A 144,179-nucleotide genomic window follows, 5' to 3' on the forward strand; every position below is an offset into this window, starting at 1 on the left:
CCTATAAATAAGATCAGGTGAGGTCTGAATAAGCAATGATATGTGTCTCATTTTCTGATCCAGAATGAAATGAAAACATAGTTAACACGGAATGTGCTTTTAAAATGCAGATATGTAATCCTTATCTTACTTTTGTATGTCTCTCATTTTTACCTTTGTTTACTGCAAATGATATGTGAGGTAGCATCCTGCCCTATTAAGTATGCAGATATGGAGAACATTCAATAAGATAGCTTTTCATTATTTATTTAGGCAGAACATACAGTACTTGAAATCTGTGGGTTGCCATGAGGTTCCCATGGCAACTCTTCTATGGATAAGAATGCTTGACTAGGCTGGTAGACTTGCTGTTACCATCACCAGCCATACCATCATTTGAGGATACAGTACTCTCCCCTCATCTGTGCTTTCACTTTTCGTGGTTTCAGTTACCTTCAGTCAACCATGGTCTGAAAATAGGTGAGGTAAAATCAGATATTTTGAGAGAGAGAGAAAGAATACATTCACATAACTGTTACTACAAAATATTGTTATAATTGTCCTTTTTTATTATTAGTTGTTGTTAATCTCTTACTGTGCCTATTTCCTAAATTAAACTTTATCATAGGTATGTAAGTATAGGAAAAATCATGGTATATATAGGGTTCGCTACTATTTGTGATTTCAGGCATCCGCTGGTCTTGGAACATATCCCCCAAGGCTCAGGGGGAACTACTGTATCATCATCTTAACTTTGAAAGTTAACTTGTAAATGAATTTTGCATATTCTCTTACTGATCTGGAAATCTAAGGTCAAGCAAAAGTGATGTTTATTTGCTTCAATACATTTCCACTGAAAGAGGACAGGAACTAGAGACAGATTTTAAGCTTTCAGTTTTGTTTTCGGTTTTCCTATTTTTGTTTCCATCAAGTTAAATTCTACTATGGATTTTTGTAACTCAAAATTGATGAGCTCTAGCACTTTGTAGCGTAGTTATTTACATATTTAGTCTTAGGAACCTGGAACTGTAATCTCTAGGGATTTATTTATATTTTTTAAAAATGGATTAAGGCCTACATAAAAACTGAGATAGAGCTGCTTGAGTTTTGTTTCTCCCTCTATAATAACTAGAAATTGTATTCCTTTTCACATATTAAACACCGGAAACATTTTAAAAAAGGTAAACCCCAAAAATTGCTTCTTGAAGGTTCCTCAGAAAACTCATTAATTTATATCTCGCAAAAAAATCTTTTTTGTAGATTTCTAGACATAACTTCAGCTATTGCATAACTACCTTTTGTTTTTTCAGAAGTGTCAAGTGTTGAATATATACTTCTAGATATAAAGCTGAAGGACTGATTTGGTGTTAAAAAAAAAATAGGTGAATATGAGTCAGGAAGTAATTGAATACCAGAGGAGAGGGAGGAAGTAGTGGGAAAATGTCTTTGGTGGTTGTCAACCCATTTGAAACATTTAAATTCAGAGTGCTATCCCTAGAAAATTGGAAAGCAGGTTAATTCTTTAACCACCATTATTCCCTCCCCATCTCTGAGCATAAAGTAAAAGTAATATACAATCCTTATTGTTCTTCTATTTTGTTTTGAAACACAAAATAAAATGAAATAGAATGAGCTTGATCAACTGGAAGGATGGAGTTGTCATAAACTGAGGGAGCAGAAATGTCCAGTGGCGCAAGTTTGGGGTGAATTTAGAATTCATTTTGGACGTTAACATACCTATTAGTCATTTAAATAAAGATGTCAGGGAGTTTGTGCATTTCTGAGTCCAAGTGTCTGGAAGAGAAATGTGTACATAAAAAACATAAATGGACCAAGCATGAACTCTGTGACCCTCCTACCTTAAGAGACAGGGAAAAGAGAATCAATTAGAAAAGGGGACTGAGAAGTAGAGCCACCGCTAGTGTTTTGTTCCAGGTAAATGGCATTTCTTCGAATTGTGCACTAGGTGGCCCATCTGAGAGTGAGCCGTGAACTAGGAGGAGAAAAAAGTAAAAGAGTTTGATGTCCTTGGAAGCCAAGTGGGAAACATTTTAAGGAGTAGAAAATTTTACCAATCACGCAAAAAACGTTAAGTATGATGAAGACTGAGGTCAGACCATCATAGTTTGCACTGTAAAAGCCATTGATGACTTTGAAAAGGGCAGTTTCCACTAATGGAGGGGGAAGCCTGATTAGAATAAGCTACAGAGGAAATGAGAGAAGAGGAATTGGGAGTCTGAGATTAATAATTTTGCAAAAGAAAGCAGAACAGCTCAGTAGCTGGTGAAATGGGCCAAAGCAAGGATAAAAAAAAATAAGATGAGAGAGATAATAGCAATTTTACAAAATGGAAAAAATGATTGCGGGGGGAGAAAAATTGCTAGAGTTCTCTCTCTCAGTAAGCAAAGACAGTACACAAATGAAGTGATTAGCTTTAAGTAAAAGTACTCTGTAAAGAAGGCAGTCATAGAATATTGAGGAAAAAAGTAGGTTGGTAGGTGAACATGGTGATGGAAATCTGAATGTATTTGAGCTATCACAGGTTGGATTCACTGGAAGCAAATACTGAGATGGAAATTGGAATACTGAATATGTGTTAGGGATCAACACTTAGGGAAGGAAGAGAGAGGAAACAAATGGATGGAGGAGAAATTCAAACTACAGTACATGCTTGGCAAAGCTTAACCAACCCAAAGAGAGCTCTGGATTTGTTCCTCCAGCCTTTATGCTGCCCTCAACCACTCCTTCTGGAAATGGACATTGGATTTGGGCTCCCCCTAGAAAGGTGCACTTAGGGCTCTCCATAAGTGAGATGGACTTTATAGTTGCTGAATGCTGGAAGATATCTGCTAACCCCAGCAGCTGGGGTATAAGGCTCTTTTTGTGAAGAGGGATGTGGATGATACAGCTCTATGTCCACCCAATAAAACTGTTTCCATTTTCTCAGTACAAAGAGGAAAACAAAACTGCTGCTGAGGAGGGATAGTGAAATCAGGGAACAGGAGGCTTGAAGGTTGTAGAGGAGAGTTATGAAATTGTCACCTTGGTGAGTGACAAGTGAATGGACTAGGAAAAAAATATTGCAGCTTTAAGGCTCCCTTTTAGGTTTGGTAGTTATGAATCTCAAGTGATACGAGACAGCATGAGTGTTGGGTTTTCTCCGATCACGTTCAACTCTATATGTGTAGATGCAGGAGCAGAGGGAGACAAGAAGAAAAATTGAGACATCAAACCATTAGTAGGAGGCCAGATTATTTAGAGACTTGTCAGCCATTTAAGAATCTTGTCTTTTGTTTCCCAGTTAGATGGCAAGCACTTCAGGGTTTTGAGAAATAATACATATATAGATAGTTCCAGAATATAAGTGTACAGCTCAAAAAACTATCACAAAGCGATCCCCCTTGTTACCTTAGTCAATCCAAGGAAGAGAGTATGGCCAGCATGGAAACGGTCCCCTCTGGTCCTCTCCCAATTATTATTCACTTCTCCACTTTCATAATTCCTCTCCTAACATTTATGGTAATCCCTTTTTTTTTTTTTAATAGTTATGCCATCAAAACTTGTAAGGTTAGTTTTAATTTTTTCATCTTTTCAAAAATGCAATTAGACCGTATATCCTTTTTGTATCTGGAAGTTTTGCTCTCCATCATGTTTTTGAGATGCATCCACATTGCTGCATTTGTAAGTTCAGCCGCCCACAGGATCAGACTTCAAGCTTGGTTTTCAGAAATTTTAACCCTGCAGCTACAGGAGATATTTCTCTGTGTGTCTGTGTTTTCCAGGACAATTATAGAAGTTTCCTGGATCCCTACCCAGGTTGTGGATTAGGATTCAAAGCCATGAACTCATCTTTTCCTTCTTCCGTATCCTCCAGTACACTTAGTAGAAATCAAATCAATGCAAAAGCCTTTATTCTTTATTCCCACAATAATGTTTATTGCAGCAACTACTTGATCACTTAAAGTTATCTTCTCCAGACCCTAGCTACCTGTTTAGTTATTGCATGCCATGGACTACTTGTGTTTTATTTACCATGGCAATGAGGTCACTAATGCCTTTAAGTCTAGTAGGATTCTCATCCTTAAAATTCTATTGCTTCTACTCTAATTCACTTCTATTACCAAAAACTGTATTAGCCAAGATTCGGTCAGAAAAACAAAGCCACTACAAATATCATGTGAAAAGGAGGTTTACCACAGGAATTAGAGCATACACCAATGTGTGGGAAACTGGAAAAGGAAAGACTGGAAGAGAATGGAGAAATAACAGCATCACTAATATGACAGTTGTGGGTATGTAGGAGCATGAGGTAAAATTCAGGAAACTGCATGTATCTAGCCACTAAAGTAGAACCACAGAGGGGATTTGTGGAGAGGTCTGTGGAATCTACCACCTCTGAGGAAATGGCAATAAAGCACTTAGTAGTCAGCAGGTCCAGGAGCTGGGCAGAGCTAGAAGCTAGAGCTACCTGTGTCTGTCACTAAGTCTGGGACCAGGAGCTTCCTCCTGGTATTTACCCCTCCTTTGCTTCTACCTGTCCAATCTTGTGAGTGCCTTCCTTGATCAACTCGAATCCAGAATTATGCTGAACACAGGATTCCAGAAAATTTATTTTCAAGGCTTACACAGGAGTGGGAGTGCCAAGTTGATAAATTCAGAACATTCTGTTCATGTGATGAATAATGATGGATAATCACGTGTTAAACCAATGTCGTATTCCTGGAATAAGTCCTACTTGGTAGTGTATCTTCTTTTTATATTTGTGTTTCCATGTTGTTAATTCACTCTGTGAGTAGTATTTTTATATCTATATTTGTGAGATCTGCTTGCAATTTTTCTTCTTTATAATGTCCTTGTCAGATTTTGGCATCAAGTTTATGTTGTCCTCACAAATGGGTGACATTGTCTCTTATTTTTCTACTTTCTGGTAAAGTTTACGTAAAATTACATATTTTGTCCTAAAATATTTAGTAAAATTCACTGGTAAAGATATCTGGACCTGGGGTATTTGCTGTGGGAAGATTCTTTTATTTTTCCATATGGTTTCTACTTAATAGAGGACTACTCTGATAATTTATTACTTTTTGTATCCATTTTCATAAGTTTGTTTTTCTAGAAATTTGACTATTTCACTTACATTTTTACATCTTATTGGCATAAAGTTATTCATAATATCATCCTATTTCCTATGACGGTTATCTTAACTATAAAAATGTGACAGTCAACTAGACTTTCTTCATAATGTCATCATAAATAAATTTCAAAACGTAGGATCATTAGGACCACAGGCATGAAAGACTCTACATTTTTTCTGTTATTCTCAATAAAGTTTGATACTATTGGCGATATAGGACAATAATTTTTTTTTTTTTTTTGAGACGGAGTCTCGCTCTGTCACCCAGGCTGGAGTGCAGTGGTGCAATCTCAGCTCACTGCAAGCTCCGCCTCCCGGGTTCACGCCATTCTCCTGCCTCAGCCTCCCGAGTAGCTGGGACTACAGGCGCCCACCACCGTGCCAGGCTAATTTTTTCTATTTTTAGTAGAGACAGGGTTTCACCGTGGTCTCGATCTCCTGACCTCGTGATCCACCCGCCTCGGCCTCCCAAAGTGCTGGGATTACAGGCGTGAGCCACCGCACCCAGCCAGGACAATAATTTTTTTGAAGCCGTTGCCATACTCAGTATGATAATCATGTTTCTATTTATTTTTTGCCAATCTGATACACTCAAAATAGTATTCTTAATTTTATTTTTATTTCTTTAATTAAGTTTATTTGGAAGGTTGGGCAGTATTTTTGCAAATTTTTATTGGTAGTTTTTTTGTGACTGGGCTGACACATCCTGTGGGTTACATTTTGATTTAAATGATTAAACAGGAAAAATCTACAAACAGAAAAAAAGTCAAGTTCTTTCAATATGACCACTGACCAGTGTTACTAATAGGAAATTACTACTGAAAATACAAGTTGTACCCTTTATAATGTGTACAAATGCAACAAAATCTTGCAGCTGTTTTGCATAATTCTTCCCTATCAGTTTTATTTGTAGAGATTTCTATGCACAATTTTAAAAGTAAAAAAAACTACGTTTGCCAAATTATCATGTATACTAATATCATCATTATGACACTAAATTGCCTCTTGAAGTAAAATTGATTTATTTAATAAACCAATAAAGATGCAACAGATGCATTCAATTCAATAGATTTTAGAAGTCTAAATTATTGCTACTTATTCTAAATAAATTCCTAAAACTGACACAATATGGCAATCTGATGACACATCATCAGTTTTTTATTGATATTGAGTTAATGCTAATAAACAACAATCCAGTTTCCAACTAATTAATAGGTCCAAAAATGTTATGAAGTTTTAACCCAGTGGTGTATACATAAGTGAAACCCTTGAAAATGTGTAGTTTAATTATGTAACTGCTACCACAAGTGTCATTATGGAATTTTGAGAAAATTATAATTGGATGAATAGAAAAGTGTATCACTGAGTTAACCTTGAATTATTTTTGTTCGTGTGTGTGTGTATGTCTGTGTGTGTGAGAGAGAGATCTGTATTAAGGCATATATGGGTATTAAATATATGCAGTTAGTTTCTAGCAGAATTTCTTAGCACTAATGTCTCCTTAAATATAAATTTAACAGTTTTTTTCCTTAGTCTTTGTTATAATATTTCTTCTTCTCTTCCTCAATTCCAACTCTGAAAATCTTGTGGTTTACTAGTGCCTTTGAGGAATCCTACAATAGTGGCTACAAGCTCAGATCCTGGGATCAGACAACTCTTGTGTTCCATATGATTTCATCAAGTACTAGCTGCAAGAAATCAAAGAAAATCTTTAAACTATACAAGTCTTCACTTTTCTTCCTTATAAAATGTTAATGTTTACCACCTCACAAAATTGTTGTGAAGATGTAAACACATAAAAGATGCAAAATATATCCCTTTTTTCAGGGACTACCACCCTACCTAGCCATTCAAACCATAAATAAAGCCAAGAGTCATTCCAGACATCTTCCTTCTGCAGCACAATCCCTAACATTGCCGAGTCCTGTCAATTCGTGTCCCATTACTTCCAGGATAAAATCCAAACTCCTTAGTAAGGCCCCAAAGGTCTCCTGTCACCTGACTTACAGTTACTTTCTAGCTCTAGGAATTGTTTTCTTCTATTCCATCCTTGTACACTCTTCATACCCGTCATACCTATCTGCTGGTTTCAAAACATGCTGAGCTGTTTTACAGTTCTACGGCTTTTCTCAGGTTTATCTTTTATTTTTTAAGATTCAGCCCTAAGATCATGTTCTCTGTGAATTATTCCCTACCTTCCTCCTCTTCCCATCTGCACCCAAGGTGGAATAGACTTTTCTCACCTCTATGTTCCCACCATACCTTGTACAAACATATACTTGTATTATAGCACCTAGTGTCTTTTTTATCCATTTTCTACTATTGCACTTAGGATTGCATTCCCAGCATCAAATGACTGACCAATAATAAGCACAAATGTTCATTGAATAAATGAATATATTAAATTTCAATGGCTAATTTCACTAGGTTGGTTCATTAACGGAAATATTAACAGCAACTTATATGTACTTCCCCACTTGTTGCTCCAAGAGATTTACAGGTTTGTGCTTCTATTTTTTTTTTTCATACTTTCAAGTAAATCTAAGTACATGGCCTCAGATGGCTTTCTCATCCTGAACTATTTTACAAAGTAGAGAAAACCAGAAAGGGAAAGCAAATGTCTCCTAGGATACTAAGTCTTCTCTTATTCTTTATTTTTAAACTCCCTGGAAGCAATACACACACACACACACACACACACACACACACACGCATGAATACATCATCCACTATTCGTTGCTATCTGTAAAGGTCAGCACTCTGGTATGTTTACGGATAGAACAGCATGGATACACTCTTACTGAATGATCATATAGAGATCAACCCAAAAACCTTGCAGCAGATTGATTAGCCTTAATCATTTGGTAGCCAAATTTTGGTGTCATCTGAGGTTGAATTTTTTAAGCAAATTTTATTATCCTAGGGGAAAAATAATAATTTTTCTAAAATGCTATGATTTCCAAATTAGAGGTGATAGGGTCCTCTCAAAACCAGTTCCAAGAAAAAGAGAATTCATGTTCCATTTATCTTTCGGAGCCATTTTTGATGAACAACTGACCTGGAAATCTGTGCTAAAATAGGTTATGATACCTTGTGAAATACTTTCAAGTCATTAAAAAAAAAGAATCCTCACTAATGCTTGTCACAATAATCTTGAATCCACACATATAAACCACTATACTCTAGAAACACAAAGGAGAATCCCAGGGGTGATGAATCAGAAAGCGGTATCTAGAAACAAGGTTTCAGTTACTGTCTCTCAAGTAGCTTCTCTGTACTAGAGTAGGGACAGGTGTAATAAAACAGTGCTGGCCCTCAGACAATACTTAAACAGAAAAGATGATTTAAGCAATCAATTACAATAAAATGTCATGAGTATTATGACAAGTAGAGCACTGTATGAGAACTGAAGTCTATTCTCATATCTCATGTTACATTCACAGACAGAAATAAAACCTATTTTTGGCCAGGCACGGTGGCTCACGCCTGTAATCCCAGCACTTTGGGATGCCAAGGCAGGTGGATGACCCAAGGTCAGGAGTTTGAGACCAGCCTGGCCAACATGGCGAAACCCCGTCTCTACTAAAAACACAAAAATTAGCCGGGCGTACATTAGCACATGCCTGTAGTCCCAGCTACTTGGGAGGATGAGGCACAAGAATCACTTAAACCCGGGAGGTAGAGGCTGCAGTGAGCCAATATCGCACCATTGCACTCCAGGCTGGGCGACAGAGAGAGATGCTGTCTCAAAAAAAGAAAAAAAAAAGAAATAAAACTTATTTTATATGAGCATTTGTAACGGTCATTGCTACTTGCCCACATTAGGAACTGTCATGACATATCTATCCAGTCCAGCCAGCTATGTGAAAAAGTACCTCGATGGGTCCTTTGACTAGAACTCTACGAGAACTAACAAAATATTAACTAGCATGATTGAATCTACTTTTTTATAAGGGCAATTTATATATTTTGCTTTTCTATAACAAAAACAAATTATGCAACTATAAGACTTATATATAAACTTTCAGGTCCTCTAAGTAAATGGAGAGACACCTTAGCCTATTAGGCCTATGAGAATGGTCTCATTCTGGTCTTCATTTCTCTCCTTCCAGAAACCTCTCTGAATGATTTTCTACATTCCATTTGTATCTTATCCTTTTCTGTCATTGTTGCGTATGGGCATTTTTTAACTATTTGTAGAATGTCCTTAGAATTTGTGTGGACTTGCTCAGATTTCACTGTTTATCACAATATGCCTGGAATCAGCTTCATAAAATAGGGACAGACCATTAAATTTGTTAAGCTGAATATAGTGCCCCTTCTTTTAATGTAAGAATGATTTCCTATTTATATCCTAAATGACGGACTCTTTGTCTCCAGCCTCTTTTTCTGTCTTCAGATACTACTTTGAAAACAAGATGAAAGCCACGGAATCTCCCCCTGAGAAAAATGTACATCTTACAGACTTTCAGTGAGTTCTGGAATACCAGGAACCAGAGCCCACACTAATGAACAGCAGTTTCCTAACCTAATGAGAGAGATTTGAGATTTCTTCTGGCTCCCATGATCTTCTAATTGTCTTCTTAGCAAGACTAAACACATCTCCAAGAAATGTGCACTGCCATGAATGTCTTCCAGCTATCTTCTATGACAGCACTTCCCAGTGTGTTCTGTGGAATAATGGTACAGGGTGATGTTCTATGAAGAAAAATACGGAAAGTAATATATTCCACAGTCCGTATATTAGATCGGACTAATAAAAATAAATATGGAAAGTAATATATTCCACAGTCATATATTAGATTGCCTAAACAACAGCAATTTGATATAGTTTAATAGGATTTGAATGAATAAAATTAATGCCCACAGCTACTTTCTTCTGCCGGTAAATATTTTCCTGCCCATAATCTTGCTAAACAAAATTCATCTGAACTTACGTTGTTGCCAACAAATATACGAACAATTATACCTAATCAAAAACAAAAACCAAACTGATGTTAAAGAAAATTAATCATTTGCTTTGAATAAATCAACTATTAAGAAAGCTTATATAATTGAGTCTGACAGTGCCAAATCATGTCTGAGATGAAACGCTGCATGATACATAATCAAACAGACATTCGCAAGAGCTGTGGGTTGGGGGAGAGTGCAAATGTTTCCCAGCACTCCTGTATGTCATGGGAGCACACAATAAAACACTTGAAAAGCTGCAATAATAAAAGGTTTAAAGAGCTGCAATAATAGGTTTTGCACACTGTAGTGGCTACTGACACTGAGAACATTTTAGAAGTTCATCTCTATCATCCAAACACTACACACCACCATAATCTATCTATTACGTTTTAATAGGAATTCTATGCTAATATTTTATCCCTTTGCATCTGCTCTATTTTACTATTTGGGTCATATCTCTTGTTAGAAACAATGTTTGGCCCATCTATCCTCAATATAAATAAAAAGCTTTTACCACATAAACAAGGTCAGTTTGTTCTGTTTGAAAGATGGAGTAATGGAACTAACTGTAAGATATGCAATGTAAAATTTATTCCCATTTCACCTTTATATGAGTAGAAATGAAAGGGTACTCAACTAAAATATGCATAACAATTAGGCTTTCTGTACTAGCCTTCAAATAAATACGTGTGTACTTATACAGATAATAGTGTAAATGTATGCTTTCTATAGAATGCACAGAAGAAAATATTTGATGTTTTTCTTCATGGCTTATTTTCATTATTAAGTATTTTACCATTTGATACATGAATCTGTACTTTGTTTTCAGGTAATTGCATATATCTAGTCTGCCAATGACAGCAATTTATCATTGCACAGAGTCAAAAATGAGATGTAATTTTATTGCTGCTAGTAGCTCAAAACAAGTCCTTTGGTCTGATTTATTTATTTTTTTTGAGACAGAGTCTCGCTTTGTCAACCAGGCTAGAGTATAGTGGAGCGATCTAGGCTCACTGCAACCTCCGCCTCTCGGGTTCAAGCAATTCTCCTGCCTCAGACTCCCGAGTAGCTGGAATTACAGGGATGCACCACCACACCCAGCTAATTTTTGTGTTTTAGTAGAGATGGGATTTCACCATGTTGGCCAGGCTGGTCTCGAACTCCTGACCTCAAGTGATCTGCCTACCTCAGCCTCCCAAAGTGTTGGGATTACAGGTGTGAGCCACCCCGCCCAGCCTGATAGGTAATATTAAGGGAATATTTCTCAACTTTAATTTCAGCCACACTATAGAAAATAGTCCCTTGGTTTCTGGAACATAATTGCATGTAGTCCATTTCCATACAGGATATTATCCATATCCTAATTTATATCCATATAAATTTAGGATTGGACTGGGTTACAAAATGAGAAGTAAAAAAAAACTTTTGAAATACTGGCAATTTATCTGCAGAAAAGGACACAAATACATGCATTTTTTTTCTTTTGTATCCCGAATGCACTAAATCATAAACAGTGTAGCTGCAACATTACCTGAAAATGAATTCTTGTGAATAATACTGTTCTTTATTTTTTGTATTTTCCAGCTTGCATTACTAAAATTACCTACTTTTTAAACATTTAGACCTCAGAGATTATTATTGGTGTTAAACATGAAACGTCAGACTGAATATTTTATGAATGCATATTGTGTGAACATGAATTCATTCTACAAATTAGTTTTTAATTCTTTTTTTAAGATCTAATATTTAATAATACACTAATTTACTTTCCTTAGCACTTAATTATAGAAGTACATGACTGCTTATTTCAAAAAATTCTAAATACCCTGAGCAGGTTAAGATAGTGTCCTAAGTAAAGAATTTCCTCAAGTCTGCTTTATGTGCCTCAGCCAGATTGGGAAAGACTGAGAAGTAAAGACACAGAAAGAATTGTTTATCTTCTTTTGCTTATATTTCCTGATTTGAGTCATCCAGAGGTGAAAGAGATTGCCTTTTCTGCAACAGAAAATAACTCAATAATGGCAAGTTGTGTAAAAGAACTAGTATGAAGCATTGAGCCAGTTTAACATACTGCCTAAAAACTTTTAAGTTAATAAAATCAAATCCAAATGCCAAACATTCTTGTTGAAAGAAAATACATACAAATGACACATTATATTTGAGACTCTATGTCTCCCTAATTCAATGATTAGGACTTTAAGAAACTGTTCCTTAAAACATACAGTAAGATTTTCAATATCTGAGAATTTTAAATACCACTTCTTTATATTTAATAAATAGCTTAAAATTATAGCAAACTGGAATTCAGATTCTCATTTCTTCTTTATCAAATTGGCCTCAATTTTTTTTAAATATAGTTGCTGTTCACCAGCTCTAAACAATCAACAAAAAATGCAGAACAAAAAGAAGTGGAGAAGAGTGACAAATCACAATTTGGTGGGAAAAGAGGAAAAGAATGAGAAAGCATTCGATATTCATTGCCCCAAAACAATGGAGACCTGTACACAGGCACCATGGTAATAACTTACATCTTCCCTATGTCCCACTAGTACATATTAATAATTTAGTTTCTATTACTAGTCACTTACCTACACAGAAGAAACTGATACATTTTGGAATTTATATGACTTAACTACATGGCTTTTAAGAAGTGTCCTACTATAGCTTGACTGTCTGTCCCCTCCAAAACTCATGTTGCAATTTAGTTGCCACTGTAACAGTATTAAGAGATGGGACCTTTAACAGGTGAGTAGACCATGAGGGCTCCACCCTCACTGGGGGACTTCTACCGTTATAAGGGTGAGTTCAGCCACTCCTGTCCTCTCTTACCCTCCTGCCTTCACCATGTGATGACATAGCAAGAAGGCCCTCACAAGATGCCATGCCTTGATATTGGACTTCCCAGACTCCAGAAGTGTGAGCCAATAAATTTCTATTCATTATACATTACCCAGTCTGTGATATTCTGTTAAAAAAGCACAAAACAGAACATGTCCTTTGGTAAGTTATGCAACTGCACTCTATTCCAGGTTTCCCCTAGACAGTCTGTAATAGTCTGTTTTATATTGCTATAAAGAAATGCCTGAAGCTGAGTAATTTATTAAGAAAAGAGGTTTATTTAGCTCACAGTTCTACAGGTTGTAAAAGGAACATGACACCAACATCTGCCTCTGGTTAGAGCCTCAGGAAGCTTTCAATCACAGGGAAGGTGAAGTGGGAGCAGTTATGTCACATGGTGAGTGTGAGCAAGAGAGGTGCCATGCTCTTTTAAACAGCAGCTCTTGTGTGAACTAACAGAGTGAGAACTCACACATTACCATGGGGACAGCACCAAACCATTCATAAGGGTTCCATCCCATGACCGAAACACCTCCACAAGGATCACATTTCAACACAAGATTTGGAGGGGACAAAGGTCCAAACTATAGCACAGTCTCAACCCAGTTATTTCAGTTATCTATTTCTAATAAGTAAACAAGTCACCCAATTACCATGGTGTGATCATAGCTCATTGGAGCCTCAACCTCCTGGGTTCAAGTGATCTTCCTGCCTCAGCCACTTGAGTAGCTGAGACTACAGGCATGCGTAACCATGCTCGGCTAATTTTTGTATTTTTTGTAGACAAGGTTTCACCATGTTGCCCAGGTTGGTGGTCTTGAACTCCTGGGCTCTAGCAATCCTCCTGCCTCAGCCTCCCAAAGTGTTGGGATTACAGGCATGAACCACCCTACCTGGCCTACAGCTACTCATCTTAATAAAACAAATATATTAGCTTAGGCAATGATTTTAATTTCATTCTATATTTGCAACTGTAGACATGCAAAGGGGTTATCCATACACAATCATGTGAATGTCAGCCTACCTTATTATATAGTAAAAGACTAATATAAAGAATTCTCCATAGAAAGTGAGAAACTGTGTGAGTGGAACATTTTAAGTATTTGCCCTTACATCAGTTTAAAGATCTAGGGACACAATTTTAAAGAAGCACTGTAAGATTAAGGTGAGGATAATGACAACTGCATTGTTTCTCTCTCCCCAATAAGAGACACTTGGTGACTTAGTCCTTTTGTGCTGCTGTAACAAAATATCACAGGCTGAGTAATTTATAAAAACAATAGAAATTTATGCTGGGCATGGTGGCTTGCGCCTGTAATCTCAGCTACTCAAAAGGCTGAGACAAAGGGATTGCTTGAGGCCAGGTGTCCGAGAGCAGCTAAGACAACATAGCAAGACCCTGTCTCTAAAATAAATAAGTACGCCTTACAGTTCTGGATGCTGGGAAGTCAAGATGAAGGCATTAGCAGGTTTAGTGTCCGGTGATGGTTGCTCTCTGCTTACAAGATGGCACCCTGTTGCCACATCCTCCGGAGGGAGGAATACTGAGTCTTCTTCACATGGTGGATGAGACTGAAGAGCAAAATGGATCTAAGCCAGTTCCTTCCAGCCCCTTTTATAAGGCACTAATCCATACATAAGTGCAGAGCCCTCATGACTTAATCACTTCCCAATACTTTAAACAATTTCTCTAGATTATTTATAATGCCTAATACAATGTAAACATTATATAAATAGTTATACTCTATTGTTTAGGGAATAATTACAAGAAAAAAAAGTCTACCATGTTCAGTACAGGTGCAACCACACATTTTATTTTTTCTATATGTTTTCGATCCACAATTGGTTGAACCCACAGATGCAGAACCTACAGACATAGAGGGCTGATTTGTATAGAGAGGAAGGCAACCAGACCTAAGTGGTTAAGACACCAACTTAATTTAAAGCAAAGATCAAATGGTATAATTCAGATGTTTCTGTAGATAGTAAATATCCACTGTCAGATAATACTACAGGCGTACAGTTTTATTGTACTTCATTGTACTATACTTCATATATATTGCATTTTTTACAAATCAAAGGTTTGTAGCAATCCCACACCTAGCAAGTATATCAACTCCATTTTCCCAACAGCATATGCTCACTTCATGTATTCTGTCGCATTCTGGTAATTCTCCCAATATTCTGAACTTTTTCTTAATTGTTATTTGTGTTATAGCGATCTCAATCAGTGATCTTTGATGTTACTATTGTTTTGGAGGCACCATGAACTATGCCCATATAATACAGTGAACTTAATGGATACATGTGTATGTTCTGACTGCTCCACACATCTGCTGTTTCCTTTTCTGTCTCCTCAGGCCTTCCTATTTCGTGAAACAACAACACTGAAATTAAACCGATCACTAGCCGTATAATGGCCTCTAAGTATTCAAGTGAAAGGAAGAGTTGTACATCTCTCACTTTACATCAAAAGTTAGAAATGATTAAGCTTATTGAGGACAGCATGTTGAAAGCTGAGGCAAACTAAAAGCTAGGCCTCTTGTGCCAAACAGCCAAGTTGCGAATGCAAAGAAAAAGTTCTTAAAAGAAACTAAAAGTACTACTCCAGTGAACACAGGAATAAGAAAGCAAAACAGCTTTACAGCAGATATGGAATAAGTTTAAATGGTCTGGATAAAAGGTCAAACCAGTTACAACATTCCCTTAAGCCAAAGCCTAATCCAGAGCGGGCTCTAACTCTCTTCGATTCTACGAAGGCTGAGAGAAACTGCAGAGGGAAACTGCAGTGGGAAGGTAGCAGAGGCTGGCTCATGAGGTTTAAGGAAAGAAGCCATCTCCATAACATAAAAGTGCAAGATGAAGCTGCAAGTTATCCAGAAGATCTAGATAAGATGGATGCACTAAACACTAAACAACAGATTTTCAGTGTACATAAAATAGCCTTATATTCAAAGAAGATGCCATCTAGGATTTTCATAGCTGTAGAACGGGAATCAATGCCTGGCTTCCAAACTTCAAAGGACAGGCTATCTTGTTAGGGGTACTGCAGCTGGTGACTTTAAGTTGAAGCCAATGCTCATTTACAATTCCAAAAATCCTAGGGTCCTTAAGAATTTTGCTAAATCTACTCTGCCTGTGCTCTATAGACTCTATAGATAGAAAAACTATGCCTGGATGACAGCACATCTTTTAAAATCATGGTTTACTAAAGATGTTAAGTCCACCATTCAGTAAAAGATTTCTTTCGAAATGCTACTGATCATTAACAATGTACCTGGTCACCCAAGAACTCCAATGGAGATGTACAAGGAGTTGAATTTTTTTAATGCCTGCTAACACATCCATTCCATAGCCCATGGATCAAGGAATAGTTTTGACTTTCAAGTCTTATTATATAGAATATTTTTTGCAAGGCTATAGCTGTCATAGTGATTCCTCTGATGGATTTGGGCAAAGTAAATTGGAAACCTTCTGGAAAGGATTCACCATTTAAGATGTCATTAAGAACATTGATGATTCATGAGGGGGGTCAAAATACCAATATTAACAGGAGTTTGGGAGAAGTTGATTCCAACCCTCATTAATAATTTTGAGGTGTTTAAGACTTCACTGGAGGAAATAACTGAATATGTGGTAGAAATAGGAAGAGAACTAGAATTAGAAGTGGAACCTAAAGACATGACTGAATTGCTGCAATCCCATGAAAAAACTTGAACAGATGAGGAGTTACTTCTTATGCATAAGCAAAAATGAGGTTTCTCAGGTAAAAGCTACTCATGGTGAAGACGCTATGAACACTGTTGAAATGATAACAAAGGACTTAGAATGCTACCTTCTTCGTTGATAAGGCAGTGGCAGGGTTTGAGAGGACTTGATCCCAAATTTCAAAGTTTTACAGAGAATAAAATGCTATCAAGTAGCATCACATGCTACACAGAAATCTTTGGTGAAAGGAAGAGCCAATTAATGTAGCACACTTCACTGCTATCTATTAGGAGAAACTACCACTTTTAGCAACCACTACCCTGATTAGTCAGCGGCCAACAACACTTGAGTCCAGACCTTCCAACAGCTAAAAGACTGTAACTCAGCGCAGGCTCAAAGGGTCATTATTATTTTTTGAACAGTAAAGTATTCTCCAATTGAGACATGCACATTGGTTTTTTTAGACACAATGCTATTGCATACTTAATAAACTAAAGTAGCATGTAAACGTAACTTTTATATGCATTTGGAAACCAAAAACTTTGTGTGACTCACTTGACTGCAATGGTCTGGATCCGAGGCCACAATATCTGTGAGATATACCTGTACCTGGGGTAAAGAAATGGACAGATTTTTACTTTGAGATGGAGTCTTGCTCTGCCACCCAGGCTGGAGTGCAATGGTGCGATCTCGGCTCATTGCAACCTCTGCCTCCCAGGTTCAAATAATTCTCCTGCCTCAGCCTCCCGAGTAGCTGGGATTACAGGCACGTGCCACCACGCTCGGCTAATTTTTGTATTTTTACTAGAGGCAGGGTTTTGTTATGTTGGCCAGGCTGGTCTCGAACTCCTGACCTCAGGTGATCCACCCACCTCAGCCTCCCAAAGCGCTGGGATTACAGGCATGAGCCAGTGCACCCGGCCGAAATGGACAGGTTTTTAAATGCCATGATGATCAGAACAGCTTGATGACTAATAATAACATGTTACTGTTCCCACTCTTGTGGAAAAGGATTTGGGTTTTTCTTTTAGTGCTTTTAGATATAATCTCATAAACTCTTACAATATTCTAACAATCATAAAAAGACTGTGCTATAACCTGTGAAGGTAACTTCTAAAGAGAAGTTGTAAAAATATTTTTAAAAATAATGAAGAAAGTACTCATATGATGAAGTTAAGGTATACCAAGGCAGAGCCTCTCAACTTGTGTACTAGGAATGCTGCAAAGAGTCCCCTCAGCTCATGGGGAAGAAAAGTGGGGCCTTAGTGCAACCAGAGTGCATGGGCTTGTGCTAAGTGGTCTCCAGATTACTCCAATGTGCCATACAAATACTGTTTCCTAAGTGTGTAAAGGAATGTAAGATTGGGAAACATCTACTTAGTGGAAACTGCTAATAAGAAAACCAGAAGAACTAGGTTCAACTCCTTGTCAACTCACTAGCTGAGTGATCTTAGTTAAATTATTTTAACCTCTTTGGAACACTTAGGCTCCTCATTTACTAAATGAAAACTGGAGTATTTCAATGGTCTCTTCTAGCTCTAAAACTCATAATTTCCCTTACATTGACACTTCATAATATAAAGCAGTAGTCATTACTCATTTAATTAAAAACTCTAAATTCAGATATTCAATAAATATTTGTTATTTATTGAACCTAGTCTGCATGTGAGGATCTGGAAAACAAATATGGAAGACAAAATCCCTAAATAGATCTTATTGTGAATAATCTTTGCATCCCTTTTAGGAGGTTAAATAGTAAAGCCTTCTGAACAGCGCCCAAATAAAGGAAATATTTTGCACAGATAATGGAAGCTTGCCTATGCATAATAAATATTTTTTACTTTAGCTATAATCAGAGCTTCTACCAATATATAAGAATTTTCTCCTCTATATCCCTCAACTGCTTTAAAAAGAAAAATTATGGTCATTTAAACTTACTCACAAATTACATTTATAATTAAAATTGATTTCCAAAGTATAAATTTATAAAAATAGTTTAAAGACTCTCAAAAGGACTTCATCTTATATTCAGATTATAGCAAGAAAATCAATGTGCTCCATATATTTTACCCATGATGAAACTTGTCCCATATCCATTACTATATATATATATATATATATATATATATATATATATATATATATATATATAGTTTAACTGGGTGGGGTTGGGAGGGAGAAGGCATGAATTCAAAATTTTAATTAAATATTACATAATTTAATGTTCTCCCAAGAATTTGAGCTGACATTTTCATATGAATACAATTTCACAAAGGTTACAAATATATATCAACTTACAACAGAAGGAATCATTTAGTATTTTACAGTGTTTTTAAAAATCTAGCTCCATAATCACTCTTGAAAAAAAAAATCCTTACCACATAATATGAAAAGTCCACATTTCTCTGGAAATGCATAGTCACCTAATAGTAAGGTCCAAAATGAGAATTACTATCTCCAGAAGAGGGTGGAGGAGGCAGCGGTGGAGGGGGAGGGGGTGGGGGTAGGGAGTATGGTAAGTTAAGTAATGGATGAGCAGCCATGTTTGGTGTAGCCCAACCCATGTTTACAGGTGGGGGTGGTGGTGGGGGTGGAGGGCGGAGTGGAAAATTATGCATGTCAAACATTGGAAGAGGAAAGGGGTATTGTGGCATAATGGGATTATCTTGTCTCTGAGAAGGAAATCCTGAAGTCTCCTGAGATACCATATGTTCTGAGTTATAGAAATGCTGAGGTGGAGGCCTGGCATGGCAAGATCGAGGGTATCTGGCCCTGGAAAATCCTCGTGTGAATTCTCTGTTACGATATCCTTTTGCATGCTCTGAAGCAGAGCTATGAGCATTCCAATTCTGATGTACTTCAGTAAAATCTTCACCTTTGAGTGAGGGGAGGGAAAACATAAAAAGGAAAATAAGTTTAATATATCAAAAAGCATTGTTTGAAATTTCAATTATGATTTTTATTATCCAGTATATCTTATGGCAGTTAAAAAAGTGTAAGACATAAAATGGTAAATTTTAAATGAATTGAAAAGACAAAACTTAATGCCAAAGAAAGAGAACCCAGCAAGTCAGAAAACACTTAGATGATAACCATTCTACTCTAGCCAAACACCACAGAAGAAAATGTGGCACCATCCCTACACACTCTCAAAGGCTGAGTACGGATCCTAGACTTCTATCCTTGACAGGCAGTAATGAGGTACTCCAACCCTTCCACCACAGTAGCATCAGGAACAGGCTGAACAGGGTGCCAGTAACAAGCCTCCCTGCAAACAATGAACATCACATGGGGAACCTGAACTTCCACCTCCACTGGCAGCAACACAGTGTTCTTCCCTCTTTTACACTGGGGCAATGTCAGAGAAGACGGAGTAGAGTTAGGATTTTTGTCCCCAACCAGTGATAACAAGGCCATCCTCCACTGGTGTCAGTGCATACCATATGGGGAGGAGTGACAAAGTACTCCTGTCCCTACCAGGCATAAGACCTCGTGGGATGTCAGAACTTCTACCCTCATCCAGCAGTAACAAGGCACCCCTTGGCCAAAGGTGTCAACAGAGGCGAAGAGGAATACCTAGACTTCAATCTACCCTGCTCCTTTCGCTGCCAGAGTAGCATTTTTAAAAAGACAAAGAAACAATCACAACAAACCCAGCTAAATGAGAAGATTTACATAAGATCCATGGTCTTGTAATATAATACTCAATATACCCAGGTTTCAATAAAAGAAAATTGCTCATCACAAAAAGAACCAGGAAGACTTCAAATTCAACGAAAAAAATAAATCAAGCAAGGGTGTCACAAAGATGTTAGAATTATGAAAGGTATTAAAGCAGTCATAAAAATGCTTCAACAAGATATTATGAACATTCTAAAAAATTAAAATTACAAAGTTTTAGGGAAAAAAAGAAGATATAAAATAAAGAACAAATTGCAATTTTAGAACTAAACATTACAATAACCAAAATTAAAAACTCAATGGAACAATATTGAAGGAGAAGAACAAAGCTGGAGGACGGAAACTACCCAACTTCAAGACGTATTATAAAGTTTAAGTAATCACAGCAGTGTGGTACTGGTGAAAGAACACACAAATAAATCAATGGGACAAAATAGAAGGTACAAAAATAGACCCACATAAACATTAAATGGATATTTAACGAAGGAGCAAAAGCAATACAACAGAGCATAAGTAGTGTTTTCAACAAATGGGGCTGGAACACCTGGACATCCACATGCAAAAAGAATAAATCTAGACAATAACCTTACACCGTTCACAAGAATTAATTCAAAATGGATCACAGACCTCAATGTAAAATGCAGAATTACAAAATTCCTAAAAGATAACATAGAAGAAAATTTAGACAACCTTGGGTTGATAATGACTCTTTTTTTTAGAGACGGTGTCTTGCTCTGTAGCCCTGGCTGGAGTGCAGTGGCATGATCTCAGCTCACTGCAACCTCCACTGCCCGGGTCCCAGCTGATGCAATTCTCCTGCCTCAGCCTCCCAAGTAGGAATGCGCCACCATGCCTAGCTAATTTTTGTATTTTTAGTAGAGATGGGGTTTCACCATGTTGACCAGGCTGGTCTTGAACTCCTGACTTCCTGATCTGCCTGCCTCAGCCTCCCAAAGTGCTGGGATTACAGGCATTGGGCCACTGCGCTCGGCCAATAATGACTTTTTAGATAATGACTTCTTAGATAGGACACCAAAGGCATGACCCATGAAAGAAATAATCAATATGCTGAATTTCATTAAACTTAAAAATTTCTGCTCCACGAAAGATACTATCAGGAGAATGAAAGAAAAAAGCTCAGAAGTTCAAGGTTACAGTGAGCTATGATTGTACCACTGCATTCTAGCCTGGGCAACAGAGCAAGAATATCTCAAAAAACAGACAAAAACAAAAACAAAAACAAACCTCAGCAAGACATTTGTTGATGTAGAGAAGATTCTAAAATTTATACTGAAAGGTAAAGGACCTAGAATACCGATTATAATTTTGAAAAAGAGAAATAAAGTAGGAGTTATCACTCCACGCAATTTTAAGACTAACCTCACATTCTATACAAAATTTAACTCAAAATGAATCACAAGTGTACAATTTAAAACAGAAGACTACAAAACTTTTAGGGAAAAAATAGAAGAAAATCATTAGGATCTAAAGCTAAGCAGGAAGCTCTCAGATTCCATAAACAAAATTGATAAATTAGTTTTCCTCAAAACTAAAAACTTTAGTATTGCAAAAGGCCATCTTAAAAGAAGGAAAAGACTACAGACTAGAACAAATCATGAATGAACCAAATATTTGACAGAAAGCTAGTATCTAAAATATACATTTTTAAATTCTCGTAACTCGACAGTAAAAATCCAGCAATACAATTTAAAAGTTGGCAAAAGATAATGAACTGACATATCACTGAAGATACAGATAGTAAATGAACACATGGAAAGATATTCAATGCCATTAGCCATTAGGAAAATGCAAATTAAAACCACAATTATATTAGCACTACAAACCTAGCAGAATGGCCAAAATTAAAAACAGTGATAACACCAAATGCTGGAGAAAATGCAAAGAAATTGTCACTCATACATTGCTGATAAAAATGTAAAATGGTATAGCCATGCTGAAAAACAGTATGGTAGTTTCTTAGGAAACTAAACATGTAATGCAACTATTATACAACCAAGCAATTACACTCTTGGGCATTTATTCCAGAAAAATAAAAATCTCTTTTCACAAAAAACCTGTATATAAATATTTATAGCTGCTTTATTCCTAATAACCCCAAAATGGAAACAACCTAGATGTCCTTCAATGGATGAATGGTTAGGTAATCTGGTAAATTCATGCCATGAAATGTTACTCTGTAATGAAGAGGAACAAACTATTATTGATACATGCAATAATGTGGGTGGATGCACAGATACTACGCTCAGTGGCAAAAGCCTTTCCCTAATCGTACTACAGTGTATAACTTCACTTATATAACTTTCTGGATATGACAAAATATATGAAAATGGAGAACACATTAATGATTGCCATGAGTGAAGGAGGGGCTGAGAGGTAAGGACGTGGCTGTGACTATAAAGAGGCAACTGGGTAGCTCTCTGGTGATGGAAATGTTGTATAGCTTCATTGTATAACTGTCAATATCCTGGCTGGGACAGTGTTCCATATATAGTTATGCAAGATGTTGCAACTGGGGGAAACTGAATAAAGGGCATACAGCACCTCTCCCATTATTTTTACAACTGTATGTGAATCTACGGTTATCTCAGAAAGTTTAATTTTCAAAAAAGGTAAAGGGAATGCATGTTTAAAAATAAGATACTGTGATTTAGGGGTTCATCAAGTACTTGATCATAAAATCCTAAAAATGGAAGCAAATAGGTATCTTAAGAAAAAAGTGCTGACAACACGAGTAACAAGGTTTAGTCTCTCTGTTACCCCACGAAGCCATTTTTACTGCTTAAGCTCATAAAACTACCACACCTCCTGCTATGTAATGGCTCTAAATGTTAGCAGGATGCTAGGAGGTAAACAGAGAGAACCCAGATGTTTCCTTCAGTTTTATTATTGATAAACTTATATAGATGTAAATGAAGATAAAGAACGACTATATATATTGTATTCACTCACCAGGCTCATTAAATTCAGATTTGAGTTTTTTCCGGCCTTGAATCTGAGATTTTTTCCTCTGTTTGGCTTCCTTCTCTTTTTCATCATCACTAAAATCTAAGGCCTTGCAGAGAAAAGTATATAATAGGTTTATGTTACATGAATTTGCCAATTCAATAGTACATACTTGGAGGTGAAGAAAATAAGCCTACTATGCATCAATGACTCTAAAAAAAGTTGTCTTTTTGATACTTAATATTTTCTATATCTGAATTAGACATGGTATAAAAATAAAGCATTTTTTGATAAATGCTTAATGACTTTAATTAACACAGGCCAGTAATCAGCCTTCAGATATGAGTCTGACTTCCAGTTTAGACTTAAAATTCATCATAGTATCAGATGCAAAAGGGTGCCAAAGGTAAGAGTATCAAGGACTAAGCAAATTATATATATTATCAGAGCCAATAAAAAACAGAAGACAATGTTCCATAATTCATTCATTCAAAATACACACCCAAGCACTGTTCTAAACATTTCACAGGTTCATTCTTTACAGGTTTACCATCTTATTTTTTAAATATAATTTTAGGTATAGAGCAAGAGTTATAAGTAAATAAGGCAAAATAAGGGTATACAAATCATGGGGAAGCTATTTAGATAGAACCATAGGCAAAAGCTTTTGTGTGTGTGTGTGTGTGTGTGCAGTGGTGCAATCTCAGCTCACTGCAACCTCTGCCTCCCAAGTTCAAGCGATTCTCCTGCCTCAGCCTCCTGAGTAGCTGGGATTACAGGCGCACGCCACCATGCCCAGCTAATTTTTGTATTTTTAGTTTGAGGCCAGCCTGATCAACATGGCAAAGGCTTTTATAAGCAGATACATGAATGATCCAACTCCTAAGAGGAAATTATTTAAAAATTAAAGGTGGTAAAACTCACATTAACTAATTATTAGGATTCATTGTTATAGTCCACCAAGAAAACCAAGATTATGAGCTATATATATTATGACTGCCATCTATAGTTCAGGCATTTTATTATTCTATTAATTATTCTATTAATTTATTATTCTATTAATGCCAGAAAACTTCTATTATGCTTCATACAAAAAATATATGAAAGCAGGCCCACCATATATGGATGGATACACATTTAAAAAGAAGAAATAAAATGTATATGAAAGTCTTTGTATGTAATTTTCAGTATGGCTTCACTGGAATACATTCCAGATCAAATCCTCCATGAACCAGGAATCCATACACTTCAGATTCTGAAATCTAATTTGAAAACATGAACTAATTGTATGCCTTCCAATGCATAATTTCTTATTACTGATCTTAATACGATAAGATTTTAAAACTCAGGTTAAATCTGGTATCTGAAAGACACTAGAAAGTATGGAGATCAGATAGAAGACTCCTTTTTCTGAGAAAACAGATTAAATGTACAATGAACAAGTGCTATGACTTAATGCTATGTTATTATAGTGCTGGATAAAGAGAAAAAAGGAAAAGATAGACTTCTTGGTATGGATAACCCAACAGAAATACCTGAATGAGTTAGCTATGAAAATAAAGGGAATTTTCAGAAAATGGGAACAATACACACAGAGGCATGATAGAACAGTATATACAAAAAAGAAAAATGGTTCTGAAAGGCAAAGTGAAAGCTGCTTCTTCTTACATGGCAAAACCAGAAAAAATAAAATTGGAGAAGCTTATAAGGAACCTTATTGTGCCATTTTAAATAATTGAACATCATCTTAAGAGCAGGAGGGAGGAAGTAAGGATTTTAATTGGGAATAGTTTATTTCAGAGAGATTACTCTGGTAGTATTTTGCTATCACTCCTAAAATCAGAGAAAAATTCATGTTTCTTATATGCAAATTAATTCAAATTTCCATTCATTAAATACATTTATTCAACCATAAAGTATATGGTGGCATATTAAAAATGGCTATGAAGATGAACATGATACAACCGTAGGTAATTTTTAGGTCCTTTACGCAGCCCAACATTTCATAGCACATAATTTCTCTTATTTTCCTTTATGCAAGCTTTCTATTTTCACATCACGCAATGTTTCTCCTTTTTCTCTTTTTAAGTTTAAACCTCACAAATTTCTAATTTTAATCTATGATCAATACCAGGCAATAATTCTAGACTACAACGTTTCACCAACAAATATTACAAAATTAAATCCCAAGATACTTAATGATCCAGTTCAAGCTACCTGGAAAAAACAAACACCATGAACTAGGTGAGATGTAATTTTGCAATTAACCTAGTCAAACCAATTTTACAAATAACTCGCATTGTTGTAATTGGTAACTTCAATGCTTAGGTCCGAAACAAGAGGGATTCATTAGAATATCTGGATTTTGGCCGGGTGCGGTGGCTCACGCCTGATATCTCAGCACTTTGAGAGGCAGAGGGGGGTGGATTACTGGAGGTCAGGAGTTCAAGACTAGCCTGGACAACATTGTGAAACCCCGTCTCTAATAAAAATACAAAATTAGCTGGGCGTGGTGGCATGCGCCTGTAATCTCAGCTACTCAGGAGGCTGAGGCAGGAGAATTGCTTGAACCTGGAGGCAGAGTTTGCGGTGAGCTGAGACTGTGCCACTGCATTGCAGCCTGGGCAGAAAGAGCAAAACTCCATCCCCCACCCAAAAAAAGAAAAAAAGAATATCTGGATTTTATAAGAAATATGATTTGAGATGTTTATGAATCTCTAAATACTTTTAAAACATGTAATTCCAGTAATAAGATGCTATAGATACTCTAAACTTAATTCAGAACATTAAGTGAATATTCAGAGCCTTAACTGAAATCACATAAATATATAACATTAATTAGAAAACATAATTCCATTTCAATTCAGATACTAAGCAAGGATCATTCACTGGTTAAGTGATTCATACCTGTATAGAACCCTCCAAGTGGGCATAAACCTGATTCATACCTCAGTAAAATTAGAAACACGGATCATGATTTACGATTGCTTTAAACATCTAAAATGACCAAGGTTAAATCGCTAAGTATCAAAAATCTGTAATACTGGCTGGGCAAGGGGCTCATGCCTGTAATCCCAGCACTTTGGGGAGCCAAGGCAGAAGATTGCTTGAGGGCTGGAGAATCACTTGAGGCCAAGAGCTTGAGACCAGCCTGGACAACACACTGAGACCCCCATGTCTATATTTGTTTAAAAAAAAAAACAAAAAAAAAACTGTAATACTGAGAAACCTTCATAAGAACTGCTGAGCAAGCTTTAAAAACTCTCATGTATAATTTTTACTTATAAAAATATTTATATACATTTTTATTTTATACTGTATAAATACATGCTATTTTTAAGAAATGAATATATTCATTGTTGTACTTCAAAAAAAAAACCCCTCAAGATAATCTGCTTAAACACTTTCATGGAATGTTAACCAAGTAATCCTATTAAATCATTAACGTATTTACATATTATTCCTAAATTTACTTCACATCTCTAGGAAGACTAGATTATCAAGTCACCTTGGGGCATAAAACTATTGTTTTGCTGACATGGATACAAAAAGAAAATCAAGGTCTCTTTTTAGAAAGGTAGTTATATCGTAAAAAGTAGAGAGGTAGGTAGCTTCCAATGATCTTGTGCTTCCAATGATTCTGTACTTCCAAAAGAAGGACAGCTATTAAAAGCACCATGTCTTCATGTCCCATATGGTGTATTTACTAAACTCAATTAAATTTTTTAAAAATAATGACAGCCTGCCTTTATCAGACATCAGCAAAGTTGACAAAAATAGTAAACTACAATGTAAATGATAAGGTGATAATTATTAAAATACAACTAAATGTAACTGAAAAAAGTTTTTTTCCTAAATGATCAATCAAAACCTTTCATTGAAAGGTATGAAATAGTCATCTAGGACGGTGAGAGAATACATGCGCTAGGACAGGATAAGGCAGTATGGCTGCTAGCCAGTATTAATGACTTCCCTAACAGCAAGAATGATAAAATTTATAAGATTAAGTCCTGCCCTACTTTATAAAATGTTGCATAAAAAGACTTATACTTACCTCTGGTGGTGGTTCCTGATCATTCTTCCATGATGCATCTGATCCCTTATCCCTGAGTGGGGTGGGGATGGGAGTCAAAAAAGTATTCATCACAATTCTATTAAGTGCTCATAACTTAAAAGTACAGAAAATAATAAAGTAAAGGACATGAGTTCAACCTTTAATTTTGCAATACAGTTATGTGTCTTTTACCTTATTTCAAAAGATGTGGGAAGCTCCTAAGAAAAACACAAAAGTTGAGCAAGTAGAAATATTAGGATTAGGGAACTGGAATGAGAAGCCAAGGCTATGGTGTGCAGTGGAAAGCAGATGGACAGCTCTTTTGATTTTTGTTTTCATAATATTTGCAGTTTTCACAAAACTCAGTTTAAAAAAAATGCTTATTTCACACCAACTGTAGATCAGAAGTTGTTCCATGTGCGAAGGACATAAAAATGACTATGAGGCATTCCCTTTTCACAGATTTTACAGGTTTAATGGCAGAGATATCAATATGAATTATTTTCTCCTCAGTTTACCTGAGGAATGTCAGCAATCCTCTATGAGTAACCAAGGCTTATTCCAACACTGATTCTCAAAGCAGTGAGGGTCAAACAAAGGCTAACTATGAATAGTTTGAGGAAGAGGAAGAGGAGCTGCTTTAAAGATTCTGAAGGACAATATGATGACTGGCATGTGTGAAATGTGTAATTGCAGCTAAAAATCAACAACTTTTGGTGGAGAGTTTTACACTTTACATCCAACAAAAGTACAGATATCTATTATGAGTAGTATAATTTGTGAAAGCTCATTTTTAATCTTTTTAATTTTGTTAATTTCATAGTTTCAGCTACTATTTTGTTATTCCATTATGTTAAAATATCACAAAGTAAAATATTACAAAGTATTAGGACTAGATGTCCTTATTGTTTTAAACTAGATCTCAAAAATAAATGAGATTCCCAGGAATTAAGGCCATTAAAATCAATGTACAGATGTCAGTTTGCTGGCACAACATGAAAGTTATTAAGTTTGCTTTAAATTTTTGATTCGGAACTTTGACATTATATATGAGCCATTATCAATGGCTTTTCCATCACTTAAAAGAAAAAAGTATTTCCTCAACTGTCATTTCACATATGGGCCTTAAATATACCTCTGGTATTCCTTTCTGCATATATGACATCTCATGATCTGGACTGCTGTTAGCCTGGAATCACAGACATAAATGTGAAAAATTCCCCAACTAGTGCGTCTATTACAAAAAATCAAAATCTACTAAAGGAAAGATCAAGCAACATTTCAAAAGGCACTTTTAACAAGACAGTAAGTACATGAGAAACTAAGATCAAAATAGCCTCATTAGAGAACAGTAAGCTGGAAAGGAGCTGAACTTCTCTACCTCAAAGACAAAGTACTCCACCAAGTTCCCATGACAGACGCCAAAATGAGTTCTAGAATACAACAGTTTTCCTGGGAGAGGGAGGTTTCTGCAATATAGGTCTAATTTCCCAATTCACTGATTTACTACTGCTTCTTAATAGAAGAACTGCAAATCAAAACCAAAGACTGAGTCTATTATCTAAAATCTATTTAAAAACCATCTTCAGAAAACCTCTTCAAATGTATGTTTTAAGCTAAAATACTCTATTTGTTAAAAAGCTAAATATATGGCATATCCACAGCAGTATCTTTATATTCAAAGCAGGATGAAATGCTAAATATTTAAAGCATTTTAGAACATATTAATATCTTGAAGACTTTATGTGTATTTAATTCATCTTTCTTGTCAGTGTTATTTAAGAAAATAACCTTATGCAATGTGAAGAATAACTTAGGCAAAATATTCCTCCAGATCTTTATGTAGATTCTTAAACATGAGTTAAATCAATTATCAGGATCAAAATTTTCATCTCTGAAATAAATGAAATTTGGTGACTTGAGACTTGATTTAACATGTAAGTGGTATAAGTAATCTTCTTATGCCATGCAACTGGGGTTGGTACCTTTGACATAATACCAAAGTTACTAAGTGACCAAAGTTCCTTTGTTTTCCTGCAAAAACAACATCTATAAAAATGTATCGCCTAGGTTTTAAGTTTCCAATAAAAGAAGAGCTAGAACTAAAAGGAACTTCTGTGTCAAACTGAGTGCAAAGTCTTTCTGGATTCAACCTTCCCCCAGTCTTTGGCAGTCTTTTCTTCCACTCCCAATTTGAAAATATTTTTAGTGGCTCATATTCATTACATCATTCGAAAGCATTCAAGTTATTTTTATTAAAAAAAATTCTTAAATTCATATGCTATTTGCTGATATAAAAAATTAAATAACATAATTATAACAAGTTCAGCTGATACAAACAGCTCTACAACTAACAGCTGGCAACAGCTAACATTTGAAAAATATTCAACCAATGGGAGCACAAACATAAAAAAATACTGCGGTCACATGCCACAGAAATCACTTAGCATTATTGATAGACAAAATGGAGAGCACTAGTTTGTTGGTTAGGTCAACTCCATACACCATAACTTTCTACACAATTTTTCAGGGACACGTGTTAGTTGTCTCTTCTACAAACTTAAAATTTATAAGCAAAATAAAGAGATAACACTCATTTTTTTTTTCTCTTGAAAACTATTTTAAAGTTTTATTGAAGAGCAAGGCCCCTAAATACAATCCAAAGAGAATTTTACTTAACTGAAAAAAAATGTTATTAAGAAATGATAATAATATTAGTACTAATACTAAAATAGTAAGTACATTAAAGAATGTACATAATGGAAAAAACACTAAACTAGAATCAGAAAGTGTACATGGCTCAAATGTGCTCTTAATGGCTGATCATCTCATTTTTTACAAAAGATATGAATTCTACGTACAAAATCTGAAAATAAATTGTAGGCTTCAAAGATATTATTAGGAAAATAAATGAACTCTTTGCAAGACACACACAATATAACTGTAAGAAATTACATCACTGAGAATTATTCTTAAAATATAAACGTTAGGTAAGTGAAGAACAACATGCCGGTAAAGTACTTACTGTTTAAGTTTTTCTGTGAATATATATTGAGTGAAATCTTTCATTGATGGAGCAAAATACATAGTCTCCTTTATTTTAATACCTTTACTCTCAATGTGATCTGAAGAATTAAACCGTAACACATAAAATGGATGTGCAACAGGTCCAAATATCTCGAATATCTGTAATAGAAACATAAAGGCCTCTTTTAACATGTAAAATAACTATTTGAAAAGTCAGCAGTGTTTTCTTTTAAAAATCCCACTGATAATTGCCAGAACAAGGTAATTTTGTCAGTGTTAGGGCAATAAAATAATTTTTTAGTTATATTTATGTCATTTTTACATATTCAGTCTTCATATATTGATTAAAATGCACTCGCTCATTCCAGATTTCCCTTCTATGAATGTGAAACAATAGTAACAAGTTTGTTCCTCACCAAATTCAAATCATTTTGATGGTACCAACTCGATGCAAATTATGATTTTTTTAAGTTATTGCTCATTTAACTTGTAAGGTACAAAGAAAAGGATTATAATTGGTAACTTTTGAGAAATAACATGCTGTATACATTTGGAATCATCAGATGGGAAATATAAAAGCAAGCTTCTGACTTCAATAGGAGTTAAATCACTTTTGCTGTTTCCATAGTGTTAGGAATTTTGTAAAATTACAGACTTTTTCTAATTTAACAACTAATAAAGTAGAAGTTATTTATGTTTAAAAAACACAAAGATGGTGCAGCCTTTAACATTTAACTAAAAGAACTGCTTTTAGCAGAACCATATATTTTACTTCTGAAAACGTTTTAAGAATAATGAAAGGAAACTTCTTGGTTTCAAATTGTATTTTCTTCTCAAAATACGTGAATTAAAAAATATATTTTCTGGCTGGGCGCGGTGGCTCATGCCTGTAATCCCAGCACTTTAGGAGGTGAGGCGGGCGGATCACCTGAGGTCAGGGGTTCAAGACCAGCCTGGCCAACATAGTGAAACTACGTCTCTACTAAAAATACAAAAATTAGCCAGGTGTGGTGGCAGGCACCTGTAATCCCAGCCACTCAGGGGGCTGAGGCAAGAGAATCGCTTCAACCCAGGAGGCAGAGGTTGCAGTGAACCGAGATTGTGCCATCGCACTACAGCCTGGGGGACAAAAGCGAGATAATATATGTATATTATAGAGATAAGACCATGACCAATGCCAGTATAGATTTTTCCAGTCTTTTTTCTATAATACGTTATTTTTTTCTTTAAGACCATACTGTAGTTTTGTATACTGCCCCCTTTTAAAAACCTAAAGTTGTTCCATGTTATATTCTTTGTAAGTATAATTTTAGCAATCATAAAACACCCCTTTACAGACTCAGGACAACTTACTTAACTTCTTCCTTATTGTAGGACATTTAGGCAGCTTCCAATTTGTTCAACATAATACATGATGCCATGATAAACATCTTATATATAAATCTCTATACTTCAGACTTCCTAAAAATTGATTTGTAAGGAGTGGAGGTATTGAAGCTGAAAGTACGATAATTAACACTAAGGCATAAAAGTTTTAATGGAAATTACTAAATAGCTTTCTAAATAGCTTGGACCAATTTATACCAACTGCATTGAACATGGCTGTTTTATCACATCCTCAGTTCTTGATTTTTGATAGTAAATGCTCTTCACATTTTATGATTTTAGTACAGCACTGAATCTTTCATTAGTTTTCATTAAGGCGTAAAACAGCTCACCTATCAGGGCACCACCATTCTGAAGATATGTGTACTCTAAAAAGAAGTAGTGACATTAAAAACTATTAAAATGCCAATGTATTATGAAATAACACTAATAGCATCACAAATTTAAAGCTTTAAAAAAGTGTAAAAGCAAAAAACTTTAAGAAAATAGCAAGACATCTGCTTTGAAAAGGTTTAGATAAATCCAGTAGACCTCGTCCAGTAAGAACTGTGAAGGACAGAAGAGGTGCACTCAGCACCACTCTTACTGGCCTACATGACATATATTATTGTAGTCTTACTTTCACTTAAAATTGTCTTAAAAACAATTCACAAGTTTAATTCTCTCACATATACGCAAACCCAATTCTTCATTTGGTCAGAGATTAAAAAATATCTTCTAAGTTTCCTGTGTATCCATTAATACAAGGTAAAATAATCATTGTTTGCAACCTGGTACACAGACTGTTTCCCAGGGATTTGTTTCCTAGATAGCATGAATCCATTTCGTAAGTGTGAAAAACAATTTCAGTGGAAAAATTCCTTGCCAACTTCAGGTCTGTGCAGTATGGTTTGAACTAAAATATAAGTGACATTCAAAATTCTTGGACAAAAGCAAAGCATAGTATTTTAGTTGACTGTTCCTAGGTTCTGAAGTGTTTATGAGCCACAACTATAATGAAATCATTATAAAGTTTTAAGTAAAACAACATCACAGGCAGTAGATAACAGGAAGCCATACAATAGACAGTATGTGGCATGAGCCAATACTAATAGGTATGTTACAGGAAAACTTGACCAAGTTCACATAAGCAATTTGGCTAATCCAGAGTAGAAAAGAGGAATTTAACAATATTTTAAATAACCATTAGCCTCTGAGTGTAGAGTTTAGATTGACTAACACCTGAGAGCTAAACTGTAAAGAGCAACTTAAGACACAGCAAGGCTCAGGCCGGCCCACTTCTCCTCATACAGCTCCATAGGAGGCACCCATATCCCTTCTTGGTCATTCCACCCAACTTAGGGGATTTTGGAACTTCCATACTACCTGATTCAAGATAAAAGCAAAGGAAGTAATAGACTGTAAGGAGAGTATAAGAAACTGAATTTGGAAAAGTAGCAGCTGAGACCTTTACTATGAGGTGGGCAAGCAGCTTTCTTTATATCTTTAAAACTAGTATATATTCTGTAGGTGTTCATACAAACATTTAATCCAACTGATGCTTTATACTTGCCCTGTCATTGAGAAGTGGTTTTCTAGGTATCCTTTCACTTGGCTCTAGGTGATAATACTCACCATTTTTTACTCAAAGTCATTATATTTTTGCTACAAGATCTCCAAGGATTCCTATCACACACAGAGGTTAACACACACTGTAACAACAACGTGGTACAGCTATAATGTAGGATCTGCTGGGAAAAATAACTGACAAGCAGAGAAGATATAGAGTGCATGCAGTTCCCCAAATTCCATCCCAGCGTAGGCTGGGCTTAAATGTTCTGTGTGCACCATGGCAAAAGTTTCAGCGGCGTAGAAGGCCTGTTTGAACCAGCAGGCTGGAGGTGCACAGACAATACTGCAAAAGGGAGAAGGAGCTGTACTCTCCTCCCCCTCTCCACACACATACCATGTCACAAACTTATTAAGTTATCTAGAGGGGACTAGGTAACTCCCAGTTTTTCTATTATCTAGGAGGGGACTAGGTAAATCCTAGTTTCTCTAAGTAACAATAAATACATCAAGGAATCTCCAGGCCTAGGAACAATGCTGGCAGGCTGTGCCTGTGAAGGGCCAAGGTCTGCACGCTGCCACCTGGGAACAGCCTTCAAACAATGTCTCTCTAGGTGAGCAGCTTTGGGCTAAACTGCCAAAGGAGAAAGGAAATGAGGAAATGAACCTTTACAACTATTCAACATTGTCTTTTATCAATCACTTTGTGCTTTTTTCAATTCCCATCAACAAAAATGAAGAAAATACAGACGAATAGAGTATTCTAATCTATGAGTTAGGTAAACTGATCATTTCAATCACTGTGTGTATTACTGTATCATAAGTTACCTTGAAATATGTCATGAGAACTGAGGGGGTGGGGAACAACACTCCATCAATATAATACAGAGTCCTCTAGAAAATCATCATATCCTACCAAACAAGACAGTAATATAATCGTTTAAAAAGGAATCAGTAAAAATTTCCTACCCACTGATATATGAGAAGGAAACAGATTTCACTAGTTCATCAAGAGAACTAGCAATTCTTAGGATTAAAGGGCAAAGGTAGGAATAAAAATCTGAGACTGTCCTCCCTTAATCAGTGGGGAAGGCAAAGGGAGGTGGAAGGGAAATGAACCTGGGCTGTAAACTCATCCATTTCAGCTTTGTGACTTTTTAGCAAGGTTTCTCAAGTTTTAAAATAGAGGTAATTTTACTTCCTTGCAGGGTTTCAGTGAACTTAAAAAGATAACATAAATATCACTGTAGCTGATTACTATCGTGTTACTGAAGAAAAGAGGGAAAAGATGTTCGATGGCTTGCTACTGAAGGTAAAACTAATTTAGTATTTAGATAAGACATGCTAATAATCTAAAAGGTACTCAGTTTCATATTCTGGTTATTGGTTTGTTTAACAAATACTTTCTAATCTCTACTCCCACTACTATTTTGGGGAATCATTTCAAGGCACTTAGATTTATAATCAAGTATTTTTGAAAGACTTGTCACAAAGTCTTTCAAAAGCATTTATAAAGCATTCTATGTAAAATTTAGAAATAGATTTAATTTTTGCCAACAGGCTTATGCCATATAACTAAAGTTAGAGGTGTAAATGTTATATTTTATCTGACTCCTTTCAAAGCTAAATGACAGCTGAATATTAATATTAGTCACATTTACAGGTCTAGAAATTCAAATGTAGTGGGAAATACAAAAAAAAGTCTGTTTAGAGGTTTTAATTTAGCAAAGTGTTGAGTATTTTCAGATTAAAATTGTCTAAGTTAGGTACTAAGAAAAAAAGACAACTGTCATGAAAATCACAAATAGCTCCTTTCTTATTTGTTTGTATTCAACTCAATACACATTTACTTGGCACAAATAATTTACAAAGAACTGTACTAGATACAATGGGGAATATCAAGGTGAATAAAACTGTCCCTATTGCCAGGAAATAAATACTTACTTAGTATTTACATTCTTGATTTTAGAATGTTTTATGTCTTCTGCCAACCAGTCAGAATTGCCTCCTTGCTGAGTAAAGTGCACAGTTTTCTATATTAAGGTGGACATGCAGGGTTGTTCCATTAGAAAGATGTTAAAAGGGACCAAATCTTATAGTAATTACTTGAATGCACATATTTGTAATTCCCCAGGATGTGCCTACAGTGACAATTCATTGCTGTCAGTGAAATATTTTTCCACTTGGAAAAGATTCCACACCGAGCTTCCACCTGAGGAAGTCAAAGTCTGAAAAGTCTGAGAGCCACTATTCAAAGGAGCTCACAAGACAAAAATGCTTAAGAGCTACTATACTATGGGAAGTCTTCTTCACTCAGCTGAGTATCTGGAGGGTAGGAAACGATGTGTTATGCATTACGTAGACTCACTGCCTAGCAAGTTATCTGACAAACACTAGGAAAGAATTCTATACATGTGTATTTAATAACTCATGTGGCAAAGAGTAATAAGCAGTATTAAACCAATTTACAGACAGATATGAAGTACTAAAGGAAATCAAGAATGTACTGAAATTAGAGAGCTCTAGATTGTCCATCAATTAAAATAAATAAACTCTTCTGAGAACTGATGGGGAAAGTCAGAAAAAAACAATAAATAAATAGAATAACTTGTAAGATTTGAAATGTTTTACAAACCTTTCCTGCTGCTTGTCGATCACTTTTAAAAATTACAGTCTCCTCATTAACTGGAGGTAGGTTAGTCATAGATTCAATTATTACTGAAAAATAAAATAGATTACTTCAAGATTTACTTATAAGAGAATGTAGAATTTTAATGAAAATCTAAGCTTTAATTCCAACATAATTTAAAAAAAAATTGAAGGTGGGATTATTACCTCATTAACCATTTTCTCTTCAGTAAACAAAGTCTACTTATTACCAAATAGCACTGGGAAATGTTTTATACCTATTTTTAATACAAAAAGCTACAATTCTAAGGGAAAAAAATTAAAATGCAAATCCCACAGAAAATCTGAATCATCCATTAAAGATTCAACAAATTCAAGCTATGAACATATTCTCAAGTAATTTTTACCAAAAATAGTGTAATCACGTTTAGTTGTAAAACTGTTTTAGAAGAAATTAGTCTTCTTTCTCACTCTTAAAAATTCTTTTCTACAAAGCACTGTTTAGTTACTGGTATATGAAAAAGTTAAATAAAAGGCTTCACAAAAGCATCTTCCTATGAACAGAAGAAGTAAAAGTGCTAGAGCTCACAGTAATTTTTATCATTACATGAAAATTCCTTCCTCAAAAAGCAAAAACATAATCTCCAAATCTCCAGTTCTTTTAAATGACACAAATGTTAAAGAACTGATCTACCATAACAAAGAGAAAACACACGCACACACAAACACACTCTCAATAAGTTTTTAGAACATCAGAGCCACAAGTAAGAACACTGTTACATTACATAGATAATACCATGTCAACTAAGGGAATAAAATATATTACCTCAGATTATCAAAATTAATTCAAACAATTTCTTTTGTATCTCAATTAATTTTAACAGTGGGTACTTCAGGCTGGGCACAGTGGCTCACGCCTGCAGCACTTTGGGAGGCTGACGAGGAAGGATGGCTTGAGCCCAGGAGTTTGAGACCAGCCTGGGCAACGTAGCAAGACCTTGTCTCTATTAAAAATCTCTATTAAAAATCTGCAACAGTAGCATGTGCTGATTTTGACCCATTTACTCTTTATTCCCATTAGGTTGAGAATTTTTTTAGTCTATGTTAGTCAAAATAGTATTGCTAAAAAATGCAAAAATGACATGCATTATTCCATGTATGTCAGAGTTTACATTTATTTTTTTGAGGATCAACATTATGACCTAAAATTTTTCTGTATACATCAAGTCTAATAAATGTTTAAATCATACCACATAATCAAGAAATTAGTTGCCTGTTTGATTTATCTATATATATTATTAAATACCATAAGATAACTCTAAAACTAGTAAATGTAATGATTCCAGAATCACGGAAAGAATTTTAATTATTATTTTTGAAAAGAAGGTTCATTTTAATCTACATTTTTATTAATAAACTGAGAAAGTACAAAATTATGTAAGTATTAATTTTTAAAAATATCAATATAGACACTGTTAGAAAAAAGTCAAAAGAAAAAGGTCCTATTTCTACCACTGACTCACTATACAACTGGTCCTAAGAGCAACTGACTTGAATTTTTCTGTTTCCTTAGGTCCTGTGGAGGCTGGTGGGCAATCTAGGTCCTCTTCACAGTTCCAAAATCCTATTACTTTGTCAGTGCTGAGTTCTATTCTCCAGCATATCCTACTACGAGTTAATAGTACCTGTATTAACAAGAATCTCACAGAACAAACTCACATGTTGGGGCTAAAGAAGTCTAAAATATTAAGTTCTCTTATAACTCAGCAACTTCATATTTCATGCCATTAATAACAGTATAAAATTACAAAACTTTCTCACATGTTTTTAAACAAAATCAAAGGTGGTGAGCAGAATGGCTCCCCAAGAGATATCCACACTCTAATACCTGAATCTGTAAATACATTACATTTTTAAGAGCCTTTGCAGATGTGATTAAAGTTAAGGACCACGAGATAGGGGAGATTATCCTGGATTATGCAGGTAAACTCAATCTAAAAAGTCTTTAAAAGTAGAGAACCTTTCCACATGTGGTTAGAGTGAGGTGAGATAATGGAAGAAGGCTCAGAGACAGACGTTACATTACTGGCCTTCAGGATGAAGAAAGAGAGCCAAAAGTCAAGGAATGTGGGCAGGCTCTAGAACCCAAAAAGAGCAAGGAAATAAGATTCTCCCCTAGTACCTAAAGAAAACAACTCAGCCCTGTTAACACCTTTGATTTTAAGCCCACTGAGACCCACATGAGAACTGTATGATAAAATTGTGCTGCTGTAAGTCACTAAGTTTGCAGTAATTTGGTATAGCAACATTAGAAAAGTAATAAACCAAATCAAAGGAAATTCCGGAGGAAGTATGTCAGTAAAAGCAGACATTTAAATTTCTATATAGAAACTGTATTTATATATAATTTTAGTATATGAAAACTGAATTTTATCCCTTCAAACTTAATGACTATAAAATAAAGTGTTAATTACGTATGTCAAAGAAAATTTACTAGTCATAGAAGTCATTGATTCAATTATTAGTGTGTGTTTGGAAACAATTTTTATTAATAGAATTCTTAACATACCTAGTTGTTCAATAATACTTGAAACCATCCCAAGAGGCTTTAACTCAATATCTTCAGGCAGAATAATAGTGAGTTCTTCAACAGAAGGCAGTTCCTATAATTTAAAACAAAACAAAACAAAACATTAAACTTCCTCCAGCTTCAACAACTTAAAAAAAATAAATTTTCCATTTAAAGTGCTACACATCTCTGAAAATGCTTTAAGTGCTTAGAGTATCTCTTTAATGTTATCATTTTAGTGGTTGCAGACTTGTGATAGCACTTCTCTCCCTCCAACATTTCTCCACCTAAGTGACTCAACAGGTCTCAAGTATACACCCCAAATTCAGTTAGACTAAGAACACAGACATAAGTACTATTCTACATTCTTTCAGTCACACTTGAACAAGAGACTACCTACTTTCTGTAAAAAAGGCTATTATCAGGCAGAGACATTCCATTTGAAAAGAAATAATTCTACTGGTAACTATAATTTCTCCACATAAGTTCTTTTAGCTGTCTTGTTAAATTGGTTAGTTAATTAGTTTGACTGTGATTAAACAGAATACAGAAGCAGCAATCTTTTCTGGGACTGTGTCAAGAAGAGTTGAATGGCCTCTTCAGGAAAAAGGAAATGACACCTATCAGTGAAATATTGAAGTCCTGAAAAAAGAATATAGGCTTTAGCCTATAAAAACTATGAAGGTGTTGCCTGATACCTTCTCTCTCTAGGTTAAAAAATAAGTTTCTTTACACCTAAAGATTTCTCTTTTCTTACCCACCTGCAAACTGCATCTCAGTTGCTATGGAAACTAGATATTGAAGTACAGATGAATCTGAAGAGAAATCTAAGAATAAATCTGACCTTAGCCTTTAGATTAAAAACACAGCTTTCTGTTCTTGACCCTTGCCAAATGATCTAACTCTCAGAAGGAAGCTTTTCCTCAAGATGGCTTGAAGTGCAAAGACCCTACCAATGGCATTTTAGCAGTTAAACTGGGAGAAGGATAACTTTTGGAGAAATGTTGGAAAAGGTGGGAAAACCTACATAACGTGAAGTATACTGCAGATGAATGCATCTTGAGTAATCATATTACCCCTACGGAAACTTAAACTAGGTTCTTAAAATCATTCAACCAGAGTTGATAAGCAGACATCTAAAATACACTTTGTTTCTGGGATATGCTATTTTCTGATAAAGGATTACTTATGGAGAGCAACACTACGGGTCTCAACCAACTGATGCAGAAGGAAGTCAGCAACATGCCTTTGTATGGTTAGTCTGCCTGGTGTTAGAGGAAATTATTTTGTTTTATCCATCAGAATTCTTATGAGTACTTTCAAAGAGAGAATAACCACTTGCCCTTTCATCATATTAAACGTGGAAAGCCTTATCTTGAAGACCATGGTTTGAAAATGGTTCATGTGTGTATCAGAATGCAGAAGGGAGTTTAGTTGTTAGAACAAACTGTGACATTAAATAGCCTTTTTACAGAAGTTCTTAGCTAAAGCAATCTCAAACCTTGTTAAATATAAGACTGGATAACTATAATTTTGGGGGACTGCAGAGAAGAGGGCTTTAATGATATTTCAGAGGGCAATTGTGAGGGGAGTTTCACATTGACTCGGGTTCTGGGAGTGGCTCCTCTTGTAAGTGGCAAATGTCATTTGCTAACCCAGAAGTACAGTGATAAAATCTGTCCCATCACCTAGACAAATTATAAGATCTAAAACAAAAATTTCAGTACTTTTGGATTGGGATAAAGCCTACCGGTTAAATATTCTCAAATAAACAAGTGCTATTTAACCAGCAGGAAAGGCCCCTGGTTTTGTATTTTCTATTATGAGAAATAAAGGCCCATGTAATATAATAGTTATGCTTTGATATAAATCTAAACTGATACTGTTTTGCTTTTGTTGTTTGTTTAAAGTATAAAAGTAAAACATGTTCCTATTTTTACAAAAGGAAAAACTCAAGCAGTTATGGAAGGATACAAAGTAAAAAGTGAAAATCCCCCTACTTTATTCCTTTCAACCATCCAGTGCCAAGCCCCATAGATAGCTAATGTTAACATGTATCTTTCAAATACCTTTACTATGCAGATATAAACTTTAATTCTAACTTCAAAATATTTTTTACTTAAATAAAATATCCATATTTTAATACAAGGTACCCTTTTTACTGATCATACCCTGCACATCTTTCTATAACAAACAAAAACATATATCTAATTTTATTTAAACACTTAGGATATTCCACTTTTATCAGTGGTACTATAATACACTAGCTGCCTGACACAACATATATCTGCCCTTTCAAAACTTTTGCCACTACACACAATGATACAACATTCTTTTACATATATCTTTGTGTAACCCCTGTGATAAATTATTTTAAGTGGTCCTGATAGACTAAAACACATGCATATTTAAAATTTTGACAGTTACTGCTAAATTTCTTCTTAAAAAGTCACATCAATTCACATTTCCACAATGTATGAGAGATTTCCCCACAACCTTGCCATTACTGATAAGTAAATTTTAAATCTTTGCCAGTCTTATGAATATAAAATAGTATCTTGCTTTAATTTGAATTTCTTCATTCATAAGGAAGAGTGAACATCCTTGCATGTATCCTGGCCATTTTTATGTGTGTTATGAATTGTTTCTTGTATAACTTTACATATTTTTTAAGGGCTTATCTTTTATTAATTTATAAAAAAAAAAACTTTGGATTTTCAAGGACATTTGTCTTTTATCAAATATGTAGCAAATATCCACTCCCTTACCCCACAGCATGTTTTTTAGCTAAAGAACTTAAACTAAACAATTTCAGTCGTTTAGTTAACCTTTAGCATTTTAATTTTTATGTAGTCAAGTATATATATATATTTGGCTTTTGAAACTTGTGTCACATTTAGAAAGGTCCTCCCTATCCCAAAATCACTGAAAATTCACTATTGTTTTCTTTATTTCTCTAGTTTCTTTTTTTTAATATTTGTGTATTTGGTCCATTCACAATTTTATTCTTGTATAAAAGTGCAGCAGTGATTGGCTTTATCTTTATCCAAACTACTAGCCAGTTATCCTGACATGCTGTAGAATAATCCATCTTTTCTCTCACTGATTTGAAAAACAAACTTTAACATATACTAAGTACACTTATATATTTGGGTTTTTTACTGAATCTCCATTCAATTTCACTGATCTAGTTCAGTGTCAGTACTAAACTATTTTAACAACTGTGGTTTTCATAAAACATTTCAATATTTGAGATGACGGGCTAGTTCCTTTACCCAATCCATAAATATTTTTCCCCTTGGAATTTTTTTTAACTGTTCTCACATATTTATCTCACTACACTTCAGAACTATTTTGTCATATTAGTGTTATCAGTATTGATTGAGATCACATTTAATTACAGTTGTCTTCATAAAGGGTCCTATACAAATGCTTAGGCTTATTCCAAGCTATTTTATATGTTACTTGCTATTATAAATTCCTATCTAATATATTTTATTGCTATTACAAATAGACCCTTTATAGGGTATTGCTTGAACATAAGAAAGCATCATGCTGAAATTTACTTTTAGTAATTTTCTTGTATATTTATTATACAACCATATTTTCAAAGAGTAAGTTGTCCTTCTTTTCAATATTAGTACAACATGGCTTTCATTTTTCAGATGATACTGGTTGACAATTCCAAATTCCAGAATCTCAAATATGAAACAACTGTGATGACAGTGGACACTGCTAATAGGAATGTTCCAAATCCTAAGCATAATGATGCATTTTTATCGGAATTTCTTTTTAATGGGTTAAGAAAGTATCCATCTATTCCAATTTTAATAAAATTTTTAAAATCAGAAATAAGTGTTGAGTTTCATCAAATATTCTTTTATCATTTTGAGATCATTATAACGTAATTTCCTGTAAGTTAAGCAGTTCAGTCTACAGGGTCTGATGAAGTCCTGATGTTCTGCTCTAAAGAGTACTAGGAGACATCCAGTATGACGAAGATAAGGGAAAATATATAAAGCCAGATTATTTGTAGTGAGTCAGGGTCTCACAATTTTGGTCAAAAACAGTGTCTGGCAGGCCCTCTTAGTTCCTGTTGCTGTTCCATGTTTCCAACCTATGTACTGGAAGAATGAAAAGTTTTGCCCACAAAGGTGAAGGTTCTCTGGTTTTGCGTAGAACCAAACTTTGGGGAAAACAGACACAGATACTGTTATCTGAAGTCACCACCATATTTCCAATACCAGTTCAGTGATCCTAGTGAGAGGTGACAGCGTGCTGGCAGTCCTCACAGCCCTCGCTCACTCTCCGCGCCTCCTCTGCCTATGCTCCCACTTTGGCGGCACTTGAGGAGCCCTTCAGCCCACCACTGCACTATGGGAGCCCCTTTCTGGGTAGGCCAAGGCCAGAGCCGGCTCCCTCAGCTTGCAGAGAGGTGTGGAGAGAGAGGCGCGAGCGGAACCGGGGCTGCGCGCGGCGCTTGCGGGCCAGCTGGAGTTCCTGGTGGGCGTGGGCTCGGAGGGCCCGGCACTCAGAGCAGCCGGCCAGCCCTGCTGGCCCCCGGCAGTGAGGGGCTTAGCACCCGGGCCAGCAGCTGAGGAGGGTGTACTGGGTCCCCCAGCAGTGCCAGCCCACCAGCACTGCGCTCGATTTCTCGCCGAGCCTTAGCTGCCTTCCTGCGGGGTAGGGCTCGGGACCTGCAGCTCGCCATGCCTGAGCCTTCCCCCGCCTCCGTGGGTTCCTGTGCAGCCCGAGCCTCCCGGACGAATACCACCCCCTGCTCCACGGCGCCGAGTCCCATCAACCACCCAAGGGCTGAGGAGTATGAGCGCATGGCGCAGGACTGGCAGGCAGCTCCACCTACAGCCCTGGTGTGGGATCCACTGGGTGAAGCCAGCTGGGCTCCTGAGTCTGGTGGGGATGTGGAGAGTCTTTATATCTAGCTCTGGGATTGTAAACACACCAATCAGCACCCTGTGTTTAACTCAAGGTTTGTGAGTGCACCAACCGACACTCTGTACCTAGCTGCTCTGGTGGGGCCTTGGAGAACCTTTATGTCTAGCTCAGGGATTGTAAATACACCAATCGGCACTCTGTATCTAGCTCAAGGTTTGTAAACACACCAATCAGCACCCTGTGTTTAGCTCAAGGTTTGTGAGTGCACCAATCGACACTCTGTATCTAGCTGCTCTGGTGTGGCCTTGGAGAACCTTTATGTCTAGCTCAGGGATTGTAAATACACCAATCAGCACTCTGTATCTAGCTCAAGGTTTGTAAACACACCAATCAGCACCCTGTGTTTAGCTCAAGGTTTGTGAATGCACCAATCGACACTCTGTCTCTAGCTGCTCTGGTGGGGCCTTGGAGAACTCGTGTGTCAAAACTCTGTATCTAACTAATCTGATGGGGGCACGGAGAACCTTTGTATCTAGCTCTGGGATTGTAAACCCACCAATCAGCGCCCTGACAAAACAGGCCACTCAGCTCTACCAATCAGCAGGATGTGGGTGGGGCCAGATAAGAGAATAAAAGCAGGCTGCCCCAGCCAGCATTGGCAACTTGCTCAGGTCCCCTTCCACACTGTGGAAGCTTTGTTCTTTTGTTCTTTGCAATAAATCTTGCTACTGCTCACTCTTTGGGTCCACACTGCTTTTATGAGCCGTAACACTCACCGCGAAGATCTGCAGCTTCACTCCTGAAGCCGAGCCCACGAGCCCACCGGGAGGAACGAACAACTCCAGACATGCTGCCTTAAGAGCTGTAACACTCACCGTGAAGGTCTGCAGCTTCACTCCTGAGCCAGCGAGACCACGAACCCACCAGAAGGAAGAAACTCCGAACACATCCGAACATCAGAAACAACAAACTCCAGACGCACCACCTTAAGAGCTGTAACACTCACCGCGAGGGTCCGCGGCTTCATTCTTGAAGTCAGTGAGACCAAGAACCCACCAATTCCGGACACACTAGTACTCTGTAATATAGGAACGTACAGTTTCCTGTGCCTTCCTAAAAAAGGCCAGTGACGGCATTAAGTTGCCTCTTGATAGTAACAAATCTACCTATAAAAGTGATGCACATGAAGTTTCACCCCAAATACTCCACAAAACATAAAAGGTATATAAAAACTAAATAGTATATACAAAATATGTAAGAGGTAAGTGAAACCATCCTTGTACAATTCCAGGTTAAGAGCCTGTTATAGAGTCTGCCTTTGAAAGTACAGTTAAATGAAGCAGTATATATTAATTTTGAAAAAGGCACATATGTGGAGGTCTGAATTAAGGGAAAACAGATCTATTTGTTTCTTTTAAATGAGCATGCTAAGAGAGGAGGACAGGCCAGGCATGGTGGCTCACGCCTGTAATCCCAGCACTTTGGGAGGCCAAGGCAGGCGGATCCTGAGGTCAGGAGTCTGAGACCAGCCTGGCCAACATGATGAAATCCCATCTCTACTAAAAATACAAAAATTAGCCGGGCATGGTAGCAGGCACCTGTAATCCCAGCTACTCAGGAGGCTGAGGCAGGAGAATCACTTGAACCTGGGAGATGGAGGTTGCAGTGAGCAGAGATCGCACCATTGCACTCCAGCCTGGGTGACAGAGCGAAAGACTCCATCTCAGGAAAAAAAACAAAAACAAAAACAAAAACAAAAAACAGAGAGAGCGAGAGAGGAGAACGAAGAGGAAAAATAACCCAAACGCCAACAGGAAGGCACCCAAGAGATGTACTTTCCATGAAAATTTTTGGCAGGTTCAGAGAGAACTTTAGAAGGTTCGGATTGGATAGATCTCTGAAAGGTACAAAAAGCGATTTCCTTTGGCAGCCATGTCAGACAAGGTAATATTTTTGTTTTGATGTATGAATGCCAAATGTCACCATCTCTTTCTCAACTAGCAAATTTAATCTACTGTATCACTACCAAGCCTAGTCATTCTTTATCAAACTATCCTGCTGCTTTGCTTTTTTCTAAATACATTGTTGTCCAATATTTCTGTATTTACTTAATGTCTATTTCTCTAACTACACAATAAATCCAACCATAACTAGGACCTTTTTAGTCCCAATCATAACGAGGACCCAGTCTTGCTCATTGCTATAGCACCCAAAAAGATGGCTAGCGCATAGTAGGCATTTAGTATTAATATATATCTATTAAATGAACTAACCTACCTCTTCAGTCCAAGCTTAGCAAAAATCTCAAAAGTCAGTCTTAGTCTGAGCAGAAATCAGGTAATGAAAATATAACCCGATATAGAATCCTCAAAGAATGAAAAAGACTTGAACCTTCTCAAAAATAAAATTTAAAAGCCAGGCTTCCAAGGAAGCTTGGCTGCCTAGGATTGATGCATAGGTACCTCTGGGTTGCAGCAGCAAACATTATTACAATTATTAGATTAACACTTGGCTCCCCGAAAACGCACCTGCTGCCCCTCCTAAGATAATGAATAAATCTCCTCAGATATAAAATCTCCTTTAAGGAAATAAAAATCAATCACTTTGCTTTTCCACGTTTCAGGGAAGGGTGTATATGTGTGACAGAGAAGAGAAACACAGACGCACTCCAATAAAGGGGAAAATACGGCCAGAAAACATACTGTGGGACATTACCATTTTGGCAGTGCACAGAAGATACAAAGAATTAGATGTAAAAGGCATACTAATAAACTAAAAAAATTGAAGGTAGAGGTGACAGGAAAGGCCTGGGATAGAAAGACCTTCTTCATCACACATAAGCAACAAGCAAGGGTACTAAAAATAAAAGACAAGGTGATTTAGTGCAGATTAGAAAGATTAAAGTATCTGCCTGGATACCAACAACCCCTGTTAAAAGAATGATGAGTAGATAGGAAAGACTTTTTGTTTTATTTACTCAATATTAGATACAAATTTAAATTTAATTAAAATTAAATAAAATTTAAAATTTGGTCTTCAGTCACACTAGCCACATTTCAAGTAAGACAGCACAATATGGACATCCCCAACACTGTAGAAAGCTCTATTACACAGCACTGCTTTACATTCTCACACATCAAAAAAGCCCTCCATTACGAAACATATTCCCAGGCATTATCAATTTATTTCTGGCCATTAACACAGGTATAATTTTAAGACCACATTTTAACAGCATGCACCATATTACTAATGAAGTCTTAATGCTAATCTGAATACTCTACTTGGGAAATGAAGATTTGTGATAAATCTATATTTTAATTTCATTGTTTCCCAAAATTAAAATGCAACTAAAAACCTGTTCTGGATGTACATTATCTGCAATTAGAAATAACTATTTTATCATACAAATAAAATTATTGTAAATGTTTACTAACAAAAAATCAAAGAAGAGCAAAAAGTTTTTCTGGACCCATTTATTCAATACTTCTACACATAACAAAGAGTAGGAAAGGAAAGGAAGAAAAACTATTTCATTCACATCATTAGCAAATGAAAAGCCTGCATGGAAATAAACATCCCCAAACACCACAGCATTTGGCAAATGAACTACTAAAATTCAACATACTAAAGAAGCTCCACCATTTATTTCCCACACACTACACAGTTCCAAGTCAAAAGCTTTATTGAGAGGCAATATAATCCAAGCAAATACAATTTTAAAAAGCTTACATTAGATGATACATTCATCCTTCACTTTGAGAAAATATGCTACATGATTATTCAGAAACCAAATAATGAGAAAGTCCAAACGACCAGATTCCAACATTGCTATGCAGGTCTCCACAAATACTAAAAACACAGCAGTTTGGAATGTATCTATTACCAGTTCAGATCTGCTCCTCCCCACTAATATGACTTCAGACAAGTTTCTTTCTTTCTGGTTTCATTTTTCTTACCTACGAATAGTAAGGAAACTGAGCACAAGTTCTAAACAGTTACACAAATGGCTAACGACAATTTAAATGTCCAACTGCATGTAATCAAAAAGACAACACATTAATACAGAAATTATATACTAGATCCCAATAAAAAAATTACTGTGCTTCTGTGATAACAGATACTCGTAACGATGGCATTAAAGAAATGCAAGATCCTAACCACACTTCTGGAATATCCATGAAAGAGCAATTATTGTCTGTTTTGTAAGATTATTATATTTTAATTTTCTAACATCTGTATGGTCTACAAGGTTATTCAGTTAAGCAAAATATTCAAAAGAGTACCACATAACATTAAAAATCCATCCTATTAAAAATGAAGTTATAGACATACCAGTCAAAAAATGGGTGCCTAAAACTTTCAATGCAAAAATGGAAGAAGCTAATATGTCAAAAGTGGCCCTCTGAAAAGGTAACATTTATAATTTACAACACTGTTGACTTTTCAAGCATTTGTGAAGGCTTATTGAGCAAAAAAGAGTATCAGTAAATTGATGACTTTCTAAAGTAAAATTATATAAAGAACTTTCAGTAGGATTTTCACTCACAAATATGGAAAAAGGACAACAGAGGTTGGTGGGAGAAGGAATCAAAACATTCCAAATGAAAACTAAACCTTTTTGGTGTCAGTTTGGGGAGAATTGAGAAAAGTGAGGAAGGTGGGATGAAATTATCTAACCACTTTTCTCATATTACCCAACACAGGACATGCACGTGGCAGCCAATTACCTGATGCTATTAGGTGAGCCTTCACTTTTCAGATATGGTTGGAAAGTAGGATCCAATCCCTGGAGTACTGAGAGCCATGACTGAATTTTTTTTTTCTCTATAGCTGGTAAAACATATTGGAAAAAGAATGGATTAGGTCTGTACACTTTGTGTCAACTATGACCATACTTAACATGTATTCTAATTCATTAACTTCTTCAGGGGAAGTAATTTTACAAGTTTCCGTGGAACTCAGCTATTTATCACCAGTAAGCATTAGTCCCCTCATTAATTACCCTATTGTGTATGACACTAAACTTAAGACTCAGACAAGTCAATTAAAAAATGAGGGTCAACATTTCTTTGAAGTGTCTTGATATTTTTCTTTTTTAAATGAATACATTATTATCCTGTTTTTCTCTAAAATTACTGTTAAGAGAAACAAAGTTCATAAGAATACTTTCAAAATTTAATTTGCTTAAATATAAAACTATAGTCCATCTCAACAAGAAACCTCCAACAATGAATATAACTTTAAGCCTATCTTTTATGTTAATTGAGTGCATATTTCATCAACTTTAAGACACTGATTTTATATATCACTAAGATAAAAAGACTGCCAAATAATTGTAAAATGCCACAGAGTATTAGCCTAAATTTTTCAGAAATCCTTATTACCTCCCCTTCCACTCAATCCTATCACTTCTTATGTGCAGTACACCATTCATCTGACATTCAACCATTAACTCTCTGGTGCTACTTTGCTTTCAGCTAAAGTGTATATGCTCACTCTCTAGTTCCATTGCTCTTTAACAGATATTTGTCTTTATCTTCTAAAGCAATCAGCAGAATTCACTTACTAGAAACTACCGAGGAATGGGGGAATCTAAACAATTGAATGTTTCTGTGTAATAATAATTATATATGTATATACGCAGGACATAAATGGATACTCTACTGAATAAAACAGTATTTATTTCATGTTTATGGAATCATTCATGCCTCATGTAAGCTTTATTGAAATATTCTGTAAGATATAAAACTTTAATTAAAAAAACCCTGAGTATTAATTATTTTTGAAGAACACTATTGAATATTAATGAAAAATGATCTTCTTTAAGTATATAAACCATTGCTTAAATAACAAGCACTTTGGGAAGAATGTTAATAAGTGCTATCAAAGTGTATTCTAAAATAGAATTTAATAGTTCCAAATATACATATGGTAATAAAAGCCTAAGTTAAAAGAGGCCTGCATTCAGGACAAAATTTATAAACCAACTTATGCCTAGAAAACAATATATTCAATTGATAATTACTAAGTGTAGACCAAGATGCAATACAATTTCATATATGATGGGAGATCAAACAGGCATGAAATATTCTACTGCAACTTCCAACCACTTGAGTGGTCCAGATATTTCCATACATTCACATTAGGACATTTTAGAATGTGTCCACACTGCCACAATCAGGAGAATAGAGTGTACTCAACCTAACTACCAAACGTACTTATTTTATAAAATAAGCAGTCACCAAAGTATGACAGCTAAATTTCCCCCAAAATTGCCAATAAGCATTAATTTTTTTCTTGGTCATGCTACATTATATGCCTAAAGACACATTATTATCCCTACTGAAGTATTATCCATTTCTTATCTCCATAAACATTGTGCTAATAATTTTTAAATGTTATGTGAAGCCTTTCAGGTTTTCAGAAAACAATGGGCACTAATTTATAAAACTCATTTCTGATTAAGACTTTAAAAATTATAATCCCAAATATTTTTATGACCCTACATTTTTAATTACACTTGATACATTTGAATGAAGAGTTCAGAGCATCAACTGCTGATAAAATTGTTTAAAAAGAATCTCAATTTTCCAATTCATCAAAACACTAAATACATCCTATGTGGCTCAACGTAGTTCCAAAGCTGTAATATGTATGCTGCTTACAGTGACTGTGTAGGTTACATATAAACCTTCTGAGCATTAAAAAAGAATTTATGTTTAAAAGAATAATTTTATCTAAACTTATTAATTGTGACATTATGAAGACAGCCACTTAAGACTCTCCTTTTTCATTGCCACTATAGCTCGCTAATTCCTCTTTTATTCTCTTCCCCCTTAACGTACCCTCACATTAAAAAAAAACAAAAACAAAAACAAAAAACTGGGTTATAACCACATCTTGGGATGGCAAGATTTGGTTATAACCTAATTTTAAAAATTATATCTTTCTAAGGTTTAAGAACAATCATAAAGTTATTTCACTGTAGTTCTCATATACCTAAAGATCTGCATTGTACATAGTTAGATCGCAGAGATCGAACAACCCACAATGGAAAGATTTAAAGGGATAGATCCAGAGAGGCGACATTCCTGCTTGAAGCACAGACTAAATGGAGGTAAAAATTAAGCTAAGCATGCCTGAGTGACAATAGGAAACTGCTAGAAAACTCTTTAGAAAGTGGTTGGACATAAAATTGGGTTAAACTGGGCTAAATTGGGCATGTCTATGTCCAGATCCCTGAAGATCCAGCACAAATTCTAAAATTGGTTTTAACTGTTTGGCACACTTCAATTTGTGTATACCTTTTGGCAGAAAAGTTCATTAATTTTCTTCAGAATTTCATTAGATAGTTAATAGACCACATAGAGCTTGAAGCTCCATCTAGCTAAGATACACAACCTCTGCTGCCTAAAAGTCTAAGTGACATATCAAGAGGCCTGAACAAAATGGCACATACCACACAAGCTAGGAATAGTTGTGGAGAGGAGATGCTTCCCAGAAAGAATGGGAAGTCATTTTAAAAAAAAAAAAAAAAAAACTAAGCTAAATAACAGAATTGTCCCAAAAGTAAGCAAGGAAATACAACACTAATTAGCCAGTTCATGGGACACTGAAAGCAAAAGATGCCATTTTTAGAGCCAGAGATACTGAAATCCATGTATAAGCTAGAATTAAAAAGATAAATCTGTCCAGGCACGGTGGCTCACGCCTGTAATCCCAGCACTTTGGGAGGCTGAGGTGGGTGGATCACCTGAGGTAAGAAGTTCGAGACAAGCCTGGCCAACATGGCAAAACCCTGTCTCTACTAAAAATAAAAAAATTAGCAAGGCGTGGTGGTGGGCGCTTGTAATTCCAGTTACTTGGGAGGCTGAGGCAGAATAGCTTGAGCCCAGGAGGTGGGGGTTACAGTGAGTCGAGATCGGCCACTGGGCTCCGGCCTGGGCGACAAGAGCGAAACTCTGTCCCCCCTCACCAAAAAAAAAAAAAAAAAAACCAAAAAACAAATCTATAGATAAACAGAGGAAGCCAACCAATAATGAAAGAATAAAATGACAGAGAACTGTGAGACTATCCAGAGGCATGTAAAAGAAACAGTGTGACTAGCCTTCACAGCTGCCTTAGTTCCCAGCTGCTTTCGAATAAACTTCCATTTCTCCTGAGGTAATATGAGTCTCTGCTCCTCCTAACAATGAGTCCAACATAAGTCGTACATGATATCACTTCCAAGTATTTCCCTTTCCCTCTAGTGAGTATAATCCATTATTACTGTCTGCCCAGCATCCCCTTTTGGAATGGATATAAGCTCCCTTTCCTGTGAAAGATAAACCATTCCATGTGGTTTATACAGGGCTGATATTACACCCAACATCCCACCCTCCTCACAATACATACACATTCACACTCCCTTTCTGTCAACTGGCTGTTACACACTCCCACCCTCTCGCACTAGCCCATGTGCTCTTTCAAGTGTTCATTTTCCTACACATGCTCTCCTCACTCTCTCCTACACACTCGCCTACACAAACAGGAGTGACTATGTGACTCACAGCCAAGCAATCTGAATACCCATTCCACTAGCCTCAATGATCTGTTCAAGGCTGTGTAACAGACCATAGGCCAGCAAAAGTCAACTCCAAGACTTTCATGCAAGAGTCTATCAGTGGTAAAACTGCCAGCCCTGAGAAACGGACAAAGAGGCAGACTCCTAAACACACTACATACCTGTAACTATATACTATCCTTAGTACTCAGGACAAAGTCATTCTTTTCCCCCAAACTTAAAGATTTGAAATCCCGAAGAAGTCCTTATATCTTCTTTCAGACCTGTAAGCCAGAGATTTAGGGCAGACTGGGAAACTCATCAATTCCTCTACCTATCTCTAGCAGCACAGTGGTCTGAAGGACTTCTAATAAGTTTCCCAAATAAAGACTATAATTGCCTCTTCCATCATTCCCAAAGATCCATTGAAATGGTCACAGAGAGGAACAGACCAACCCATCATTCCAAGTTTGAAAATCTAATAATATTCAAATGGAATTTTGTGTTTTGAGGCAAACATACACTTACACAATTCAATAGCATTTTTAGCAATTAAATTTATTTGTCTCCACTTTATTTACTGTCTGTGTCTCTCCATTAGACACTATGAGAGCAGAAACTGGACTGGTCTTGTTTACAGCACCTGGCAAATGGCAGGTGTGCTATAATAATTTCTTAAAGAATTAATAAATATAAAATGCCTATTCACACACTCATTCTATAATCATGTATTACTTTGGCCTGAGAACCCATTACCTGTAAAGCACTCCACTGGGGACTATGGGAATTACAAGGATCACATATGAACTCAGTCCTCAAAGAACTTGTTCTTGGACTCCTTGTGGCCACAAATCCTTTTTGATCTTCTGATGAAAACAGGGACATTCTGTTCAGAAAAATACCTAAACAAATATGCTAAGACTTTGCATTAAATTGGAAGAAATTCCCAAGGTAAGAATTGCAAATCTAGTAAGACAATGATGTGTATGCATTTACAGAAGTACTGTGGTCTTTTCTTTGTTAGTTATTATATTCTAATAAGGAAATTATGTAGAAAAATGATCAAGAGACAAGCAAGAAAGACCAAACAAGTCTCCTACTTTCAGAAAATAGTTATGCTGGGAGCCTTTGTGTACAAAGACCACTAAGAAATATTAACATATCTGTAGCATGAAAATATGAGCCACTGATGAAGCTGCATACAAATCCAAAGGTTTTCAAGGTATAAAGCATAAGCGAGACGAGAATTTCTTGTTAAGAGTAGAGAAAAAGAGAAATAATTCAGACTGGCAGAATCCATTCATGAAAAAGGCTCCTGAGTGCCTGTAGGCTTTAATTTATTTTTTCAAATCTTGCATTAAACTATCTCATCAATTTAAGTGTTATATAAGAATTATGATTAGTGACCATTAAATATTTTTAAAGCATTAATAATTAAAACTACATGCAGGGGTGGAAAAAAAAAATGTGATAATATGGCCTACATTCTGAAATTCTGAGAAGACTTTCCTCTTGGGTCATAGGTTTCAATCAGACTAACATCCTCCTCCTAAGGATGTTTACAGCATAAGAGGAAATAACCTTGCAAGAGTTAACTTTGCAAACCAAACCTATCGAGTGCCAATAAATACCATTCTACAATTAACAAGTTTTCTCCAACTGTAATAATAAAAACACTCTAAAAACTTCAATAGGAATCCTAACAAGCTCAACCCTCTGAATTTCATCTTCTACTTCTCTAAATGCAGTCAATTAAAAAGTCAATTGCTATTGAGCAAAATTTTCTGACGTGCAGACCAAAAAAATTGATTTCAATTGCTATTGAGCAAAATTTTCTGACGTGCAGACCAAAAAAAAAAGCAAATCTACATAAGAAATATCTTCTTCTAGGGAATGCAAAAAATGTAAAGTTCAAAGCTGAAGTTGATGCCATAATCGGAACAATTATCAAAGGTCAGCAGAGTTAGAAGCAACCTAAGAAATTATCCAGATCACTACTCTCCTTTACATAAGAAAGCCAAGGCATACCAAAAGCATGCCTATTAGGCTGAGAATAAATTTCAAATTTATGGAGCAGATACAGGCAAAATTAGATCAATATTGGTACCAGAATACGTTTTAAAACACGCAAACTAAACTTAATAAATCTAAGTACTTACATTAAGAAGTAATTCATCTTTTGTTTTAAGAGGAAAATTCTTATTTTCCTTCTCAACTTGTAAATCATCATCTCCATCTGACAGCACTGGAGGAAGTGATATACAAGAGGAAGAAGACGACGATGAGGAAGATGAAGAGGAAGACGATGAACTTGAACTATCTGAATCTGTTTCACTGTAGGGAAGAAAACAGTTAAAAAAATAGTCCAGTATTATTATACTAATATTAAAATAAGATTATTCAATTAAGAAATATCAACTTTAATACATGTTTACTATTGCTTATTCTAATATTAAAATGATTATGCAATTAAGAAATATCAACTTTACTACATGTTTACTACTGCTGTTCTAACTCAAAACTAGCACTTCAAAACTGATACGGTATTGGGAAAGTAGTCTTTAGTTTACCAATAACATTTTCAAACCTTTGCCATAACCCAGATCCTCTTATTACAATACTCTCACATATCATACACCTGTCTGAATATAAGCAAGCATGTGACAAATCACTAAAAAAAGGGAATTCTGGGCATGGCACCTCTCTTAGTCACAACAACCAGATCGCTTAATTGCCAGATCGCTTAATGAGTTTCTTCTCAGGCTACAGACAACTTGGGAAATCCTCAGTTACGAAAGTATGTAGACCATTCTACTTTCTGAAAACTCACTTGGTCCTTATCTTCCACAGAAATTATCGTTAACAGCAACCACTGTCTCAGTTTAAATTTTGTTTGTTGGCTCCCCACTTCAAGCCCTTTTATATACTATTTTTAAGGGTTCCATCCTCACTTTCTCTTCTTTCGCTACTACTTTCATGGATAATCCCATACACATTAATGATTTCAGTCATCATCCATGTGACATTAACGCCTAAATCTTCGGCTATGACATCTCTAAACTCCATGTCCAATCTCTGACGGCATATTGGCCACCTTTGTACGAATGGCCTATACACCCACACTCATAGCAAGTTAAAACAAGAAAAAGTGCATTATACTAACTAAACCTGCTTCTTCAGTTTCCATTTGATTTCACTGCTGTTAACTGGCAAAAAGTTGTACCCCTTTTGACTTCTTCAAATATTTGGTATCCTCTGCCATCACCCACAGAGTCAGAAGTAGTATCCTGACACTAAGTTGGCCTATTATGACGCCATATCCCTTCTGCTTTCAAAACGTATCCCCAAATCATCTACCATTTACTTTTCTTTGCTAGTAAAATGAGCTCTGAAATCCCACAAGATGATTATACTGCAATCTTAGTACTGCCAAGAAATCCAACCTTGTTTACAGTTGTTACTTCCCCCTCCCAGTACATTTCATACCCTCTCCTTCTACTCAAATCCTTCAGCCTTCTTCACTTCCACTCTCCGCTGATGACTTCCCTGAAAACTAAACTTCTCACCTCCTCAACACGTGTCTATCTTGTTAACCTGTTCAGTACCCCACTCAACACACTCAACTATTTGTAGACAATGTTCAGTGTGGTTTAGTAACATCCCACATGCTGGAGTCTTCTCCAGCCCAGAGATTTCATATTTAAAAGACAGGTATGGGGGCAAGGGGGAAAGGCTCTCACAAAACGTAAGAAGCATAAGATACTACTAAATAACGCTGTTTGGCTACTTTCATAAACACGTGTTCCCTACAAGGATTCTATAAATTAACGTAATCATCAAGAGCCAGCTTTGAAACACAAAAAATAATACTTTTCCTGATCCCCAATGTATGTGGTTCAAAAAACAAAGCCTAGATGTGATGATAAAAAAAAAAAATCAGATCTGACACAAAACTCAACTATAACCACAAAAGTACAGCCTAAACTGAGTAGTTATGGAAATAACCTAAGATCCTCGGGTTTTCTAAAGTCTAACAAAAAATGATACGATCTATACACAGAACCCTTCAAGCCACCAAATTTAGGAAAGAAGTGAGTACTAAGCTCAGATTCACAACGCGACCTGCTTTGAGAGGCAGCGAATAAGGGGCAGTCGGAGCCAATACTTCAACACGTGAGCCCGGAGCACCAGCGACCTGCCCACCCTCCAGGGCCCACACAAGCAACCTCTAGGCTCCTAGGCCCCGGCCACCCCCGCCCGTCATACAAGATCTCTCCCCACAGCTCCGGGTCCCTTAGGCACCCGACCTGTCCGAGTCCGAATCCGAGTCCGAGGTCTCCAAGGAGTCCGGCGCCCGCGCAGGCTCTGCGGCTCCTGGAGAGGTGACGCAGTCTCCGCAGGCCGGCGATTCAGCCGGCGGCTGTGGCTGCGGCGCTGGGGTCCCGGCCGCGACGGCGTTCAGAACGGGCTGCAGAGGCTGCTCCCCGGCAGGCTTAACCTCCACGGTCTGCCCAGCGTCCGGGGACCCCTCAAACGACTGTAGCGGCGGCTGTGTCCCTGGCGCAGGGGCAGAGCCCGGAGACGGAGCCGCCGGACCTTCCCCAACTCCAAAGTCGGTGCCATTGAATTTCAGAGTTTCCAGCTGAGCGGCGGCGGCCTCCACTACCTCCATCGCACCGCGCCAGAAACCGGGTGGGCCTCAGGATTGGGGCCCCTGGACAAGCTCACGGCTCTCTCCAGAAATAGTAAAACAACTTAGGCAACCGCAGCAACAGAGCCTGGGCCCAACTTCCCGCGTTTCTCAGGTAACTACACGCGGAGGAGCCAAAAGACACGCCCCCGCCATTTACGCAGCAACGCTTTCCGAAGAGCGTGTGACGTATGTGGCGCGACAGCGCTTCGGCGCTCGCGGGGGCAGGATACGTGCGTCATATCTTCGAAAATCAGGATTAGGGAGGGGGTCGGGCGCCGTGGCTCACGCTCGTAATCCCAGCACTTTGGGAGACCGAGGTGGGCGGATCACAAGGTCAGGAGTTCACAGACCAGCCTGCCCAACATGGTGAAACCCCATCTCTACTAAAAATACAAAAATTAGCTGGGCATGGTGGCGCGTGCCTGTAATCCCCACTACTTGGGAGGCTGAGGCAGGAGAATCGCTTGAACCCAGCAGGCGGAAGTTGCAGTGAGCCAAGACCGCGCCACTGCACTCCAGCCTGGTGAGAAAGCGAGACTCCGTCTCAAAAAAAAAATAATCAGGACTAGGGAGGTCCTAAATCGACCGTTTTCACTGCGTCATGTGAACCATTCAAGGCCTGAATGTCGGATTTTCCTATTGCTGCATGTGAACCAGTTCTGCTTGAAGCGCCAAAATGAAGCAGGGATTATACAACAGGGGGGTGCCTGAAGAATGCTAAGTTCTGTACATCAGAAACTTGAGCCAGGAAGTCTTGACAAGACGCTAGTAACTTCATGAAAGTTAAATGAAGTTTATCCATCAATAGATCCATCTGTCGATAGATAGGGTATTAACCATTTTTTCAAAAATGTAACTACAACTATTCCATTTTCCTTTCTCCAAAGTACCCTCAAAGAGAGCAGTAATGGACAAAATTTTGCTGTGTTGTTCATGTTATGGTGATGTCTATATCATACTTAGCACTGTTTCGTAGTAGAGAGATGAGACTATGAGACTGAAATGTACTCACTTATTGTTGGAAACCACTAGTCTAAATTGTGGAGAAAGCAAGCAGAGTTCTTAGGAAGAGATCAGAATTTTCTGGTTTCCTGTTAGGTCTTCAATTTGATGCATCAGTCCCTGTGTAGTAATAATAATCATTGATACCATTTGTTAAACATGCATATGTGCCAAGGACTGTGCTAAAGATTTTATAAATTATTCACTGAGAATTTAGTGTGTCATCTACAACAGTAGATCTTCATAGAAATGCAAGGCAAGTGTAATAAGAGTAAGGTTTTAAGAAGCTTACAATCTACTTGAAGTAGAGAAGGGCAATGCACAGGAGATAACTAGAAAAATATTTGAAATATGAAATAGAAAATCCAAGTGCAGCAGAAATGGGAAGTAGGATTGGTAGGCTATTTCATGGAAATCCTCCAAAGTGAAGAAGGACTTTAAACTTGGGATACGAACTTACTAGCACAATGATTAAGCAGAGCTCAGAGTTTTCAACTAAAAAGACCTGTGTTCAGGCCTCAGCTCTACCATTTTGTGTTTGGTGTTACTGACTTTGGGCAGTTAATCTAAATCCTAATTTCCTTATCTGTAAAATGGAGATAAAAATACTATCTCATTTAGTTCATGTGAACACTAAGTAAGGCTTTATATAAGGGAGTGGCATGTCATACATTCAGTGTGCAAAAATACTTGGAAAATGGAACAATGCATGAACTCACGAATAAAATATTTAATTAACAATGATCTTGCAAAGACATGCAGTACAGATTTGAGAAGGGAAGACATTTGAGCCAGAATTATTCCCCAGCCAGCCACTTTGTTGCATTTTTCCAGGAATTAGGTGATAAAAGTCTGAACTAGGCTTACAGTCAATGAAATAGAGTAAAGGAAATCCCCAGCATCAGGGGAAGAATAAAAGTACTCTAAAATTTCTGGTCAAGGAAATTAGAAAGAAGTTGGTATTACCAATAAAAACGGAGAAGTTGGCCAGTCGCAGGGCCTCACGCCTGTAATTCCAGCACTTTGGGAGGCTGAGGTAGGCAGATCACCTGGGGCCGGGAGTTTGAGACCAGCCTGGCCAACATGACAAAAACCCATCTCTTCTAAAAATACAAAAACTTAGCTGGGCATGGTGGTGGGCACCTGTAATCCCAGCTACTTGGGAGGCTGAGGCAGGAGAATCGCTTGAACTCAGGAGGCAAAGGCTGCAGTGAGCCAAGATTGCACCATTGCACTCCAGCCTAGGCAACAAGAGGGAAACTCCCTCTCAAATTAATTAATTAATTAATTAATTAAATGGAGAAGTTGGAAAGAGATGTGGGTATGTGAAGTTGAGTCTGAAGAAAAACTAGACAATTAAAAATGTAAATAGGCATTTAAAAATAAGAAACTGGAATTTGACAGAAAGGTTAAGACCAGAAGCATAAGTTATGGGATAATTGAAATACTCATTTGTTCATTCAGTAATCATTTTCTTAACATTACGATATGCTGTGCACTGCATTATAAACTATGCATACAGGAAGATAAACACAGTCCCTACCCTTATGGAGTTAACAGTTCAGTAGAACAGACAAGTTGAAAACAAGCAGAAGGTACTATTGTAGAGAAATGTACCATGTAAATGCAAGAATGTATGAAATGGGAAAACTAAAGACAGAGAAGATACTTGGAAAATTAAGGAAAATGTACTATAAGAGATATATCGTGGCTATAAGATTAATTATAGCCATAAGGCTCACTCAAGTGTCTTGAGGGGCTGATACTAAATGTATTTATCAATATAATACTAACTGGCCCTGGAGATTTCCACCCCTGGCCCAGTGATTTCCAGGAGACCAGGCCACTTCAGCACAGATGCAACTTTCATGAACCTTAAAGCTTACCCTTGTAAGAATAGCTTCGACTCCATTTATGAGAGAAACATCTGATAACTGACCAAGCTGAATACAGGTTTTAAAAAGGGGGAAGAAACCCCCAACACTGAGAACAGTCTCTGGTTGGAGACTCTCTTGATCATCCGAGCCCTGACTATCTGGTCTATACCCCCAGCCTCTTCCCACTATCTTTTAAGAGCGATGCCAGAATAAACTACTAAAGCATGAGACAGTCTCTAAGACTCATCTTTGACTTGAATAGAACTGAATGGGAGAAGTCACCTCTAGGAAAGCTGGTTAAACAGGACCACGCAACCACTGCCTCACTGACAATGACAAAAGGCTTTACAATGCGTGTGATACTTGAGCCGGACTTTTAAAGAGAACCATGAATTTGTTAATCTGAGAAAATAGGAGACCTTCACAGGGGATAATAAATAAGATCACTGTAATTTCCTGCTTAATTATTTATAAACTCTAAATATTTGTAAGCACACTTAGAATAAAATTCAGACTCCCTGCTTTGGCTTTCAACAGTCTACCTGATCTGGCCACTACTTACCTCTCCAGTTTCTATCTCCTACCGTCTTCCCCACCCTTGTTTCACATGAGCACTGGTCTTGATCTCCCTTCAACTCACCAAGTTAATTCTTCACGTGTGACATTTTCACTTTTCTGTTCTCTCTTCTCTTCATATTAACGTGGCCTTTTTACTCATTTATGGTTCTACTCTAACACTACACCTAAGAGAGAGCTTTCCAGACCACCCAATCTAAGTGCACCCCTCAATACCAATCACTTCCTAGCTTATTGCTCACTGTTTTTATTTAAATAGTATTTATCTTCACATGAAATTATATTTATTTACTTCTTTATTGTCTGTTTTTTCATAAAATTAAGTCTCAGGTGCCCACGATCTTTGTCTAATTCACAGCTGTTTCTCTAAGTGCCTGGAAACAGAATAAATCCTATAAGGATTTTTGAATGGATGAATGAAAGAAAGAAAGAATAAAGCTCAATGGGACAATCAGAGTAAGGAATATGACTTAACAGATAATATCTGTTATTCTTTCAATTTAAATTAATCTGATGATATCTAAGAAAGGCTACTGTTTTTAAATAAAAGTCTTTTGTTTGTGTGGTGGAAATGTTTCTGTGTTTCAACATAATGATAGTGGTACCTATGCCTAGCTTTGAAGTAGGTCAGTGTTTCACAAATGGTAATTTTTCTAAGTGCTTGTTTCAGAATGTCCTGAATTTACCTACTTCCACAGCCTTCCTCTCAACCACATTATTTCTAACAGTTGCTAAACTTAGCCTGAAGTCTTTAACCTAAGACTAAATCCAAAAAAACTCCTTGGAAGACTGTGTAGCTTGCAGGGTCACTATTAACGTTATGAGAGAATTTACCTTGAATTAAATTACAATTTAAATGGCATATTACATTTCAAAGGGAGCACGTAAAACTTAAATTATTTCTATAAATGTCACTGATTGATCTTAGTCTATTTCAATGTTTAAAAATACATGAATAGACACATTTACATTTCCAGAAACCTACAATGCACTTGCTAGATAAAAATGATGAGATTTTCTAATATATATCACAAAATGATTAAAAGCAGGTTATGTGACTGTTTGGGTGAGTTGCTATTCCTAGTTATATATTGTAGCACTAATTTAAGTCAAGGTCATATGTTTGCATTGCCAGCTAGTGTAGTAGGGAAAAGAGAGGTATAAGTGCTATTTTAACTCAAAATGGACTGAAACTGTACTGGACTCATTTGAGAGTATGGACAGAAATTATAGATTAGAGACTAGGCATCTCTTGCCACCTAGTCTCCTCTCACACTCAGCTTGTAAGAGAGTGACTTATCAGATAAGAGAGTGACATCTGACTGGTGATCTTGGGAAAAGGAACTGAGCATACTTGGTCCAGTATCTTTGTGTTATAGGAGATAGAAATTATTTAGGTAGAGAGTTAGGGTGAGTCCCTGGCAGAAAACTTTCCTTCTAACAAAAAGCAGCTCAGAAATAGCTCCCTTTTTAACCTCAATCAGTTCAAAGAAATCACTTCCTTTCTAACAAAGAGCAGCCTGGACGCTCAGGCTGTAAAACACATATAAGCAACTAAGGCACAGAGTGGGGAGTTTCCTGGGTAATCACCAAACTTCACATACATACAATGGGTCCCAGTAAAAACAGTGGGCCTTCATAAGCATATCTCTTTCTCTTTCTTTAGGCATACTAAGACAGGGAAGCTGGAAGTAGGCACAGGTGAGATACCTGCAGCTGCAAGAAGGTGCCTGGGAATAGGCACAGACACTCTTCCCTCCCTTTTAGCACACACAGACAAACAGCACAGAGCAGCATAAACTAAGAGTGTACCCACATGATCAAAGAATGGGGTGGGGGCTGATAGAGACCCTGCTCTATGCAGATAGCACACCTGGTCCTAACCATTTGTTCGGGCCCTAGGAAGATAAGTCACACCCTCCTTACTAGCCCATTTATAAAAAACTGACATTTTTTACTACAACTTGGCAACCTGTTTGGGACCCCTCTCTGTGACCGAGAGCTGTTCTTTTCTTTTGCCGAATAAACTCCTGCTCCAGTCTCACTCTCTGTGGTTATGTGTTCATGTTCTTGATTTCCTCAGCTGTGAGACCAAGAACCTTGGTATTTATCCCAGACAATGAGGCCATTTTATACTTGGGGACCCATCCGGGATTTGAAGGTAAATTTATCGGCAGGATGAGTATAGGAGCGGACTCTATACTTTAATTTCCGAGGCTTCTCATCCTCAGTTTTTATTCTCTCAACTATCAAAAACCCAGGCATTTGACAGCTGATTAAGGAGCCACCAGGGCAAGTTGCTGCTCTTGAAGACTCAGAGGAGAGGCTTGCTGGGGAGGACTTAGTCAATCTCCCAGTGTCTTCGGGGTGCTGGGAATGTTGGCCCTGTCCAAACCAGTTTCCTTTCATGGAGAACCTGGCCATCCTGTGGGGCTGGAGAGGTCCTGGAGCAACTGAAAATTTCTGTCTGGTCAGGGCTATACCCTGGTGCTATCTAAAGGCTTCTGGACTGTCCCCAGCCCCCAACTGCCCAATCAGGTGTCAGCTACAGGATCTCCAAGCTTTCCTATTGCACATTATACTTTCCTCCTTTCCTTTCCACTGTCACCATGTCTCCCATTTCCTCTCTGTATGCAATGCAGCAGGAGTTTTTACAGCCCTGGAAAAAATTCAATTAGGCAGGCTTAGCAACCACCTTAGAAACCAGGAATGCAGATCAAAGGATTGCTGTTTTTGTGATTTTCTACAGACAGGGAGATTTTCCAGTTCTTTTCTGTTTTGCTTCCCTCTGCTAGAGACCAAACTTTTTGCCCCCTCTGCAAGCGGGAGAACTCTGCTTTCAGCAGTGAGGAGAAAAATGTCCTCCAAAACCACATTTTAATCTCAATACTCTCTCCATTAGCAGAAAGGCTACCATTTGACCTTTATGTTCTCTTAAGACGCCTATTCTGCCTACAACTAGAATGGCATCTAAATAGAAAGGGGATTTTGTGTCTCGAAGTTAACTGGAACCACTACCTAAGAATGAATTCTCTAATCTGGTCCATAAGAGCAGATTATAAAGCTCAATCCAGTATACTCCCTCCATTAAGGGGTCTTGCCCAAATACAATTGTTACATAGTCTCTCTCAAGACCCATCCATCAAGGAGTCACGCAGACCACACAAGTCTAGGAGGTCAAAGGGTAATCACCAAGCAGAGGACTAAGGTCACATGGGATAGTAGCGTGACTAGCCCCATTGCTTCGTTCTGTGGTACCATGGTTTGAGGGTCATACCTGCAACTATGGGTGGCACTACAGTGCCAGGACCCAGGAACCAAGGAGGGAGAACAGTTGGGGTGATGCTCCCACTGTCTTTCCCCTCCACCCTGGGTCACACTGAAAAGAACAAGGAGACTGAGGGATGCCTCTTGTCTCTTTTCTAAATGGATAACAAGCCATCTTTGGCCTGCACTCCTCTGGAGTACATTCTGAAGCACTGGAACTCCTTTGACCTTGAGACTTTGAAGAAAAAGTGGCTCATTTTCCTTTGCACAAGGGCGTGGCCTTCTTACCATCTTGGAAATGAACAGACCTGGCCAGCTGAAGGAGCCTTGGTTTTAATCTTATCCAACAATTAGACCTTGTTTGTAGATGGGAGGGCAAGTGGCCCAAGCTCCTCTATGTACAGGCTTTCTTTGCCTTGAGAGACAACTCAGACTTTTGCAAGCATTGCACAATCGACTAAGCCCTCTTGGTGGCCATATTGGGCAAGTCTGTAGAGAGTAGACTAAGTCAGAAAAGCAAGTTTTTAAGGAGCCATTGGAGGCAACTTCTAAGTGCCCCACCAGTTCTTCCTGTCCCCCTTATCCAGGATGCCCTGTGACTGTGCCATTGGCTCCTCTGGCTCCTCCAGCTCCCCCATCTCCAAAGCTCTCCACTGCCCCATCTTCACTCTGACCCCTACAAAAAATGCCAGATGGAATGGGCACCACTAGGGTGCAAGTTCCCTTCTCATTACAGGACCTTAGGCAAATAAAGGGAGACTTGGGCCAATTTTCTGATGACCCTGATAGGAATATAGAGGCCTTCTAAAATTTAACTCAAGTGTTTGACCTCACGTGGAGGGATGTTATGCTGTTTCTAAGCCAAACCCTCACTGCAGCTGAAAAAGAGGCACTCTGCAGGCAGCAGAGAAGTTCAGAGATGAAAAACATATCTCTTATAGTAGGCCAAAAAGGAAAAGGGGAGATATAGAAGGTGAGGAAATAACAGAACAACCATTCCCAATATGAAGAGAGGCTATACCTCTTGACAATCCTGGTTGGACTCCCTGTGACCCCATAGATTAATGGAAAAGGAAACGCCTTTTAATGTGTGTATTAGAGGGCCTTAGAAGAACTAGGGGCAAACCACTTAATTACTCTAAGTTGTCCACAATAGACCACAAGCCAGATGAGAATCCCTCAGCCCTCATGGAATGGGTGAGAGAGGCACTAGTAAAACACACCTCTTTGTCCCCTGATTCAGTTGAGGGATAGCTCATTCTAAAGGACAAGTTTATTATCCAGGCAGCTCCTGATATTAGAAGGAAACTACAGAAACTGCCATTACTGCTCAGAAGCCCTGGGTGATTCTGGAAATTGAAGGGAGGAGGGCGGACCTCCTCCTGGACACTGGAGCCAGTCTTTCTGTTCTCCTCTCCAATCCAGGCCTCCCCTCTTCCCATAGCACAATCATGGTGGGTGTTATAGGAAAGACTAACACGATTTTTCTCTCAACCCCTTACTTGTAGTCAGGGGGACTTGTTATTTACACATGCCTTCTTGATCATGCCTGAAAGTCACATTCCTTTATTAGGTAGAGACATTTTAGCCTGCATAGGGACTAGCATCCTCATGGCCCTGGGACAGACTTTTTGTATTCCCCTAATGGAAGCCAATATTAATCCAGAAGTGTAGGCGGCTCAAGAAAGAATAGGTCGAGCTAAAACTGATAGGACAGTTTAGATCCACCTTAAAAATCCCACTTCTTTTCCTAACCAGAGACTATATCCCCTAAAGCCAGAGGCTAGGAAAGGGCTAGAAACCATAATAATAACCTGAAAACACAAAGCCTCCTCAAACCCTGTAACAGTCCTTGAAATACCCCGATACTAAGAGCGCAAAAATCCAATGGGGAATGGAGACTAGTTCAGGACCTCTGCCTCATTAATGAAGCCATAGTCCCAATTCATCTGATAATTCCTAATCCCTGCACCTTGGTAACCCAAATACCTGAGGGAACAAAATGGTTTATAGTCCTAGATTTAAAGGATGCCTTTTTCTGCACACTGTTACATCTTGACTCTCAATACCTATTTGCCTTTGAGGATCCCTCTGGCCAAACTTCCCAGTGAACCTGGATGGTGCTGCCTCAGGGATTTCGAGACAGTCCTCACTTGTTTGGACAGGCACTGTCTCATCCTCAGACCAGGTCTTGCAATATGTAGATGATCTTCTGTTCTGTGCCCCAAGTGAGGAAGATTCCCAGAAAGGCACTGAAGCTCTTCATAATTTCTTAGCTGACAGAGGATACAAGGTTTCAAAATCTAAGACCCAGCTTTGCCAGACTTTAGTAAAGTAACTGAGTTTACTGCTGTCTGAGGAAACCAGAGCATTAGAGAAAGAAAGGGTTAAGCCCATTTCTTCCTTCCCCCTCCCCAAGACCCTCAGGCAACTAAGAGGATTTTTAGGCATTACATGATATTGCAGACTGGATACCTGGGTATGGTGAGATAGCCCGACCTCTATGTCAGCTCATGAAGAAACTCAGGCAGCTAAAACTCACTTCCTGACCTGGGAAACTGAAGCCCCAAAGGGCTTTAACCAGTTAAAGCAAGCCCTACTTAAGGCACCAGCCCTCAGCCTTCCCCGAGGAGGGCCCTCAATCTTTATGTATCCGAGAGGAAGGGAATGGCCCTGGGAGATTTAACTCAAGCCCGGGGACCCGCTCAACAGCCAGTGGGCTACCTGAGTAAGGAGCTTAATTTGATAGCCAAGGGATGGCCAGCATGTCTTCTAGCAGTCGCAGCAGTGGCCCTACTGGTAGCAGAAGCCACCAAATTAACCCTGGGAAATGGCTTAACTGTTTACACTCCACACAATATAGAAGGATTGCTGTCCTCTAGGGGAAGCCTTTGGCTAACAGACAGCCGGCTCCTTAAATATCAGGCTCTGATGTTAGCAGGGTCAGCAGTTCAGCTAAGAACTTGCTCTTACCCAAATCCAGCCATTTTCCTCCCCAAGGAAACTGGGGAATCTGAACATGACGGTGAACACATTGTGGTACAGACCTATGCAGCCAGGGAGGATCTCAAGGAGACTGCCCCAGAAAATCCGGACTGGACCCTCTTCATGGATGAGAGTTTCTTTGTAGAACAAGGAGTGAGTAGGCAGGATACGCAGTAGTCACTCTGAATAATGTTATGGAAAGTGCACCTCTCTCCAGGCACAAGCGCTCAACTAGCTGAGCTGACAGCTCTTACAAGAGCACTTGAATTAAGCAAGGGAAACGTAACTAACATTTACACTGATTCTAAGTATCCTTTCTTAGTTCTCCATGCTCATGCTGCCATCTGGAAGGAGAGGCACTTTCTAACTGCTAATAGGTACCCTATAAAATACCATCAGGAAGTTAACAGGTTATTATCCTCGGTTTTCCTTTCTTGAGAGGTAGCAGTGATGCATTGTAAAGGCCATTAGAAGGAAATAGATGAAACAGCGGAAGGAAACAAGTTAGCTGATCAGGCAGCCAAGTCAGCAGCAAGAAAGCCTCAGGGCATCAACACACTTAAAGCCCCTCTAGTCTGGGAAGGCTCCGTAACAGCAATGAAGCCTCAGTACTCCTCTGAAGAGATAGAGTGGGCCACTTGCAGGTACATTTTCCAGCCTTTAGGATGGCTACAGCCAGAGAATGGCAAACTCCACTTGTCACCTCCTAGACAATGGAAAGTCCTTAAAATTCTTCACCAAACATTTCACTTGGGAAAGGATAAAACTTATCAGTGTGCCCAGAGATTGTTTTCAGGAGATAACTTACTAAAAACAGTCAAATAGTGTGGCTTAAAAATAATTCCCTCAAGAAACGGCTCCTTCCTCCTCAAACCCAAAGAATAGAGAGCTATCCAGGGCAGGACTGGTAAATAGACTTCACCCACATGCCAAAGGCAAAGGTGGGGCTTCTTTCACTCATGGGGAGAAGCATTTCCATGCTGTACAGAAGAAGCCTCTGAGGTAATTAAAGTTCTAGTTAATGAAATAACTCCCTGCTTTGGCCTACCTAAGCATCTCAAAACTGACAACGGCCCCTCATTTAGAACAGCTGTCACCCAGAGGGGCCAAAGGCTCGAGGCATACAGTATCATCTCCATTGTGCTTGGATGCCCCAGTCCTCAGGGAAGGTAGAGAAAAAAACAACATTATCAAAAGACACCTCATAAAACTGTCCAGGGAAACTCACCTTCCTTGAGTCACTCTTCTTCCCATAGCTTTACTACAGGTAGGAAATATCCCTTCAAAGTCAGGCTTGAGCCCTTTCGAAATGCTGTATGGACAGCCTTTCCTTACAAATGACTTCCTATTAGACCAAGAAACCTCTGAATTGGTTAAGCATGTAACCTCCCTAGCTCACTTCCAACAGGAATTAACCAACTAGTGGAGGTGGCCCAACACTAGGAAACAGGACCACCTTTATTTAACCCAGGATATTTAGTACTGGTGAAGGCTCATTCCTCTCTCTCTCCATCTTTAAGCCCAAGTTGGGAGGGACCTTACACTGTTCTTGTCTCTACCCCCTCGGCAGTAAAAGTTACAGGAATCAACTCCTGGATACATCACAATCAAGTTAAGCCTTGAAGAACTGAAGGAGAAGTCCCTGACAGCTCGGAACACCCTCAATATCACTGTGAAGAAATGGGGGATCTCAAGCTGAGAATCACCAAAGATAAGTAAATGAGTGAGGATTACTCATTCTACTTAGTCCCACCTTCGTCCTACCGGATACTCTCAGTTATTTCCACCTTTCCCTTTGAGATTTGCCACCAGATATTAGAACTCCGCTTTGACGCATACTTGCAGGGAGACTGACTATCTGTGGGGTTACATTTGTAGCTTCATAGACTCACAGGGGGAAATTCTATATCCTGGTGAATAAAATTTTAAATAATTTACTGCATTACAATTGGAGGAACTGCTATGCTCACTCCACTGTTTGCAGTTGGACTATATACTGTGGCACCTGCACAGTGGAATTCTGGGCAAACAATTCTAGTTGCTCTAATATTGTGCCTGATTATCACCTTTATAGCAGACCTAATAATTACAGCAAAAAGACAAATATGAGGGCCTTGGTGCTAAGACTTTTCTTCCTCCTCTTAATAGTGCAGGTTAATCTCCTGAACCCAATAGCCCAACAGATCCAGTGCCTAGCCTTGGCAGTCAATCTAACTTCATGTTATATCTGTATTTCAGATTCGCCGTCAGCTGAAGTATTACCATGATCATTAGAAGATTTAGCTAACGTTAGCACTAAAGTTACCCTAGTCACTCAATCCAATGCAACTTATCCTGATGAGCAAGTAAAAAATGTATTTCTCCCAATCATATCACAAGTTATAGAGGATGGCCCAGACCTGAATTTTACAGAAACTTCACCTCTTGTAAGAGTCTTTTGCACTGTACTTCCAAGGTGCACATTATCCATTTGTTTCACATCCTTGAGAACAAAGGGAACTTACCTGGGAACCTTGTCCAACTGCTCATATGAAGTCTTTCTTAGTTGGACAACTCAGGAAAGGTAATACAACTCTTCAGAAAAGAGAGGCAAATGGTATCTTAAAGTAAGAAAGCAACACCAGTTCCTTCTCCTTAAATACCCAAATTCAAGGTGACCTCAGTTTACTAGTAACACCAACACTTCCTGCATTTCTACGGGTTGGTACTCAGTGTTGAAAGATAACTCACCTTTACCCCTAGCCCAAATGTTAGCCTGGGGAATACAAAGAATGTTCTTAAAATTCCACCCCAATCACGTATTCCTTTCCAACATTCGGGCAGAATTTGCCTCAATATGGGAGGACCTCACTGGAAACTACCTAAGTGCATGGGACACCCCCTAACCCCCCCCACCCTCTGAAATTAGAGCTGGCCTTCTGGGGATATCAAGTGTCTTTAGATCCCAAACAGGAACTGTTCTTCATATGAAGAAACACGGGATATGTGAGCCTGCCAAGTCAATGGAGGGAGCCTGTGGTGTTGCAGCAATACTTCCAAAAGTATCCTATGCCAATGCTCTACACAATTCCCATTCCTTATAAAACATACCCACGCTGTAGCAAAAAGGGCAGCTCATGTAATTCTACTCCCTTTAGCACCTGTTGTAACTGGACTTCTGGGAACAACCCTTGGGTCCATCTCTCTACATTTATCCTCTCAGCAAACCCAGGCACTAGCTGAAATTATAGCTGCCACTCAGAAACAACAATGGCAAATAGACTCACTCACAGGTGTCACCTTGCAAAATTGAAGAGGACTGGACCTCCTAATGGCAAGTCAGGGAGGAATATGTGTTTTTCTTAAGAAAGAGTGTTGCTTCTATATTAATGCTTCTGGTAAAGTACAGCAACATCTAGTTGAGGCAACCAATATTATCACCCACTTGCAGTAGTACAACCCATCTAAATGGCTCACAGGTATCAAACAAACTCTGCTGTCATGGTTATGGCCTATAGTGACTCCACTGATAATGGTAGTCTTAATACTCATATTCGGACCCTATCTTCTAAACCTCCTTGTAAAGTTTATCTCTTCTCACCTAGAAATCATCAAGTTTCAGATGGTGCTGCAAATGGAGCCGAAATGAAACCACCCTTCTACTAGGAACCCTTAGATCCACCCAGAAGGAACCCTGGCTGCTGTTCCCATACAATGCCCCTCTCCAGCAGGAAGTAGCCGGAAGAAGTCGTTGCCCAATTCCCCCTAACAGCAGTTAGGGATTTCATTCCTGAGGGGGGAAATATGTTATAGGAGATAGAAAGAAATTATTTAGGTAGATAGATTAGGGTAGAGAGAGTTTCCAGCGAAAAACTTTCCTTCTAACAAAAAGCAGGTCAGAAATAGTTCCCTTTCTAACCTCAAGCAGTTCAAAGAAATCACTTCTCTTCTAACAAAGAGCAGCCTAGAAGGTCAGGCTGTAAAACGCAGATAAACAATTCGGGCACAGAGCAGGGTTTTCTGGGTAATCACCAAAATTCACATACGTACAATGGGCCCCGATAAAAAGAGTGGGCCTTAATAAGCACATTCGTTTACTGCAACTTGGCAACCCATTCAGAACCCTTTTCTGTGACAGATAGCTGTTCTTTCCTTTTGCCTATTAAACTCCCGCTCCAATCTCAACATGTGTGTGCATCCACTTCCTTGATTTCTTCAGCTGTGAGACCAAGAACCTTGGTATTTATCCCAGACAACCAAGCCATTTTATTTTGGTTCTCCTTAAGCTCTACCTATCAGCAGAGAGGATGCATTTTGAGCTATTTTCCATTATGCAATAATAATGATAAATCCAAACATATAAATAGAATTTACTGTGTCCCAGGGACTGTTCTAAGCACCATATAAATAAATTTACTTCTTTCCCCAAAACCTTGAGATACAATTATTCCCATTTTACAGATAAGGAAACTGAGGCTCAAAGAGATTTAGTGAATTCCCTGAGGTCCAACAGTTGATAAATGTTTCTGAATGCTCCTTCGGGGAGGGCTGAAGATTCTAGCTAACACAGTGACTGGGTGGTCAAGTCTGTCTCATTTTAGAAGTCCATTTTGCTGTAGATCTAAAACTATTAATATGTTGTCTAATCAGTTTTATCACTAATTAAAGCAATATTGTTATTTTCCAAATAATTGTCTCTTGAGTCTTTTTTCTAAATTGCTCTATACTCAGAAGTACAGAGCCACAATAAGCCAGGCTTATTGACCACCCAAGTCTAACATTTAGAGGCCAGAGCTCAGGAAGAGCAACACACATAGAAAATGAGTTCTCAATGCTGAGTAGCAACACCTCACCCCTCCAGAAACAAAAGACGTACACAAATGTTGCACTTTCTGAAAAGGACATTTTAAACCAGTGATGTCCTATTGAAATATCTGCAGTGATAGACACGTTCTACATCTGCGCTGTCTAATGCAGCAGCCACTAGCCACGTTTAGCTATTGAGCACATAAAATGTTGTTAAGGCAATTAAGAAACTAATTTTTACTTCAATGTTAATTAATTTAAATTTGAATGTTCCTCCTGAAGGGGCCTGAAGATAACTGCTAATACAGTGACTGGATGAACAAGTCTGTCTAGACCCAAAAGTTCATTTTGCTGTAGTGCTACTATATTGAACAGCGCCATTTCATACCTTCATCATACTTCTGAAACTGCTTTTGATAATCCTTTTACTCTCATCAAATACATGTTAGATTATGAATTCCCTCATCTTTTTGCCTAGAGATTGATAAACCTCATTCATACCCATTTTTACTACCATCACTTTGATCTCAAAAACCGAGGGGTCTTTTCTAGTCTAAATCTAATTCTTCAGCTGTGCTATGAATTTCATTTTTGTGCTTTCTCAGAGACCTTCCTTATATTTTTCCCTCTCTCTCATCTCTGTGTTAGAGATGATTTTAAGCAAAGGATAGAGACAGGAAAATGTTGGGCTAATTTGTCTTCTTTGGGGCTGGAAATTTTGTGATTTCTACGTTCAACATACTGTTCTCAGATATGTTAAAATACATATATGTGGGATGTTATCTAATACTGTGGGCTCTTGAGAGGTAGAGTCATAGACTTTATTTTAAAATGCCCTGAAGACTCCATGTACATTATTGCTGTCCCTTAAACATTATGATCTACCCATTGTTTTACATCATCCTCTGTTCCCACCGGTAGAACCCTGTTTTTATGGCAGGTATTTTAAGGAGCCTCTAGCCCCATCAAATCTGAATTAAACTGCCAGCCAGTTGGTGTCAGTCTTTCAGGGAGTCTTCAATGCTCTTTTAGGGCAGATATGTTTTTCCACTGCCCACAGTTACTACAGCAAAAACCAAACAGATCATATGAACCAGATCCTTGAAGAATGTTTCCACGAAAACAAATCCTCCAGGGAGGATTACAGAGTTACTTTTTTCTCTGGGGCCAGAATTTATATATAACCAACACCCCATGAACATGGTTGTAACACGATATTAAATGGAAACTTTTGAATGAAGCAACAGAATACATGAGGTGCTACAGTGAAGGAAGTTCTAGACCATATGCAGAATTTCATAGAAAACAGCCAAAACTCATTTATAAAAACCTCAAACTCCCACACTCACATCAGGGTTATGAACAAGTAGAAGAGTGGAGAGTCAGAGGATTTTGTGAAGAAGGTCTTGGGAGACAATTTGGTGGATTGTGGTGACCTGCACATCTACCCTCAATCCCCCTTACCTCTTTCTCTGCCATCTCCCTTGCACATAGGAAGGACTGAAAACCCCAGAATGATAACAAGATGGAAAAGAAGGAAACAACAGGGCAAAAGAAAAGGAAGACCACATTCCCTTTCCCTCCGTCAGTAGCCAGCTAGATGAGGGCTTCCACTGACAGAGGTGAGATGATTCTATGTTGAAGTCAAATTTAGAGCTGAGATTATTATCTAGGGCATATTACATTTCTGGCTTAAGACTTTGCCACTTTAAAAAGTCAGAGAACTGCCCAGGCGCAGTGGCTCATGCCTATAATCTTAGCACTTTGAGAGGCCGAGATGGGAGGATCATTTGAGCTCAGGAGTTTGAGGCCAGCCTGGTCAACATAGGGAGACCCCATCTCTATAAAAGAAAAACATATTTTTAAATAGAAAAAAAGAAAAGAAAATTAAAGTGCTAAAACTTAAAAATAAAATAAGATAAAAGATCTGAGGACTTTTTTCTTATAGAAGAGTAACCAGACAGATGGTGTCATGAAAGCTGGGTTTCATCCAAACACTGTCAGATGTTTCTGTTAAGGTAACTGCCCTTCAGAGTTTGCTGTGAACAATCCTGTGGTCTACGATTACTATGTCTGTGGTCTCAGTGCAATCGAGGATTGCTCTGCCTTTCATTCTCATGAGTATCTCATGTTGGACAATAAATTTTATAGCCAGTCTGTTTTCGGCATATGTCTTGTGGAAGCAGATGAATTTACAAAATGGCAAATTCATTGGAAACAATGGCCAAATCAACTTATCTTTTCCTTTTAATATTTCACTGGCTTTAATTTTATTTTCAAAACAGCAATATGTTGTACTTGCCAAAAGAGAAAAAAACACATAACCAGATAAGTCAGAGGGATTAAATTTCTACAGACAGGGGTAGGGTTATTCCCACTGGGCTGGTTTAATAGGACAGCAGAAGACCAAAGTAAAGCTGTTTTTTAGATTATATGGTACGAATCCTCCATATTCAAAGTACCAGTTACATAGGCATAGTCCCCAGGCTTTCCCAGCCGCCATCCTGTCAAGACCTTGCCAAGTTCTCTGCTGCAGCATACTCTAGGCAAAACCCAGCGTCGAATAAAGCCTCACAAAAAACCTGCTTCTCTGAGAGCAGGAGATAATTCAAGTGAAGGTACAAAGTGCTACACAGCAGAAGACTAGGTTCACACCAAATGTATGGTATTATTGATCTCATCACTTTCTTGCCTAAATTCACCCACTTTGTATGTTAACCTTGTTTTTCTTCACTGTTATCCTGTTTTGGATACCAGCTCATATGTTTCTGTAACAGACACAGCTTCAGTGCCTGGCTAGATTATGGGCTTGAGGATCATGGCAAGGGCCTGCTTCCCTCCTCAGACACACTCAAGATCAGTCACATTATGGTGGAGAGAGTAAGGACAAGAGAGCGATTGTGTCATTATGTCCTTCCTGGCAAGCCAATCTCCTGGAGCCTCTGGGCTCTAGGTTAAAAGGGGGTCTGTGTGATGTGTTAAACTGTTAGATTCAAATAATCTTTACAGCCACCTTTGCTTAACCCTTTATTCTTCTGGTAACCTCTTTGTAGTAATTTTCTAATTCAGTCTCATCAGATTTTGCATTCATTATGTATCTGTTTACACTTTTGGCCCCATTAAATGTTGTCTTTTCATCCCACCTACGGATCTCAGAACTACCTTGATTAATACTGCTTCAGAATCTCTACTAACTCTCAAATAACCTATAACCCAGGGATGCATTCCTATCATCAGGGCTGCCACACACTTTTCTCACCTATGCCTCAAGGACAAGATCTGAGCTGAGTCAGGCAGGCATGGCAGGCAGAGAGACGTAAGAGAAGATAGCTTCGAGAAACGTGAGCATTTTTGGAACTGCTGTAACATAGGGTGGATGCAAAGGTAATGCATTCAACACATTTTCCTCACTTGAATTTTGTTTATTTTCAGTTCTGTCTGAAGCCAGCGTTTATGTTCCCCTTTTTCTAAATTATAATTTACAGGCCAGCTTTCAGTGGCCTTTCTATTTGTTGGCTATAATTCAATCTTGAAGTTACTAAAATTGATTTTCCTTTTCCAAGAAAAATATATTCTTTTTAATAAAGCAGTATGAAAGTTAAACAAAGGTCAACCAATAATTGAATGGTTTTATGAAATAACCAGTTAGAATGTAATGGCTGTCATCATTTCCAATTTGTGAAAGAAGCAATGAAAACAGATGTTTTGTGGTTTGTTTGCTGGATCAGAGAAAATTATTTTTACACTGCTTTGTTAAGAGTAATGATTGAGGGAAAGCACTTATAGGAAGTACTTTATTTTCCTCTAGATTCCAATTTCAAAGATATCAAGGTCATTCCTAGTTCAATTCTCTGAATTAAATGATGATGGTAATCAGTGGATTATTTATTGCTTGTATCATTGGAAATTTAATACTTGATTGCTAGAGTGAGGAAGGTACTTTGGCCTCATTGGCCGGGAGTCTTTTTGTCAAAGACAATCTGGTGCTCTGATGGAATTAAACAAGAGCATTTCAGTATTTTTCAGGGATCACATGATTAACTCACTTTCCAGCAACAACAACAACAAATCTGAATTTGTTGAATGAATCCTGTCTACAGATAAAAATGGTGGTCCTGCTACCTCTATCCATTCTTTACCTGTCTCCTGGAAAGTGTCAATTTAAGGAAGGATTGCTGATTTGTTTGTGCATTGAAAGCGGCACAATTCAACTATGTAGCCAGCTTTTTCCTGAGTTGGTGAATTTAAAACCATACTAGAATATTTCTTTCTTTCTTTTTTTTTTTTTTTTGAGATGAATTTTCGCTCTTGTTGCCCAGGATGGAGTGCAATGGTGCAATCTTGGCTCACCGCAACCTCCACCTTCCAGATTAAAGCAATTCTCCTGCCTCAGCCTCCTGAGTAGCTGGGATTACAGGCACGTGCCATCATGCCCGGCTAATTTTGTATTGTTAGTAGAGATGGGGTTTCTCCATGTTGGTCAGGCTGGTTGTGAACTCCCGACCTCAGGTGATCTGCTTGCCATTGCCTCCCAAAGTGCTGTGATTACAGGTGTAAGCCACCGCACCCAGCCTAGAATATTGCAAGCAAAGGATTAGATTATTTTCATCATGCAGTACAGCTGTCAAAAGAAACAGAGATGGAAACAGAGATGTTCAGCTAAGCTGTCTTGTTGCCTGCTTGCTTTGTTGGTATCACTGTCAAACCTCGGTTTCTTTGGAGTAATCTTTTAAAGCTATTTGGACATATTGTGAGAACTACTTTAGTTAATACCAGGTTGTTAAAGCCTTAAATCCACTTGAGTCACCCTTAAACTTTAGTGTGTTGCAATATACTTCTGTGTCCTCTGTGCTGTGGAACCATCATTCTTCCCCCTAGAATACCTCTCTTATTATAGGAAAGCCTTAACGAACCTAACGGCAGAATCAGGGTACAGAGTCAATCCATATATTTAATGTTAGTAAATCTTCCCTCCTCCAAAAAAATCCTAATTAAAATATAAATATAAATATAAATGGAAGTTCTAAAATTTCTTCTTACTCAGTGGCTTGTCACTGAGTGGATGTGTTTATTTGGATGAACATACCCGAAGTGTTTGTGTTCTCTGAGCTTTCTGCTCTGTATCTGCAATTTGCTATCAGTACTTTTGGAAAGTTCTTGGCCATTATTACTTCAACTATTTCTTCTGCTTTATTCTTTCTTTCTTCTTCATCTGATATTCCAATTACACACATGGTATACCTTTTGAAATTGTTCCACAATTCTTGAATACTCTATTCCTTTTTTGTGTGGGAATTTTTTTTTCTTTCTCCACTTTGCATTTTATTTATGGAAATTTCTATCGATAGCTCTTCAGCTTATTTTTCTTCTAATATCTAGTCTACTGATAAGCCTATCAAATACTTTTCATTTCTGTTACAGTGTTTTTTATTTCTAGCATCTTTTATATTCTTTGATTTTCCATCTTTCTTTTTACATTACCCATCTCTTCTTGCACGTTGCCTACTTTTTTCACTAGAACATTTAATATGTTAATCATAGTACTTTAAATTCCCTGTCTCATACTTTCAACAACTTTGTAATCTTCTTTGTAATCTCTAAATCTAGTCTGATGCTTGCTTTGTTTTTTCAGACTTTTTTTCTTGACTTTTAGCATGCATTGTAATTTGTTGCTGCTGCTGTTGTTGTTAAAAACCAGATAGACCTAAAGAAGACCTATTTTCCTGTTTTACTATTTGATACATTATCTGATACATAGTAAAACAAGTAAATAAGTCTTCAGGGTGAAGTTTCATGTTAATTTGATTAGGAATTTGGCTGTGTTTAATGTCTTCTGTAGCTGTAAGCACTAGAGCCTTCACATTACTCTCGTATCCTCTTTTTTGTTTCCAATGTTGGCTTTGGGGCTCCGTAAGGGTACTACCAAAATGGCCTCATTTTCTGGGGTAAATACCAAGGTTCTTGGTCTCAGGGTCAAGAAAATCAAGGATGTGGATGCACACATACAGTGAGATTGGAGCAGTCGTTTAATAGGCAAAAGGAAAGAACAGCTGTCACAGACAGGGGTCCTGAATGGGTTGCCAAGTTGTTCTAAAAATGTCAGGGTTTTTATAAATGGGCTAGTGAGGAGGGGTTGCCTTATCGTCCTAGGGCCAAAGAACTGGTTAGGGCCAGGTGTGCTATCTGCATAGAGTCTCTATCAGCCCCCACCCCATTCTTTGATCATGTAAGCAGATTCTTAGTTTACACTGCTCTGCACTGCTTATCTACATGTGCTAAAAAGGGAGGGAGAGTTTCTGTGCCTATTCCCAGGCACCTTCTTGCAGCTGCAGTTATCTACCCCATGCACGCTTCCACCTTTCCTATCTTAGTGTGCCTACAGAAAGGGAAAGGGATGTGCTTATGAAGTCCCACTATTTTTACTGAGGCCCATCATACGTATGTGAAGTTTGGTGATTACCCAGGAAACTCCCCGCTCTGTGCCTGAATTGCTTATCTGTGTTTTACAGCCTGATCTTCCAGGCTGCTCTTTGTTAGAAGAGAAGTGATTTCTCGAGGTCAAGAGATCAAGACCATCCTGGCCTTGATTTCACATGGTGAAACCCTTTCTCTACTAAAAATACAAAAAATTAGCCAGGCGTGGTGGCAGGCATCTGTAGTCCCAGCTACTCAGGAGGCTGAGGCAGGAGAATGGCGTGAACCCAGGAGGCGGAGCTTGCAGTGAGCCGAGATTGCGCCACTGCACTCCAGCCTGGGCGACAAAGCGAGACTCCATTAAAAAAAAAAAAGAAGTGATTTCTTTGAACTGTGTGTGGTTAGAAAGGGAGCAATTTCTGAGCTGCTTTTTGTTAGAAGGGAACTTTCCTGCTTGAGACTCTCTTCACCCTATCTATCTACCTAAATTATTTCTATCTCATATCCTATATCATATTTCCTCCCTCAGGAATGGAATCCCTAACTGCTGTTAGGGGGAGTTGGGCTACGACTTCTGGCTACTTCCTGCTGGAGAGGCACGTTATATTGGAACAGCAGCCAGGGCTACTCCTGGGGTTGATCTAAGGGTCCCTAGTAAAAAGCCATCTTCATTTTGGGCTCCATTTGCGACACCATGTGAAGCTTGATGGTTTCTAGGTGAGAAGAGATAAACTATACAAGGAGGTTTAGAAGATAGAGTTCAAATATGAGTACTGACTAACATTATCAGTGGGGGCACTAGAGGCCATAACCATGACAGCAGAGTTTGTTTGATACCAGTGAGCCATTTAGATGGGTGGTATTGTTGTAAGTGGGTGATAATATTGGTTGCCTCTACTAGATGTTGCTGTACTTTACCAGAAACATTAATATAAAAGTAACATTTTTCTTTGAGAAAACATACATTTTCCTTTGGACTTGTTACTAAGGAATAATTTAAGGTTTAGGCCTTTTTTATAATTTCTGATATGATTGGGAACAGTATATCATTGGGAGGCTAAAATAATTTTAGTGTTAATCTTGGCAATCCCTTCTCTTTAATGATTAAATTCTTTTATGACTTCCACAGACCATTTTACCACATCCTTGAACTTTCTGACTTGTCCTAAGCATTCTTCCTTTAAACAAGCAGTCATTTCCTTTTAGGATAAGAATTTGCCATACAAGATCCTTCCTTCTATATATAATCTCTTTCTTTATAACCTTCTCTGCATACTTAGAGTGCATCATACTAATAATTTTTAATAAAAAGTCATATCAAGCTTAGTGACAGTAACCTTTTTTTGTCTGTAACTATTGCCCCTGCTATGAGGATAATTAAGTAAAACAACCTTGACTAAATCTTTCCTGTAATTATTAATCCTGTAATAAAGATGATAATTAGGCAAAATATTATAGCCATTAGAATTTCACAACCAGAATCCCACATTGTGGGTGCCACTGTGTCTGGAATTGGTGGGTTCTTGGTCTCACTGACTTCCAGAATGAAGCCGCGGACCCTCGCGGTGAGTGTTACAGCTCTTAAGGCGGCACGTCTGGAGTTGTTCGTTCCTCCCCGTGGGCTCGTGGGCTCGCTGGCTTTAGGAGTGAAGCTGCAGACCTTCGCGGTGAGTGTTACAGCTCTTTAAGCGGCACGTCTGGAGTTGTTGGTTCCTCCCCGTGGGCTTGTGGTTTCGCTAGCTTCAGGAGTGAAGCTGCAGACTTTCGCGGTGAGTGTTACAGCTCATAAAAGCAGTGTGTTCCCAAAGAGTGAGCAGTAGCAAGATTTATTGCAAAGGGCGAAAGAACAAAGCTTCCGCATGGTGGAACGGAACCCGAGCGGGTTGCCAGTGCTGGCTGGGGCAGCCTGCTTTTATTCTCTTATCTGGCCCCAGGCACATCCTGCTGATTGGTAGAGCCGAGTGGTCTGTTTTAACAGGGCGCTGATTGGCGCGTTTACAATCCCTGAGCTAGACATAAAGGTTCTCCACGTCCCCACCAGACTCAGGAGCCCAGCTGGCTTCACCCAGTGGATCTCGCACTGGGGCTGCAGGTGGTGCTGCCTGCCAGTCCCGCTGCCATGCGCCCACACTCCTCAGCCCTTGGGTGGTCGATGAGACTGGGCGCCCTGGAGCAGGGGGTGGCGCTTGTCGGGGAGGCTCGGGCGGCACAGGAGCCCATGGAGGGGGTGGGAGGCTCAGGCATGGCGGGCTGCAGGTCCCGAGCCCTGCCCCGCGGGAAGGCAGCTAAGGCCTGGTGAGAAATCGAGCGCAGCGTCGGTAGGCTGGCACTGCTGGGATACCCAGTACACCCTCCGCAGCCGCTGGCCCGGGTGCTAAGCGCCTCATTGCCAGGGCCAGCGGGCTGCTCCGAGCGCGGGGCCCGCCAAGCCCACGCCCACCCGGAACTCCAGCTGGCCCGCAAGTGAGGCACACAGCCCCGGTTCCTGCTGGCGCCTCTCCCTCCACACCTCCCTGCAAGCTGAGGGAGCCGGCTCTGGCCTTGGCCAGCCCACAAAGGGGCTCCCACAGTGCAGCAGTGGGCTGAAGGGCTCCTCAAGTGCCGCCAAAGTGGGAGCCCAGGCAGAGGAGGCGCGGAGAGCCAGCGAGGGCTGTGAGGACTGCCAACACGCTGTCACCTCTCACCACAATGTATAGTTCTATTGCAAATAGTAGAGTGAGTATAACAATTCTTGCAAGAGTGGCGTGATAGATAATTTCCATTTAAAATTTTACTTGCCAAGATATAGTTTCCCTCTGGGGTCCTATGAAGTTATAAATGCAAGTGTATGAGTAATTAAAGTTTCCTTGCAAATATCTGTTAAAAAGAAGTTCTAATATTTGGTGGTGAATTTTGAGAGGGAAGGTAGAAACAACAAAAAGGATTTGGTGAGGTAAAGATGGGACTGAGTAAGGCGAGTAGCCCTCAGTTACTTATCTTTTATGATTTTCAGCTTAGTATCTTCTGTTTCTTCACATTGATATTCAGGGTGTTCTCTGGGCTGTCGGGTTGCTCCCTCAGATTTTCAGGCTTTTACTTGAGTGTGATGTATTCAGAAGTTGATACCTGTAACTTTTATTGCCAAGTGGGAGAGAGCATTGAAAGAACAGTGTAGGGCCCTTCCCAGCTTGGGCTTAGGGAAGGAGAGCGAGGAAGAGAGAGTTTTTACTAAAACCAAATCTCCTGGGTTAAAAAACAGGTGGTCCTATTTCTTGGTATTGGGCCTCTGCTAGTTGTGTTGATTCCTGTTGGAAATGAGCTAGAGAGGTTGCATGCTTAACTAATTTAGAAGTTTTCTGATCTAATAGGAAGTCATTTGTAATGAAAGGCCGTCCATACAGCATTTCGCAAGGGCTCAGGCTTAACTTTCAAGGGGTATTTTTTTTTTTTTTCTGTAGTAAGGCCGTAGTAGTAAGGGAAGAAGAGTGACCCAAGGAAGGTGAGTTTCCTAGAAGTTTTCTGAGGTGTATTTTGGTAATGTCATTTGTTTTCTGTACCTTCCCTGAGGACTGGGACCTCCAAGCACAATGGGGATGATACTATAAGCCTAGTGCCTTTGAGACTCCCTGGGTGACAGCTGCTTTGAATAAGGGGCCATTGTGGCTTTGGAGATACTTAGGTAGACCAGAGCCAGGGGTTATTTCATTAACTAGCACTTTTATTACCTCACAGGCTTTTCTGTACAGCATTGAAATTCTTCTTTCCAGTTAGTGAAGAGAAATTCTTCTCTCCATGTCTTTGGCATGTGGGTGAAGTCCATTTGCTAGTCTTCCCTGGATAGCTTTCTATTTTTTGGGTTTGAGGAGGAAAGACCCGTTTGTTGAGGAAATTATTTTTAAGACAGAGTTTTCAAGCATTAATAACCTATTTGGCTTTTTTTCTTTTTCTTTTTCTTTTTATATCAAATAATCTCCTGAAAACAATCTCTGGGCACACTGGTAAGTTTTTTCCTTTCCCAGGTGAAAATTTTGGTGAAGGATTTTAAGGACTTTCCATCGTCTAGAGGCTGGCAAGTGGAGTTTGCCATTCTCTGACTGTAGCTGTCCTGAAGGCTAGAAAGTGTACCTCCAAGAAGTGGCCCACTCCATTTCTGCAGGGGATTACTGAGGCTTAATTGTTTTTATGGAGCCTTCCCAGGCTAGAGGGGCTTTAAGTGTGTTGAGGCCCTGAGGCTTTCTTGCTGCTGTCTTGGCTTCCTGATCAGCTAACTTGTTTCCTTCAGCTATTTCATGTGTTTCCTTTTGATGTTCCTTACAATGCATCACTGCTGCTTCTTGTGGAGGGAAAACTGAGGATAATAACCTGTTAACTTTCTGGTGATATTTTATAGTAGATCCACTAGTAGTAAGAAATAGCTTTCATTTTAAATGGCTGCATGAGCATGGAGAACTAAGAAAGCATACTTGGAGTCAATGTAAATGTTGCCTACATTTCCCTTGCTTAATTCAAGTATTGTAAAAGCTATTAGTTCAGCTAATTGAGTGCTTGTGTCTGGGGAGAGATGTAATTTAGGGTGACCACTGCTTATCCTGCGTTATGTGTCTCTTGCTTTACTGGCTGTTGGTTAGCTAAAGGCTCCCTCTAGAGGACAGTAATTCTGCCACATTATGTGGGGTATAAATAGTTATTTTCCACGGTTAATTTGGAGGCTTCTTTGACTAGTAGAGCCACTGTGGCAGTGGCTTGCAGACATGTGTAAATAATAGGTCCTCCTAACTGCAACTAAGGGGTTGAGAAAGATACTGGATTAGAATTTTTCCTGAGATGCCCTTTATGGTCGTGCCTTGGGAAGAAGGGAGGCCTGGATTAGAGAGAAGAGAGATACTGGCTGCAGTCTTTAGAAGGAGGTGTATCTTCCTTCTTTCAATTCCTAGAATCATGTGAGGCTCTTGTTCTGTAATGGCAGTTTAAGCTGCTGGAGCCTGGGGTTTGAGCGCCAGGACCCATTAGTCCTGTTGGACCATTTGTGAGACTGCTTCTGAACCCAGTGACCTCTGTCTTTGGGGGCAATTTGATCTCCAGTGGTCTCCACCACAGGCTGGACAGGGTTGAGATGGCTTCTTTTTGCTGTTTTGGAACTCCTTTTTAAAGTGCCCTGGCTTGCCACGCCGATAGCAATGAGCAGATGCACCTCAGGGATCCTGGACTTTGCAAGCCTGCAAAGCAGGTACTGGAGCCTCAGTCTTTCTTTTATGCTGTCTCTGTCTCTCTCGGGCCTTCTCGTGGTCCCTATTATAAAAGGCCTAAGTGGCCAACTTCAGGAGGTTCTTTAAGGTGCTATTTGGTCCTGTAGCTTGCTTTTGTAGTTTCCTTTTAATATTGGGAGCTGCCTGTGTAATAAACTTGTTCTTTAGAATGAACTGTCCCTCAACTAAATCAGGGGATAAGGAAGTGTGCTTTATTAGTGCCTCTCTGCCTTTCCATAAAGGCTGCAGGATTCTCATTTGGCTTTTGGTTTATCATGGACAGTTTAGAGTAATTAAGAGGTTTGGCCCTAGTTCTTCATAGGCCCTCTAAAATGCACATTAATAAGTGTTTTCTTTTCCATTCATCTGCAGAGCTATTGGGGTTCCAATCAGGGTTGTTAAGAGGAACTGCTTCCCTTCTTATTGGGAATGGTTGTTCTATTTTTTTCTCACCTTCCTTATCTCCGCTTTTCCTTTTTGGTGTATTATAGGAGATAAGTTGTTCATCTCTGAAATTCTCTGCTGCCTGCAGAGCTGCCTGTTTTTTGGCTGAAGTGAGGGTTTGGCTTAGAAGCAGCATAACATCTGTTCATGTGAGGTGAAACACCCAAGTTAAATTTTGGAAAGCTTCTATATGTCTATCAGGGTCAACAGAAAATCAACCTAAGTCTTCCTTTACTTGCCTAAGGTCCTGTAATGAGAAGGGAACTTGAGATGACCTCAAATAGGGAGAATTCTCTGATGGTTCCCCCAGAAGTTGCTTTTCTAATTCTGGGGAATTATTCTCAATAGGCTTGCCTGATATGACTGTTAAAAAAGCTGGGTTGATCTTAGAATGCTTGCAAAGGTTTAGTAAAAATGCCATGCTTTTGTGCCAAATAAAATAACTCACTTTTCTCTTCAAGTTCCTGGGGTCAAAGGAGTTTGAGTGTTTCAGAGTGCGCTCCAGAGGGGTGCAAGCTGCAGTTGGTCTGTTACTAATCTAGAAAAAGAGACCAGAGAAGAGGCATTCCTCAGTCTCCCTCTTCTTTCAGTATGACCCAGAGTGGAGAGGAAGATAGTGGGAGTGTCCCCCCCAAAAGTTTTCCCTCCTTGGTTCCCTAGGGTCCCAGCACTGTGTTAAATGTGTTACCCATGGTTGTGGGTGTGAGTCCCCAAGCCATGGAAACAGATGAACTAAGTGATGGGATTTAGTCACAATTTACCCACACAGTCTTAGTTATCTGCGTGTGATTCCCTTTTGACTTCCTAAACTTCTGTGACCTGTGTGACTCTTTGATGGATAGGTCTCAGGAGAGACTATGCAATAGTTGCTTTTCAGCAATGCTTCTTAATAGAGGGAGTGTACTGGACTGAGTTCTATATTCTGCTATTATGGCCCAGACTAGAGAATTCATTCTTAAATGGTAGTTTCTGTTAACTTCCAGACATAGAATCCACTTTCTATTTAAATGACATCCTAGTTGTAGGCAGAATAGGTGTCTCAAGAGAACATAAGGGTCAAATGGTGACCCTCCTGCTAATGGAGAGAGTATTGAGACTAAAATTTGGTTTTGGAGGACATTTTTCTGTTCACTGCTGAAAGCAGAGTTCTCCTGCTCGCAGAGGGGGAATAAAGTTTGGTCTCTAACAGAGGGATGCAAAAGGGAGAAGAACTGGAAAATCTGCCTGTCTGTAGGAAGTAACAAAAACGCAATCCCTTGATCAGCATTCCTGGTTGCTAAGATTCTGGTTGCTAAGCCTGGCTAATTGAATTATTTTCCAAGGCTGTAAAAACTCCTGTAGCAACACATACAGAGAGGGGATGGGAGACATTGCGAACACAGAGAGGAAAAGAGGAAAGTAAGATTTGCAATAGGAAAGCTTGTAGATGCTGTGGCCAACACCCCGTTGGGCAGTTGGAGGCTTGGGTCAGTCCAGAAGCTTTTGGATAACACCAGGGTGTAGCCCTGGCCAGAAGTACTCAGTTGCTCCAGGACCTTTTCCAGCCCCATGCAACAGCAAGGTTCTCTGTGAAAAGAAACTAGTTTAGAACAGAGCCAACATTCCCAGCACCCTGAGGACACTGGAGGATTGACTAAGTCCTCCACAGCAAGCCTCTCCTCTGAGTCTTCAAGACTTGCAGCTTCTCCTGGTGGCTCCTTAACCAGCTGTCAGATGCCTGGGTTTTTGATAGTTCTTTGAGAGAATGAAAAATGAGGACAAGAAGCCTTGGAAGTGAAAGTATGGAGTCTGCTCCTATACTCACCCTTCCAATGAATTTACCTCCAAATCCTGGATAAGACCCCAAGTATAAAACAGCCTTGTTGTCTGGGGTAAATACCGAAGTTCTTGGTCTCATAGCCAAGGAAATCAAGGATGTGGATGAACACACAGAGTGAGATTAGAGCAGGAGTTTAATGGGCAAAAGGAAAGAACATCTCTCTGTCACAGAGACAGGTCCCGAATAAGTTTCCAAATTGTAGTAAAAATGTCAAGGTTTTTATAAATGGGCTAGTAAGGAGGGGGTGTCTTATCTCTGTAGGGCCCGAAGAACTGGTTAGGACCAGGTGTGCTATCTGCATAGAGCAGAGTCTCTATCAGCCCCCACTCCATTCTTTGACCTTGGAGGCAGACTCTTAGTTTATGCTCCTCCATGCTGCTTATCTGCATGTGCTAAAAAGGGGAGGGAGAGTTTCTGTGCCTGTTCCCAGACACCTTCTTGCAGCTGCAGGTATCTATCCCTTGCATGCTTCCAGCTTTCCTATCTTAGTTTGACTAAAGAAAGGGAAAAGAATGTGCTTATGAAGGCCCACTGTTTTTACCGGGGTCCATCATATGTATGTTAAGTTTGGTGATTACCCAGGAAACTCCTGGCTCTGTGCCTGAGTTGCTTATCTGTGTTTTACAGCCTGTTCTTCCAGGCTGCTCTTTATTAGAAGAGAAATGATTTCTTTCAACTGCATGTGGTTACAAAGGGAGAAATTTCTGAGCTGCTTTTTGTTAGAAGGAAAGTTTCTGCCTGGGACTCTCTTCACCCTAATGATCTACCTAAATGACTTTTTTCTATCTCCTGTATTACTACTTCTTAGAAAGAGTTTGCATCTCACAACTCTTTTAGCAGTAACTCACTGTTCCTATAGGGGAGCAGTGTAGGTAGGTAGTAGGTGTGGCAGAAGGGAATCATTCTATAATTTTATGAATAAATGTCAGTCTTTTAGTGGACATTTGTTTTTGGCTTGTTATTTTCCCAAGTGTTTCTTAGATTTTTTTCTTCTTCGTGTGAGACAAAAGTCTAGAAGGGACTAGAGTGAAATGTTGTTTCCCTCTTTGATATAAGGCTCTGCTAAAGTTTTTTCACCTGGAGAGTACATCTTTATTATGTACTGGGCTCTGGGCATTTTTTCCACAATTGTTACTCTACCCTTTTCCCTGATAGAGTCACAAGGGAATCTTTCTCAACTCTACATCATGAAATCAGTTTTTAAAAATCTCAGGAATTATTACTTTAAATACTGCTTATATCCCACAGCCTCCCTCCTCTATTTCTAGGGCTTTAATTTCATATGTAATAGATCATTTTACTATGCACGTATATTTCCTGTGCTCTTTTGTGTGATTTCTATTTTTCTTTTGTCTTCATACTTCAGTCTGGACATTTTCTTTCTATCCTATATTCTAATTTCATTCTTTTTTTTTCAGCTGGACTTTACCTGTTGTTAAACCCACCCATTTAGTTCCTTATCTAGTTGTTGTATTTTTCAGTGCAAAATTTTCATTTGACTCTTGCTTTCAGTTTACTATTCTCTGCCAAAATAGCTACATTGTCTTTTAATTCCTTGACCATATTAAGCATAGTTATTTCAAAACTCATGTCCAATAATTACATAATCTGAATCTTTTGATTATTATTCTCTCAGTATTTGGTCATGTATTGTTTTCTATGATGCCTAGTGATTTTTCTTTTAATGTCAGAAATTATATGTGGAAAATTATAGATGACTTGTATCTCTAGATGATGCTATTTTTCCACAGATAAATTGTACTATTACTTCTTTTCCTAAAGTGCTAGACACCTCAGATCATCTCATTCTAATCAGCAATTGAGAGGATTCTAATTTGAGATTTACTTTTGTTTCACCCTTGATTCCTAGGGTGGGTCCCTTTATGGTGTTAGCATAAAACTTGCAGTGTTAATAGCCTCACTTCCTCCTTGTAGTCCCTAAAATCTAATTTTTTATTACCTGAACTTCTCTCAAGTCTCTGTTTAGCTTTCCAGCCTCAGAAGTTACTTTGGAATTGGCATATCCTGAGTTCACCTCTATGAACTTCCGTTCTCTCTGGGAACTTGGTGTTGCAAATCTACCATTTGGCAGCTTTCCTAGGGCTTTATTTTACTTTATTTTTGTCTATAACTTTTAGTCTTAAGTTAGAATTAGAATTACTGAGAATACTTTTTTTTTAATAGGACCATAGAGAGTAAAAATATTTGTTTAGTCTCTGTATCTTAGTGATCTAAAATTTCAGTCCCATAGCAATTGAAGTATCCAATAAGGTCTGGCAGAGAAATGGGATAACATGCTTTGGTTTTGGCAAAATACGAGGGCTCTAAATCAGCTAGTTTTTATACTGTATTTAAAAAAATTTCCCCAGAAATCCCTAGTTGATCTCTTATATACAAAGTTTCTTTTTGCAGTTGTCCTTGGAAACACTAGTTCTGGATAAGGCAGCAAAATTTTATGGCATATAACAACTGCAAAGGAGCCTGTGAAATTAACTATAGCTATTTGGATATTCTGTGGTTAAGCAAGCTCCATAGGTAATAGTTTTCTCTTTAAGACCCTATAGCTGGTTTGTTCAATTTCATGATTACGGAAACTTAGGCAATAACCATAATTTTACATATTTTAGAGACATCTTAAAAGAAAATGAGCAAGCTTTTCAAACTTACGTTAAATAAATTCTAAGCTCCTAGAAAAGATGCCTCCCCACCTTAACCAGTGCCTTTATGTTCTCTGGACCACACAAATGCTCAATGAGTATTTGATGTATGCATCAGTGAATGAATGAATAAAAACAAAAGGCATTTTCCATATTTTCAATGTTCTTTTGAAAATATGAAACCTCAAACTGAGCATAATATTCCATCTGTGTTCTTATCAACATCCAGTAGGCAAAGAAATTACCTCTGAAATTCTGGAAAATTTCAATTGGAGAAAAATATTTAAAAGAATAGTATCAAAAATGTGAGTAATACCATCACTCAGTTAAAAAAAGAACTGGATTGCCTGTGGTTGAGGCCGTTATTTGCCTTTAGGGCTTAAAATAACTTCCAAAGGTTTATATAGCTTAAATCTATTCATATTCTCATAATTAATAAATTATATTATTTGAATAGGACTCTATTCGCTAGAATATGATACTGCTGATGTCATCTTCCTCTACAATACATATACGGAAAATCCAAAGATACACTAATAAACCTGACTAAACTGGGAAAAATAGAAATTTGGAAAGCACTTAATGACTTCCAACTTGATCCTTCTTCAATGTAATAAAGTTATTTGTTAACCAACATGGTATCAATTCTCTACCAATTTATTTATTACGTTCTACCTACTCTTTAAAGCTTTCTTTATAGTGATGAAAATAATAATGGATGATTAAAGAAGAATGTGTATCTTTGATTGTTTAATAGATGATACTTAGAGTGGCTGATTGTTTCTTTTTATTTAAACTTAGTGGTATTTATCTTAAAGCAGTTTTTCTTGTTTTATTGTATTCAATAGCAATTAGATTAAATATATAGAAAATATTATAAGTAGTCCTCTTTTTAGTACAACAAATGGTGGTTCTATCCCCCGAAAAGAAATCCCTCAATTAGATATTTATATAACATTTAATGTAAAAAAAAAAGTGTAGTTTTCTTAAACAACATCTTTAAAAGCGCAATATATGACATCATGTGGGATCTTTCAGTGTCCTCTCAGGAAGTTTTATGTGTAGAAAAGAAACTTTAGAAGTTTTCTTGTGTATGTCCAATCTATTAAATTTACAATTTTAAAACCCAGGTATTTTCTTAAGCATTTAAGTTAATATCATAATCTTATTAGTTACTTTTAAGATTCGTAAGCTTTAACCACTTTTAAGAGACCTTTGGCTAATATTTGGACTGTTCAAACAGTTAAACACCATCACCATTTCAAGTTGCATTTGTAAGTCTAATGTACTTGATTTCCTTCTTGAGTACTTCAATTATCTTCAAATAGATCCTTCCTGATTACTAAAGTAACTCTTATAAACCTAGACTAGGCACAGTAGCTCACACCTATATTCCTAGCACTTTGGGAGGCCAAAGCTGGAGGATTGCTTGAGCCCAGGAGTTTGAGACCAGCCTGGCTAACAAAGTAAGACCGCCATCTCTATGAAAAAATTTTTAAAAATTAGCTGGTCATTGTGGCATATGCTTGTAGTCCCAGCTCCTCAGGAGGCTGAGGCAGGAGGATGGCTTGAGCTCAGGAGTTCAAGGCTATAGTGAGCTATGATCCCACCACTGCACTCCAGGCTGGGTAACAGAACAAGATTCTGTCTCAAAAAACAAACAAACAAACAAGCAAAAAACAAACAAAAAACCTCTTATAAATGTAATAAATTACTAAACATGCTAAACCTAAACTCTCAGATGTCCTAACGCTATGAAAACAGTAATATTTCTGCTTAAAAATCACAAGTCTAAATTAATTATCCAACTTCACATATTAAATTAAGTAACAAGACTTTCATTCTAATTAACCAAATTCTTGTTAAATGACTAATATTTAAGACTTTAATATGTACTTTTCTTCTAAACACAAAAATATACTAATATTCTGCTTAGAAGATTAATTAAATCATAAACCTTTAAATTCTTAATTTATTATATTCTTGTGGTTAAAAGATGCATACCTAAAAAAAAAACTATCCCGATTCACTCATTCACTCACATATTCATTCATTCAACATATATTTCCTGAATACCTATCATGTGCCAGGCATTGTTCTAGGCACTGTGTGTAAAACACAGTGAACAAAGCAGGAAAAAAAGCTTGCTGTCATGGAGCTTAACTTTTTGAGGAAGAGGACAAATAATAAATAAGACAAATAATTACAATTTATAGTATGTTAAAAGGTAATTCATGCTATGGAGAGAAAAAAAAAAACTTGGAAAGGGGCCCAACACAATTTTAAATAGGGTCACCAGGGAACTGAGGTGACTTAAGATTGTAGATTTGAGTAGGTCGGAAGATCTGGATCTGCAAACATTGAGAAATGTTGGTTCTATTGTCATCTGAGCCTTCATTTTTGGTCGCTAGATCACTGACTACAAAATTTGTGTAGGGATTGACCTCACAGCTCACCTTACCTAATTTTCTTTTCACTCACAAAAGTCTGTAACTCTACAGCAGATACCTCAGAGAAATTTGTATGTCTTTAACTTTTAAAATATGTAAAGTTTTCCTTTTTCATGCTAAAGAATCTTGTCCATATTTTTCAGGACCTCTAAACTTTTATGGATATTTAAAACGTTACCTGATAGACTTTTGGATATTTCACAGGCTTTGTCTAATATAATTACATTAAAATATAATTACAAAATATAATTACATTTATAAAATTATTCTACCTTCAAAAACATATACTTTTCTTTTTGAATGCACAAAATATAAATATTGCTTGAAATTGTATTAATAGATATTTTTCCTGAAAAAATCTATTACCTTTAGAAAATGATACTTGGAATATGTCTAAAATGCTAATAGCTCCCACAGGTAATTATGTTAGATTCGTATAAACAAAAGATTAAGAAATTTTGCCAATTTAAACATAAAAATTACAGTGACAGATTTTAAACCTGATCTGGTCAATTTCATTGAAATGAGAAATACCCGCTTCTACCAATGGAAACTTATATGAGAAACAGCAAAAATTTTCCATGCACAAATTCAACAAAAAGAGTAAGTGCCAATATTTTATATGCATTTTTAAATTTTGACAATTGACTTGTGTGACTTTAAGAAAAATACCAGACACGCTTGATTAAAATTTGCTGACCACATTTTGAAACGACATAATACAGAAACCAAATAAAAATCTATATTGTACGTGAAATTGCACTGCTGTGTGCATGCAAGTGATATCATAAACTGACAAGCTTATTCCGTTTAAAGTGCAGACAGAACATTAACTCTCTAAAGCAGAATCACAGTTATTTCTCCTACTCCCACTCCAAGACCTAAACTGCTTCTAGTAGCCAGGAAAAGGAAGATGCTGGAGCTGGAAAAGCTTTCTTGAAGACTAGAGGGTAAAAAAGTCATATGTGTTTAGGGGTAGTTGGAATGGGGAAGTGACAGGGCCTTCAGAGGGAATAGCTCCACAGTGTACCAAGAAAGGTTTGATTTAAAGCACAGGGGATCCCACCCTGAGCAGAGTCTCTCACACCAACATGACTTGGAAACAGCAAAACTTGTTGCCAAGGGTCCTTCATAGGAAAAATTCAAATACCAGGCTACCCTATTCAAAACCTGATACCCAGCAACCATACTGGTCAAAAAATGGCATGGTGTTTTTGCATGTAAACTTGTATTTAGATTTTAAGATTAGGAAACTAATTAGTTTCACTCTAAACAACTTTTATATTGGATAATATATACTAAAGTAAGAAACACATTATTTAAAAATTCTCAGTGACTTGGTGATATTGCTAGCTTTTTTCACAGATTCTTTCTCTATTATCAAGCTCTTGTCAGTTCTCACCATATTCTAAACTACTTGCTCCAGCTACAGTTAAGGAGAAGAGGAGTGAAGGTCAAAATAGAGGAGATAAGAGGGAAGTGTGGCAAGTTACAAATAAAATAAGGGAAGTTAAAAAATATGCCCTTGGACAATGTGTAGTTATTCATATACCCAATAGAAAAAGGGACTGATAATTCAAAAAGATGAATATGACTACTCTTACCCCTCTTCCACCTCAATAACTCTTTCAGTAACTAATTGCATGACAATTTGCTAGAAAAATATATACTCAAATAAATTTTTGGAGAGAGATATGGCATTTGAGGGTATGTTTAGTTCCCTGAGATCATATACTGTCAGATCATAATACTTACAAAAGAATAATAATAGCTAATTTAACAGTGTCTTCGTTGCACCTTGGCTTGGGAGTACATTTAAAAAGAGAGTTGTGAGTTTATTTCCTTTGTATTATTGTGTCATTAACATATTCTGAGTCACAAATAGGATCCACCTCTATATCCATATGCTATCATGTATTTATGTAATCAGCAGATCATTCTTTTTTCCATTATTTGTTTAGCTCCAGCAATCACAAATTTGTGCATTGCATAAATTATTTCTAGAACCAGAAGATGCTTTTACCTGGTTGATAACTTAGATTATATACTAGACAAAAAAAGGAGAAAAGAAAAATAAGAAGAGAGAAGAGGGAAACCAGAAAGTAAAATATAATTCAGACAAGTTTTTTCTCAAGCAAAGACACATACTCAAATAAAGACACATACTCAGAAGAGTAGTTATTTGATAAAAGTTGCACCAATGCATTTAGATTTCCCTTTGGTACAAATTATAAGAAATTGCTTAAAATAAAATTCAATTTCTTGTTCAGAATTATTTTATGTTTGTCACTTCTCTTAGCAGTAGTTGGAGAGTGTTAGAGCTTATGAAACTCCAAAAGTTAAAATACTTTTCATAAAAACTTAGAATATGTGATAAACTGAAAGTACATGAAAAGAAGTAAAATCATTAATAGAAAACAGTTATTCACTCCAGATTTCCATTTTATTCCACTTTGTCTTTTTCTAGTCTAACAGTGGAAATATAATGAGCCCCCCAACTTTGTTCTCTAAAATATCATTGATCTGCTCAATATTTTCTAGGTAAATTTCATCTACCCTGAAATCAATATCCTGAAGTTTAAAAATCTATGTATGTATCTGAAACCACCATTTGGATTACTAAAACAAATAAACAACAAACAAAACCAATCAACCTGTCAGCAAAAACAGGCCATGATTCTACGTAATAGAAGATAACAATGTGTAGTGCAGTGTTGAAGCACATAATAGCCATAATAAATCATGTAGCAATTCAATTAAAAAAAGATAGAAGTGAACATTAAGTTGAGTTAAATTTAAATTAAGCTGAATATGGCACTTCAGCTGAGCCTGGAAGGATAGATAAAATTTTCATAATTAGTGGAAAAGGGAAGAACATTCAATACGAAGGAATGCCATTTAGGTTTTTATTTATTCAATGAATACTTTTTGAGTATTTACTGGGTGCCAGGAAGATTCTAAAAACTAGGAATATGGTGGTGAGACCAAGTCTTTGCCTTCAAAGAGCTTTTATTCTAGTAAAAATCAAGTAATTAGCCTATGTGAAGTAGCATTTGACAGAGTTCACTACCCCCTCCCACTTTCCTCCCTGCTTTCTATGAGGCCAGACTCACATTGTTCACCTTCTATCATAATGACCAATTTTTCTATCTGGATGACTCTTTTTAATCTCATAGAACTCTAACTTTTGAGTACTGCAGTCCAGGGCTCAGTTATTTTACCCGTCTAGCTATATTCACTCTTTTGGCGGTCTAATCCAGGCTCACATTTAAATATCATCTGTGTGTACTTACCACTCAGATTGATTTCTCAAACTTTGAGTCGCCTCCATGAACTCTATTAGACATCAGATATCTAATAGGCATCTCAAACTTAGCATATCCAGAAAGCACACTCTTAATTTCTCCTTCAAAATGTGTCCTCTTGCCACCTTTCTCTCTTCATAAATGACAACCAGACTCTGCAATTTCGTTGGCCCAAAGCCTTGGAATCTCTCATGTCATTTTCATTCTCTCATATCTTGCAGCCAATTCATCAGCAAATTCTATTTCTCTACCTTCAAAATATATCCAGAATCTCACTATTTCTCATGCTGTCTCTGGCAGGATCGTCGTTATCACCCCACAATTAGAGGATGCTTTTGCCTGGACCTCCTAGAGCTTATGATTGAATAGAAGACAGAAAAAATATTCCCTTAAAATTTAAGTCAGAATATGTTATTTCTCTGTTCAAAATGCTCTGCCTATTTTCCATCTCACTCAATGTAAAGGCAGAGTACTTACATAGGCCTATAAGACTTTACATAATCTGTCCCCTTTCAAATCTGACCTCACAATTCTTTGTCTTCAGTGAGACTTTCTATGACAGATTATCTATTTTCCAAAATGGCACAATAATATTTCCAGTCCCACATGCTCTTCCAGAGCCTTGCTACTCCCAGGTGAAGAGGTAGAACCTATTTCCCAACCCTTGAAACTATGTATGCCTTTGTAACTACCTGAACACATAGAAAGCAGCACAGCACTGCATGATTTTTGAGATTACACCACAAAGTGCTTCTGCTTAGGTTTTTCTCTCTCTGGGAACTCAAGTCCATAGAACCCAGCTACTATTTTGTGAGGAAGCCCAAGCCGTGAGGAACGGCCGTGCTGTTTGTAAGTGTTTCATCATTAACTGCCATATTTCTATGTGAGCAAGCCTTCAGATGATGGTAGCCTCAGCCTTCAAGTCTTCCAGCTGAAGCCTCAGACATTGTGGAACAGAGACAAGCTGTCCCCACCATGCCCTGTCTAAATTTTTTACTCAGAGATCCTTGAGATAACAAATGGTTGTTTTATACTACTATGTTGGGGTCATTTGTTACACAGTTATAGATAACTAGCAGGGCTGCCAGTAGAATATGTGGGACCCTAGGCAAATATTTACTGTGAGGCCCTTGTCTATATAAACTATCTGATAAAAATATATATTTAATATTATAAAAGTCATGGACCCATGTGAAGAAAAGAGATGTATTTGCAAAATATTTTGTTTATTGTCCAATCGGTGCACATGAAGATTCTTAGTCCTGTGTCTGACCTGTACTAGAGTTACATAAAATCAGCAGTCAGTACTATTCTAGTGGTTCAATCTCTCAAAATCCCAAGAAAGAAATAATGTGATGGCCAGCAGAAGTGATGCCATCTTTCTGGGGATCTGGGGTCTGGCCAGAGAACCCCAGTATGACCCCAAAGGGATGAGTCCCAGCGTTCTTCAGGGCATCCAGTGAACTCCAAGCATAAGGATGAAGGGCAGAGAATGCCACAAAGAAGAGAAATTGAACCAGGACTCCAATCGCCTTATGGCATACCTGGCCTTAGGCAGTCTCAAACACTAAAGTAGGATTTAGAATATTTGGAGAAAGGAGATCCAAAATAAGAGGACTCCTGAGACTCAGGGACTGGGGTAGGGGTTCTGTTCAACCCTACTTTCTAAATGTCATACTGACACTCAGAACACCTTCTGTAACCTCCTCATTTTAAATTTCTCCCTCTGATTCTAGCACTCCCTATACACTTTTTCTACACTGCTTTGTTTTTCTACATAGCACTTACAACCATTTCATATAATACCTATTTTAAAAAAGAATTAATGCTGGCTTCCTTCCTCTAAAATGTAAGCTCCAAGAAGAATAATTTTGTCTGTTTTGTTCACTCCTGTATCCCCATCACCTAGAATAATGCCTGCAGTATGGCAGATATTCATCATTCTCAGCAAACTATCGCAAGGATAAAAAACCAAACACTGCATGTTCTCACTCATAGGTGGGAATTGAACAATGAGAACACATGGACACAGGAAGGGGAACATCATTCACCGGGGCCTGTTGTGGGGTGGGGGGAGGGGGGAGGGATAGCATTAGGAGATATACCTAATGTTAAATGAAGAGTTAATGGGTGCAGCACACCAACATGGCACACGTATACATATGTAACAAACCTGCACGTTGTGCACATGTACCCTAAAACTTAAAGTATAATTAAAAAAAAAAAAAAGAATACCAGGTAGAGATAACTGGTAAGAAGAAAATAGTAGGAATAAGGGGACAGAGAAAGGTTGAGACAGATAACTACTTTAGATAGGGTAGTCAGGGAAGGTCTCTCTCCGAATGATGCGACATTTGAAAAGAAGTCTGAAGGGAGGCAGAGATCCAAAGATGTAGGGAGAAGAACATTCCAGAAAGAGGAGTATAACACAAAGACCCTGAAATGGGAATGTGCTTGGCCTGTTTGAGGAACTGATGAGGCAACTGTGATTAAAACAACAGAAGACAGTGGAAGGAAATGAGGTTGTAAGATCATCAGGATGGAGAAAATGAAGAGCTTTTATAGCCAATTTAAGCAATTTATATTTTATTCTAAGCAACTGAAAGCCTTTGGAGAGTTGTGAGCAGGAAACAACATGAACAGAAGGTGACTAAGCAGGCAGGGAGAAGACTGGCCCAACCATAAATAAAGGACTTCATAGGGAAAATATAACAGAAGCACTTTAATGGAGGCAGAGCAGTTAAATTTAGATGTGATTGAAGAAGAAAGTAATTCGACAAGCATTTTTCAATTACAATGTGTTTACAATGTGTTTCAATTACAATGTGAATCCTATGAATTATCCCAGAACCTCAGCCTTATGACCCTCATCTTGCTACTAGACCTCTAATACTGGATGGACTATTGGCCTGCATATCCAACCATCACTTTCTTGAAACCCAGCTGAACTTCTCTTGGCTGCTGCCAGAGAAGTTTAGGATTTTATGGAAAAAATAGTTTTAGTTAAGGTTTTATTTAGAGAAAAATTTATTTTTTTAATTAGGTTTAGAAATCATATATTAAGATTTCAAACTGCATTTTTTAAAATAAATTATTTATACACATTGTTATTAGAAAATTAATATGCTATCACATAGTTACATTTCTTTTTTTTTTCTTATTATACTTTAAGTTTTAGGGTACATGTGCACATTGTGCAGGTTAGTTACATATGTATACATGTGCCACGCTGGTGCGCTGCACCCACTAACTTGTCATCTAGCATTAGGTATATCTCCCAATGCTATCCCTCCCCCCTCCCCCCACCCCACAACAGTCCCCAGAGTGTGGTGTTCCCCTTCCTGTGTCCATGTGATCTCATTGTTCAATTCCCACCTATGAGTGAGAATATGCGGTGTTTGGTTTTTTGTTCTTGCAATAGTTTACTGAGAATGATGATTTCCAATTTCATCCATGTCCCTACAAAGGACATGAACTCATCATTTTTATGGCTGCATAGTATTCCATGGTGTATATGTGCCACATTTTCTTAATCCAGTCTATCGTTGTTGGACATTTGGGTTGGTTCCAAGTCTTTGCTATTGTGAATAGTGCCGCAATAAACATACGTGTGCATGTGTCTTTATAGCAGCATGATTTCTAGTCCTTTGGGTATATACCCAGTAATGGGATGGCTGGGTCAAATGGTATTTCTAGTTCTAGATCCCTGAGGAATTGCCACACTGACTTCCACAATGGTTGAACTAGTTTACAGTCCCACCAACAGTGTAAAAGTGTTCCTATTTCTCCACATCCTCTCCAGCACCTGTTGTTTCCTGACTTTTTAATGATTGCCATTCTAACTGGTGTGAGATGGTATCTCATTGTGGTTTTGATTTGCATTTCTCTGATGGCCAGTGATGATGAGCATTTTTTCATGTGTTTTTTGGCTGCATAAATGTCTTCTTTTGAGAAGTGTCTGTACATGTCCTTTGCCCCCTTTTTGATGGGGTTGTTTGTTTTTTTCTTGTAAATTTGTTTGAGTTCATTGTAGATTCTGGATATTAGCCCTTTGTCAGATGAGTAGGTTGCAAAAATTTTCTCCCATTTTGTAGGTTGCCTGTTCACTCTGATGGTAGTTTCTTTTGCTGTACAGAAGCTCTTTAGTTTAATCAGATCCCATTTGTCAATTTTGGCTTTTGTTGCCATTGCTTTTGGTGTTTTAGACATGAAGTCCTTGCCCATGCCTATGTCCTGAATGGTAATGCCTAGGTTTTCTTCTAGGGTTTTTATGGTTTTAGGTCTAATGTTTAAGTCTTTAATGCATCTTGAATTGATTTTTGTATAAGGTGTAAGGAAGGGATCCAGTTTCAGCTTTCTACATATGGCTAGCCAGTTTTCCCAGCACCATTTATTAAATAGGGAATCCTTTCCCCATTGCTTGTTTTTCTCAGGTTTGTCAAAGATCAGATAGTTGTAGATATGCAGCGTTATTTCTGAGGGCTCTGTACTGTTCCATTGATCTATATCTCTGTTTTGGTACCAGTACCATGCTGTTTTGGTTACTGTAGCCTTGTAGTATAGTTTGAAGTCAGGTAGCATGATGCCTCCGGCTTTGTTCTTTTGGCTTAGGATTGACTTGGCGATGCGGGCTCTTTTTTGGTGCCATATGAACTTTAAAGTAGTTTTTTCCAATTCTGTGAAGAAAGGCATTGGTAGCTTGATGGGGATGGCATCGAATCTGTAAATTACCTTGGGCAGTATGGCCATTTTCACGATATTGAATCTTCCTACCCATGAGCATGGAATGTTCTTCCATTTGTTTGTATCCTCTTTTATTTCATTGAGCAGTGGATTGTAGTTCTCCTTGAAGAGGTCCTTCACATCCCTTGTAAGTTGGATTCCTAGGTATTTTATTCTCTTTGAAGCAATTGTGAATGGGAGTTCACTCATGATTTGGCTCTCTGTTTGTGTGTTGTTGGTGTATAAGAATGCTTGTGATTTTTGTACATTGATTTTGTATCCTGAGACTTTGCTGAAGTTGCTTATCAGCTTAAGGAGATTTTGGGCTGAGACAATGGGGTTTTCTAGATATACAATCATGTCGTCTGCAAACAGGGACAATTTGACTTCCTCTTTTCCTAATTGAATACCCTTTATTTCCTTCTCCTGCCTAATTGCCCTGGCCAGAACTTCCAACACTATGTTGAATAGGAGTAGTGAGAGAGGGCATCCCTGTCTTGTGCCAGTTTTCAAAGGGAATGCTTCCAGTTTTTGCCCATTCAGTAGGATATTGGCTGTGGGTTTGTCATAGATAGCTCTTATTATTTTGAAATACGTCCCATCAATACCTAATTTATTGAGAGTTTTTTAGCATGAAGCGTTGTTGAATTTTGTCAAAGGCCTTTTCTGCATCTATTGAGATGATCATGTGGTTTTTGTCTTTGGCTCTGTTTATACGCTGGATTACATTTATTGATTTGCGTATATTGAACCAGCCTTGCATCCCAGGGATGAAGCCCACTTGATCATGGTGGATAAGCTTTTTGATGTGCTGCTGGATTCGTTTTGCCAGTATTTTATTGAGGATTTTTGCATCAATGTTCATCACGGATATTGGTCTAAAATTCTCTTTTTTTGTTGTGTCTCTGCCAGGCTTTGGTATCAGAATGATGCTGGCCTCATAAAATGAGTTAGGGAGGATTCCCTCTTTTTCTGTTGATTGGAATAGTTTCAGAAGGAATGGTACCAGTTCCTCCTTGTACCTCTGGTAGAATTCGGCTGTGAATCCATCTGGTCCTGGACTCTTTTTGGTTGGTAAGCTATTGATTATTGCCACAATTTCAGATCCTGTTATTGGTCTATTCAGAGATTCAACTTCTTCCTGGTTTAGTCTTGGGAGAGTGTATGTGTCAAGGAATTTATCCATTTCTTCTAGATTTTCTAGTTTATTTGCATAGAGGTGTTTGTAGTATTCTCTGATGGTAGTTTGTATTTCTGTGGGATCGGTGGTGATATCCCCTTTATCATTTTTTATTGCGTCTATTTGATTCTTCTCTCTTTTTTTCTTTATTAGTCTTGCTAGTGGTCTATCTCTTTTGTTGATCCTTTCAAAAAACCAGCTCCTGGATTCATTAATTTTTTGAAGGGTTTTTTGTGTCTCTATTTCCTTCAGTTCTGCTCTGATTTTAGTTATTTCTTGCCTTCTGCTAGCTTTTGAATGTGTTTGCTCTTGCTTTTCTAGTTCTTTTAATTGTGATGTTAGGGTGTCAATTCTGGATCTTTCCTGCTTTCAGTTGTGGGCATTTAGTGCTATAAATTTCCCTCTACACACTGCTTTGAATGCATCCCAGAGATTCTGGTATGTTGTGTCTTTGTTCTCGTTGGTTTCAAAGAACATCTTTATTTCTGTCTTCATTTCGTTATGTACGCAGTAGTCATTCAGGAGCAGGTTGTTCAGTTTCCATGTAGTTGAGTGGTTTTGAGTGAGATTCTTAATCCTGAGTTCTAGTTTGATTGCACCGTGGTCTGAGAGATAGTTTGTTATAATTTCTGTTCTTTTACATTTGCTGAGGAGAGCTTTACTTCCAAGTATGTGGTCAATTTTGGAATAGGTGTGGTGTGGTGCTGAAAAAAATGTATATTCTGTTGATTTGGGGTGGAGAGTTCTGTAGATGTCTATTAGGTCCGCTTGGTGCAGAGCTGAGTTCAATTCCTGGGTATCCTTGTTGACTTTCTGTCTTGTCGATCTGTCTAATGTTGACAGTGGGGTGTTAAAGTCTCCCATTATTAATGTGTGGGAGTCTAAGTCTCTTTGTAGGTCACTCAGGACTTGCTTTATGAATCTGGGTGCTCCTGTATTGGGTGCATATATATTTAGGATAGTTAGCTCTTCTTGTTGAATTGATCCCTTTACCATTATGTAATGGCCTCCTTTGTCTCTTTTGATCTTTGTTGGTTTAAAGTCTGTTTTATCAGAGACTAGGATTGCAACCCCTGCCTTTTTTTGTTTTCCATTTGCTTGGTAGATCTTCCTCCATCCTTTTATTTTGAGCCTATGTGTGTATCTTCACGTGAGATGGGTTTCCTGAATACAGCACACTGATGGGTCTTGACTCTTTATCCAATTTGCCAGTCTGTGTCTTTTAATTGGAGCATTTAGTCCATTTACATTTAAAGTTAATATTGTTATGTGTGAATCTGATCCTGTCATGATGATGTTAGCTGGTTATTTTGCTCGTTAGTTGATGCAGTTTCTTCCTAGTCTCGATGGTCTTTACATTTTGGCATGATTTTGCAGCGGCTGGTACCGGTTGTTCCTTTCCATGTTTAGCGCTTCCTTCAGGAGTTCTTTTAGGGCAGGCCTGGTGGTGACAAAATCTCTCAGCATTTGCTTGTCTGTAAAGTATTTTATTTCTCCTTCACTCATGAAGCTTAGTTTGGCTGGATATGAAATTCTGGGTTGAAAATTCTTTTCTTTAAGAATGTTGAATATTGGCCCCCACTCTCTTCTGGCTTGTAGGGTTTCTGCCGAGAGATCCGCTGTTAGTCTGATGGGCTTCCCTTTGAGGGTAACCCGACCTTTCTCTCTGGCTGCCCTTCACATTTTTTCCTCCATTTCAACTTCGGTGAATCTGACAATTATGTGTCTTGGAGTTGCTCTTCTCGAGGAGTATCTTTGTGGTGTTCTCTGTATTTCCTGAATCTGAACGTTGGCCTGCCTTGCTAGATTGGGGAAGTTCTCCTGGATAATATCCTGCAGAGTGTTTTCCAACTTGGTTCCATTCTCCCTGTCACTTTCAGGTATACCAATCAGACATAGATTTGGTCTTTTCACATAGTCCCATATTTCTTGGAGGCTTTGCTCATTTCTTTTTATTCTTTTTTCTCTAAACTTCCCTTCTCGCTTCATTTCATTCATTTCATCTTCCATCGCTGATACCCTTTCTTCCAGTTGATCGCATCGGCTCCTGAGGCTTCTGCATTCTTCACGTAGTTCTCGAGCCTTGGTTTTCAGCTCCATCAGCTCCTTTAAGCACTTCTCTGTATTGGTTATTCTAGTTATACATTCTTCTAAATTTTTTTCAAAGTTTTCAACTTCTTTGCCTTTGGTTTGAATGTCCTCCCGTAGCTCAGAGTAATTTGATCGTCTGAAGCCTTCTTCTCTCAGCTCGTCAAAGTCGTTCTCCATCCGTCCAGCTTTGTTCCATTGCTGGTGAGGAACTGCGTTCCTTTGGAGGAGGAGAGGTGCTCTGCTTTTTAGAGTTTCCAGTTTTTCTGTTCTGTTTTTTCCCCATCTTTGTGGTTTTATCTACTTTTGGTCTTTGATGATGGTGATGTACAGATGGGTTTTTGGTGTGGATGTCCTTTCTGTTTGTTAGTTTTCCTTCTAACAGACAGGACCCTCAGCTGCAGGTCTGTTGGAGTACCCTGCCGTGTGAAGTGTCAGTGTGCCCCTGCTGGGGGGTGCCTCCCAGTTAGGCTGCTCGGGGGTCAGGGGTCAGGGACCCACTTGAGGAGGCAGTTTGCCCGTTCTCAGATCTCCAGCTGCGTACTGGGAGAACCACTGCTCTCTTCAAAGCTGTCAGACAGGGACATTTAAGTCTGCAGAGGTTACTGCTTTCTTTTTGTTTGTCTGTGCCCTGCCCCCAGAGGTGGAGCCTACAGAGGCAGTCAGGCCTCCTTGAGCTGTGGTGGGCTCCACCCAGTTCCAGCTTCCTGGCTGCTTTGTTTACCTAAGCAAGCCTGGGCAATGGCGGGCGCCCCTCCCCCAGCCTCGCTGCCGCCTTGCAGTTTGATCTCAGACTGCTGTGCTAGCAATCAGCGAGACTCCGTGGGTGTAGGACCCTCCGAGCCAGGTGCGGGATATAACCTCGTCGTGCGCCGTTTTTTAAGCCCGTCGGAAAAGCGCAGTATTCGGGTGGGAGTGACCCGATTTTCCAGGTGCCCTCTGTCACCCCTTTCTTTGACTAGGAAAGGGAACTCCCTGACCCCTTGTGCTTCCCGAGTGAGGCAATGCCTCACCCTGCTTCGGCTCGCGCATGGTGCGCGCACCCACTGACCTGCGCCCACTGTCTGGTACTCCCTAGTGAGATGAACCCAGTACCTCAGATGGAAATGCAGAAATCACCTGTGTTCTGCGTCGCTCATGCTGGGAGCTGTAGACAGGAGCTGTTCCTTTTCCGCCATCTTGGTTCCTCCCCCCCCCCTTTTTTTTTTTTTGGGACAGAGTCTCACACTGTCCCCTGGGATGGAGTGCAATGGCGCAATCTCAACTCACTGCAACCTCCACCTCCTGGGTTCATGTGATTCTCCTGCCTCAGCCTCCTGAGTAGCTGGGGTTACAGGTGCACACCACCACACCCGGCTAATTTTTTATATTTTTTAGTGGAGACGGGGTTTCACTGTGGTGGCCAGACTGGTCTCAAACTCCTGACCTTGTGATCCACCCGCCTCGGCCTCCCAAAGTGCTGGGATTACAGGCGTGCGCCACCACACCCAGCCTGATTTCTTTTCTATAATCGGTCAAAATCCCTATTTGATTCTCTTCCTCAAGAGTGCCACTCAAATAATAAGTGAGGTATTCGTATTTGTGTGGATCTTATTTTGTAGTTGTTATTCAGTTCCATTTCCATATGTATATTGTTATACCAACACCACATTATATTAATTACTCTAGATTTATAAAAGTTATTGATAAATATGTGTGATCTATATATAATACATATATATGTATTATATATAATACACATAGATATATAGATACATATCTATCTCTACATATATCTGTGTATATATGCATATATATGTACGGATAGATATCTATATGTGTATATATAGGTATATATCTATATAAGTACACATATGTGTATATATGTATAGATAGATATCTATATAATATATATTATATCCATATAATACCCATAATATACATACATAAAGATATATATACACATGTATACATTTATATATGATACATACATATATATTATACAGAGATGATATATTTACATATATTTCTCTCTCTATATATATACACACATATGTATTTTTATTTGAACTTTTTTTTTGTGGGTTTTTAGCTAAAAGTCTACTAGTTTGATTTTTTGTTTGTTTTGTTTGGAGATGGAGTCTTGCTCTGTCAACCAGGTTGGAGTGCAGTGACGTGATAACAGCTCACTGCAGCCTCCATCTCCAGAGCTCAAGGGATCCTTCCACCTCAGCCTCCTGAGTAGCTGGGACTACAGGTGTGCACCACCACATGCAGCTAATTTTTTAGTGTTGTGGAGAAAGGATCTCACTATGTTGCCCAGGCTGGTCTTGAAGTCCTTGCCTCAAATGATCCTCCTGCCTCAGCCTCTCAAAGTGCTGGGATTACAAGTCTGAGTCCCTGTGCCTAGTCCCTACTAGTCTGATTGATTTTAATATAGCTACACAAACTTTCTTTTAGGTAATGTTTACATGGTATATCTTTTCGATCCTTTTTTCCTTATATTTTGAGTATTATATTTTATATGACTCTCTTATAAGCAGTATACAGTTGTCTTTGTTGTTGAGAAGTTGGTTCATGTTTATTTAATAACTGATATGTTTGGATTTAAATCTATCATTTTGCTATTTGTTAAGTATTCATTTTGTTTATTCTGAATTCCTTTTTCTCTCATTTAGGTCAGTCAGTTGCTCTAAATATACATGATTTAAGTTATCTTAGCAGGATCCCTTCACTAAAATACACATATTCTCAGAAGTATATAACTTTAGCAAATGTAAAACATAGCTTGAAAGAGGCAGCATGTAAAGTGAACAGTTAAAGGTCTAAGGAAACCAGAATTGGAGAACCAAAGGGGTGCAGCTGTTAAGGAGAAAAATAAATCTTAAGAATAAGTTAGTGTCTATTTAATCCTAGTATTGGAGAGGAAGTTATAGCTGAAGAAGTGTTCAAGGATCATGGGTGTGAGGATTGAACACTGCGCATTCTCATTAGTTCCTACAGTCACCAGGTATTGGTATTAGTCAGTTTTGGCTGCACATGAAACAACCTTACAATCACCATATGAAATATAAGTATTTATTCTCACACGAAGACCATGTGGGTCAGCTTCTATGGCTCTACTTCTGAGGTGGCTCCACTCCATGAATGTTCATTCTGGAACTTAGAAACTAGGAGTAGTGGCTACTTTGGAAGAGATCCAAAACTTCCAGAGGAATAAGTGGAAATAGACAATGACATTTAAGATCTTAAGATCTGGAATAAAACATATTCACGGTCACTTTCACCCACATTCCAAGGACCCAAATCAGTCACCTGGAGAATGCTAACATCAAGGGGCAGGGAGGTAGGAGGTTAAGGAATAAATATTTAGTCTAATTGATCTCAGTGTCTAACTAGAAAATGCTTTTAAATCAACGGTAATTCTCTTCTGTGCTTTCAGCTCATGCTGCAAAAATGTCATCCTTGGGCTTCTGTACCTTCTTATTTTGATCTTAATAAATCTTTAAATGAAATCTGAAAAGCAGCTGGGTCCTTTCTTTATAAACTCAGCTTGCAATAGTCTATCATATATTTTAGAACTTGAAAAAGGTTTATATAAGATAGTTGACTTTTTCCCCCCTCTCTCAACAACAGATAGTTCTTATTGCATTTAAGATGCAGGAAATGTCTATTTTGATAGGCAATTTTAGCTAGGTTCCATCAAATGTAGAAATCTGCTCTTGGGCTTTAGGATGTTTGCAATTGTAGTCTGAAATTTTACTATTTTGAAATTGATTAATAGGTATTAGAAGAGTAGAAATTCAGAATATAAATCTAAGCATATTGCTTTTAATCACTTAATTTTTTATAGTGAAATATATCATAGATAATAAGATGAAGGCATTTTCAAGAATATACTCACATAAATAATAAGGCATAATGGTTTCTGCTTCCTAAACATACAAATATAAAACCCATGCATAGAAGAAACTCCTGAATTAAAGATGAATACAGTGAGATACACATCCAAAAGACCATGAATAAAACAAAAACCTCCAGTCCACCGAATATATGCAGCAAAACAAAAGTATAGATTAAAGTGGCAGAGTATTGGAGCAGCTATTACCAGTGGTGAACATTTCATCATTACCTAATATCTTCAGATAAAAGGAGTTCAAAAGTAGGCACTTCAAAAAAATTTTAAAGAGTAACTGCAAAAAGGGATTTATTATAGTACTGGAAATGGAACTGTATTTTAAAAATTGTGAAGGAACAAAACAAATTCAATGGGAATTTTAATAGGGTTTGGTTGACCCAGAATTGCAAAGCATCATTAATGCTGAGGAGTCAAAAGCAGCAAAGACAGAACACAAATTAACCACCTAGGTGGAAGATAAGTTACAAAAGAAACTGAGAGCCTTAGGGAAAAAAATGAGAAATCCAATCTGCAAAAATCAGAAGTTTCAGAAGAAATATAGGGGAGAAAGGAAGGAAGGAAGGAAGGAAAAGAAGGAAGGAAAAGGAAGGAAAAGAAGGAAGGAAGGAAGGAAGGGAGGAGAGAGGGAGGGAGGAGAGAGGGAAGGAATTGGCAAGATATACCCAAGGCAATTGGCAGCTTTAACTCTCATGTGCTCTATGAATTTTTGCTTTGTTACTGTTTTTATTCTATGAGAATTTTTCTTTTTTTTTTTTCTAAAAAGAATGTTTCAAAAATATATCCAGCAGTTTATATGTGCTATACTGAAAAGGTTTCTCTGAACATTTAAACTCTTTATTGCCAGAAATAAAAGTCTCTGCTTATGAAAATCTTTACCAAGTCTAAGGCAGAAATTAAACCCTCACATTACAATACCAGTTTCCAGTCTTCTTGGTGGTGGTGGTCTGAGATGCTCAGTTTTTTCAAATCAAAGAAGTTTTTTCTTTCAAGATAATTTACATACTTAAGTTTTACCAATATACTGTAATGCTAAAGAATTTCTGTTTTCTGTTTCTATGATAGCAACCATTTTTTGAGGTAAGATATGCTCTGCTAACAGCCTAGACTGTCAGGAAGGGCCACAGGATACAATGCAAGGAATTTTCAGAGGAGAATTATTTAGTTAATATTCAGATTTTATCCCACCCTGTTTAGTTTTGAAACACAAGTTTATGAGGGACAGTACTGAAAATGCAAAACATTTAGTGCATGTCCCTTAAGATTAGGATATAGGGGTGAGTGAACTTTCTTCTTACTTCTACCTTCCTTCTTCTAAAACCATAGCTTCTCGGAAACATGTCTGTTTTAGTATACCACCCACCAAATTTCTTCATTTCTGTCATAAACCATTTTCTAGGTCATTCTCTTTAAGATAAACAGAAGACTTGAAATCCTTGTCTTTCACAGAGATCATTTACAGTGTAAATGTGTTGGCTTTTCGGTTCTTTGATATCATTAGCTGCAATTTTCTCCCAGATCTTGCCAGCCATTTTTAGGGTTCCACTCTATCCTACACCGTATAATTACCAGTACCTGCACCATCACAGAAATTTCTGTTTCAAGCATCTTACACTCTGACCTATTAACTTAGTTCTAGTAGCTTCCATCAGTTCAATCACTGTATTTAACTCAATCTGCCTCAATTATTTGATCTCAGCCAATCTACCTTTCAGTATCACTGCTCCCTCCTTTCTTCAGTTTCCTCTTTACTCATGGCCAATGGCCATCATGTCACTCTTAAATAGTTTGCTTTCTCTCTTTTATATATACACTAGAAAAAAAATCCATTCTTTGTTGAACCCAGCTATCGTCACTACATTTGCATCACATAATTACAGAAGAAAAATATATATACTCACATATATTGTGATTGGATGATTTAATATGTTACAAAAACTACGACTAAAGCCTTCAAACTAGTATTCAAACGTGCCCAGAAATCCTTTCATGTTTGGTTAGAAGTGCCGCTTTCACTTTCTGAGATGACTATTTCATAACTTCTCTCTTCAAACTTCTCATAATCCTTTCTTCACTTCCTTTAGTGATAATCTCTCTTCAGTTTTTATCATAAGAATACTTAAAACGAGTCAAAATAAATCAACCCAGCCCCATCCATCCATATTCACAGGGTATGTGTCTTTCTTTCTGCCTCAAAAGAAGTAAGTGTTTCTGTTCCCTGAAATAGGGTAACCCTTCATAATGCTCTGGATTCTGTCTCAGCTTCCTTTCCCTCCTTCTCCTGAAGCAACTTCTTCCTGTCTACTGGATCCTTCTTATTCTCTTCAGCACATGTATGCTACCTCAACGTTATCTTTTCTTTTCAACTAGCCATCTCTGCCACATTTTCCACATCCTTCTTTGTCTTCCATCCTGTTTGTCTGCTCCCTTTTGCTTGATCTTTTTCATTTCTTCCCTTCCCATTTGTTATTGACCCTACTCAAATTGGGCTTCTGTTCCCATCAAATTTACTGACATTGTTTTGTCAAGGTCTCCAGCAGTTTTCAGTTATCAAATTCAATGGGCTATTCATTAGTCCCATCTTGAATGGGCTCTCAGCAGTATTGGATATCATTGAGCACTCTCTGCTTCTTGAAATAATTTATTCTCTGTTTCTAGGACACAACTGTCTTTCTAATTTCTTTCTGTTTTTTATTTCACAGGTGGTCTCAAGATCCGTTACAGATTTCAACTTCTTTAACCTCTAATACTGGAGTTCTCAAAGCTAAACTTTGATTGCAGTTCTCATCTCTAAATACCCATTCTTTTTCAGGAAAGTTTAGTTGCATGCCTTTAAAAACATTTTATATTTTAACTTCAACATTTAGATCTCTCCACTTGACCTGTCCTCTGAGCTCTAGGCTCATATCTAACTGCCTGGCTGGAATCTCCTCTTGTGCAATGTATTATTTGGGGTGACATTAGCTGCTTTAACAAATGAACCTTCCAAATTTCCGTGGCTTAATATGATAATAAAAGTTCATTTCTCCTTTACAGAAACAATGACTTTTTTGGGGGCGGGGGGAGGGTTCCAAATGTGTCCTTCTTCATGGTGGTGAGGTATGTCCCACACATCTTTCTTATGTTTTCTCCCCTATCTAGGGCCTGAGGATATTCTGCATTCAGTTGATGGACAATCAAGGTGCATAAAGCATGTGCATATCTCTGTCTCCTCTGCCTGGAATGATGCACAACATGTTCTCCATTTTTCCTTTGGTGAGAAATAGTCATATGGCCCCATAGCGATGCAGTACAAGCTGGGAAATATTGTCTCTGTCTGAAAAACTGCTCACCAGCAGTAGCTATACTCTACTAAGGGGAATATGAATCTTTGATGGACACCTAGCCATCTCTGTCACACTGCCTTTCTTGCCACCCAGTAGATATCCAAACTCTTTCTTGTTCTACACAAAATTCAATCTTCTGCTTTTTGAGTGAAACAACCGTAAGTGTCATACAGCTGCTGCATCCAGTGAAGAGTCAGGATCTCTAGGTGATGAATGGTTCACTCTAGCAGCAGTGAATATGGCTCCCTGTGCTCTGAAAATATATGAACTAAAAGAAAAGTTGTCTGTCTACTCCACCCTCCACCGCCAGCATCCAACACACAGAGGTAGAGCGGGGACAAAGAAGTACAATAAAAGCTCACATTCTAAAAAGAAAAGCAAGGGACATATGGCAGTCACTGGTCCACAGTAACGATGAAAACTTGAAGGGTAGGCACTGTGAGATTGTTTAATCAGGTAAGGGGAGAATTTCTTAATTAGTCTCTGATTCTACCTTCCGGGAAGAACTCATTTGTTCATTGTTCTATTTGGCCACTGTCTCCATGGATCAGAACTATCTTCTGGGATGTTCTGTCTTGTCTATTATATTGATGGCCACATCTGAAGTGGATTTTAGAATATGTGCCCCTACTTGGGGTGTACTTTCACAGTCTTTTTTCCTGTTTGTGCAAGTTTGAGAGCACAGTGACTGAAGGCTCAAAGATAAGCTACTAGTTTCCTTAGCAATATAATTTCTCAACACTTTGTAGGCTTCTCATCTATTTGTTTCTGTTTCCATGTACTATAACCCCATCCAAATTTCTTTTTAAGACAGTATTTCTCAGGTCAGCTTTTTAAAATCTTTTCCTGCCCATTGCTTCTCTCTTTTAACTTGATAGTGACTACTTTGAGGCAATCTGAAAAAATATGATTCAATAGCAAATCCATATCATTAATGAACCTCCATTGCTCAAGATTTATCAATCATAAGACTGTTTGGTGTCTGCAGCAGTAGTGGTTTTTTGTTTGTTTGTTTCCCCAATCCAGAAAGGTCCTAAATTTCTCCTGCTCACATTTAGTTTTGCTTGCAAAATGGTCAATTTTCATCTAAGCATATCTCTTTCTTTTACTACCCTGCTAAACACCACAATTAATAATCAACTAAAATTGCTAACACACCTTTCCAAATATTTTCCCCTAGAGCAGAGGTTCTTAACTTTTTTTCCCCATGAACCCCTTTGGTAGTCTACAGAATCCTATCAACTTGTTCTCAGAATTTAAGAAAATATATAAAGTAAAACACAGAAGATAAAATAGAAAAATAAATGATATAGAAATATGACTATAAGCATATTTAAAAATGCATAATATAATATACTTGCTACTTTATTACTACATCTAATAAAACAAAATACTTTTTAAAAAGGCAAGTTAAAGTAAATTTCTTTTCAATATATTCATGTAAGTTTTTCTTACTTGGCTTAGATAAGAGCATTAAACAGCAGGTTGGCTTCTGTTTCATCTCTTTCCACATATAGGAAACAATTTGTGGAAAACTGTATACTGCCTACATATGAAAAATCCTTCCAGGTTATCTGATTCTAGCCTTTCATTGTTTTTCAGTTATTTTATAATTCTTAAGTTACAGTAACCGATAAACATGTGTAAAATCTGTCCTAGACATTTAATTGACTTTTACAGCCTCCCTCCTCTCCCACAGAAAGCATTTTTGCTGTCATTTTCAATTTCCTTTTACTTCATACACATTGTGATTTTTGGACGTTTTATTTGAATTGATTATAACATCTGCACAGTTCCCCCATTGACTGCACAGCTCCTCCGTTGAATAAGTATAATAAATTATTTACTAAGAGTTCAACTTTATATCTGTATGAGAGTCATAATTTTACGTTTTTCTGGAAAATTATCTTTGACACATATAATGGTCCAACAAATAATTATAGAGAGCAAACATTAGAAAGCAACATGGATATCTATGTCATAAATAAATATACACAGCTTACAAGGTAAAAAAAAAATGCCCTATGAGGCTACATGGGGTGCCAGAGAAAGAAAGACACTTGACCTGGAAGTGACACATACCACCGTATTGTACATTCCATTGGTCAGAGCTAATTATATGATCTCACCTAGATGAAACAGAGGTTAAGAAATGAAATCTCTGAGCGGGCAGCTACTTAGTAGCAACATCTCATGATAGAAGGAGAGGAAGAGTATTTAGTGAGCAGTTAATGTCTTGACCAAGAATATGTAGCAGACACTTAGTGGTCTTTGCCGCATGTCATTAGCAAACATTTCAAACATAATGCAAGCCACCTGAGAGCTCATGGTGCTTGCATTCAGTAAGACAAATGCTGTTTCAAGGCTGGTAAATATTTTCTTAAAAGACCTCCTCATTTTCTCACTTTAAAAATTACTAATTTTGTCCAGCCTCAATCACTATCGAAGTATTAAAAGCTTTTTATTACATTTCAGTATAAAAGTTTACAGAAAGAAAGGCATATAGGTATGAACAATTCTTAATAAATTAGTGTTATAATTATAGAGTAAGCCATGACAACATAGCCAACTGTGAAATATGCATAATCTTTGCAGTTTTATTTTTAGAGAAATCTTTCAAACTATGAAAATGAGTAGCAATGAGTCCCAGGTTGCATCATCATTCAGAGCCATAACTAAAAATCATGTAAGAAAAATTTTCTTATCTAGATTGCTTTTAAAAAATATACTAAATATATTTTTCTTTAATTGTATATGCCTGCTTTGGAATATACTATTTCCACTAGTTTAAAGTTGGTTTTCTGCCTTAAATGCCGTTCCCTAGCCCATAATATTGACTGTAAATAAAATTATATGTAATTGTGGCAATTATTTTTTGAATTTGAAGTTTGGAATTTTACTTTGAAAGTATTTATCATAAACTTGAATTTAAAGGGGTATATTTGTGTGTCTGGGTGAAACCGACCCAATTTTTCCATAAAACTGACATTTATAGTTTCTGTTGAATAAACATAGAAATTGACTTTTCCAGGCTTGAAACTTGAGAAATTTCATTTGTCTTATCTGAGTTACCTTCTCATGAAACCAACCATCAGGTCTCTCAGATAGTATCAAGGAATTGAAACTTACTAGAGCACCACAAACCGGACAATGAGACGTCAGACCTCTCGCCCATCATGATTGCCTTCTGCTTCCAGTTGACCAACTCCTCTTTCTTACTCCTCCATAATTCTCATTTTCCTGCATGTAGTTACCTTTCTGCTATAAACTCCTAATTCTGGTAGGTCAAGGAGATGGATTTGAAACTTATCTCCCATCTCCTCAGCTGCAGCATCCTACCATAGCCTTCTTCTACGGCAATATGCATCATCTCAGTGACTAGCTTTCTGTGCTGTGAGCAGCAGGACATAGACCAAACCCAAGCTGTTTTGGTAACGTGTAGCTTGCAAAAAATAAATTACAGCTTTATGATTATTTTCATAAAATACACTTGTTTGACTATTATGTGAATTTTTCTTTCAAATTGGATTATAATTTGGGATTATTTAAAAGGCTAAACCAGAATTTCCCAAACGTTTAATGGAACACTGGTTTCTCAAACAATGTTTCAAAAAAATTATTACAGTAGAATAAATTTGGAAGTCATTGAGTTAAATAAAGTAAAATATGTTTATTTGCTAGAGAACTTCTTAGAGCCTTTAATATAAAAATGCTTAGTGTGAATTGATAAGAGGGTATGTAACACTTTTTAAAGTTATTTGACTATAGATATTTTTTTTCTGGCACAACTAGAATTGTTAGCGATTGGAGAATACTTTAAGGAAACTGTTAGTTTATGAAGCTTGTTCGTAGGTTCCTCATGACTCCACCATTCAAATGTTCCTTGAAGATATCATAAAGGGCTGGGTGCAGTGGCTCACGCCTGTAATCCCAACACTTTGGGAGGCCGAGGTGGGTGAATGATGAGGTCAGGAGTTCGAGACCAGCCTGGCCAGCATGGTGAGACCCCGTCTCTACTAAAAATACAAAAATTAGCCTGGTATAGTTGTGTGCACCTGTAATCCCAGCTACTAGAGAGGCTAAGGCAGGAGAATCAACTGAACCCAGGAGGTGGAGGTTGCAGTGAGCCCAGATCATGCCACTGCACTCCAGCCTGGGAGACAGAGCAAGACTCCATCTCAAAACAAACAAACAAAAAACAACTGCAAAAAAAAAAAAAAAAAAAACATAAAGAACCAAATCCAATCCAAGACCATTCAGATTACAGATAAAAAAGCTGCAGGAAGGTGTCTTGTGTCTATGGTTTCTGGACAAAAATTCTCTGAAATGGAATTTGAAGAAAAGAGACATTATTCCAGTGAACAGCTTACAAGCCAAGAAGATGGAGCCATCAGTGAAAAAGAATAATGCAGTCCCTGGAAGTCCAAGCCAGAGCAATCAGACGAGAGAAAATACAGGGCATCCAAATCAGTAAAGAGGAAGATGAACTGTCTCTGTATGCCAGTGATATGATCGTATACCTAGAAAACCCTAACCACTCATCCAAAAAACTCCTAGAACTGATAGGTGAATTCAGTAAAGTTTCAAGATACAAAGTACACAAATCAGTAGCATTGCTATACACCAATAACGACCAAGCTGAGAATTAAATCAAGAACTCAATCTCTTTTACAATAACTGCAAAAAATAAATAAATGAAATACATAGGAATATACCTAAACAAAGAGATGAAAGACCTCTAAAAGGAAAACTACAAAACACTGCTGAAAGAAATCATAGACGACACAAACAAATGGAAATACATCCCATGCTCATGGATGGGTAGAATCGATATTGCGAAAATGACCATACTGCCAAAAGCAATCTACAAATTCAATGCAATTCCCAACAAAATACCACCATCATTCTTCACAGAACTAGAAAACAAAATCCTAAAATTCATATGAAACCAAAAAAGAGCCCACATAGCCAAAGCAACACTAAACAAAAAGAGCAAATCTGGAGGCATCACATTACTCACCTTCAAACTATACTACCAGGCTATGGTCACCTTGTATGCTCAAAACAGCGTGGTACTGGCATAAAAACAGACACATAGATCAATGGAACAGAATAGAGAACCCAGAAATAAACCTAAATACTTACAGCCAACTGATATTCAACAAAACAGACAAAAACAGAAAGTGGGGAAAGGATGCCCTGTTCAACAAATGGTACTAGGATAATTGGCAGGCCACATGTAGAAGAATGAAACTGGATCCTCATCTCTAACCTTATACGAAAATCAACTGAAGACAGATTAGATTTAAATCTAACATCTGAATCCATAAAAATTCTAGAAGATAACATTAGAAAAACCTTTCTAGACATTGGCTTAGGCAAAGATTGACTAAGAACCCAAAAGCAAATGTAACAAAAACAAAGATAAATAGACGGGACTTAATTAAACTAAAAAGCTTCTGCGTAGCAAAAGAAAAAACAGCAGAATAAACAGACGACCCACAGAGTTGGAGAAAATCTTTGCCAAGTATGCATCCGACAAAGGACTAATATCCAGAATCTACAATGAACTCAAACAAATCAGTAAGTAAAAAACAAACAATCCTATCAAAAAGTGGTCTAAGGAAATGAATAGACAATTCTCAAAAGAAAATATACAAATGACCAACACACGTATGAAAAAAATGCTCAACATCACTAATGATCAAGGAAATGCAAATCAAAACAACATTGTGATACCACTTTACTCCTGCAGGAATGGCCATAATTTAAAAACTAAAAAAAAAAAAATAGATATTGCTGTGGAGGTGGTGAAAAGGGAACACTTTTACACTGTTGGTGGAAATGTAAACTAGTACAACCACTATGGAAAGCAGTGTGGAGATTCCTTACAAAACTAAAAGTAGATTTACCATTTGATCCAGCAAACTCACTACTGGGTATCTATCTATCCAGAGGAAAATAACTAATTATATGAAAAAGACACTAACACATACATGTTTAAAGCAGCACAATTAGCAATTGCAAAAATATGGAACCAGCCCAATGCCCATCAATCAATGAGTGGATAAAGAAAATGTGATATACATACCATAGAATACTATTCATTCATAAAAAAATGAAGTAATGGCATTCACAGCAACCTGGATAGAGTTGGAGACCATTATTCTTAGTGAACTAACTCAGGAATGGAAAACCAAACATCGTATGTGCTCACTTATAAATGGGAACTAAGCTTTGAGGACTCAAAGGAATAAGAATAATACAATGGACTTTGAGGACTCAGAGGGAATTGTGGGCAGGGTGAGGGATAAAAGACTAACATTGGATACAGTGTACACTACTTGGGTGATGGGTGCACCAAAATGTCAGAAATCATCACTAAATAACTTATGTAACCAAACACCACCTGGTCCCCCAAAACCTATTGAAATATAAAAATAAAAATAAAGAATAGTGAAATCCAGAGAACAAAAGGAAGTTTCAGCTTTTATAGAGAAAGTTCCCACCCAGCTTCCCAATCACATTGAAAAATGAAAAATTCAAAGGTCCCATTTCTAATTGGTTGACACAGTTGAATTCTGATTACTCAATATAGTTGATCCCTGATTGGTTGTTATAGCTAAGAACTAAGCATTGACTGGTTGATATAACTGACCCCTGATTGGCCAGAGCAGATGAGCGCTGATTGGTTGGTTCCTGTGACCTCTGAAAGTCCCAAAGTTAAACAGAGGTGTGGGTTTTGGGGGAATGCAGACTGTGTGACCCCTAGTAAGAAAATGGCCACTTGGCTCTATTTTACAAGGTGTTGTTCTGTCATCCAGGCCACAGTGCAATGGTGAGAATGTAGCTCACTGAAGCCTTAAACACCTGAGCTCAAGGTATCCTCCCACCTCAGCCTCTGGAGTAGTTAGGAATAAAGGCACACTCCACCAAACTCAGCTAATTTTACATTTTTTGTAGAGACAGAGTCTTTTCATTCTGCCCATTCTGGTCTCAAACTGTTGGCCTCAAGCAATCCTCCTGCCTTGACTTCTCAAACTTCTAGGATTACAGGCATGAGCCACCACCAAGCCCAGCCTCTGTTTTAAATTTAGATATAGTTAGCCACTTGAAATCCTTCTTGAAGGATTGGCTCTTCCAGTTTCATATCTGCTCACAGGTTTATCAGTCATAATATATAAATTACAACAGAAAGTTTGTTTATTTTCCTTTTCCTCCTATCATGTGAAATAGGGCTGCTACTGATATAACCAGTTATGAATGTGTGTTGCAATATTGTCAAATTTGTTTCCTCCAAAAGAAAACATTTGCATTGACTAGTCACTTAAGGCTGTCAATGCCAATCTTAAGGATAATGAATATTTACTATCTTTCAGAAAACAGGAGTTTCCTTCTTTTTTTAATATTGTAAATTTCTTATTAAATCAGACCACTAAAGTACCTTAAAAATAATATTAATAGCTAACATTACTCTGAGCTAAGCACAGTTTAAATATATTTACTACTTTAAATGTATTAATCTATTTAATCCTTGTAACTACCCTGCAAGAAAGCACTTATATCGTTCCCATTTAATAAATTATAAAGAGAAGATACACAGATATTTTAAAACTTTTTTTTCTAGATTATGCCACACGTGGACACACAGGGACCAAATTTAAACCCAGGTTCCAGGTCATTCTTAATCAGTGAGGCATAATACTCTGAGAATGCACCATTTTTCTGGCTCAAATTCTTTCCTAAGGGGTCCCGAGAAGGTCATGCCTACAAGCCATAACATTTTTGCTAAACAGGTCTTTTTGACTCAGTATATTGTGGCTTACTTTGTGACCTGACTCTAGCATGGCATTGCACAGTAAGTAAGTAGTCAGACATGAGCAGGGCGGGAAGAGGGCTCCCCCACATCCACCAGGAATGTCAGGTGACCATCAGGTGATGGTCAGGCAGTCGTTAAACTCTTTCTAAAATAATAATTGGTCACAGCCAGCGCCAGGGAAAGGCAGTCTCCCAATAGATAGAAAACACCCAAAACTGGTGATTAGCAGTTTTCTAATAAGATCTGAGAAGTTGAGCAAGTGGGCTTAAGCATGCACACTAAGATGCAAAATGGTGGAGTTTAACTGGTATATAACCTTCTTCTGGGAACACTCAACTGGTAAGGGAAAGACACTGGAAGTGAGTATGTGTACAAATTCAGTAAACATACTGTCCATGTGGCCCCTCTTAAGTGTTGACAGGCCACAGTGTGTGCAGACAGTAAACCCCAAGGGAAGAATCAGGACAGAAGAGGTGTAACCCCCTAGAAGCATGCCAACATATAAAACCTAAAGTCAAAGGTGAAACCACACACTTGAACCTCTCCAGTCGTCTGCTTGGCCCCCTTCCAATTGTGCTTTATTTCCTTTCATTTCTGCTCTAAAACTTTTGAATAAACTTTCACTCCTGCCTGAAAATGTACCTTGGTCTCTCCTTCTGCCTTCTGCCCCTTGGTCAAATTCTTTCTTTTTAAAAAATATTTTGTCACAGTGTGGTTTTCTTGTCGTCAACTCCCATGGAGAAATAGCTTCTTAGATACATTTGGAAACTACCTCAGAGAACTATGTCTAGAAAGATCTTATTTGATTCAAACTTTATAAATTGTCATTATTATGATATAAAAATGGCTGATAGTGGTAATTTCATGTTTGACCTCATAGCAAAGAAAAGTAGTATGATGCCAATGTAGTTGAGTATTTATTGAGCACATATCACATGTCAGAGTTCTTTTTTTTTTTTTTTTTTTTGAGACAGAGTCTTGTTCTGTCGCCCAGGCTGGAGTGCAGTGGCACGATCTCGGCTCATTACAAGCTCTGCCTCCCGGGTTCACACCATTCTCCTGCCTCAGCCTCCTGAGTAGCTGGGACTACATGCGCCTGCCACCACGCCCAGCTAATTTTTTGTATTTTTATTAGAGACGGGGTTTTACTGTGTTAGTCAGGATGGTCTCAATTTCCTGCCCTCGGGCGATCCACCTGCCTCGGCCTCCCACAGTGCTGGGATTACAGGCGTGAGCCATGGCACCCGACTGTCAGGCTTTTTTAAACTAGAAGTTGCAGATACACGAGTGAATAAAAAGTCTTGGATCTTACCAAAAAAATCAACTAAATTAGCAAAAAATTGAATGCCTAATTACAAGCTGAATGACATGGTTTGTCTCTGTCCCCACCCAAATCTCATGCTGAATTATAATTCCCAGTGTTGGAGGAGTGGTCTCATTCCCAGTGTTGGAGGAGTGGTGATTGGATCATGAGGTCGGATTTCCCCCTAGTTGTTCTCATGATAGTGAGTTCTTATGAGATCTGGTTGTTTGAAAGTGTAGCACTTCCCCCTTCACTGTCTTTCTCTTGGTCCAGTCATGTAAGATGTGCCAGCTTCCCCTTCACCTTCCACCATGACTGTAAGTTTTCTGGGGCCTCCCCAGCCTTGCTTCCTGTATAGCTGGTGGAACTGTGAGCCAATTAAACCTCTTTTCTTTGTAAATTACCCAGTCTCAGGTAGTTCTTTATAGCAGTGTGAGAAGAGTCTAATACATTGAACTAAATGCTAAGAAGCAAGAGAAGCTGAAACAGAGTTTGCAAAGGGACCTGACTGATTCTGGGGATGAGATTAAGAAAATTTGCCTGAGGGGGAGAAACTTGAGTTGAAACCTGAAGCTTGAATAAGAATGAATAAAGGAGAGGATAGAGATGATGGAAAGGAAAGAAAGGGAAGGGAAAGGGAGAGAAAGGAAGTCTAGTTTTAAAAAAAAGTAAGGGAGATAGTAAGGAATAGAAAGAATAGTTTTATTATTTATTTATTTATTTTTTGAGCCAGAATCCTACTCTGTTGCCCAGGCTGGAGTGCAGTGGTGTGATCACAGCTCACTGCAGCCTCAACCTCTCAGGCTCAGGTGATCCTCCTTCCTCATCCTCCAGACTATCTGGAACTACAGGGAAATGCCACTGGCAAGAAGCCCCAGCAGGATTGAAGCTGCTCCTTTGAATTTGCAATTCAACATGAAAAACATCACCTCAGGGCTGATAAAAAGCAGCTTTAACCTCTGTCTTTAAATTTACAGTTTAACCACACCTGGCTAATTTTTTGCATTTTGTACAGACAGGGTTTTACCATATTGCCCAGGCTGGTCTCGAACTCCTGAGTTCAAATGATCTACCTGCCTCAGCCTCCCAAAGTGCTAGGTATGAGCCACCATGCCCAGCCAAAATAGAGAGTTTTAGATAGTAAAGAAAGGCTTTCCAGGTGGAACCAATAACACCTGAAAAGATCTCAGTTCAGGAATATTCATGTTGTGTTTGTGAAACTGAAAAAAGAGCACCATTTCTGAAGTGTGGTAAACTTTCAGAAGAGGAAAAATGGGGCTAAAACCTGGGGTTCTATAATAAAAAGTAGTGGGAAACTCCTAAAAAGAGTTAGGGAGTCGAGTGATATAATTAAATGCTTATTTTTGCCACATTATGGATGGATGGGTCTTATAAAGGAGATCCATCAGAGTATTACCATAAAGATTAATTCCATTCCTGGGCAAGGACTCATAGAAATGACTAAAACGGTATCTTTAACTAAAATTGGAATGCCCATAAATCTTTGAATTTGTTTTAGTAGTAAATTTGTTCCAGTTTCTATAAAATAAGCATGTATATGATACACAATGATCAAGGTATTACAAATTATATTAAAGAATAGATTTTTAGGCCAGGCATTGTGGCTCACACCTTTAATCCCAGAAGTTTCGGAGGCCGAGGCAGGCGGATCACCTAAGTTCAGGAATTCGAGACTAGCCTGGCCAACATGGTGAAACTCCATCTCTACTAAAAATACAATTAGCCTGGCATGGTGGCGCACGCCTGTAGTCCCAGCTACTTGGGAGACTGAGGCAGGAGAATCACTTGAACTTGGGAGGCGGGGGTTGCAGTGAGCTGAGATCGTGTCACTGCACTCTCACCTGAGTGACAGAGAGAGATTCTGAGAAAAAGAAAGGAAGAAAGAAAGAAAGAAAGAGGAGGGAGGGAGGAAGGAAGGAAGGAGACAGAAAGAGAGAAAGAAAGAAGAAAAAAATAGATTTTTTTAAAGGATAAAATTATGACTCTCATACAAATGTAACACGTCAAATATTTTAACCCGTTAACTGATGATAAAATTAGTAAGATGCTACAACCGGTTTTAAACATATATAGCCAAAGAAGAAATGCTGAAATTTACAAATAGAGGAACAATGGGTCTATTCACAAGCTATAATCAATTCCATTTTACCTATCAAATATAAAAATATTTGCCCTTTGGGGTATACTGTATCTTGCCTAAGAAATCTTTCTCTAACCTGTAATGCTTTTATTATTTTTAATGTTTCCTCCAATCTCTTATTTTTATTTTTATTTTTTATTTCCATAGGTTTTTAGGGAACAGGTGGTGTTTGGTTACATAAGTAAGTTCTTTAGTGGTGATTTATGAGATTTGGTGCACCCATCACCCAAGCAGTATACACTGTACGCGATTTGTAGTCTTTTATCTACCCCTCTCCCCCGTGCCTCCCCCTACAAAGTCCCCAAAGTCCATTGTATCATTCTTATACCTTTATGTCCTCATAGCTTAGCTCCCATTTATGAGTGAGAATATACGATGTTTGGTTTTCCATTCCTGAGTTATTTCACTTAGAATAATAATCTCCAATTCCATCCAGGTTGCTGCAAATGCCATTATTTCATTCCTTTTTATGGCTGAGTAGTATTTCATGGTAATTTTTTTATCTACTTCTTGATTTAATGGGCACTTGGGCTGGTTCCATATTTTTTCAATTGTGAATTGTGCCGCTATAACCATGTGTGTACAAGTATCTTTTTCATATAATGACTTCTTTTCCTCTGGGTAGATACCCAGTTGTTACTCCATCATGCTTTTAGAGTTAAATCAACACCAAATTGGTTAAACTGCTTTCAGGTACAAGTAAAGTGTTTCCTACATATAATGATTAATTTAATATACTCAAGTTTTAATAAATTAGTGCAAAGTCTTTGATGTGTATGAAAAACAGTTTCCTCTTTCACAAAGAAACTCATAACTAAAGAACATTTTATTAATTATACTGAGCCTGTTTTCTCCATTCATTTTTGATAAGTGACACCACTTCTCAGTCCTAACATATAAGGACTCCATTTTAAGACTAACGCTGGCTATAAGAAAAATGGAACATTTTCCTATTAGAATTTTAAAAATCTAGGCTATACAGAGAAACTTTATTCTCAATTCTCTAACAAGCCTCAAGTATACACTCACGATTCCTTAAGCCAGCCATTCATGCTATGTGGCTCCAGCTTATACTAAAATAAAAACAAAAGCTGACTTATACTTTAAAAATTATTCAGTAATATAGTCCTGAAATTATCTTTAAACAATCACTTGTAGGTGCACAGTACATAAGAAAGAAAACATAAAGTGGTGATTTCTGAATGAACTCTGACATTGGGCTCCATAATAATTTATTTCTTATTCATAAATACCTTAAAATCATGTCATTCTTAATTATATGGTACAGAAAGAATGGAGATGTTTAAGAAAAAATTCTTACACATAGAGAGTGTGTCAACTTTCACTAGTAAAATGTTAATGTCATTTAAATATAACAATAAACTATTTAAGAGTTGTATAGTAATAATGAAGTATATGACCATTCCCAAAGATGTTTATTACATTAAAATATGAAGACTGTTCCTACTGTAGAACAAGGAGGAGAAAATAAATCTATAAACATAAAAGGAAGAAATGCTTGTATTTATTATACTTTCCATGTAAACATGTTAAAAGTTTTAATTTTCCTGTGAGACCATTTTACAATCTATAAGTCTTTCTTTGCATGAATGACAAATATTTTTTCTAAGTAATTGTTATTGTTTACTTAAAAGGAAGAAGCCGAGGCAAAATTAATAGTATAGCGTTTATTTGGGCCAAGGCTGAGGATCACAACCTGGAAGCATAGATTTAAGTTGCCCTTAATATACATTCTGGTTAGTAGCAGTTACAAGTAGATTTTTTAAAGCAAACAAAAGGAGGGGATGAGTTAGTGGGCTGATACAAAATTCTTTGTCAAAAATTGTCATTGGTTTATAGAAATAACATTGATTAGTGATTGGCTATCCATTGTTAACTTGCAGGGTGTGGGTTATAGTATCCCAGTGTGGCATTATTAGGTTACTTTATAGGTACTTGTAGCAATAGCAAGCCCTTTGGAAGGTGAATGCATAGCTCAAAATGGGGAGTATGGTGTGATAACTGTCTCGTTTTAATGGGTCTCTGGGCCTAATAATTTGAAAGGGCTCACATTCCTTAGATGAAAGTTATTTTCTTTCCTCATTATTTTCTTGTTATGGTCTTACTTTAAATCTCTCTCTTGTTTGTTATTTCAAAAATATTTAGTTATATTTACTTATGTTTTGAGTCAATAATATATATTTTTCAAAATTCAAACGCTATAAAAGTGAATACAAGAAAAATATAGCTATAACAACTAGAATATTACTTCCGTGTCTTAGACCTCAATTCTCTTCCCTGCAAGCAATGGAGTTTCATTTTCTTGTCTGTCTTTACAGAAATATTTTATGCATATGCAAGTAAATATGTACAAATTACATTTATAGATATGTATGTGTATATACATATGTGTATGCATACGTGTATATGGATATGTGTGTGTGTATTTATACTTTTACTCAGAAATGATCAGGCCATTTTTAACACTTACAGACATGTCCCTTAAGAGGAGAGTGCCTGTCTGATTCATCTGTGTGATCTCCCAATAAGTATATATATATATACATTTGTATAAATATATATATACTTGTATAAATATATATATATTCTGTACTATATTTTGTTTTGGGGTTTTGGTTTTACTTGTTACATAACAGCATTTCTTGTAGTAAATTCCACATCAGTACATAAAACACTTTCTTACCTTCTTTTATGGTGCTTTAAAATTTCTTCATATATATGGCATAGTTTTTTCAACCAGTCTTCTCTAGATACATATTTGTTTCCAATAGCTTGCTGTTATAATGTACATGTGACCATCAAAAATATTTCATAATCTTTTCTTCATTTATTAATAACTAACTTCAAATGAGTACCTAGTATAATTTCAGCCCCATGTTCAGAGCTTTATATACATTATCTCATTCAATTTTCAAACTAACCATGAGAGTTACTTTTTTTTATTTTAGTACTGTTTTTTATTTAGTACTTTTTTTATTCTCTTTTTACAGATGAAGAAAATCTATTTGCCTAAATAGAAAAAATAAATATGTGGAAGATTCAGAATCTGATTTCTGGTCTGTAAGTCTTTAAAACTCTTATAAAAGAAATGAATTATGTAAGTATTTGTTGACAATCTATATAGATGTAATGTACTGGTGAGATCACAGATGAATCAGACACATACATTCACCTTAAGGAGCTTATTGTCTACAAGTGTTAAAAGCTTACTCATTTCTGAGTAAGTCAATTAATTATAGCAGATTTCAATAAAGTGACTGACAGGTCAGTAACGAAGATATATTCTGTGTATACAAAAATTACAGTTTAAAACCATATTCTCAAGTTCAAGTTTTATAATTTAACTAAAGAGTACCATATTTACAAAGAAGTAATTACCACACTTAATAAAACTCCAAATCTGCTTCCAGATGTGACCGCAGTAGGGTATAATTTTGAGAGCTAAATTTCAAAGATGACCACTTTTTAGAAATGAACTAGGAAACATTTCTTTATTATTAATTACAGCTAGAAATAAATCTTTCAACAGAGGAGAATTTTAAATAAATGTTAATAGATACAATCAATGGCTTAGGAAGAATTCTGAAAATTGCTAGCCTGTTTCTAAGACAGTAGTTAAATTTGATTACTGGATTTTGAAAATTTCCATGTTTTTTCACTGCCAATTTCCATCAGGGACAAAAATGAAAAGTGTCAAAAATAACATGAAACAGACATTTCTTCCAAATGTTGGGGTTTGAGCAGGGATGGAAAATGTTATGAAGAAAACTGCTTTCAAATTTCTAGCCTAGTTTGGAATATTAAAAAAGAAAAAAAAACTGTAGTTGTAGTAAGAAAAGAAAACACAGTTTGTAGGGAGCCATTTATATCCAAAATGTAGTCTTGGAAGTTAAATTACTTCTCTCACTCTAGTTCTGAAGTTGCCCTTGAATTTATTCAAGACTTCACAGTTTGGCCATCATATTCCTCATCTAATACTCCTGTAATTTGCCTACATTAAATAAAAAACTAAGATAGAATTAGCACACAGAAGTATTTTTAATTTTTGGCTTTGAACTGGCAACTGAATCTAAAATGCAGAGTTCTTAGCCTCAATCCTGACATTTTGAAACAAAGAACCCCCAAATCTACATTTCGGTAATTCTTACATACTCAAGTTTAGAACCACTGCAGTGACAGGAAGGAAGGTATAGGGATTATGTTATGACTTCTCTCTTCACAAGCTCAGAGACAAAAAAATGTGTTAGAAGGTATACTACTTTAAGACTCTGGAAAAGTGTGTTCTTATCTGGGCTTGCAACTTCCTAGCAGACTGACTGTATTAGTCCATTTTCACGCTGCTGATAAAGACATACCTGAAAGTGAGAAAAAGAGAGGTTTAATTGGACATACAGTTCCACATGGCTGAGGAGGCCTCAAAATCATGGCAGGAGGCGAAAGGCGTTTCTTACATGGAGGTGGCAAGAGAAAATGAGGAAGAAGCAAAAGCGGAAACCCTTGACAAACCCATCAGATCTCATGAGACTTATTCACTATCATGAGAATAACACAGGAAAGACTGGTCCCCATGATTCAATTACCTCCCCCTGGGTCCCTCCCACAACATGTGGAAATTCTGGGAAATACAATTCAATTTGAGATTTGGTGGGGACACAGCCAGACCATATCATTCCACCCCTGCCCTCTCCAAATCTCATGTCCTCACATTTCAAAACCAACCATGCCTTTCCAATAGTCCCCCAAAATCTTAACTCATTTCAGCATTAACCGAAAAGTTCACAGTCCAAAGTTTCATGTGAGGCAAGGCAAGTCCCTTCCGCCTATGCAAAAATCAAAAGCAAGCTAGTTATTTCCTAGATACAATGAGGGTACAGGTTTTGGGTATTTGGTAAATACAGCCATTCCAAATGGGAGAAATTGGCCAAAACAAAGAGATTACAGGGCCCATGCGAGTCTGAAATCCAGTGGGGCAGTCAAACTTTAAAGCTCCAGAATGATCTCCTTTGACTCCAGGCCTCACGCCCAGGTCATGCTGATGCAAGAGGTGGGTTCCCATGGTTTTGGGTAGCTCTGCGTCTGTGGCTTTGCAGGGTACAGCCTCCCTCCCAGCTGCTTTCACAGGCTGTTGTTGAGTGTCTGCAGCTTTTCTAGGTGCATGGTTTAAACTGTTGGCAGATCTACCATTCTGGGGTCTGGAGGATGGTGGTCCGCTTCTCACAGCTCTACTAGTCAGCTCCCAAGGACTCTGCATGGAGGATCTGACACCACATTTCCCTTCTATACTACCCTAGCAGAGGTTCTCCGTGAGCACCCCACCCCTGGAGCAAACTTTTGCCTGGGCATTTAGGTGTTTCCATACATCTTCTGCAATCTAGACAGAGGTTCCTAAACCTCAGTTCTTGACTTCTGTGCACCTGAAGGTTCAACACCACATGGAAGCTGCCAAGGCTTGGGGCTTCCACCATCTAAAGCCACAGCCTGAGCTGTACGTTGGCCATTTTCAGCCACAGCTGGAGTGGCTGGGACACAGAGTGCCAAGTCCCTAGGCTGTACAAACCACAGGGGCCCTGGGCCTGGCCAACGAAGCCACTTTTTCCTCCTGGGCCTCCAAGCCTGTGATGGGAGAGGCTGCCATGAAGGTCTCTGACATGGCCTGGAAATATTTCCCCATGGTCTTGGGAATTAACATTAGACTCCTTGCTACTTATGCAAATTTCTGCAGCCAGCTTGAATTTCTCCACAGAAAATTGGTTTTTCTTTTCTATCACCTAGTCAGGCACCAGATTTTCTGAACTTTTATACTGTTTCCCTTTTAAAACTGAATGCCTTTAACAGTACCCAAGTCACCTCTTGAATGCTTTGCTGCTTAGAAATTGCTTTTGCCAGATACCCTCTCAAGTTCAAATTTCAACAGATCTCTAGGGCAGCGGCAAAATGCCACAAGTGTCTTTGCTAAAACATAACAAGAGTCACATTTGCTCCAGTTCCCAGCAAGTTCCTCATCTCCATCTGTGACCACCTCAGCCTGGATTTTATTGTCCATATCAGTATCAGCATTTTGGGTAAAGCCATTCAATAAGTCTCTAGGAAGTTCCAAACTTTCTCACATTTTCCTGTATTCTTGTGAGTCCTTCAAACTCTTCCAGTCTCTGCCTGTTACCCAGTTCCAAAGTTGCTTCCACATTTTCAGGTATATTTTCAGCAACACCTCACTCCTGGTACCAATTTACTGTATTAGTCCGTTTTCATGCTGCTGATAAAGACATACCTGAAGGAAAAGAGGTTTAATTGGACTTACAGTTCCACATGGCTAGGGAGGCCTCAGAATCATGGTGGGAGGCAAAAGGCACTTCTTACATGGTGGCAGCAAGAGAAAATGAAGAAGAAGCAAAAGTGGAAACCCCTGATAAACCAATCAGATCTCGTGAGACTTATTCACTATCATGAGAATAGCATGGGAAAGACCGGACCCCATAATTCAATTATCTCCCGCTGGGTCCCTTCCACAACACATGGGAATTCTGGGAAATATAATTCAAGTTGAGATCTGGTGAGCAAACAGCAATACCATGTCACTGATCTTATATAGGTCATTGACAGTCCTTGAATCCTGGGTTCTGCCTGTGCCATCAGGTTATTGTGGGGTTAAGATAACATATGCAGATTATTTATCTCCTGCCATAAAGATCCATGACATTAATAGTGTTGATGTCATACTCTCAGAGTAGGTTAGAGTATTCTATTTTAAAAAAAAATCAATTTCCATTTCCAACAGAAAGAGGAGTGAATAAAACCAAGGAAGGGAACAGACAATTACTATTTATAAATTTATGGCAGTATTAAATACCAATTTTTTCATAATTATTGTGATTCTTAATTTAAATAGTTATTGTGTTACTTTTTAAAGTGGAAACAAAATGTTCAAAAAACCTTTTTCAGCTTTGCTTTCATTGATTAAAAAAGACAAAAGTTTCATGATACAAAACATTGACTACTTTTTGATATAATTGAATTGCCATCAAGTCCTTGAAAATTTTTTTTTGTTATTGAAGCATGTATGCCTTGGAGATTATAGTAGCTCTTGCTTTTTGTTCTAGAAAAAAAGCATAACTTAATTTGAAATGTGTGACTAATATAATTAGGGAATTAATATAATTCCAACCCCTGGGGAATTAAGTGGTTTTCTAGAGACATCCCTAAAGGATACTCACTGAAACAACTCCTGTCTGACATACAAATTACTCTATAAACCAAGGCTACAAACTGTCAGAGTGAACAAATAATAAGATGAGTATCTTTAGCTAGTTGCTTGAACTGGTCAAATCATTGAATTTGACAAGTCTGTGAATTGATTAAGCTTCTTACCATTTTGGGACCTCAAAGATCCTCATGAAAAGCTAAGAAACAGGATCAGATGATGAAGGCACTGTCTAGATCAGGGTTCTGTGATGTGCCTGATATCAACATGACCTAAAAATAGGGATACTTCAACCAACAATCAAGAGTTGAGAGGAAAAATAGAAAACTCTAGAACGATAAAGAAATGAAAGAAAATTGTGTAGCCAAAGTACTGCATATTGCTAAAACTGAAGAGAGAGAGAGAGAGAAATGTAGCATGCAGTGGGTATAGTATAAGGGCAGAGGAGCCTAGTGGTGGTGAAACATGATGGCTTCAGAGTCAGGTTGCCTCTATTAGAATCCAACTTTCATTCCTAGCCTTTTGGCCTTTGGCAAGTGACTTAACCACTCTGTGTTTCAGTTTTATTATCTGTAAAATGGTAATAGCTCCAGACACTGCTTGCCACATAAAAGCACTCGAATGTTAATTATTGTTAATATTATTAAACGGATCATACAGTTGATGTTCAAAGTGATCCCTGACAGTATCCGACATAATGGGTACTTGACAAATAATCATTGAATTTAATTAGTGAGTGATTGAATGAATCAGTGTATCTACTACAAACTTTGAAAATAAATTTATATTTGAATTTTTAACACATCTATAATATGACAAAAGACAAAATGTATTTTCTATTTCTTTTATTGATCTGCTTTATTCTTAGAATTAAATTGTGCATATATTTCAATATAATTGCTCTTAACCTTATTTTAGGATTGTGTAAATAAAAACTAAGAGATATCAAATAAGTATTTTAAATTTTTGATGGGTTGGCTTTTTATTTGGCTTTTTATTTTATTTGGCTTTTTAAGGTTAAGCTCGTAACCCAAAGGCCTTCGGTGAATCTATGACATTTAAAAAGTAGCTGATCAATCAATGTAGAGTGGTTACCACAGACTGATGAGATGGGAAGGGAAGATGGGGAGGGATTCAATGAGTATGAAGTTACAGTCAGATAGGAGAAATTAGTTCTGGTGTTCAATTGCCCAGTAGGGTGCCTATGGATACCAGTAAAGTATTATACATTGCAAAATAGCCAGAAAGAGGCTTTTGAATGTTCTCACCATAAGAAATGATGAGAGCATGAGCTGATGGATTAGCTAACTCTCCTCATTTGATCATGATATAACATATACACGTGTCAAAATATCACATGGTACCCTATAAATATGTACAATTACAATGTCAATTAAAACATGTTAAAAAGAAAATGAAATTAATTAGTCAATGGAGGGTATGTAGACTTGTGATTAACCATGCAGGTTTAAATAATAAATAAATGAGACTACGTTTCATTTTATTTTTGAGATAGTGTCTCGCTCTGTCACCCAGGCTGGAATGCAACACAAGCATAGCTCAAGCTTCTGGGCTCAAACAATCCTCCTGCCTCAGTCTCCAGAGCAGCTGGGGCTACCAGTGCGCACCACCACACCTGGTTAATTAAAAAAAAATTTTTTTTTGTAGAGATGGGGTCTCTCACTTTGTTGCCCTGGGTGGTCTCAAGCTCCTGTGCTCAAGCGATCCTCTTGCCTTGGCCTCCCAAAGTGTTGGGTTTACAGGTGTGAGCCACTGTGCTTAACCTGGACTTTATTTTAAGTCTTATATTTCAGTCTGTATAATTTTGCAGCTGAAATACACTGGTATTGAAGTATATAATCAATCTGATTCATGTTGGGACATTTTAATGGAACCCCAGGAGAGGGTTGACTATAATCACATTGCTGCTTGTGGTTTCATTATATAGATATCTGTGCAATTTAGAAGAGAAACAAGGAAAAATAGAGCTTGCTGCCATCACATTTTTAGTATCCTGGCCACCGTTGTGTGAACACTGCAGTAACTCTACCATTATATGTCACAGTATTATTTAATGACTATGGACTGAATTCATTTAGTATTAAGGGATAAGACTGACAAGGATTGAAAACATGATCTATTTGGCATTAAGAGAATACCAAAAGAACATTGGCATGGCACCTACTACTCCTTTCCAAGGACATAATCAAGAGATAGTTGGAGAACCCACACCACCCACAGTTCCCAGGTGGCTGAAAAAATAAATGGATCATTATAGCCTAGCAGAGTTTTATGATGTTTGAAACAAACTGTCCATGACTATTTTTTTCAAGTATAGAAACATCTAGGAACTCATTTTTTGACATTAAAAAAGATATTTTGGTAAATTATTTTCAAAGGAAGAAAGTAATCCAATGGGAAATGGAGGCAAAATAATTTCTATTGTTTTTTGTTGCTGCTTCTGCTGTTATTTTTTATTTTGACTAGAAAAAGCAAATGCTTTTATTAGAAATTTAAAGTTACAGTACCCTTACTTTATGTAAGAAGTTATGTAATTTGGTTACTATACATCTAAGTTTAGCAAAATAGTGTTTCCAATAATTAATAGAAACTTGTTGCACTCTTTGCTAAAGTTAATGTATTTCAGTCTGTTTGCACATATATTTCATCATGGTTTGACAATTTTGACAGGCATAACTGATTTTGACACAACCAAATTAAGAGAACGAATATATTTATTTATTTTGAAATCACTTTGTCATAATTACATGGGCAAACATGATTGAAATAATCTGCAATGGATAAACATATGGCAGTTTAAAAGTGAAAAAGCATACAGTTTTCAGCAAAAAAACCATTTTCTGCATAGATATAAAAGTTTCCTTTTCTCTTTAGATCTATTCTATATTCTACAGTTTAATTATTTTTCAAATAATAGCTTTATTAAAATGTCATTCACATTCCATAACATTTATTAGGTTTTTGAACAGGCATGTGTTTCCATTCCCTTGGCATATATCTAGAAGTGGGTGTTGCTAGATCTTATCAAATGTTAAACACTATGTTTATAAGATTTGAAGTGATCGATGAATTGAGATATAAAGTGACTGACTGATTGATTGATATTTAAGAATTTGTGGATTGTTGTTAATTCTTTCAATGTTTGGTAGAATTCACCTGTGAAGTCATCTAGTCCCGGGCCTTTCTTTGTGGAAAATTTTCTATTATTAATTCAACTTCTCCCTATAAGGCTATTAAGATTTACATTTCTTTTTGAATTAGTTGTGTTAGTTTTTGTCTTCTTAGGAAGTTGTTCATTTCACTTAAGATATCTAATTTTTCCCATACTATTGTTCATACTATTCTACTTTTTATTTCTGTAAGGTTGGTAGTGATGTTTTGCCTTTTATTCCTAATTTTAGCAATATGAGAGCTTTTTTTGGCAGTCTAGCAAGAGGTTTGTCAAATTTGTTGATCTTTTCAAGGAACCAAATTTTAGTTCTGTTAGTTTTCTCCATTGTTTTTCTTGTCTCTATTTTATTTTCTTTACCTTGAATCTTTATCATTTTCTTCGGGCTTTCTTTTGGCTTAGATTTCTTTCCTTTCTTTTGTTATTTAAAGTACAAAGTTAAGTTATTGATTTAAAATTTTTTTCTTCTTTTTTTTTTTTAACAGAGCCACTTACAGCTATACATTTATTTCTAAGGACTGTTTTAGCTGTCTCCCACAAATGTTGTGTTTTGTTTACATTTATTTTAGAGTGTTAGAAGCTTCTTATGTGAGTTCTTTTTTTGCATATTGATTATTTAAGACTATTGTTTAATTTTACATATTTATGAATTTTGAAAATTTCCTCTGTTACTGACTTTGTTTGTTTGAGACACAGTCTTGCTCTGCCATTCAGGATAGAGTGCAGTGGTGTGATCATGGCTCACTGCAACCTCAAACTCCTGGGCTCAAGAGATCCTTCACTTCAGCCTCCTGAATAGCTGGGACTACAAGTGCACACCACCATGCCCAGCTAATTAAAAAACATTTTTTTTGTTTGTATACACAAATTATTGCTATGTTTCCCAGGCTGGTCTTGAACTCCTGTCATCATGTGGTCCTCCTGCCTCAAACTCCCAATACATTGGGATTACAGGTGGGAGCCACTGCTCCTGGCTTCTGATTTTTAGTTTCATTTTATTATGTTTATAGAACATACTTTCTTTGATTTTGATCCTTTTAAATGTATGTAACCTCTTTTTCTGTCCTAACATAGATTATTTCATGGAGTATAACCTATAGCCCTTCATAAAAGCGCATTATCCTGTTGTGTGCAGTAGTGTATGCACATCTGTTAGGTCTAGTTGGTTTATATTGTTTTCCAAGTCTCATATTTTCTAAGTTAGATATCATGTGTTAAATATTAAAAAAAAAACAAGAATCACTCTATAGATGTAGTGACTATTATTAAAGATCATTTAAAATAAAATTCTTCTAAAACAAAAAAGATACTATATTTAGCAGCAGCTTGGGCAGTCTTTATAAATAATAAATAACTTTGGTGTGAATTTGTTCACATTATCAAGCTAAAGAGTTTGGGTGGCAATTCAGAGGATAGGCAAGAAAAAAAAAGAGGCAAAGTCCACTATAAGCTTGGACTTTCTTACCATTTGATCCTGGTCTCTCCTTAAATCTCCTTAAATCCACTGACTTAAGTTTCCTACACCCAGTGATAACCGATTTGACATATTCTTCCCCAAATAACCTGTTTCACCTATCTTTTCACCCAGAGATAAGCAAACATCTTTCACTTCACTCTTTTCTATTCCTTTTCCTACTTTTTACCCCTTTTGCTGTTGTGCATTCTGACTGAAACTGTGATGGAGTGCCTCTTCCCTCTATTTTGATGACTCTTCTTATAGAAAAATAGATTTCTTACCAACAATTCCCTTCTTGAACTTATTAGAGATGATAATGAAAAGATTCATTTCTTATTTGACCCTAACTCTGTTTTTACAGGAAGTCTCTGTCAGAAACATGCTACCACATGGAAAGATCTACATGGCAAGGAACTGAAAGAATGAAAGAGGACCCCTTCTAATAGCTAGCAAGAGGCTGATTCTGTCAGCCTAATAGCCTGTAAGGAACTAAATCCTGCCAACAACCATGTGTCTTGAAAATGTATCCTTCCACAGTCTAGCCTCAGATAAGAGTCTACCCCAAACAATAACTTGGTTGCAACCTTGTGAAAGACACTGAAGCAGAGAACCCAGTTAAGTCACACCCAGATTTTTGGCCCAGAGAAATTGTGAGATAACGAACATACCTTGTTTTAAGCTGCTAATTTTGTGGGAATCAGTTACACAGCAATAGAGAACTAAAAAATTTGCTCAAGGTAATGGAAGTAATAAGTTGATGGGTAAGAATGTGAAACTTGACAGTTTGATTTAGGAAGTTTATGCTAACAGCTGCAATTTTATATTTTTACATTGGGACATTTTTATTTTTTATGTTTCAGTAGAAATTGTTCTAGTACCAGTTTTAATTTTAAAAGGTATCATGATAAAAGCCAAAATCGGTTACCTGAGAGTAAGATGTTCCTATCTAATAGAGTTCTTGGGTATCTACTTGCATCCATTGAGAAATAAAGATTTGGAAAGTATTCTGAGTGAGGGAAAGACTTGAACTTTGCCCATAACTGGCATTCAGATAAAGACAAGTTTGATAAATACCCTAGCAGTAGTCATACACATGGGAGATGATGGGGTTTCTGATATTAAATTTCTGTGAGAGGGGATTGCATCTAACACAATCATCTCAACTTTAAATGAGGCTCTAGGGTTGAAGTAAAATGATAGCTCAGAGCACAGCTTGGTGGCAGTTACCAGTTCTAATGGCATCTCAGTGCTCTGTGCAGAAGAGGACTGTGTAGGAGTTGAAAGAGATGTTTGCTTTGACTCTGAAACTCTGACACTGAAGCAAAGTCACTGTGGGACCCAATTAATTGAGTGTAAGACAGAGGATAACATTTCTCTCACTTGGCAAGTATGGTGAGAGAGCCCCAGCTCAACAATTCCAAGGCTCAAATAATTTTGTCACCAGTGACAGCTTTATTGGGCAGCAGGAGCAGAGGTCTCTTTGTCTGTGGACCTGTCTGTTCCTGAGGCATGGGAGCCCAGCCCAGTGAGTTGTGGGAAGGACAGCAAGCAGGACTCATACATATGTGAGTGGAGATAAGGATAGGGAATATTGCAGTCAAGCAGAGGAGGGTTTACAGATAGAGTGTTAATGTAGGTGTCACGATATTTCACGTGTAGGCTGATGATGCCAGAACATTAAGTTATATAAAGATTAAAGAAAATAAATAAGCTATGAAATTCCACAGCCCAATCACTCACATGTCTGTGCAAAATATCTCTCGTGTAAAATTGGTGATTACATTCTGAAGAAACTTGTTTCTGAATATTTTATGCTGCCATAGTTATTTGAAACTTGGCAGTCTGAATATTTATGCTGCCATAGAGTTATTTGAAAATACAAAGTAGAATTATTTAAATTATTCTTGAAAATGAATGTGTTCATTAAGTCAATGTACAGCCACTACTAATTAAGCGCCTCTTTGTAGGGGAGAGAGAGAGAGAGAGAGACAGAGAGAGAGAGAGATACTACTGAAGCCTGAATAGATACGAAAATATCTCCATTAAGAAGTTTCAAACCCACTGAACCAGACTGAAACTGATGACTTGATCATGATATTTGTCAAGTTAATGTCTAAAGACTTTCGTCTGTGAAAGATAGTGAAACAGCTATGCAAATTTATGCATAAAAATAAAAATCCCATATGTGCCTAGAGGGAGAGGTTTCCAGCCAAAATGCTAATGATATGACATAATAATACTTAACATTTCTATAGATTTTAATTCAAAGAGCTCAAAATGTACTACAAATATCTACTAAATGAGAATAAGCCATATTGTCTTCCTGTGTTACACATTTCAAGAGTGACTACATTTTAATTGAACAAAAATATATGCATAATAATAAAATCTTCAAAGTGAAAACACCAGGAAGTGGCTAAATAAACTGTTTAAGATTTTAAAACATCTCACTGATCCCATTGAATTAAATGTATGATCAAAACTGCATGCAAATTTGGACATCTGAAGCATTGTAAAGATGATTCTATTCCACAAGCATTTTTGTTTTTACTATATGAGCTATCATAAAATGTTTTGAACTAGTGTGAATTCCAGGTTATATGAACAAAACATGGCTGCTGCCTAAAGGAGTTTACAGACTAATGGGGGAATAAAACAAGTGAGTGGTTCTAATATTAATCAGATGTTATGTGCTAAGGAGCTTTAAAGAAGGCTCCATGAGGAAACAGGAGTAAGTGTCTGTGATCGGCACTGGAGAGGGCAATTGAGACAGATATTGGAGTAACATAGGACTTCCCACACTTGTACTGGAGGAAGTAAATTTGAGGCATAATAAAATAATGTTCACGGAAGCCAAAACTGATGAAAGGGATCAGGATATGCCACTCCAAAATATGCCACTTTGACATAAGCATTATTTGGAGCTGAAGGCATTTGAATTCCTGAAGTCCCTTATCTGCCTAAAAGCAGAGGCTCTCAACAGAAGTCAGAAGAACTCAATTATCATAAATCCCCTCCCTGGGAGCAACTCTAATCTCTTCTCAGAGATAAAATGTTGAGAAATTGGCACCACAACCAAATAGACTATTGTCACAATGTCGTATCTCATAGACATTGTCACATTGTCATGTCTCCCATTTATTCTCCTAAGAGCCCACTGACCTTTCCAAAAAGTCATTTGCTTTTCTGTAAGTGCCCTTCTCCCCAGTCTATTGTGCTAAATTAGGTATATAAACCCCAAATTCTAACCGCCCTTTTGAGTTACTCATCACTGAGCACTTTCCTGTGTATGCACTGTGCACACGTTCATAAACATCTGTTTGTTTGTGATCTGTCTTTTGTCAGTCTCATTTACAACCTCCCCAGCCAATGAATCCAAGACGGGCAGAGGAAATAGAAAAATGTTCTCCCCTACACTGACACACTGATAGAGTGTGATGTGCGTTAAAGGGAATGATGGGGAGTAGCCTGAAAAGGCAAGTGATGCCAGACTAAGGAAGAATTATTTTCTTCAGGTAATGAGAAACAACTGAAGTGCTTTGAACATGACAGTGACAGAATTATGTTTGATTCTTGAATCTGTTTTTATAGCTCTAATGTTATAAATCTGACACAGAAAAGACAGAAATAGAAGCAGTTTGGAGAGGGAGAATGATAATTTTAGTTTTAGACATGGAATCATAAACTGTTAGTACAAAGTCTTAGAAGTTATTTCCTTAGCCCACAGCCCCTAATTCCCCAACCCCTTTTTTTTAACACAAGAAACAGAGAACCCCAGATATAACTTAACATACTTAAATCCATGCAGTCAATCAGTGGTGTTTTAAGGTGCTGATGGTATGTTTCAATAGAGACATCTAGTAGGAGATTGGAAATGTAAATATAGATTTCATAAAAGAGTTGCAAGTTAGACCTATAGATTTGGGATTCTTTCTCATAAAATTTAAAAGAGCATTCAGTTGGTGGTGGGTGGACAGGCAAGAATAAGGAATAAGAATGAAGGATAAATTATTCCATGAAAGGTAGACATTAGAAAGCATGCTTCTAATCATTTGAAAGCTACTTTGGCGTAAAAGACCTGAGGCTAGATTGGAGAGCCCAGCTTTGAACTCAAATGCTTCATGTTTTCCTATAGTTTATTGCCTGGGAGTGTTGAGACAAATAAGTTTTAATTTAGGGTTTTATTAAGAGCATTACATGCATTTTCTCCTTTAATTATCACAAAGTCCATGAGGCAGGTAATTTTATTATTCCCATTTTATAGACGAGTAAACAGAGGGAGAGAAAGTTTACAGAGCTTGCCTAAAACATTAAAGTTAGTGAATGGACTATCTGGGATTGCAGTCCATTTATTCTTATTCTTAGGACCTGTCATTTTAAATACAAGTGCACCTTCCCATCACTGCCTTTGTTCTTCTGTTTTTCTTCTGGTATTCACTATATTTATGCATATACCAAGACACAGGAATATGAAAGATATAAGAAAAAAAATCAATGTCACTGAATAAAACGTATTTTGTTATCTGTTTCCTATGGAGAAAAATAAAACATTCAGTTAATCTGTTTTTCTTTTATGTAAAGGACAAAACCCACAAAACATTGATAACATGTTTTATTTTTGTATTATGAGTAGAAAACCGAATAGGAATAACAATGAAGACAAGGGGCATGAAGAGAAAACATGAAGAGAATTAGAAAAATAGAAGCAAAAAAACCGATTGAGAGAGAAAAATACCAGACATATGAGGAAATCGGGAAACTAAAATTGATTAAGCTCCTACTATGTATCACTGCCCGTGGTGGCAGTGTTGATTGGTTTCCGACTTAGGCCAACCTGTGTGTTCCCTGCTTTCATGGCTCATCGCCTAGGATAGAGACAAAAACTGCCAGATACTAACATTTGCAGATACCCTGACAGTTAGGGCATGGGCATATGCCCTAATATTGGCTGGAAAGCCAAGACATACAGAGATATCTGAGATAAAACCAGCCTTCCTGCTTGGCAGCAATGATGAGGAAGATTGAACCTAGTATTTTGGCAGCCATCTTGCATGACTGTTCAAGTCTAAGGATGAAACAATCTGAAAAGAACTATGAAAAAACCTCACTTCCTCATGACACTCTGTAGCCACTAAATGAACCAATCTTATAGTTATCCAACCCTTGATTTCTTGCCTATATATATATATACATACATATATATACACATACATATATATATATACACACATATTCACTGCTTTAGCCTTTTTTTTTTGAGACAGAGTCTTGCTCTGTCACCCAGGCTGGAGTGCAGGGGTGTGACCTTCACTCACTGCAACCTCTGCCTCCTGGGTTCAAGCAATTCTCCTGCCTCAGCCTCTCAAGTAGCTGGGATTACAGGTGCCCGCCACCATGCCCAGCTAACTTTTGTATTTTTAGTAGAGGCGGGGTTTCACCCTATTGGCCAGGCTAGTCTCAAACTCCTGACCTCAGGTGATCCCCCTGCCTTGGCCTTCCAAAACTGCTGGGATTACGGGCATGAGCCACCACACCCGGCCTACTTTAGCCTCTTTTAATTAAGTATTCTGTTAGTTGCAATGGAAGAACTCATTTTCCCTGATTTTTGTTTTTTGTTTTTTGTTTTTGATGCAGTATTGCGCTGTTGCACAGGCTGGAGTGCGGTAGCATGATCTGGATTCACTGCAGCCTCCACCTCCCAGGTCCAAGCAATCCTCCCACCTCAGCTCTTGAGTAGCTGGAACTACAGGTGTGCACTACCACACCCAATGAGTATTTTTGTATTTCTTGTAGAGACGGGGTTTCGCCATGTCACCTAGGTGGGTCTTGAACTCCTGGGCTCAAATGATTCGCCCACCTCGACCTCCCAAAGTGCTGAGATTACAGGCATGAGCCACCGCACCCGGATGGAAAGAAATTTTAATGAATACACATATTCATAGCAAATCTACAAGGTAGATATCATCATCACATTTTATATTTAAGAAAATTCAGGTTCAGCAAGGTTAAGTTTCCAAAGGCATACAGTTAGTAAATGGCTAAACATGGCTATGAACCTCTAACTCAATATCTGTAGAATTTATATTCATCTTATACAAGGCTGTCATATTAAAAGTGACAAAGATTGAGAGACAGAGAAATGGAAAGCGGCTCAATGGATTTGAAATAAGGATAGTTCAAGATGATATGGTTAGGTTGTATGTTTCAGAACCTTAACAGTTATTATTAAATATTGTTTAGCCATTATTCAAAGCTCTGTACCTTAATAATTTTCTAATGCTTATTTAAAATAATGCAACAAGTGCAGTTTAGCAGCAGACATTATTCTCTGAGCTTCCTGTTAGTTAGAGGAGTATTACCCAGTCTGTATGAAGTCAGATGAAGGGAAAGGCCAGAACTTTCTGTAGCAAGTTCTCCGCCACTGCTATTAAAATAGCTTCAATAATGTCTTTGACTTGAGCAGCACTTATAATGTCTAAAATGCTTTCACCTAAATTACCTGTCTTAATGATCACTGAATAACAAAAGTGAAAAAAAAATAAGGCACCAAGAGGTTAAACCCCAGGGCTGTGTAGCAAAGTCAGTGCATACAGGGACACCCAGTAGCCTTTCAATGTGACAAGTATTTTAGAGTTGTACCAAATGTCATGTCCAAAATGGAAAATGTTTTGAATCATAATAATCAGTTGAATAAAGGATGGCAAAAGAGGAGGAGGAAGAGAAAGAAGTCCAAGACTGATGAAATATAAAAGACAATAAAGAGGAAATAGGCATCAAGTAGTCATTGTCTCAGAAATGTGGTCAAAGTTGGTGGTAGGGAAAGACACTCTAGAAAAATCGTTAAGGTCAGGAGGAGTTGTTGAGAGACAAATCTGGATAGACTTGGAAGCATATTTCCTTTCCTCTTTTGGTAGTTTAGCCAAGACCTGGCTCAGCTGCCATCTGCAGAGACGAGGCTTGGGATGATGTCAGCATCCCTGGCAGGCAAGGTTGTTCCCAGAGCTTTTGGTGGGCAGACCTTGGCCCTTGGTATGCATATTGCTTTGTGCTATTTCTGGACATCCCTTGATATCTTTCTTGTTGCCTAGAGAAACTAGATGTTCCAAGTCCCACTTAGGTAATCTATAAATAGGCAACACAGTGTTTGAGGTGGACTCATTCTCACTGGTGAAAGTGCTCCCCATACTGTGTTCAGCTTTGTCTCAAGCCTGCTGGTCATGGCAAGCTCCTCTCTGCTTGCACCTTGTCCATGGTACATACAATATATCTAACCCCAGTTTATGCTATGGAACAGAAAATGTTTAGGGGGTTGCATGCACTCTGCTACCTCCCTGCTTGTAAGTTTTGGCCCAATAAACCCTATGGTATACCTGCAACATGTGATCCTAGTGTGCATGTCTGTGATCCCTTTGCATGATAGAAATAGTGGCAATAATAGATGACACCCTTAATATAACATGACAGAAAAACAGAAAAATCTGACAGCTAGCAAAATGGTCCACATGAGGCTATTGCCTACACTGACAAGTGAAGATTGATAATTGAGAGAAAGACAACAGAGGATATTGTATTAGTCCATTTTCATGCTGCTGTTAAAGACATACCTGATACTGGGTATGTCTTTTTACAAAAAGACTTTTTACAAAGAGACTGGGTATGTCTCTTTTCTTTACAAAAGAAAGAGGTTTAATGGACTTACAGTTTCACAGGGCTGGAGAGACCTCACAGTCATGGCAGAAGGCAAGGAGGAGCAAGTCACATCTTACGTGGATGGCAGCAGACAAAGAGAGAGAGAGCTTGTGCAGGGAAACTCTGCCTTATAAAGTCATCAGATCTCATGAGCCTTATTCACTATCACAAGAACAGAATGGGAAAGACATACCCCCATGATTTAATTACCTCCCACCAGGTCTCTCTCCCAACATGTGGGAATTCAAGATGATATTTGGGTGGGGACACAGCCAAACCATACTATATATATATATATATATCTGATACTGGGAACAGAAAACATTTAGGGGGTTGCATGCACTCTGCATGTGTATGTGTATATATATATATCATATAACTTTCAAAAACCAATCCATCTCATGTAACTTCAATTATATAGTCTATGGTAAAATTAATGTCTCTCTATTTTTGTCATAAATTTGAGGAGCTTTATCCTGGTCATTGATAACCCTCATGAATGAAGAAAAGAAATATTACTTTAATAGGTATCTCACTATTTCTCTGATCTACAAAAATTCACATGTCAAATTTTTTGTCATCTTTTTGAATTGCAAGTTTGTTGACAATCTCTAAAGCCCTAATCAGGCCTGTCCTGGTGCAAGAGTGAGCTTCTGCTTAAATAAATTAAGATCAGAGTAACTCATTCTTTCTTTCCTCAGAGTGACACAGTCACTATCCTCAGGAGGCATACACCCTGGTAGAGAAGACAGACATTAAAAATCAAAACCATCTCTAAAGGCCAGATGTACAAACCATTACCATAAAATTATGCCAATAGAACATTTCCTTAATTTGGAACTCAGAGAATGGTGCAGGGTGGTATTTTATTTTCCTCATAGTTTATTCGACATCACAAAATGCACCTTAGGTGTGTATTGAGGAGTCTTTTTCTTGTTAATTTACTTAATCTTCTTCTTGGGTGTTTAAGCTCTTTGATCTCCCTCAGGATCTTGGATTGTAGTCAATTATTTCTATACTTTTCCCCTCTAGTTGATCTTTGGGAAGAGTAGGTGGATGCTCATAGGTCTTTCAAGTCTCTCAGGAGGAAACATCTGAAAGAAAAAGAAAATCTTTCTTCTGTGAACTGCCTCTTGTTGCATAACTCTGTTATCTCTGTTAACAGAATCTTTGTCTTTTTGCTTTTGTATCAGAGGAAGGAATTATGGTAGGAGAGGAGAGGTATCACCTACCCAATATAAGCAAATATTTCATTACAAATGAAATAAATGTCATGAGGGCAAATACTGCAGAGACCTGACCCAGTGTAGTGGTTACTGTAGTGTGGTATCCAGTTACTCTTTCAGGATGGCAGCCCTGGTTCTCCCAGTGCTGAGAATGCCGCTTCATTTGGAGTTGCTATGAGCACTTTGCTACTTCTCCACAGGGGGAGCAAGAGAGGAATATGATTGGCATTGAGGCAACTCACTTAAGCCGCTCTTGCTACTCTTTCACCCAATTTTGATAGACAGTACAACAATCACAGCCTGAGAAGGGCACAGACTCCACAAGGATGAGTATATGTGTCACAACAGACTCCTCACCATGAGATAGCTTGGGGTGAGGGAATGTCAAATAAATTGTAGAGGAGGGAGGCAATGAATATCAGATGCAATCCTGAGACCTGCTGCAGCAGTAGGGACTATAGTTTGTCACTCTTATGAATTTACTCCAGGAAAAGAGGCCCACCAGAACTTGTATATTAACAAGTGGATAAGAGTGGCCCAAGAGGTGGTCTTCAGTGAATGCTTCAGTGAGCTGTATTCTTACAGCTCAGTGTTTCCTTCTGCCCAATTCTGCTTCCTTACCTTCTCTTATTCTTGGTGAATAAGAATAAACCAAAAGAAGGGGCTAGAATAGTTCAGTCTAAGGCAATGGTTCTGAATAGAAGTAATCCTCCCATTCCCCCATGGGAGCATTTGGCAATTTTTGGTTGTTAAAACAAGGGGTTGCTATTGGCATTTAGTTGAGTGGAGGCCAGGATTGCTACTAAACATCTTATGGTGCACAGAACAGCCATCCACGAAAAGGAACTATCCAGGCCAAAGTACCAATAATGCTGAGGTCAAGAAACCTTGGCCTAAGGGAATGATAAATGGAGAGGGCTCTGAAGTGGGAAGGAGCCTGGAATAATTTGAGGAATTAGAAGCAGCCAACTGTATCTGGAATAGAGTAACTGGGAATGGAGGGCTGGAAAAAAGGTGCAAAGTAGGTAGTGTGAAGGAAGTTGATTTTTATGTTACTGGAAAGCTATTGAAAGTTTCTATTCTAGTGAACAATATAATCAGATTTATGTTTTTAAGAAATAACTGGTAGTGAGTGATGGAGTAGAGAGAGGAGAAAAGGGTGTGAAAATATCATGTGAAACATGTTGGTGGCTTGGATTAGCCTGATGGCAGGGGAGATGGAGAAAAGCAGAAGGACTTGAGTGACTTATGAGGAACAAGTAACAAACTTAATTATAGATTGGAGAGGTAGCATCTTATCACATTTAAGTGCACAGGCTCTGAAGCTGGAGAACATGGGTTCAAATTCCAACTTTGCCATTTACTAGTTCTTCAGCTTTGAACAGTTATATTTGTTGTCTTCATGTCCTGGATTTTGACCTATTGCTATGACTATGATATGAGTTAATTATTGTAAAGTGCTTAGGAGTGCCTAGAACATGGTTTGTGCTATATAAGTCTCTCAAATTAATCAAATAAATCAGGGTGAGAGGTGAGACTCTTGTTTTTGTTTTTTTTTCTTGGGGCTCAGAGGGTTTAGCAGGGTCATAAGAGAGCCCTCGGCTACAGAAACATCTGGGAAATTTAGTTGTTAACATGGTCAAAGCTGCTGAGATGTCAAGAAAGATGAGAGGAGAATTAGACAATAGTTTTTATAAGTAAATCTTGACTATATTCTTAAAAATTGAGGTCTATACTAACAAATTGAGTTACTTTACTGTAAACCAGGAACTACTAGTAAATATCACTCCCTAACATTATATTGCAGTGAGTAAAATGTTCTAGGCTTGATTCCTCTTCTTCCCAAGAGGTAATTAAGTGTTGAGCTAATATTAATTCAGCTATCTTTTGCCACTTTGTGACATTAACTATTACTTGTCTGGGTCATCAATCTAAAGAAATTCTACCAATAACATTTTAAGAATTCTATGAATCTGAAGACAGTTTTAAGTCTCTATGTTAATTATCTTTTTCTTACTAAAAAACAATTGTTTTAATTTTCCCTTTCCTTCAGATGTATAACCACCTTATGTCACAGGATCCTTGGGGTGTTGCTTTTCCAGCCGGAAGCCTCTGTGGCCAGTGGTATCTTTGCCCAAGTTTTGCTCAGGCCTGCTGGGCTTGTTCTGCTCACTTGGCCTGGTAGGCTGCACTTGGCTTTTGCTACTGACCTGGATCCCATGTCTGCCAAGGATAAGCCAGGCACAGAGCAATGAGGGGTGTCTGAGCGAGCAAGAGCAGGGTCCAGCCACTGCACACTGCCAGACACACCAGCTGCTATGGCTGAATGGGCAGCTCCAGGAACTGGCTTTGTGCAAGCCTGCAGCTGAATCTAATGCTCTGCAAACAGCTTCCACTGTGGGCACCCACGTCTGGACAAGGGGAATGTGGAGGCACCTGGAAGCTTGGAGACACCAGAAACTGCAAAGCCCCCAAAAGGATGTCAAAACCCTGGCTTGGGAAGCCCCTAAGTCTGGGCTCCTGGAAGAGCCATAGCTCTTCTCTCCTTCTAGTCACCTGCAATATGGTGAGAGAGGGGGGCGTATTTCAGCCCTGTTTCTATTATAGCTCTTTTAGTCCCCCCATTCAGCAGGTCCCGAGTTCTTGTCCCACTTCCAGGAAGAATGAGGTATGCAGACAACTGGAGGGTGAGCAAGATGAAGAGGTGCTTTATTGAGGAACAATACAGCTCTCAGGAGACCTGGAGTGGGTAGCGCCTATCTGCAGGCAGGTTGTCCCGACATCTCTGTGAGTCTGGCTGGGGCTGGGGTTTTTGTGGGCTTCAGAAGGGAGGAAGTACATGCTGATTGGTCCATGGGCAGCCATGGGTGGACCTGTAAAAAGCAACAAAAGTTCTCACTCTAGGCAGTGGACTCCACCCAGAACTGGCAGCCCCAGCCCCTATCCTTCAGGCTGTCCCTGGATTAAAGGAAGGGTTTCACCAAGGACCCACCCCTTTCTGCTCAGAAACCTGTCTGCCTCAACATGTAGTCTCTGGAACTTCAGCTGTCCCTGCTGAGGGGCACCGGCAGGCCCACACCCAGCCATCCCCAGAGCCCCCTTGGCCTCCCTCTCATGCTCATTGGTGCCCAAAGTCCAGAGGGGGTTGAGGTAGCAGGGAACTAGAATGTCAGTGCCACCCTGAACACATGCACACCTGGCCGGGTCAAGATAGCACCGTGGCTCAGCCACAGCTTTGCTCTGAAATCAGAGTGGGTGGGTGCCAGGAGCAGGGAGAGGCCAGGCAGCAGGAGCAGACACTTCTGAACCTGAGGGGAAAGGGGGACTTTCTGAGCCTTCAAGAGTGCAGGGATGCCAGGGTCGACAGCCTGGGAGGGTGGGGCTCCTGCACCTCCAACTCAGAAAGGGCAGGGCTCCCACCTGTTCCCAGCTGCTCCATGTTCCCAGCTCTGGTCAGCTCCATGGAGTGTGCAGCCCCAGCCATACCTCCCCAACTGCA

The 144,179-nt window shown here is 38.0% G+C and overlaps 1 protein-coding gene across 9 annotated transcripts; it reads right to left on the reverse strand.

Annotated features, from left to right (window-relative positions):
- Nucleotides 1-230: 230 nt before the first annotated feature.
- On the reverse strand, nt 231-60,005 carry NAF1 (nuclear assembly factor 1 ribonucleoprotein). 9 transcript variants are annotated; one of them, XR_001716579.4, is made up of 11 exons: nt 56,215-60,005; nt 54,067-54,241; nt 38,470-38,563; nt 35,908-35,990; nt 30,337-30,497; nt 27,312-27,363; nt 23,264-23,366; nt 18,991-19,487; nt 17,168-17,221; nt 9,642-9,783; nt 231-449 (listed from the first exon to the last, which is right to left on the reverse strand). XR_001716579.4 is itself a non-coding variant. In NM_001279872.1 (9 exon segments), coding segments are annotated over 8 exon segments (1,485 nt in total). In that variant the 5' UTR covers nt 56,580-56,769; the 3' UTR covers nt 17,110-17,221; nt 18,991-19,035.
- Nucleotides 60,006-144,179: the final 84,174 nt, after the last annotated feature.

The sequence above is a fragment of the Pan troglodytes genome, chromosome 3 (assembly GCF_028858775.2).
Source record: "Pan troglodytes isolate AG18354 chromosome 3, NHGRI_mPanTro3-v2.0_pri, whole genome shotgun sequence".
NCBI classification, from domain to species: Eukaryota; Metazoa; Chordata; class Mammalia; order Primates; family Hominidae; genus Pan; species Pan troglodytes.

What these genes read in the sequence shown, in the direction of transcription:
- NAF1 (XM_063808434.1), bottom strand. Translation starts at nt 56,579, where the DNA reads ATGGAGGTAGTGGAGGCCGCCGCCGCTCAGCTGGAAACTCTGAAATTC. An exon ending in AAGATGAATTACTTCTTAAT is followed by an intron (nt 38,564 to 54,066) that starts GTAAGTACTTAG and finishes TTTAAATTATAG; the next exon opens with GAACTGCCTTCTGTTGAAGA. An exon ending in AAGTATTATTGAACAACTAG is followed by an intron (nt 35,991 to 38,469) that starts GTATGTTAAGAA and finishes TTTATTTTTCAG; the next exon opens with TAATAATTGAATCTATGACT.